Source organism: Corvus cornix, chromosome 1A, assembly GCF_000738735.6.
Source record: "Corvus cornix cornix isolate S_Up_H32 chromosome 1A, ASM73873v5, whole genome shotgun sequence".
Classification (NCBI taxonomy): Eukaryota; Metazoa; Chordata; class Aves; order Passeriformes; family Corvidae; genus Corvus; species Corvus cornix.
The window spans coordinates 29,700,153-29,844,331 of record NC_047057.1 but is presented as its reverse complement, the minus strand read 5'-3'; the positions used below and the strand labels follow the sequence as shown (position 1 = coordinate 29,844,331).

The 144,179-nt window shown below is 39.7% G+C and overlaps 1 protein-coding gene across 5 annotated transcripts; it reads right to left on the bottom strand.

Annotated features, from left to right (window-relative positions):
* Positions 1 to 76,037: 76,037 nt before the first annotated feature.
* ANO6 (anoctamin 6) lies at positions 76,038 to 143,320 on the bottom strand. 5 transcript variants are annotated; one of them, XM_039570841.1, is made up of 21 exons: positions 143,167 to 143,320; positions 117,072 to 117,148; positions 108,314 to 108,442; positions 100,350 to 100,415; positions 98,427 to 98,705; positions 97,992 to 98,105; positions 96,008 to 96,123; positions 95,417 to 95,551; positions 94,002 to 94,107; positions 92,722 to 92,782; positions 89,256 to 89,401; positions 87,736 to 87,813; positions 86,050 to 86,275; positions 84,996 to 85,165; positions 84,339 to 84,436; positions 83,570 to 83,700; positions 82,560 to 82,765; positions 78,306 to 78,505; positions 77,752 to 77,857; positions 76,606 to 76,808; positions 76,038 to 76,305 (listed from the first exon to the last, which is right to left on the bottom strand). In XM_039570841.1, the coding sequence occupies exons 1-21, from the start codon at positions 143,252 to 143,254 to the stop codon at positions 76,284 to 76,286; spliced, it is 2,757 nt and encodes a 918-aa protein (XP_039426775.1). In that variant the 5' UTR covers positions 143,255 to 143,320; the 3' UTR covers positions 76,038 to 76,283. The 5 variants fall into 5 exon arrangements, with proteins under 5 accessions (XP_039426775.1, XP_039426777.1, XP_039426776.1 ...); XM_039570843.1 differs by having other exon boundaries at positions 76,682 to 76,808; positions 143,167 to 143,319; XM_039570842.1 differs by lacking the exon at positions 100,350 to 100,415.
* Positions 143,321 to 144,179: the final 859 nt, after the last annotated feature.

Here is a 144,179-nt window from a genome sequence, read left to right as displayed (position 1 = left end):
GACATGTCTTGTGATTAGAACACCAAGGGCTGCTCCACGGTCACCTGCCTCTTTCTTGAGGGGAGTGGAAAACACAAAAAAAATTCCAAACAAAAAAAAAATATAGCAAAAAACCCTATAGTTCGGGAGAGAGAAGAGTTTCCAATTCCAGTATATGATCTTCATAAGCACAATTACTGTAGAATAAAGAGGTTTATGGCTGGAATTCAATAATACTGTTCTGTAAAAAAACTTTTCATTAAATATTCCACTGGGTATCTGGATGATATACTGAACATCTGTTGTAATGAAGAGTCACCAAAGGTCTGCTTTTTGGTGCTCTTCTGGTTCCAGGGAAGATGCAGAAAGAGAGACTTCCTTTTTCTTTGTCCTTGCTGGTTTCGATGGCCAGTTGTGGTTCCTAAGTATAGACGTCATTGAAGCTGACTTTTATATGCCTGCAACTGGTTCAGTGCTAGCTGGAGAGAAACAGGCACTTCTCAAACAAATCATTGAAGCAGCTTCAATATTCTTCAACATCTTTTCCTCATGGAAAGTGAGGGGATGTGATGTTTGCAAATTTTTGAAGGAAAAATTGGCAGGCAGGATTTTATATGGCATTTTAGGTAGCTCAACACATCTCCCCCTGCCATAGTACCTGACAATACTCCACCACAAAATATATGCTGTGCAGTCACCAGCCTTTTAAAAAGCTGTCATGCACATTGAAACACCACAGCTCTCTAGGTGTTTTGAAAGTGGGTGTCCTGTCAGATGGAATTTTGTCCATTGCCACACCAGTTAACTGCGCACTGGATGTTAGGAACAAATCTTAAAATTAGCTAAAGCAAAGCCACTGATCACCAAATTGGGTTGTTATTGCCTTAGTAAAGCTTGCTGATCTTAAATATGGAGTAGCTGTAAATATTTAAACCCACAGCTCTGTAAATGCAAATAAAGTTATGGGAAGTTTAACACTTGGAAAGGAAGTAGTAAACAGGCATGTGCAGGACCTGGGTGTGGCAGGAGGAGAGGCCATTGCAGGCCAGCTATCTCGGGTGGCACATTTGGAGTGCAAACTATCAAATGCAGCACTGTACCAGCCTCATCTGTGCACTGCTCTTTGTGCTGGTACCTTCACCTATCAGCCAGAGAACAGGAGCTTTTCAAGTCACAGCTCCCAGCATTACTTCCAGGACCTGAACTCAACTGCCTAAAAAGGGTTTGTATATACATGTATGTCCGTTGGAGCTTGAGTTGAGGAGTTGAGTGTCATTTCTCAGAAAATGTTGGATCATCTCTTAAAACTGTGGTACTAGTATTCTGCGTAATGTTTCATGGATGTTTAAAAATAGTCAGGATTTAAGTACTGATAAACAGTTCACTTTATCATCCTTCACTCATGTCAAAATTAATTGGACAAAACTGCTGCCAATTCACTGCTCAAAAATGGTAAGTAAAGATACTTGCAAAGAAACTCACCAGTTGAGTTAATATTCTGCAGCAGTATTGCCAATTAACTTTTAGTAAGGGTTTACAACTTTAAAGTACTTAATATATATATTGATCTCTAAAAAATGACTTTTCAGCATTTTTGTGAAGTTAGAAGAGAGAAATAGATTGTTAACATGAAAATACTTTTTTTTTTGGTCTGAATATAAGATACAAGACACAGTTTGAATGTATATGCATTTATAGTGTTTGATCCCAGAGTTCAGCCATACTAAGCTCTTTCTCATATGCTCCATGAAGTACCACTTAGACAAGAAATAAAGGTGTGTGGAGAGGAGATGGGAGAATTGCAAGCAGATGCCTTTGCACATCAGTCTCTTCTGAAGGTACACTGTAATTTCAGTAGAACTTAGCAGTGTTTTGCATGTTGTTATATTGGTTTAAGAACATTTTATACTTTGCAGTTGTTATTTAACTTACAGACATGAACAATAAAGTTTTGTTGTTTGAACTTCTGCCTAATTGTAATGAAAGGAGAAGTACAAGCTCTGATTTTATTGAAGTATGAAAACAGAGCCAGCAGTTTACACAATCTACAGAAATGATATGTCATTACCACAAACTAGCTACTACAGGAAGTAACTCTTGAATTGTGTGCCAGATTATGTATTAACTTAAGACTCTGCATACATAAAATTATTTGGGGACAAGTATTCCAGATTCTTTAAGAGCCCCTTAAACCTCTGGGGAAGAAAAAACAGACAACTCCTAACTCTTTTATTGGACGAGTTTTGATATAAAAGCTCACATCTCCTCAAAATATGGAATGTAATGTAACTAAGGAGGCAGTTGTTTCATGGGATCACCTCTGAGACATGAAAATGTGTGCACAGTATCCATATCTCCTCTTGACCAACACGGTCATGGTGATGTTTCGTTATAGGAACAACTGAGATTTTGGGTAAATCTCTGATGCTGAGAGCCTGCAGGTAAATAATTTACATAATGATATCACTAACCTAATGCAGTAGTTGACTTGCCAAACTAGTACCTTATGAATCTGTAGCATTTGTAGTCTGAGTAGCTAGCTCCTGAATGTTCCTGATAGCTTTGCCCTCCAGCAGAGTGGCTTTCTGCAGTTATGCACTAAATACTCAAAACTGATGGCAAGTTCTGGAACCACTCCTAGTAGTTAGGTAACAGCAAGTTGTTGCACAATTTCTTTAAGATAGCTTAAACTGGTGCTGCTTCCAAAAAGAAGCATATCATACATCTTCAACCTTTTCTTCCTTCTTTCCTGTTGGCATTAGCATTTCACACACCTGTACTGCAACATAGATAAAGATTAATTCAGCTGAAAGTTTACAGGACAAAAAAATTGTCTTTTAAATGGACTTGCTACCACTGTGTGAAGGGCAGCATCAATGCAAGAGAATGTAGAAATAAGAATCAGAGAAAGACAGGACTCCCTCTAGTCCTCCTTCAAAGGCTCCAGCATCCACACTATTCAGATAACAACAGCAGGACAGAACATTGTACCCCTGGTTATTACTGGTGAGGGAGTAGAAGAAATCTGAAGTCAAGGCAATTAGGTGCTGCTAGCACTTCCTTGTTGCTCTTTAAAAGGATGATAAAGTGGTGGCTCTTTTGATAAATATTTCCTCTAGTTTGCTTAGCCCAGTTGCCACAGGCATTTTGAAAGGAGTGCACCTGGCTGAATAGTTAACTGTGCTCTTTATTTCTTTTTCAGGGCAGGTGGGGTACAACTGTCATCTTGTGGTGTTTTTAAGAAAACAGAAATAGAAAATTAACTTTCATTTTACATGCAGGCATGTCCTTGGGGATGGACACAGATGATACAAAAATGAGTTAGAAAAGGCTTTTTGGCTGATAACAACCATGTTATATTTTCCTTCTGTTGCCAGCTTTCAGTCTGTGTGCCCCAAAACTTTGCACTGTATTCACAGACCTAAAAGTCTGCAGGCCTTGGAGATGGAGGGAAGTTGAGCCTCCATATCCATAAAGAGAGCCAGTTGGATATTTTCAAATCTCAGATTTGGAAGTAAGTTTCTCTCCTCCACTCATGAGGAGTCTAATATAGGACCTTTTGGATCATGGCACATATATATTTAGATTTTCTTTAACTGTATACTTTTTTTCCCCCTTTATTTTTATGTGGACAAGTTTTAAAATAAATGCATTTATGAAATAAATTCCACATCTAAAGTCTTGCAAATAAGGGATGTTGTAGGAGTGGCTATGCTTCCTACATGTTTTCATATAGATGAGAGAGACAGAAGACATATTTCACAGGCTTGATTTTGGTAAGATTAATGTTTTAAGTCAACATTAAACCTGAATGCTGAAGTACCAAAACACTGCCTTGTCTACTGCTGCCCTCCCATAGACCCATTGGTTTTAACTTCTGGTAAATATCATCCGTTTTAGACTTCTTTCCATCTTCCACTTCCTCAACCTCCTTTCAGCAGCACTTTGCCACTGGAGCTATAGAATATATCTCTGGAGATTGATGACGCCCCCGTGAGTGTGGAGGGGAGAATGAAATTGTAGTTAATCCCAGATTATAATTTTATGTTGCAAACAGTAAAGTTAAGCAACTGAAAAAGAAGTACAGACTTCTAACTGTTGCTTTTCAACTAGAACCCCTTTCTTTCGCCATGCAATTATATCAAATCCATGCCGTGCTTTAGAAAGATGGGGAGAGGTAGCTCTTCTAACAGCTCACAGTAGAAATTTTACCATTCCAGTGATGCAAAAGGGTTTGTCTGGAACCCAGAACAGTGCAGCATCATCACCCTCACACCTCCTCTGTCTTCAACAGCTAATGGCTTGGTTTCTGCAGAATAACACAATGGCTGATCCTGTGTAAGAGTGCCAGGACAGGTATGACCTTTAAATTTCTTGAAAGCCTTGGAAAGCTCCAGAAGGACAAGTCAAATGCCTCTTCATATGAACGAAGAAGAAATGTGCAGTTTAGACCTTGAGACAAGCTCAGAGTAGTCAAAGTTAAGTAAATTCATGTTCCTTGGTGAAAAATCTTTTTTCTCAATAAGACATTATAAAAAAGAATCTGCATTATGTGAGCCAAGCAGAGGATACTGGAAGTCAGGAATGGAAATGAAGAAACAAGATAACTTATTTTTCCCTCTTTTTAAAAGCAGAAATGTCATATTTTAGCTAAAAGTCCATAGTCTTCCAGTCCAGCTGTTGTGCTTCCCATGCAACTGAGAAACACTATATAAAGCACTTGCTGTTATGATAGAATTTCTCTCGCTTTACTGCAGTTTCCGTCTAAACTATGCCCTAGTTCAGCATTTCATGTGAAATAAAAAGAACCAGGTGCTTCAGAATTGCCAAGACTGAATTGGGAGGGCAGTATCACAGTTTTTCTTTAACTGTAGCCATTGTTGTCTTACATACAGTTAACATCCATTAAAGTTTTTCATTTCACTTAAGATCCTTTAAATCCTTTTTATCTTTTCTCCAAATAGTTATTTGAAGTTTTATCTGTTTTAAATGGTAGAAAAAAATCGGAAACAGCTAATTATTAAAAATGGAGATACTAAACATGACTCTTCAACTGACACCAAACTCAGTTTTCACACAGAGTATTTTCCTGTTTCAAGAGAACTTTCCTGTAACCTAAAAACATAACTGCATATTTGTGAAATCTTCAGTAACATTATAGGATTATTAATGTATAAAGTTGTGAATGGAGGTGACTGAAAGAGCTTGACTTAAGAATGTAAATGCTTCTTGACAGAGACTCTGTTACCTTCAGGGCCTACAGTTCCCCATTACTCAAGCTCAGAGACTTTCCCCCTGTTTGTGTAGGATATGATTCAAGGAGTGCCCCACACACCTGTCTCTTGGGGACGGTGCTGAGGTGGTGTGGCCTTCTACAGTGAGTATCAGACAGGAAGTGAGTTGTTTTCTGTTTGTTAGACATTCAAGATGTGGATGTGCCTCTACAAGTTTTCTCCAAAGGCAACTTTTCACTCAGCATGACTTAATATGTCTGGGTCTTGTCTCCTGTGCAAACCAGGAGCCTTAACTGCCTCAGACGGTCCCGTATTTCTGATAAATGTTCAGTTCGCCATTATTTTAGAACAAGAAGAGTTCAGGAGCTTGAACAGCAGAATTACAGACTTGGAAAGTTACGAAGACATCATTAAATTCAGAATTCTATGGCCACATTAAATAGCAGGAGCTGTGAACTGACAAAAACTCTTCATTACTGGGTCAATATGGGGCCATTCTAAGAAGTCTGCTCATCTCCAGAACTAGCACCAGCAACTTGAGAATGTCCCCTTAGTCTCCTTGTCCACTCCTAGCCTCAGTAGAGGTGATGAAGGTAGCACCTGTCACAAGAGGCCTTGGCACCACGTTTCTAACCTTATCACATTTGTCATTGGGATATGTTACTATCCCTTTGCATCAGAGCCACAGTATTCCTCAGCACTACAGCTGTGCTAAAGGAGCCCTCTCCCCAAGATGCCCTGTGGCAGGTGATAAGGATATTCAGTTTTTGAAGGTGAAGTGAGGTTTCTGCTGTCAAAACAGTGAAAGTGCAATTCCTTGTTCTATGGAACACCAGGTTCCAAACATGTCAGCACTTGAGGCATGGATTAAGTGCAGAAAATTCAATGACAATTTCTTGACATAGGTGATTGGTGAGGCAACTAGAGGAGATGCTCTGACTGAACTTACTACTCATGAGCAATCTGTCTGAGAGTGTAGAGGTTGAAGGCAGCTTTGGCTGCAGCTCTGAGTTTGTACAGTTTAAAATCCTGAGATAAACAAGGAAAGTAGTAAAATTGCCAGTTTTGACTGAAGGGCAAATTTCAACTTGTTTTGGAATCTGCTGGGCAGGATCACATGAGAGGCAGTTAGTTGCCCTGGCACAGCTAGTTGACCTTCAGGAGCAGCCTTCTCAAAACACAGAATTGGTCCATTCCAAGTCAAGAAAGGTAAGCAAATGTGTGCAAGGCCAGTATGGATGAACAGGACACCCTAGACTGACTGCAAATACGAAATCTAGCCAATGAGTGTTCTGCCCATCATCTTCCCTGTGGTGACTGGGGAGGTCTGTGATGGACAGAAGAAAGAGGCAAATGTCATACCCATCTTCAAGAAGACTGAGAAAGAAGATCCAGGGAACTACAAGATAAGCAGTCTAACTTCAGTCTCCTGGAAACTATTTCTGAGCTCATGAACTGCAAGAAGGTGATTAAAAATAGGCAGCATGAATTTACCATGGGCCAATTGCCCTTGATGAACCTGACTGATCATTGTAAGGTGGACTGGTTCTATGGACAAGGGAAGAGTAGTGAATGTTGTTTACCTTGACTTTAGCAGAGCTTTTCCCAAGGTCTTTGATATAGTGAGATATGGACAGGATAAGCAGATTATAAGGTGGATGGAAAACTGGTTGAAATACCAGGCCAGACAGGTTGAGATTGGCAGTATAAAGTCCATCCCACAGCTCATTGCTAGTGGCAGTCCTCTTCAGGGACAGATTCTGGGGTAAAAGCAGTTCGGTGTCTTCACTGCTAATGATCTGATGTAGTGTGAGAGCTTGCACTATCAGCAGATTTGTGGATGATACCAGCCTTCAGGGAAGGAGTTGGTATGCCAGAGGGCAGGGCTGTTACTCAGAGGGACCGAGAAAGGCTGGAGGAATGCATTGCCAGGAGTCTCATTAAGCTCAGCAAAGACAGGTGAGAAGTCTTGCACATGCTGGAGGTGAACTGACTGAAGAGCAGGTTTGTAGAAAGGGACCTGTGGTACTGGTGGACACAATGAGCACGAGTTGGCAGTTGGGGCAAACAAGGTCAGCCTCGTCCCAGATTATATTAGCAAGCTGTAAACAGCAGGTCTAGGAAATTAATTGTTTCCTCTGTCTGCCACTTGTGAGACGGCTTCTGTAGTACTGTTTTGCTGCCCAGCACAAGAGACTGACACATGATTTTGAATGCAGCAGTGTCACTAAGATTGCACAGGCTGGGGTACATGTGTATGAGCAGAGTGTGATAGGGTGAATACAGGAAAGAGATCCAAACTCTTCTTGGAGTTGTATGGTGGCAGGGGAAGAGCTAATGGACACAAGTTGCAATACAGGAAATTCTGCCTATAAGGAAAAACATTCTCACTGTTAATGTAATCAAATGCTGGAATGGACTTTCAGTCAATATTGTGGAATCTCAGTCCTTGAAGATACTCAAAACCTGAATGAACAAGATGCTTTGGTTGGAGATGCTTTGAATGAGAAGTTGAACTAGCAGACCTCCAGACATCACTTTCAACCTGTCCATCAGAGGAGCAAAGACCAGTAAATGGCAATAATTTACCACTGCAGAGCTGCTCGAACCCTTATTGTCAAAGAGCTCTAGTACCAAAGATGAGGCACTTAACACATTTCAACACTGAAAGATGGCAGCTGAGTTTTCATTTGAGAACTGCAAGTTTCAATGAAGAACCTTAAGGTTTTTGAATCTGGTTTGATGCCATGAAGATTTTTGCCTTTTCTTTTATACCCCTGTTACACCTTTTTACAACTTCTGTACTCCTAGTGCTTTTTGCCTACATTCTTAGACTTGTTTGTCAAGCTAAGAGACTAAATGTTTTAGAAGCTTCGTAGCTAGAGATCAGTGTGCCCCAGACCCCAAGGTCCTCTCCAGAACACATTCTGTAAACCAAGATTGAACCATCCAGGGGAAGGTTCCTTGGGGAGGGGGGCTCACTTGAGCATCTCATTGGGGAATCTTTGATAGATATGCTAATTAGTAAAACCTATAATGTTATACCCGATGTTGGGGGACACAGAGATAGACTCGGCGGGGTGCATCTCGATGCATATGACCTGGACGTGTACACCTAAGGATCCTTAAAAATAAATACCAAGGTAAAATCCCTTTTCCCCTTCTAACCGTGTATGCCTCTTGATTTTAAGACCAGGAAAAGGCATCAGGTTCTTAACAGTCAACTTAAAAAAGCATGGATCGGTTTTCAAAGAATGCAGGCTTCTCTCCTTAAGACATGAAAGACCTAAGAGGATGATTGATCAGGATTGCTTTGAGGGACATTTTCTTTTCTGTTGTCTTAAGATGAGATTGGAGGTTGTAGGAAGTGGCAGATGTTTTGGAGTGGCCCCGTTGTTTTCAGGACTTTAAATTGTTGTTTTTCTTTGTGAGTTTCCGATCTAATAGTTGATGCATACCTGTAGCTAGTGTACATTACTGCATTTGGCACCTTTTTGGAGTTAGATGATAGTTGTCTTCTGACTGGTACTAATTTCCATTTCCAAACATTCCACTTAACTTCAGCATTAGCAAAACTATATGAGAAGATGATGTTGCTGCACTCTGTTGTGCAGGGCTGGAAGTGTAGCTACCTATTACAAGACGAATTGTATAAAATGAAAAGCTAACACACAGTATTTTGTTTAAAAGTATGCACATTCTAAACATAGTACTTGGGAAAAAAGTCATTATCTCTTCATGACTGATCAAATTCTATACAGTTTATTAAAAGAACTTTTTGTGTCACTAAAAATTAATAAACATGATATGTACTTTAATGGAATATATGCTTTTTTCTTCTTCTACTGTAATCATTCACAGTTTTGTAGCAGCTTCCACAGGCATAGGTAACAGGACAAATACAAGCAAGTGGATAATCACAATCCTTATATTTAAGAAAAAAATCCTCCTTATTTTTAAGTTCTGGTAACTTGAAAATGTTTCTTGTATTTTGTCTTAAATACAGCATTTCATCGTTAGTTTGACAATGCCTCTCTCTCTATGATAAAACAGTTAGAATAGAGACCTTCTTCCTTTCCTCAGTGGTATGTTAACAAATCCACATGCTGGCTTATATTTTGTTAGAATTATGGGTAAGGAAAAATGGAATTTGCCAATTGGGGAAGGAAAAAATATTTATCAGATTTCAAGCTTTGGATTAAATTATGTCATGCTCTGTAAAAAAAATTATGTGGCTCTTCAGCTTTGTTTTAGAAGAGGTTCTATGATCCAAAAACCATGCCGTATTCAGTGCATATAATAAAAGTATCACTCACATGCTGGTCACAAGAATATCGTTCTATAAAAAAAAGTTGTCACTTATAAGTCTTTTTCCCAGTAGTTAACAAAATAATTTCTATTTGAATAGCTTTGAAATTTCAAGATCAGGATCTTTTTACAAGCAATAGTTTAAAGCCTATGATATAATCTGAAAACTATCAAACATACGATCTTCCTAATGTGCCAGGACTTTCATTACATAAAAATGCTTTGTTGGTTCTTAGTGAATATTCATGAATGGTGTATATATGGTTGGTATGCATATGCACAGTATAAAACAACATTGTAAAAAATACTGCTTTATACTTATAAAAGATTTTAAAAATAAGTCATTCCATTCTACCTCTTTTTTTTCCCCTGATTTTTAATTAATGCCTATTTAATGACTATCTGTATTATCTCGGTATAATTTCTGCTGTGGTGATGTCTCTGTAGAATCATCAATATTTCCTCTAAAATGAGAACTGGAAGACAGTCTATATTAGCTACTAGTTTACTTGATCATGTCCTAGAATATCCCTAGCCTTCAGTCAAACTCATTGAATTTCTCTCCTGTTTTAGAGTGGGTAGAGGCAGCTGATAGGACTGGAGTCATGGTCAGTGGGGATCTAGTCAAAACAGTCAATATTATCCATAAAGTGAGTCAACTCATTTTAAAGCAGGCATCTACTTTTCGTCAGATATATCACTCTCTAAACTTTATTGATGTAGGTATGTCAAGGTGGATGAGATGGATCCCACCCTCACATTCCCTTGATATTTCTCCTCACTTGTTTGAGAGTGAATTAAAGCACTTACAAAGACGTTTGCAGTGCAGTTTGCATTGCATTTGAAATTGGGACAACAACTCTCAGCCTTACTGAGTTAGCTGTAAGTTACTAGGTTGGCACTGCCAGCTGTGTACGGGGACTCTACTATGTATGAACTGGTGATGGTCGATACATGAGTCAGTGGTGCATTCAGCATTTAAATGCAGTAAGTTCCTTCGGTGTTCTTACTGAAAAATGGCTCTAATGAGAGCCATATTTACACTTTAGCAAGCTTGCTTTTTAAATAGCTCCAGAACTTTTAGATTAAGTTGGCTGACAGATTCTAAAAAATTTTTCAAGTGTTGTACCAAATCCATATCGGGTGCAAATTCTGACTGCATGTCATTATATAATGCATGCTAAGTTCTGTCTTGTGAATTTGTTTACTGGCATGTGAATGGAGGAACAACCTCATCTTCTTGTTCTGGACCTCCTACCACTATGCCCCTTCTCAGGAATAGAGAGAAACTTGGAAAGATTAGGTTGAAGCTGCAAATACGCATTAGATAGAGAGAAGAAAGATAAGTCTGATGAATCAACATGTATGGGAAAGGGGAAAATGACCCTGAACTTCTAAGTCATGTTGTTTTCTCCAAATATTGTGCTGTTTTCTGTCTCTGTCCCTCATCTCAATTGGGTTGTTTGTCTAATGCCCAATTCCACGTCTTCCTTAGCACATTGTTGGCAGGTAGGTGAAAATGACAAAAGAGTGGATGGCCCAAAGCAGTGGTGAGCAGTTGCAGGTCCTTCCAGCAACCACTATGTTTTCTCACAGATGCAGTGGCCCTTGAAGGCTTTATCTTGCAGATGAAGATTAGAGAATAGGTTAGTAGAGGCATTAAGTGTAAGGAATTGATACCCTGTTTGTTTGGTTGTTTTTTTCAATCATCTCAAGTAGCATGAATTGGGAAGGTAACTACTCTTTCCTCTGTAGTTGTGTCAACAGGCAGGTCATGATAGGAATGCTTCCACCCCCACTTACTCTATGGCTGAAATGCTGGAGACAGGTTATTTCTTCCTCTGCTCTGCATCATGCTGCGTAATTCTGGATGCCCTTTGCCTGGAGGAAGTCACAGCCCAGCTCAAGGTTCACAGGCTTCCTTAGCAGTGTGGGAGGAGAAGTGGGAGTGGATTTCACAGAAACCTCTGATCAGGAAGCTGCCCAAGCAAGCTAGTGGGGAATGGCTGCATTCCAGGGTAGTTTCCTCCTTGCTGTGCCACTGGGGTACGCTGAGGAGCATATCCTGCTGGCCTGTGCCAACTGCTCTTGTCTTCAGCTGCCTTTTTCCAAGCACTTGATGGAGGGGCTGTGCTTCAGCCTGGAGGTGAGACAGGGAGGGAGCTTCCTGTAGTGGGAATCTCATTCAGGCTTAAGAGGTGAGCTAGCAGGTTTCAAGGGCTGTCGAGATAATAAGGCTAGGATTCCTTGCCTTATGGCAAAAGTTTAGGTTCATAGAAATGTAAGTAACTACCACCAAGTGCCTCACTGGAGGTGGTGAAGCTCTGCAGAACCTTTGAACCTTCCAAGAACTGGTGCCAAGTAACAAAAATGTCTGATATCTCTGCCTTGTTCCAAATTCACAGGTTAAAGCAGGTTTTACACTTGCAGAAATATTTTTTCACTGCATGAATTCACTAGTCTGGTTTTGCACCTGTAAGGAGCTGGTGTGCTATGTGCCTTTTCCCTGGTCTTTAACCAATTGCAATTTGAAAAACGTTGTTTTACAATGTCCTTAACAAGGGCTTTATAGTAAGTAAACATTACATCCTGTTTACATGGTCACATCCAGTAAAACCCAAATATTGAAATTTCTGCAAATTCATCCCACATTCTATTTAGTTACATTATATGTATTCAATGTATTTAAAGATTAAACAATGTTAAAACAATTTGTTGCTGTGGTTTAAGCAAAACTTTATGGGTTCTTTGTCCACAATCTTGTCTACTTTAGAAATTTGCCCCATTCCCAGGAAGAGATTTGAAAGCAAGAAAAAAATGGTAGGAAATGTGAGCTTGCATCTTTACTGTCTGTCTGTAAATATCTTTATGGAATTAATTTTATGAAGACAGAAGCTTGCTTACACCAAATAAATAATTTAATGGGTAGAACAGAACTGTTATATGCATAGAAAAAAAAGGCATGCAAAGTACGAGTGTTTCAAAAGTAAAGTCAAATTCAGATAGGAATGATGTGGAAATTTTAAATAGTGTATTTAAAAGATGTAACCATCTTCAAATAACATCTCAAACAAATATTAGAGTCATTACTGAAAGAGAGTCTGTGGTGTTTGTGTAGATGCGAGACAATGTAAGTAACCTAGCAATCTGCCTTTAGAAACTTTGACTATATGTCCAGTCAAGACCTATTAAAAGGAAAGAATTCTCATAGTGAACAAGCTCTGTTTTGCTGTGCTGTATGTGGAGACAGCACACTTCTGCTAGCTGGATGTGATGGAATAGCTGATAAGTAAGTTACTCTTCTCATGTGGCCAATTTCAGTGGTGATGAAATGCACATTTTCTAACAACAAATCAGTCTTGGGGCTGAGATACCTTTTCTACCTTTTCCCACTGCTATATATTTGTCCGCCACAACCTCCCCAGTTTCTGCCAGTCTGCTCTAATACCTCTCCCTGTCCTTGTGTCTTGCTCTGATTCTCCTCAACTAACCAATGCTAATTTAGATTATGAGGTTGTTCATCTGGGCTTCTGTTTAACACCTTTTTATTTGGTAAAACCTTGACCTAGGAGCTCAAGGCTCCAGTCATTTTGCCAATCGCTTCCAGTTCCTCCAGTAATATCCCAGTCCTTATGTCTGGTGTTACATAGCCAAGACAAGCTGATTTTTTCTCTCTTGCTATCATATTTATCTCTTTCTGCCTGCTCCATTCTTCAGCCAGTTGTAGGAGCTTTGTCTCTGGTCGTGCTCTGATTGATTTGTCAGGTCAGTCACTGCTTGCTCTATAGAAAATCTTTTCATGAGGTTTTACACCTCTCCCATTCGGTGTCCTGGCTCCCACCCTTCACTGATCCCATTATGTACTGTATTTTAAGTGTCTTAGCTCTGGCAAAGAAAAAAGGGAGGCCATGTTAAGTACCTAATGTTGGATAGTTGATGGCAGGAATAACCTCCAAAGTTCCTCTATAATCACTAGGAAAGAAAGTAGATGCCTTTGAAGAGGTGGATTCTTCTTGAAATTAACAGTGTGTGTAATCCTTAATATCAACGTTATCGGAGTAACTGTAAGCAAATATGGCAATTCCTCAGTAGGCTGAAGCAGCTTCTTAAGGCTGATGTACTGTTCAAATTTTATGGCATTGTTCCTGAAATACCCAGTATTCAATGTAACCTGAAATACCAAACACATTTACAAATAGTGATTATATAAAATGTTTCTACAGAGGTTTTTTAAATTAATGCAAATAGAAATACCACTATCCGCTTACTTATTTATGACCAAAATCCTAGAGTCACAATCATAACTCTTAGCAGTGGAACTGGTATCACCATTGGTGACACAAGTATTCATTCCTTAGTCCTCCAGGAACGAATAAATAGGCTGACCTTTTGTCTCATATAATGAATATCTTATGTAATCCTTGAGTGGCTCCACCTATATACAACAGAATTTATTACTAAAATTACCGTAAGAACAAAATAAATGACAGCATGTTGAATGTTGGGATCCTGCTCTCAAAAGCATGGATATTTTTCTCTTGGGAGAAGAGTAGAGCAGTTAAATGAGAGGACAGAAAAGAAGAAAGAAAGGGAATAGATGTTCTGACATGCATGTCTCATTTAAAACTTTAACATGCTTTAATACAACAGGAGATCTAAAACCTATACACAAAGATAGGATGTAATAAGGCATTGTTTATATAGCTCACAACTGTTGCAAGGAAACCACGTAGTCTGTTTGAGAAGTAGGGCTTAGGAAATCATGCTGTTGTTCAGAATAGCTGGTGAGGTGGACTCATGGTAGGGGCTGTTTTGTCAGAGTCAACAGAACTAGTTGTAAAATCACAGCCTAATCCTCAATCAGCTATTAAAACCTGCACCAGTTTTTTTTGGTCCAGTCGCTGTCACCTCCTGCTCCTTCTTCCCCATCTACTCCAGCTGTCATCCCAGGGTCAGTGGCCAGTGCTCATACCTGGGCAGCTTCCCTGTTTGTGTTTTCATGAATCTGGAAATATCTCTTACAGGCAGATAAACAGCACTGAGGGAAAGACTTCATAGGAGTTTCACTCCTAGTGAACGCCAGAAAGCTCATAGAATAGTGTGATGCAAACAAACTTGAATAAGAGTTTGTGTTTTCTTAGATGTTTGGTCAGTCAGGCTTAAGACACAAATCCAAAAGGAAAACAAGTTTCCTTACATTGATTTTCACTGAACTGTGCTTTAATTAATCTAACTTTTGACTTTGCTTTCCAGCAGGACAATTACTAGAATGAGAGCTTTGGTATCCTCCTCTTGAGAGATGATTAGCTTCATTATTTAAATAATCAGATGAAATCTGGGACTAACAAATCTTAATTTCATACTGAATTATAATACCATGTCCAGTTTTAGACACCAGACTTGAAGAAAGAAGAGAATCAACTGGAAACAGTCCAAAGGAGAGTGACAAAAAAGACAGAAGTGTAGAAATTATAACCTAAAAGAAAAAAAAAAGAATAAATTATGTTCATTTAGTCTGACACAAAATGTAGAACAAAGACACTATAATACAAGAGGTTGCTCCAAGGAGGAAAAGAGCAATCTATTTCCTTTGCCTCTGTTTGATAGAACAAGAAGTAATAGGCTAAATTACAGCAGGGAAGATTTATTTTTGAAATTACAGAAAACTTTAATGGTGAGGATAGGGAATAGATTGCTTGGCAAGCCTTTGGAGTTTCCATCTCAACTGGAGATCTGTCAGATCAGAGTACTTGAATAACTACTTCCGGAAGGCACGAGAATATATGAGGTGTCATCTGGAGGTCCCTTCTAGTTCTTCTGTATATTTTATTCTTGTAGTAAAACTGTAGTTTAAACTATAGGATTCATGTACACTTCTTGCACTATCTTCTTTGTGTCTTCAAGCAGTGATAAAATCCTTCTGTAGAAAAGAGAGTAAACAATGCTATTACTCAAGTGATCTTGTAATGAGAAATGGAAATACATCTTGGAACAAAGGACTTTTTGATATACCTTCATTTAGATAATTGCACAGAAGTACTTGGAAAGTTGGCTGTAATAGGGAAAAAACAGATAATTTGATAAAATTCATTTGTTTAAAATGATTTTTTCAGCACCTGTTACTGTTATACTGAATGATATCACTGTAGATCACTCATGTGGGAACTTCAGAAATCAATTGAATGAAATTGTCCTAATTGCATTCAGAACTCTAAATATAGTTTTAGATTTTATTTTGTTATTCCTTCTATTTTAAAGATTTCATTTAACTGGAAATATTAGAAGTAGCACTTCAATTCTCAAAAATTGCATGTATCATGTGAAATCCATAAAAAATCTAAAAGGATAAAGTGTAGACATTTCAGAAATAACTTTAAAAGTCCTTATGACCATATTTGCAGTTGAGTCTTCGAGAATAAAATGGTTGGGCTGAGGCAGCTGACTGACGAGTTGTAAATCACAATTCTCAAACAAATATTCCTGACACAAAGTTTAGAATCGATTTATTTGTTTAATTCTGGGCATTCTTTATTTTTCATGGTACATTATAACTTGAATGCAGTTTCTTTACGTTGCCTGTAATATGACTGGGACATAGCACTTCTACTGCAGAATGTCACAGAAATTTGACTTGACTGTTCTGCTTCTTTCTCCAGCTGCTTAGACCTCAGCAGATCTTGGTCCTGAGGAAGGACACCATCAACCATCAGGGCTGAGCAACAAACTGTGCTTGGTGCCACTGAGCCGTGCCCATCTAGGTCTTGGGTCCTGGCTCCTGGGAAGCACTGTCTGTCCTTCCTTGGGTTTTTCAGATGTAGCCCCTGGGAGACCACTGTCCCTCCAGGTTCCAGATTCATGGACTGAATGTGGCTGGCTGGACTCTTCACCTCACCCAGGCTTATGTCAAACCTCGTTCCTCCGTTCAACTTTCCCATCGGATACAGGGGGAGCAGATATGTACCATTGATACTTTCATTTGTCATTGAAATAGCTATGTTTGGGTCTATTGATACCTAAATTTAGGTGACTTTGCAAGCTGCAACTGTAGAAATTGATGCACTGAAAAGTTATAGGCACTTACTCAGTGAACAGGGAAATGAGACAAAATTTTGGAGGCTTCACTAGAGTGTAAGTGCTAGACTTGGATATCTATGCTCCTGCATATATACCTGCCCTGTAGATTTCAGCATAGGGTAGAGGTATCTGAAGTTAGCTTTAAATAAAATTGGTCAGTTATTGGAAGGGATCTGGCCTCAATAACAGGTCACTGTCCACAGAAGTTAATGTCAAGATGCTCTGCCTTCTCAAAATCATGTAGCTTCTACTTTTTGGAGTCAGTTGCTTAAAGCAAGATCAATAGGACCTTGCTACTGGTATTTTTCAAACTGTGACTCACAGCAACTTCCTGGAACATGTTACAACGTTGAGTGTTAGCAAGGCAAAAGCTCATCATTATCCATAAGAAAAGATAAACAGTGGCCCAGCCCATTGAAAACTGCACCATTCAGCAACTTGTTGACATACCTACATTTTCCATGGCTGTAGGTCTTGAGAATGTGTTCATATGAAAAACACATTAAAATGAAAATAATTTTAATAAAAAACCAAACTATAATTTTCTTAAATTGAGAGGCTTGAAAGGAAATATATGGTTGCAAGAAGCAAAAATCTTCACAGGTTTTTGTTATATTTTTAAAATCAGTACCTCTATTCTGGGGATTCATGTTCTCTAATGGAGCTCAGGCACATGTTCAAAGTGGTTTTACTGGTACGTGTCCTTACATTCAATAGACACAATAGATTTTAAACAGTTTCGTAGCAACAGATGGTTCATTATGACCATTAATCTAGATAAGTGAGTATCAGTTTGGCTCATCCTTAATGGTCCATAGTGGTCTGTGGTTAAAAAATTCTTTGTCTTCATCTGAGTACCTTCCTGAGAGGTACCTTTTCAATTTTGGTTGTGGCTCTATTTTTTTTTCCCTAGATTTTTCATGTGAATTCCTGCATTCAGGGAAAAAATTTGCAGCTGAGAGCTTTGTGATAAGAACATTTACCACAAAAATATATTTGTTTCTCTGAAATGTAGTAGCTATAGTATATCCTATCAGGTAATCAGAACTTTTAAAAGTTGATTATATACCTTGACAGCAGCTAAACAGATATTCCTAAATAGATTTTAAAATGATTGTTGCTGTACCTGTTGGAATTTAGAAAGGCGGTTTCACTTGCTGGTTTTATTATTAGATCCCTCTATGCCGCTGGGACATGTCATAGCTCTTCTGTGAGACAAAATACTATTAATACCATGGTAGAGGAATAACTCACTGCAATACCTCACGATGGAGCTGACACAAAGCCTTGGGAAGAGTAGAACCCAAGCATTCTGGGAAGTGCAGAGCTGGGATGCGAGGATCAGTGCTGGGGTGCTGTGTTCCCCTGAGCCTTGGAGGTCTTGGCACCAGACCAGTTGTGTTGGCAGAGGCTTCTGATGCAGGCATGGCGCTTGCTGTTGGATGAAGACAGCACATCTTGGAGGAAATGACACCACCTCTCAGAGTGGCTTAAGTATGGAATAAGTAGCTCCCACCCCTCACTCTCAGAGAGCATTGTGTCAGCACGGTGTTTAATCTAGGGCATATGATTTACTTACCCTGCATGTGTGCCTTCAGTGATGTAGCTGTGCAGGAAGACTTTTGCAGCACACACACTGGCTTATTTCCATCCCTGAGATTCAGCTAGGGTTTACTATATAGTAACATAAACCCATGTTGTAAAAATAATGCTTTAATATACACTGGCACCCTACATAATATTTCAGACTGATTCTATGGTGATGCATATTTGCGTGAACCTTAATGAGACTTACAAAAGTAAGTGACAAATTTTAGAGAAAATTGGGTTAAGTGACTTAATTCTCCATAATCAAGTTTTGAGTTTTGAGACTAGTAGTTCTTAGACTGGACATTTGCATTATCGCCAATGTATTTGTATAGCAGTGATTACTAGAAGTATGAAACAAATTTCAAAAGCCAGTATTTGCCTTTCCCAAAACTTTGGGTTGTATTTTGTTTTGTGTTGTGGTGGTATCTTGTACTCCTGCAGAGCCAGTGGTCCCTGTGCAGACTTCCGTAAGACACCTGTGATGAACTGTATCGGTGCAGTTCTTCTTCCTGATGATGGGGCAATACAATACCAAACTTAGTCTTGTTTAATGTGTGGGACAGGCAGAAGGTTGTTTGATTCTCTATTAACTGCCTGATATGCAGTCTTCACAGACAAAACCATGAAAGGGTGGGTTTGGATTCTGGTCTGCTATTCCCATGTCTGTGGTCACAATGCCTTCCCACCTCAGTGTTATTCAGAACTTCATAAATATTACAAAGTTTGTGGATTTCAAATGGTCCTCCAATCTGGGGTTTCTTTTCTACATAGCTCTGGGTAATTTGCATTAGACAGAACAGATCATTTATGGGTGGTGGAACTGGTGAGTCCTAGACCCTTTCAGGTAGTTCCAACCAGACTTTGAAGCTCTTTCTTATCTCACAGACATTTTGCAGAACTACATAATGGTTGAGGTTGGAAAGGGCCTCTTGAGATCCTCTAGTCCAACCCTCCTTCTAGAGCGGGTTCACCTGGACCAGGTTGCACAGAATTGTGTCTAGGCAGGTTTTGAATATTTCATTGGAAGGAGACTCCTCAACTGCTCTGAGCAGTGTGTTCCGTTGCTCTGTCACCCTCAAATAAAGGCATTTTTCCTCATATTCAGATAGAACTTACTGTGTTTCACTTGGTGCCTGTTGCCCCTTGTCCCATCATTGGGTACGACCGAACTGAGCCTGACCCCATCCTCTTGACATCTGCCCTGAATATAGTTATGTGCATTGATCAGATCCCCTCTCAGTTGTCTCTTCTTCAAGCAGGCCCAACTCTCTCAGCCTATCCTCATTAGAGGATAGCATTGCTCTTGAATAATGCTCCATTCCCCTTGTCATCTTTATAGCCGTCTGCTGGACCCTCTACAGTAGTTCTTTGTTTTCTTGATGTGACATCAAGAATCTTCTTGCACATAGTTTTATCTGCTTGTTTGGGGATGCGCATGTGTGTGCGTGTCTGTGTGTGACTGAGGTTAATTCATTTTTTCTCATTTCTACTTGCTGGTCACCATCCATACCTGTTCATACCACACTCCAGGTTTTGATAGTGGCTACCATGTAGCTGAAAATGAGCTGGGCTTTTAAGGAGCTTGCCTGTACTGGACATTTTGTTGGCTGTTATAGGATGATGAGGGATTGTCTTGGCCTAGCAAAAGGTATTTGTATTTGTTAGATGGAAAAAAGACAGTAAAACCTTCTAAAAGTTAACATGTTGGATTTATGTGACTACAGAGGATCACAAGAATGCTTTGGTCATAAAAGTAAGGAACTTTTAATGAGACATTTTTGAAGTTAGGCAGTTTGGACTACAGTTTTAATATCCTTAGTGAAGTCATCATGGTTTTAAAATAATTTAATAAGTTTATTGTGACCGTAACACATTACTAAAATAGAATTATGTAAAAATAAATGAATGAAATAAGATGTTAAATTATGAAATAAGATATTCTAGAAGAGCTGTGGAATATAAGTATATAAGCAAAACAGTTTCACTTTTATAATGCTTAAGAAATAATTCTTCAGACTTTTTCCCAAGATGACACCTTTGCTTTCTGTGGATCAACTTGTCTTGTCAGTGTAAAGATGCTGTGTCTTTAAACTACTATTGATGTCATGGTTTAGGAATGTCATTCCCCAATTTAGTGTTCCCACTGAAACACTGCAAACCATGTGCCACTCACTCATTCCCCTGTCCCCCTCTCTCTCCCCTGTGGCAGGATGGAGAGAAGAATTGGAAGCACAAAAGGTAAACATCGTGGGTTGAGATAAGAGCAATTTACTGGAAACAGCAATGAAATTAATAAAAAAACCTACAACGAACTGTAACAATGACCATATCAAACATGAGCGCTCACCACACGGAATCCCAACACCCAACCACTCCCTTCACCCCACTATGTTAGGAACCCAGAAGGGTCCCCTTCCCCCACACCTGGAAATTATATGAGGTGGTATAGAATAACCTCTGGGTCTTGCCCATGCCACTCCTGGTTACTGCAAAAACTAACCCTGTCCTTGCAAGAACCAGGACAAATGGGGATGAGAAACCTCTTGCAGTGCCCAACTTCCAGTCTACTTCTGGAGTTATTTTTAGTGAGCAGGCACACGTAACTACCAAATGTACCAAGTGTCCATTAAACTTCATACAATCTCAGTTGGATCTGGTGGTCAAAAGTCTTTGACATCTCTGTAACTTCCACTGTTGTTCTAGATTTGGTTGAAATTGTCCAAGAGGTTGAAAAATTACCAGGGAAATCGGGGTAATAGTTGAGTGAATGGATAATGAGCTTGCATAAGCCTCATTTCCTTAGGATATAATACAACAAAATGATAAATCTGCTGGATGGGAACATCTTCAATATTTAGCAGTATAGATGTTTTGTTTCAATTGTTAATCTTACTGCTAGTTTGTGGAGAGACGTTAAGTTTGCTTAACAGAAAATACAGCTAATCAGTCTTCATCATGCTTAGTTTTTTCTTTGGAAAACACCTAAGAGTTAAACTGAAAACATTCTGTCTCAAGTTATCTGTAGTTAGCATTTGTGATCAGAACATCCAGTTCTTTCTTCTCTCTTTCCTTTTAAAATTATGTTTTTATTTCAACCACTTTCTACCAGCAGGCAAAGCTGCTGTTACACTGTACCCAGCTGTGAAATCAATATGATTTTCATTACAAAGATAACAGAAACTCTCTTAGAAAGACTGTGAATTGCCAAAGGTCAAATAACAGTCAGTGGCACAGCTTAGAATTTAGATGCACTAATTAAAAAATCCTGTGGTATAAATATATTAATGAAATGCACCCTGAGAAATGTTTGCATTTAAGATGGTAACAATTTTAAGGTATTACATTGTTTCTTTAATTACTGTAGTTCATGTAAGTCACATCAAAATGTGATGGATTCTTTCTCTGGTTTATGATAATTTCTTATAAAAATAGGTATTAGCTCTTGTTTCCTTTTTTAATTCACAAATATTTGAGCTTGATTAGATTAGAAAGTGTAACAGGCACAGAAGTCAGAACATATCTAGTAAGATTTCTGTCACACTGAACTCTAAAAATTACACATATGCCAAATGAATGGGTGCATCAGTTATTTCTGTGATATATGACTTAATTAGGAGCAAGAGGAAGTACACCATCAAACTGAAAGCAGCACTTGAGTATTTCAGCCAAAGCAGCCAGTTCTATTTAAATTAAAATCAGCATTTTAAAATAAATGTTATTACTCTTCCCAAGATCATCCTTGATCTCTTCTTTTAAACCTCAATTTTTCCGGCAGTTAAGTTACATTTGCCTTATTACAGATGAAAATATCAGGAAATAAATTTTTTCCTACTTGTATTTTTTTGACATTCCTCTCTTACATCTCTCTATTTTTATTTCAGTTCTGCCTTTTCCGTGCCATGTGCTAAAACAGTAAACTCAGATTGCCAGTTATTGTGGGTTTTAATAGAAAAAGTTCCTCACCTTATAGCTGAGGGGTTTTTGCGTTACTGTGCTCCCTCTGCTGGATAGTGCCTGTTAATTTCTTATTCCCTGAGCTGTACTAGTATCCATGTTCTATAAACAAGCCATCACACTGCTTTAAAGAAAGGGGCATAAAAAGTAGAAACGTGTCCTTTTGATCTCAGATAACATGGCAGGTAACATCTGTAGGCTAGGAAAAATCCTGTTGTCTGGCAGCTTCGAAAAGCCTTCAGCAGACATTTGAGGAATAATAATTTACTATCTCTTGAGCAAAACCAGATGGACACTAAATAACCTTCTTTCACTTGTATGACTTAGAGAGGGTGGTGTCTTGGGGTGACCTTATGATGTGTATCCCATATCGCTACCTATGCCCAGAAATTAATTATTGGCCTTTCTATGCCTCTGAACTGAGCCTGAGAGGGGGAAGAAAAAACTGAGCAAAACTTTCTCAAAGCAGTTTGAAACTTGTTCAAGGTCACATAAAGATAGCAGGTTTTTTTTCCAGCTGGGGCAGGGGGGGAGCGAGGAAGCACCCAGGCTGGCAGTTTTTTTCCAGTCAGCTTTTGGCCAGTTTTTTCGGCAGTTCCTTGTTCTCTGGAGAGAGGCTGAGAGCTGAACTTTTCCTTCTCTGGAATTTCGGATTTTCTCCCTTTTCTACTGGACTGCCTGATTGCTGTAACATCAGAGCACATCGGGAGGACTTTCCACCGGGCACAGAGGGCCTGGCCCCGGCCCAAGCCCCAGCTCCGAGGAGACCAAAGGGAGGACTCGAACACTTTCCCAGGTTTTTCCTCTACAGCGAAAGATTTTACCATTTAACATTATTTTCCTTTCCCGTGTGCTTGTTAAATAAATAGTTTTATCTTCTTCACTTTCCTTCGAGGAAAATTTATTTTTTTTCCCGAACCTGGTGGGGGGAGGGGTGGTTGTGCCTTCTCTCAGAGTATATATATATTTCTAAATTTGGCCAAACCGGAACAGGTGGTGTTGGTTCTCATACTTTGGTAAGTACAACAGTATCCTCAGATATCTCTGCAGTGGTATTAGTGTCTCAGTCTTAGTGGCATGGTTCTCATAACTTGCTTCATCCTTTGTTGAATCTTACAGAGTCACTGCTGGGCCGGCGTTTGAGCAGTGGAGAAAGCAAACATGCTCTCATGCTTAATGCCAGCCCTACAGCAAGGTGGCGAGAACACAATCCTTTCCTGTCCCCACTGCAAAAAGGAGGAAGAGCAATACTCCAGTTTTGTTTCTAGAAGTGATTTTGGTCTTTGTGGCCTTTGACTTCACAGGGTGTTTTGGGCTTGTTATCCTGGTCACCTTTCTCCCACTGCTGTCGGACAGTGAACCTGGCTTTGTCTGTCCTTCCTTTCTTCCTGCTTTCCTTCCTTCCTGCCTTCCTGCCTGCCTGTCCCCCTCCCTTCCTTTCTTCCTTCCTTCCTAGCGGGATGTGGCTTGGGTGGGTACACCCAACATAACTGATTCAGTGTCACAGTTCTCTCTCAACTGATCCTGAAATCTCCTGACAATCCCCCCAGGGGCCATCCACGCTTCCCATGGGGCACTGCTCAGCTCAGGCAGCCCCTGTGTTCCCCAACCTCCCAGCATTTCTCTCTGTGGTGGTTGACCCAGTTGGTCCTATGGAAAGGACATCTGGAAACTCAACATCCACTTCAGTTGCAGGTGACTTTCTCCAGCTAAGCTGCTTCTTCCCAGATCTTGAGCCATGGTCTTTCCAAAGAAGCTAGATACCTTTGCAGTTTCCTTCAAATTTAATGTAATGTTATAAATGCCACTGCATATTAGTAACAACAAACTGGGAATATTTTTTTTAACTTGGCATGGCTGCCCTTACAGATTAGTTCACATCTCTCCCATATTTTAAAATAGATCAGGCTGGTAGCCTATTCTTGAAAATAGACAGAAAATTGCCAATTTCTAGGGGAAATAATTACTTTGTTTAATTTACCATTTATTTAATTTGCCATTATTATATAACGGTAACTTAAATATAGTTATTTACCATTAATATTTATTTAATTTAGCATTGTAATATAATGGTAATTACTTGACTCCTGGTTCAGCTAGGAGACTTATTTTGGGAAAAGGCATTATGGGTGAATTCTAGTTAAGAATTTTTTTCTAAGGTCAGTTTTAAATTTCAATATCTGGATATATAAATTAATGTTCAAGGTCTTTAAATCTCCCAAACAGTCCTATAGTGAAGTAATCAGCATAAATATCTTCTCTGATTCCCACTAATAAATAAAAACAACTTACATCTACATATACACTTTCTTTTACAAAAGAAAGTGCTTTTTAAAACCACTTTTAAAAGAAAAAACTGGTTAGAAGAATAAATCTCCAGTTCCCAAAACCTTCAGTTCTTCCTGTTCAAGAAGAAAAGACAGATGCTTGGGACATTCTTCTTTTGCTAAAATAGTAAAAGCTTTTGCTGTTGAATAAATATTCTTCCTTAATTTAGCAAGGCCTAAATAAAATCAGCATTACCAATTGCAGGACAGCTTGTCCTAGGGTCAATTGATGACAGTTCTGCTGGTGGTGGGGCTGGGCTGAGGAGGCTGGGAAGGACTTCTGCAAAAGAGACCCTCTATGTAGGAGCTTCCAGGATCAGGTAGGAAATCTTTGACCTCCAATGTCCATTGAGTTATAGCAACTAAAACACTTGACAGTTCTTGTCTCAGCAAGAGCATGCACCATATGCTTTGGGAACATTCCCAAGCAGAATATTATCCTCCTAGTGCCACAGCAACCTCAATAATACTCCAGTTACCTGTTCAGTGGGACTAGTCCAGCATCCCCTGAAGTCAGTGAGGAGAAGTTGTCTTTAGGATGCTTGAATAAAACCTTAGATTAAGTTTGCATAATTTAACTCACACCACAGGAATTATTTTCCAAAGTTTTAAATGCTTGCTTATTTGCCAGTTTCTTTATTCCAACCTACTTGTTTTCCTCCATTTTATGAGGAGCAGTGGTGTGAAGTGGAAAAAAGAATATGTTTTTGAGGACTTTGTGTACATTGCTGCTATTTTCCGAAGTTTTTCCAGAGGACTAGAATAAACTTGCATGGGAATTTCATATGATATGAACTCAAGTGCAAATATATATGTTGAACAGTTTTTCTTTCCAAATATGTGACCACTTCATGGGAAGAATTGTGGAAATTTCATAGTTGATGTGGATAAAGAAAGTGCCAGTTTAAGCTGTTGTAGTTCTCACTCAAGTCCAGTCATTCTTTGTTGCTCTCTGGCCACACAATAAATTTAATAGAAAAATAATCTTTTGCAAAGTGTGTTATTATATGTAAGAGAAGAAGAATTGGTATTTGCCAAAAAGAACTGCCCCTCAGGTCCCAATATTTTTCCAGACTATGTTTCATCACATGTTGGAAAATTTTCTTTTCACTCCTATGCATTTTAACAGGAGTTTTGATTTTTTGGGGGGGAAAAAAAAATAATTGGATATGTGGGAAGTGAGAAAGAATGAACCTACAAGCTATACAGACAAAAGATACTATTTCACTTAAATATATTTATGGTAGTGGGAGGGAAACTTAAATCAAGCAAGAAGAAAAGACTGGAGAGGATCTACTCCAGATTCCACTGGTGTGGTAACATCTGCTATCACAGTATCCAGCTTTTGGAATTAAATATTGATAGAAATAAGTGAACAAAAGACTGAGTAAACTGAAGTGTGTGTCTTGCCTTTGTAAAGTGCTTTTTTTTCAGCATCTGGAGCACCAGAATCAGCACCCTTTTATACAATTAATAGTACTAAATAAGGACATCAGCTGACAGGAAATAAGAAAGTTCCTATGGCAACTAAAAATAAGCACAGGAGGAAAAATGCATCAAATGCTGTCAGCAGACAGCATAAAAGGTGGCTACATGTTGATAATATAATACAAGCAGAATTAAATCCTGCTTGTAAGCATATACATTTTAATTGCTTTTACTGGTACTTTGTTTTGTTTTTTTTTCCCTCAAATAGGACTGTGATACCTAGGTTACAGAGTCTATTTACCAATATCTCAGATTTGTTTGCTGGCATAGGATCCTGGTTTTAAAGCCTATGAAACACAGGGACAGAGCCCTGCATCTTCAGGAGAGCAGCTGTATCCCCTCAGATTTGGATGCTGCTTAAGAAAGCCTTTGGGTGCTTCAAGTCTCGTGCACCTCTGGCACTTTCTCTCCATGTTACTCTTTGGTTCCTGCATACAAAATGTTTGAGAAACATTTTGGGTAGAAGTAGAATGTCTGATAGAGCTGTGACTTGTAGAAGAAATAGAGCTGTACACGTCATGTAGACACTACTTACATTTGCTTAAAGTTACACTGAGCTTGAGAAGCTGTAGATGATAAAATCCCTGGTGGAGGGGAAACCTGAGTGTGCAGCTGCAATGCTGAGGCCATGTGCAAGCTGTTCCTTTCATCTCAGTGGGGGAACTGGTTTTAAGGACAGTTTAACTCTTGAAAATCCTGAGTTATTTGTTTTTCCTTCCTATCTGATCTTCCTACCTTCACCTCTCATAAAAACCGAAACCAAACCCCCTCCCACCCCTACCAGATGTGTGCATGGCAGAGAATGTTGCATCTCTTCCCCTTTGCTGTCAGAAGTTGTTGTTGCCCTTGCAGACACATCCAGGCTCCCCTTTCTGATGCACAGATGTTTTCATAGTAGAACTCTTCTGCTGAGCAGCACAGGACCCTGCCAGAGTGGCTCTGTTCACCACAGCTTGGGGGGGCGGAGACAAACCCACTATCAGTTTCTTGACTAGCTCAGGAAACTTGGTTTCTGAGACAGAATGTTCAGCCCTGCAGGTAGCAATGGAATTGTATTTCTTGCCTATTATTTCTATCCTGTTAAGTGATAAAAATGTGAGAGAATGCCAAAGCAAGACCAGAAGTAAGAACTGGGAGAAATGTGGTCAAACTGCCTTAATGCCAATAGAGGCTCTTATATTTACTCAGGACTTCTGTAATTTCTGATTTTTTCTCTCTGTCTCTTTTGATTGCTGGCTCAAATTTTGAATTCAGTACTCAAATTGTAAAAGGAATTCCATTGTTCCAAAGACAACTTTGTTTTCAGTTTTAATATTATACAACTCAGAGGACCTTCTGGGGCAAGCCCACTCCTCACCTATGGTGAGCAGCTATGTCATATAATTGCTTCCACAGAATCAATTTGGACATGTATGCTTCCCAATCCTGTTGTTCCATGCTTATATGGTAGTATATTAGATGTAACCCATCATTATGTGACTCAGGCTGCAAGTCGACACATGTAACCACAGGCATGTGGAGTATGAACAGATACAGGCACTGATACTATTATAGCTTACTCTGCAGTTTGGATATGTACAGGCTGTTGTGAACAATACCCAGCCCTCTATGGACTATACTTGCACTGCCTGCAAGTCACCGCATGCACAACTCCAGAGAAATTTAGGAACAGATCATTAGGTAGTCCACAAACAAAACATCAGAAACTGGGTGATAGAGTCACTCAAAGGGAATCACTTTCTCAAACTGGCTGACAAGAACAAGCATAAACACGTTGTGTTTTGCTCTGATGTAATTAGAGCAGCAAAGAAATTAGCTGTCTTCTGACTGAATAAAGGTGGATACTACATGTAAATACTCCAGCAAACAAAATGCTTCTGAAATGATCGGAACCACAATGTCACTGTAAAGGGAAATTGCACATTATATTAACAGAACAGAAATACAGGGGATGGCAGCTGAGGTTGGCAATTACCTTTATATTCATAACAAACTCATTGTCATTCATGTCGTGTCTACCAGGGCAGAGCAGCCTGTGTCCACGGGAGCTGCAGGCCTTGTGATAGGAAACATTTGGTCTCTGAGGCACCCGTTCCTGGTAGCACTGTCAGGCGAGTACAGCCTGAAGCGGGAGGCAAGGCACAACCTGTTCTGTCCTTTCCTCCTGTCCATGAGTACTCTGTGCTCTTCCACAGCTAGAGGAACTTATTGGCCACTTCCTGGTGCTGCTACAGAGCTGGGTAATTGCAGTGATTACAGTGATCAGATTACAATGAATTTTCCTACTGTGCTTGTGAAGTGCTGCAGGTCATCCCACCTTTTCATGGCAGATGGTAGATTTGCTGAGTGTATGAATGGGTACTGCAGGACTAATCCTCTTTCCTACCCCGCCTCAGCTAGGTTATATTCTTCACCTTGTGTGAACTAGCAGGGCAGTAAAACAGACAGCATGTCTACTTTGTGCAAGTTAGACCTGACATTTAGTTTATGCTCTCATGTTCAACAGCTCTCTGCTGAGTTGAAATAACAGCAACCAATGACAAGCAAAAAGAGCATCAGCGACCTCATAATTTTTGTTCCTTAGTTGAACAGATATTCTTCATTGAAGAATCTAAAGACAAGTATTAAGAAAGAAATAGAGGAAACTAAACATATAGTCTGAATGTTTGCCAAGCTTTAAAGAATACATTGGGATGTTGGGTTTTGTTTTGGTTTATACATTTTAAAAGTAGAAAATGTCAATGTATCCCTTACAAAATTAGTTTAGTTGTAACAGAATTAACTAAGGTGTTGTACTTATACCTGTAAGGCTTATATTAAAGGCTGCTTCTAGTGGCTCAGAACACCATTGCTGAAATGCTGACTGCTCAAAATGCCAAAATTTATGGAGGTTTAGGTCTTAAAAATATCTACAAATCACAAAAACCAGTTTTCATTTGAAAAATGTGCTTCAAACAATTGAAGTGCTAAAAGAATTTCGGAAGTCTTATTTGTAGAAGATCTAAATGAAATGTCTTTCCTCTCTGCTGTGACATTTGTCATCTTTTGTTCTAATAAAGTCCACCTCCACTGGACCTGGTGAACTTCTTGGTAACATAAGTATTTGGTTTACCTACGCTGATGCAAAGATTTCTCTTCTAGCAACAGCAACAGCTCTTTTGGCAAGTTCAGTCAGATTAGTCTGTCCAGCACTGGCCACTGAGTAGACCCAGAAGATGAGAGGGAGCCTGCATTGATTATCACTATTTTAGCGAAGTCCATTGTTGAAACTGTGTGTCTGGTGTAGGATAGGGAAGGCAGAGGCACTCACACAAGGTCTGAAGTTCAGCTAACTCCTGCTGACCAAGAATGTGAACAAACTCCTAAAAGAGAAACACTTTTCAGCTGGAAAGAAGTGAAAATGGGGGGAAAAAAAAGGAGAAAACGGGAATGCCTTTCTAATATTAATGTGTAGTGTAATGTATTTTTCCTTTATAGAGTGACTGGTGTTCTGACAACTTCATAGTAATAGATCTCATTTAGTGGATCACTTGCAGATTATGAATGGCAATTCTCTTTGTTTCATTGATGAAAATTTCAACAAATTTTTATATAATAAAGTTACATTAGTTGTTTGCAGATAGTATACTTGGAATAAAACATTTTATAGTGAATTTGTGAGCACTTGGAACAAAAACTTATGAAATAAAATTGGACGGACAGTGTACATACAAGAAGTCAGTCTGTGTTGGTACAGGAGATTGCTCAGAAATTGAAGGAAATTCTGAAATTGGTGGGTCAAATGTTCTCTTGGCATAGTCATCCTGTTCTGTTGGAATTAACTTTTCTCATTAAAAACAAATGTAAAATTTTGCATGAAACCGTTTTTCAGCTAATTTAGAGAAGGATCTTTCATGTGCTTGTTCCTAAGGAATGCAAAGCACTTTTGGCTACTACTGATATGAAAGTCAAAGTTGTTTAGTACCTCACAGGACAGAGCTAAGAGTAATCAGGGGCGATTGCACATTCCTGGCACCTCAGGCAATGAAGTAATGTCTTCTACGTAGTGACCTGCTATACTCAGTAAATATAGCTGTCTCACAGGAAACTCATTGCATATGTTTAACCTGAGAATAATCAGAAATATTTTATTTTATTTGTAAATTAAAAATATGAATTCATTGCATCTTCAAAATTAAGAGTACTTTTCTTTTTGAGTACATAGATTTTTTCCTTGCTCAACATGTTTCTGTTTCTTCAGCAAGTATAATTTGGAAGAGGAAAATAATATGACTGATGCAATAAAATCAATCATGCTAGAAAATGTAATATTCAAAAAGTTCTTTGAATATTCTGGAAAAAAATCTGAGCAATGACAAAATGTAGTGCAATGATTAGTACTCATTTGCCATATTGAAGGCAGAAATATGTGGTAGTTTAATTTTACTCATAATTATAAATGGCTCTTGACATCACTGGAAAGTCCAGCTATACCACAGCTTTTGAGATAACCAGGTTATGTTGTACATGCAGCTTAAAACGCATGTGGCAGAAGGGCATGTGACCTGCATAAGTCACTGTCCTGCGCCCAGTGCAGCACATATCATTTGCATCACACAGAAATATTTATCATTTTATGCTAATATATAATAAGGAAATTTTTCAAAGAAGTAGTGTTTGAAATCTTCTTATTGTAAGTCACTGGATTAATTTATTAAGCATGGGCTCTAAATCCCTGTTCCAAGTTCAGGCCCTTTAAGGGTAGGCACACAGGGGTAATGAGTGCCTGGAATCTTCTGGTTACAAAGGGCACAGGACAGAGGGGAAGCTGCCAGAAACCTCCATTTTGTTAAAGGCTGTGATGACAAGAAGGATGAAAACCTTTGGGGCTTATATCTGTAATCAGCTGCTGATGGTTTGAGCTGAGGAACAGGGGCTCCAAGGGTACCAGCTTGCCCAGTGAGGGGCATGAACTGGTAGAAAGGAGCTAGGAAGCCCTTACCCCCTTTTAGCAGTCTGGTCCCTCAGATGGCACAGGCTCCTTGGACTACCCCTGCACTGCTAAACAAAGTGAGACCAGAGAAGATGCTTGACCCTTTGACCACTGGGAATAGGCTGCCCATGTCCACCCTTAGCTCTACATCTTTTCCAGCTGCCCAGTGGCATTCCTATGACCCCAGCTCAGGGCTGCTGTCTGAAGTGATTCTGTTGCCTTGCTGTGAGCTGAAGTTGCACCTTGGGTTCCCAGGGCCGTGGCATGGTACAGGGACGGTGGCCAGTCTTCTGGGACAATAGTGGGGGCCATGTCTGGTGGAGGTAGTGGTGGGGATGCTGGAAACATTAAATAGTGTGGGTGATCTCCAGCCTGGAACCTTGGCCCTCTTATTTAGCAGGTAAGAGACTCTTAACCAAAGTCTTGGGTAAAGGTTTAGCCTGACTTTTTTTTTCAGCTCTCATCTTGTGTTCATGGAAAACCTGCTGTTAAAGAGGACCGCTTTGTGAAATTGCATCAAAGATGGATTTTTACTGTTTGTCATTGGATTGTATTTCAGTGCTAAATCACATCAGCTCCAGAAAGATGTCAGGAAAAAGTGGAAAACATGTCACTGCTGTCATCCCAAGTTTTTTTTGCAGTTCTTTACATTAAACCTCTGATTTCTGCAGGAATTTTGAGGTTGATCTTGTTCTTGTCTCTTCTAGGTTTCAGGAATGTATTGTTAGGTACTAAATCAGATCTTGGTTTTGCTTGTAGTATGTTTATGTATTGTAAAATCATCTGGTCTAAATGGTGCTCCTATGGAAGCATATAAGCACTTCAAACGATAAGATTATAATTTTCATTGTAGCCATTTTGCATTTTGTTACTATTTGCATGTGTTAACATTATGGATTTTTAAAAATGTCAAAAGGACACAAAGTTTAAAAAATCAAGCAATAAAACATAATTCAGTTTCTTTCTGGCAGTAATCTGTGTAATTTTAACTAGCTTCCTTTGGGTTTATGTATTGTGATCAATCTTTAATTAAAAGAACACACACTATTTTTTTGTTCTTGTCAATGAACCTCTTCTAGTGGGACTCTTAAAGTCAGACACCTGGCATGGAAACACGTTTCATATATATGGTCCATAAATGAACTCAGTATTTGGTTTTATCATTGTCTTCATGGAGCATCCAATGCTGATTCATTTCACATCGTGCAAGACTGATGTAATGGAGAATTATTTGTTTCCTTACGACCATTTCTTTCATGTTCCTCATTAGTGTACTCAGCTGTTCCACAAGCAGTAATGAACTTCTTGCCATACTCGTTTGCTGCAATGAAGAGTATTATTAGTCCCATTTTTCAGATAGTAAGCTGAAGCAGATGAATATGAATACTAACTTTAAGTACAAATTTTGGACATGGAGTAAAAAACCAATAGACAACTATTCTTCAGACTTTACTAGCTCACAGTACAGCACTCCCCAATGTCAGATGTGGGTGTGAGAACCCCACACTTCTGCAAGACCACCATAGTCTTCTGCTTGAGCTGATGAACAGCTAAGGGCCTGAGAAAGGATGCTTTGCAGAATGCCTTTGTGAAGTTAGCTAGATAAAAGGTCTAGAAAGGAGACTCATGCCTTTCCCTGACCAACCGCAGGGAGTGGTCCCATTAATGCAACCATCTTGTGTAACCTCCACCTTAGTTTTTTGTCTGTCTTCTGGCACAGCACAGCTGGGAAAAGCAATGGTAGAGACTTAGAGTGTAGGCTTAGCCTGTTTTATCCTGGGGTCAGAAAGAAAATAGGCTTAGCATGGACAGAATCCTTGGAAATGCTATTTATCAACTGCTACTAAGCATATGCATTTAGATATTTTCTCAATTAATTATAACTTGGCTACATTTGAGCATTATACCCATCCATCCATGTAGATGCACAACAAAAGACTTATCCATCACACAAAGACTATTCAATGCCAAATTTCACTTCCTTGCCTCAAGACATCATACTGCCAGAAATTATTGACAAAACTGTTGTAGTAATCACTGGTAAATAGCATGATTGGCAAATAAGATATTTTCTGCTGATTTTATTATTGAAAACAACTGGACAATTTATGCTAACTGTCTTTTGGAAATCAGACATGGAACATTTCAGCCCCAACAGTTAAATTCTGGAAGAGTTTTTAACAACTGAAATGAAGGGTTTCTAATGGGAAGAGTTTGGCAGCATTAACTACAAAGAGCCTTCACCGTTCAGTCCGCAGTTGCTTCTTCCAAATTGTGAGTTGCAAATTACCTCCGCCCCTAATTCTTGCCAGAGTTACAGTCCCTGATAAGAGCACCCAGAAGTTTTAATTTTTTTTTACTTGGATCATGGGGGTAGAGAGGTTGAGTAGCTCTAGTGTGTAGTATCTGTATGAATACCCCACTACTAAATGCATATACAGAAGTATTTGAGGACAAATTAAGAAGCAGGAATTATTTGTATGTACAAGGCACATGATGCCTGTAATGAAATTTTTCTGTTTATTCATCTTTCTGGAATGAGTAGGAATAGTGTTATCTGTTATTTGCATAGCTGATAACTTCCAGGTCTAGAATCAGTGTAAGGTATTTACAGTTTTGGTTTGGTTTGATTTTAGTCATATGAATTTAATGTGAAAAAGATGCAGACTTATGTTAATATGAGTCCTGCCACAAATAAAAAAACCAGTGTGTACTTGTCAGGGCAAATAAATTATAAAGAGCATATACAAAGGAGTATGTATGATTGTGGTACAAATGGTTTGGGTTTTTTTTTTACTTTGCTCTTAGAAATACAAAGTATAACAATGCCATAACTTTTTTACAAAGTTTATCATTCTGGTAGCATGGGCTTAAAAAGAAAGCCAAAGGGCCTCATCTTTGAAGTTTTTCTTTAGCTTCAGGTAAAGACAATGCTTTTTAGAATCCATGCAGGAACTATTTTAACAGTGTGGGATTAAAATGGACTTACTTTTACATCTGTGGGAATTGTCAGTCACTTAGTACCTGTTTATTTCACAGTCACATTCCGATTACAACCTGTCCATAAAAGTTGAAAAATACAGCATGAAAGACATTATTATGTATTGAGGCATTCATCAGAATATTTGGTGTGTGTATTTGGAAGGGGGTGAGGAGGCACATCAGCAAGGAAGTGTTTTTCCTTAACACTTGCAAGACATGACCCCGTGAACTTCTTGTGACTGGGAAGATTACGCCAGCACATTGCATAAAACAGATTTGCGCTATGAGCACAGTCATCCCCCAAGTGCAGGTGTCAGGGGACAATAGAAAAGCTAGATTTTTGTGATTGATAATACAGGATTGATTGGATATGCCATAAGAGTCAACATCCTGAGTCATGTTTTACCAGTGTGGTGGTAAAATCATTGATATTTCAGAGTATTGATGTTTGAGAGTTCTGGCTAAGAAGTTTATCCTAAGTAAAAAGAACAGTCCTTTCAAATAGGAGTTTGCAGTCTGTTTGTTTCCCCTCCCCACTGCTAACTGAAGGTGATACAGGGTATGCCTGATAATATAGGCTCCACGTCCTCACCTTATTTACTGTGTTAGTCCTTCTTGGGCTTATGGTGGCCAGCAAGCTACTGAAGTCTGTCCCTGTTGGAGATGGATACCTGAATTTGTTAACATCAAAATGACCGATTTTTCTCACCTCTTTTATTTTTTTTTTTAATTCCCTGACACAGCCTATATTAGAATGATTACAGGCTGCAATCACTTAGCAGAGCATAAGGGAGCAGTGAGTGCAGTACTGTCCACATATTCTCTCCCTGTGATCACAGCTAATAAAGCTCCTGTCTGACCTGTTCCAAACTGTACTTGTGTTATTACACACTTGGATTATCCAGATCTCCCACTCCAACCTGTAGCCCCAAACTTTTATGGTAACAAGGTTTTCACTATAGAAAACAAGAAAGTCACTTGTATATTAAAAAGAAAAATCTCCTTTGTTTTCCCCTTTTCTTCTTCAGTTGTAAGTCTTTTAGAGGTCTTTGATTGGTATTTCAGTAATCTTTATCTTCAAGAATTCAAGCAGCTCTTTTAGCCCAAAGGAACAACTTTTAAAGGTAGCTGTTTTTCTTAGCAAGACCACATCCACTCTGAACAGAAACATATTACTTGGTATTTATAATGTAATATTGTTTCTCTGAGTCATCATAATGAATCTGCATTAGTTTATTATCACTTAGACTCAGCCCCAACACATTATATAAATGATGTTGGGTAGCTTTGTATCTGAATACTAACGTCTACCACACCGCTTCTGTTGTTCTGTTCTGTGTTGCTTAAGGTAATAATTGCTGCTGCTGCTGGACTAGTGATGTTATCACTGTACACCACCTATAACTACACTACATCATCTGCTCAGACAGTATGGAACTGGGTGCATTTCAGATTTGTGGATATTATCACTTATGATTAAAATATTTATAGTCTCGAGGTACAACCCATAAACCTCAGAGTTCATGTTCATTCTTACCAACACAAAAAAGCCATCCTTTTTTCTTTAAACTGAAAGGTGTTGGTTTAAAATAAGTACACTTTTCTTTAAAAATGCTATTTATATTCATGGCAATGACAGTCTGTTCTAAGGCCTAATTTTGCTCTTACTATTCTCAGATGTTAATGAATTCAAAAGTGCATTTTGCCTAATAATATGTATTCCATTGAATAAATCTTTGCATTGTATAAGTCTTTCAGAAAAGAGGGTTTGTTTGCTGTGTTGTGGTTTGTTGTTTTTTTTTAATTTTGGAGCTTTTTCAGTTTCTGCTGTACTGGTTGAAGCTTTCCTGAGTTACTTCCAGTGGAATTTTTAGTTGTGAGTTGCAAACACAGTATTTTCTTCATTCATGTTATTTCATCTAAAGCTGATAGACTGAATTAAAAAAGCAGAAAAAGGAGTTCTGTCTTCCAGTTTACAAACAAACTCCAAAATGGACAAGAAAAACATCAGTTGAATCTGAAAATTAAAGAATATATGGACATATTTGTGACAATGTTCTTGCATGTATCGCTGCTTTTCAGAAGTGCCTCAGCATCTTAATGGCACTGATTTTGATGGGGAAAAAGCAGCTGGCCTACTGCAGTAATTCTGAAATCCCACGAAGTAATGAACTGCTTTATTAGGCAGCAGATACCTTTAGAAGTGAGGCCCAGGATGTCCAGAAGCAATATGTTATTTCACTAACTACGATTAAAATTTCCTTTTCATAATAATGCAGTTTTAAATACAAAACATAGTTTAAAAGCTTTGTTTTTGTGAAACAGCAATAGAGGGTCATTTATTTTACCTGTACAAGCAATTTTAACAGGCTCTTCTTGTGTATTCTTAAAATTTTAGTTCCATCTTTCATCTGAATACTGCTTATAAAAATCTTAAAACAAAAATAATCACCAGGAAGTGTGTCCACTGCTATTATCTGGTATAAATATATATATATATATCTGTACAACTAGCCATCTGAAAAAATGTACATGGGACAGATGAAAAAAATATGAACAGGTTAAAAGTACCAAGTTCAATATAACTATAACTATAACGAAAATTGAACAAGATCATGCCAATCGATGAAAATTAAGCTTTGTGGTCTGCTGTGACAGTGCCCATAGTTAGAGATGCTGTAGAATGCAGCCCAAGCAGGATTGGAGCCCAGCTGTGCAGCCAGTGAGCCAGGACACTGCCAGTTGCATCCCCCTGGGCACATGGAGCACAGCCAGTCTGGGTGGTCTGCAGTATACACAGGCCTGTTGAAAAACAGGCCAATTTTCACTTTTTTAGCTTCAAAAGGGTCTTCCTTTTTAGTAAATCACTCAGAGTTATTTTTAATATTTTATACTTACTGACATCTTTTTGGGGGCACAGAAAGGTAAAAATCAAGAGACATTTACTATTTATACAAATAATCCATGCTTATTGCTCATAAGGAGCAATTTAAAATGATAAATCATTATTCTATAAATCAGATATAGACAGACAACTTACTGGACTCCTTCCAACATACACTGAGACATGCACCAAAATATCAGAGTGTAATTACTTTCATTATGTATTCCAATTAATCTGAAAACAACTGAGTCTGTAAAGATCGCATCCTGCTAATTTTTACTCACATAAATCCCAATATTATTTATAGAATTGGTTGTCCTCTGTTTACTTGATTAAAATGTGGACTAATCAGGCGCTGCTTTTCCAGAAATAGTTCTTGACTATGATAATTTGTCATCTTCTGAAATTTTCTTTATTTAGCCAAAACATAAATGCATATTTTACTTCATGGCAATACTTTAAACTTATGTCTGCTTTGGAACCAATGACTTAACTGAAAAAACCTAAACAAAAAGACCATTTTTAATATGCATCTGAAGGTATGGTGTCTTTTATGAACCCATGTTCTACTTCTGATATTCCGAAGATGTTTTGTTGTTTGACCATAGTGCTTTTCCAATAAGCATAATCAATTTTTTAATTTTGAAAATTATTTTGATAATGAATTCATCTTCACCTGTGGCATTGCTTCAGTAACTCAGAAATGGATATGTGGCAGTTGTGGGCATATAACTGTCTCTGACTGTGTATTGTCAATGATTTAGACATTCTTCTTTGTATTTCAAAAGCAATGACTTTTTGTCTTTATCATTTGTTTCAAAACCTGCTTCCTTCTTTCTTTAAAATGGAGATTCATTTTTGCATATTTGGAGTTCTCCATAAAGGGAAAAGAAATAGCATGAATCTTAAAATGTTGTAAGATAATAAAATGTTAGCTAAGAATATACTATTAATGTAGCATATTTTAATAAAAAACCTTTAGCTCTCATAAAGGATTGGAAAGTTAAAGGAAGAAGCTTGATTGCACTTCCCTGGAAAGTATGAGTGATGGAAGAGAAGTATATAGCAAAACCTAAGCTCTGAGATGATCAGATCAGGCCAAGAACTCTTCTCCACCCGTGGGGCAGTTGGGTTGGTGCAGACTTGATGAAGGTTGGGTGCAGTGTGTGGGATCGTGACAGCCCTGCTTTGGTAGGTGGGCTCTTCCTGGAAAAGTGGTACCTGCACAGAGAAGTTCACTGAAGACAAAGATGTCTTGCCTTGGTGGGCAGTGTGCAGCAGGCTGTAGAGCTCTTCTGTGAAGGGAGGAAAGATATAGCTTTTTTTTTTAGCCTACTCCTAATCCCCCAGTTTCCTGAACAGTGAATTAATTAATTATGTCTGTAATCCTCTCCTCCTCTATTAGTTTATGTCTTCTCTTCTGACCTTGTTCCTCCCTCTTGGCCCCTTCTTCACTGGCACCATGCTTCATTCAGTGCTTAATTACTCCTCTGCACTTTGTGTTTTGTAGTTTGGAGCCCATGTTCTGTGTTTTGTCGTATTCTGGTAATGCAAATAATCCCCTTCCTTTGAAGGTATTTATATTCTCTGATCTTGTCTCCCCTGAGCCTTCTCTTTGGCAGACTATAGAAACTGAGTTTCTTCTGTCTAACCTAAGTCACTAGATACCTTTTAATGTTGTTTTCTCTGTATGTGTTTTCTGTAGTTTCATGGCACTTTCAAGCTGTGGGGAGCAGAGTAGACCCAAAATAAGAACCCTGTGCACTTACCTACCATAAAGCATGCCACAGCCTGTATTATATTTACAAAATAGCAGTGTACAATCACTCATCCCTCCTGAACTTTTACTGCAACTCTTCATGCGAAGGAAAGTATCAAGGAAAAGGGGTATTCATTAACCTATCAACAATTTGTTGATTTAAAATCTGTGCCCAGTCTAAAATCTGTAAGTCTGTTATTCACCATGCAAGGCAGTACTGAGACTGGATTGCTGTTTAGAGACCTTTTGGCCGTGCCTTGTCTAAACTGCACTGACTGAATATATTGATTCTAATGAAGTTATTTGTGGCTTGCATTGATTGATTTAGAGTCTTTGTGTTTCCTAAATATTTTCTTACAGGTGTAAAGTTGATGGAGAGTCTTGTGATTCGTTGCAGGATACATTGGAGAAGATAACAACCAGAAGTTGTGAGGCTCCTTCATGTCCTGGATCCTTCTCAGCAAGAGACTGTGTAATAACTTACAGAATGACTTAATAGAAGAACCTATTTCCATAGGTACAGCGATCAGAAAATGTGCACTGGTCTCTGATGTACAAAGGTACTGTCAGCAAGCACTAATGCCTCAGCTGGTTTTCCTCTGTTATCTTGTCTGCTATTTATTTTTGACCCTGATGGTTTAATCAGTGCCATGTGAACTGAATGCTTCATGTACCTGGAGCTCACGGAGGGCTGCAACAGCAGGTTGCAAGAGGCTCATGGCAATACCTGCCATTCAGCTCTGTGCAAACTGGTTTTATTGAAAATCATTTGTTACAGATAGATATCTCAAATCATCGATCATTTTAAATCCCTCTTTTGTCTTGCCTCCACTAGTCGTGACTCCAAAAGTTAAAGAATAAAACCTGTGCCAAAAAATATCTCACTTTTTTTCTGCATGTCTCATTGTTTAGTATTTCTGGAAAAATAGAAGTAAACTTAGAACAATTCTTCTTCTAGAATACTTGTTTATCTCAGTACCTCCTCTTTTCACTTTAATATAATAAGTAATAATTGCACCCCTTGGGTACATCCTGGCTGAGCTGTTTTCATTTTACTATGAAAAACTGTTTGAAATGAGAGGCTACAGATGCTTTAATACCAGGACCACAAAATGAGCTATCAATAAACCTCTATCATTCAAAAAAGCTAAGTGGTGCTGAGATTTATTAAATACCAAATATAATTTCACTGCTACCGAGTACCATAGCCCCATTCTGTTGCACTAAAAACAAAGGAGAAAATATAAAAATAATTAGCTTTATGCATTTGGAAATCTCATAGACCCCAAATAATAACTCTGGTCTTGACTTGAGTACTTGGTAGTACTCAAAGGATCTACCCTGTGCCACAAAATTTCCCAAGAATTTGCTGGTACTAGTAATGCTTAATGGCTTCGGTGGAACTAGAATTTCTCCCTAAGAAAGTTACTTTCTCCTGCTGTTATTGCAAAGTCCAAACCGAAGAACTTAATTAAAATTCCATTGTGCTTTCTAGCACAAATGATGATATGTTTTGTAGGCTTCTCCAGAAGAGGTAAGCAGCATGGATGGATCTTCCCTAGTCCTCGCAGGAGAGACAACCTGGGAATCCCACAAGGTGCAGTAGGCATAGTACCATAACTTGTGATTAATCATCTGACAAGGAATGCCAATTTCCAAATACACTGGAAAACACCATTTGGCTGTAACACAAGTCCTCGGGGGACAGGCAGGGAAAAAATGAAGGGAGCACAACAGTTAAATTCATATTTGCAAAATATGGGTCTCATGTCACAAAGCCCACAAGTTCACAATTGCCCCACAAGTTTTGTGCGGCTCTGCACAGGAATGTGTTCAGTGTGAAGAAGATACTCTAAAATATAAATACTAATAATTATTCTCAGTCTCTCTCTTCTAAAATTATAGGCATTTCTAACTGAACAGACTGGAAATAGTCTTTACATGCTGGTCTAAATAAATTCAGATTTACTATGGAAAAATATGAAATAGCTTTTCCTTATGTACAAGACTCCATGGATTCCAAGACAAAGGTATCAAATTCCACGTTCTGTTCCAAATTCCATTCTTTTAATTTCAACACATTAATTTATTAGAACATGTTGCAATCATCTTTCTTTCCTATCCTCCTCCTGGAGGAGGGAGCCAAAGAAGCCCATGCTACCAAAGTTTGTGGTTAAATGTATTTTTTTGGCATGACATTTATTAATGATTTTTCCACAATCCTTCACTTTGAAGATATTTTTTTCTTAAGATTTCTGACAAGGGGTTAATGCACAAGGTGGCTAGGCAAAGTTACTCCCTGGGATCTAGAAGCTGTAGACTGCATTTCCTGCTAGCACTAAGCCCGGGGCCAGCACACTTCCAGTCAACTGGGCACTGCCTGGCACCACCCTGCAGTCCCAGCTCAGGGTGTCCACAGGGAGAAAGCACCTCTGCTTTTTGTGCTTTTGAAGTTTTATCTTTTTTTGCTACAAGGTCCAGAACAATTACATTAAAAAAAAAATAGATCCAAAAACACAATTAAAATTTTATATATTTTATATATTAAACATTAGGTTTTGGTAAACTGAATTACCAGGAAATTTGTGGATTCTTGCAACTCATTTCTTATGCAAGAAGATAGAAACTTGCATGTATCTGACATCAGCCTTTAACAGGTTGCTTGGTGCAACAGTAAAACTTTGAAGGTGTCTCTAGTCACAAATCTCAAGAATGCAAAAGACAATGCCAACAATCTGCATCTGTGATGCAACAGTCCACAGTTTGCTAAATAATGGTATGTTGTAGAAGCTAATCCAATGCATACAACTCTAAGAGCATGAAAAGAAAGAAGCAAAACAGGTATGGTATGAAATGTGTGCTGGGCAGTCTTCTGAGGAGTGGGAAAAATGTGAAAAGAAAATACGATTTTGTATTCTGTGCATTCCAGTTCTTAAAAGCCATCTGAGCAAAACATCTACTATTAGCTGCCCTGTAAAGAAGAATGGGAAATGGGTGGCTGAAATATGTGAAAGGAAGAATAGTCTAAAAGCTAATTGCCCTTATTGCAATATAATTCAAGAATATAAAATTGCCTGAGCAAAATGACAGAAGTGATTTATTCCTAGCCTGTGAATAACCTAAGGCTTGCTTACTTGTTTCCCTGTTCTAGAAAAGCTCGCATAGGAAAGTTGAAACAGGAAGCTCATGTATGCATTTCTTTCCAGGGTGAGGTTTGCCATTCAAAGATGGTACATAGCTCTCAAGCCTGAGGAGGGACAGGTTGTATATGGAGATGCACCCTTCCCTTGCACAGGCCTCAGATCCCTCACCACAGCTGAGAACTCAGCACCCCCTTTTTATAGTAGGGAGAGCTACTGCTCTCCTCAAAAGCATCCTGGAGAGGGTCTTTGTACCAGAATATGTGTTGTACTGTCTCCCCCGCAGGAGGGGTGTTTGGGGTGACTGAGAAGGCGAAGATTCATGCTGCCACAGCTTCACTCAGCGCTGGTCCATCAACCTGAATTGCTGGATCTCTGCTTTGTCTCACAAAAGCAGAGGACAGCATCTCCTGCCTTAGCAGGAGACCCCAGTAGCAGGAAACACAGCTGTAACTGGAAGTAGCAATTAAACTCAATACTGGCAGTGAGGCATAGCAGGACTTCAAGTTTAATAGCTCAAAGGTTAGGACAGTAATCATCACTCACACAAAAGCACACATCAAAATGTATTTCTTTGAAAATTTCAAGCAATTAATCCAAAATCACCAGGATAGAAAAAATAATGAAATCTGTAGAACTGAGTGAAAGGCAGTATTGTCACTACTATCATAGTATCATAGGCTCATAGCATAATCCAGGATGAAAAGCACCTCAGAAGGTCACTAGGCCAGCTTCCTGCTCAAAGCAGGCTCAGCTCTGAGCCCAGACCAGGTTGCTCAGGGATACACCCATTTGGGTCCTGAAAACCTCCAGAGATGGCAACTGTACAGCCTCTCTACGCACCCTCTTCCACAGCCTGATGGGGAAAAAGTGTTCCCTTTCAACTAACCTGAAGGTCTCTTATTTCAAATTATGCCTCTTGTCTCTTGGTCTCCTGCCATGTACCACTATGAAGAACCCAGATCTGTCTTCTTGCTTACCTTCCCATAGGTGCTGCGGGGCTGCGCCTGGGTCCTCCCATAGCTTCCTGTCTTCCAGGCTGACCAAGCTGGTTCCTTCACTCTCTCTTCAAAGGGCAAATGCTCCAGCCCCCACCCAGACTAGGGGCCTCTGCTGAACTCCAGTTTGCCCAAGTTGTTCTTGGTTCAGTATCTAGATAATCCCTTCCCTCAAACTACTGACTAATGCAGTCCAGGAGAGTTCCCAGTCACCTTCTGCTTCATGTGCCAGAAGTGCACTCCAAGAGGACTCAATGAATGATTTCCTGAGGAAAGAACGGTAGGCTGAGCTGTCTGCAGTTCCCTGGGTTGATTTTTGTGCCCTTTTGAAGATGAATGAAACACTTACTTTATGTCAGAGGAAGAGTGTAGAGGGAACAAAGTAGAAGAATTTTAAGCTCTGGTTTACAGGTTTTCAGCTTAGAGATTTTCAGCTAGGTCAGAAAGAATCAGAAAGAACCCTGAAACATCCATGTATTGTCTTCTGGAATGTGAGAATGACAAAATAGGTCAAATTATGACTCTGCTATGCAATTCTAAATCTAATAGTGATCAGTGTAGGATGCCTAGTGTTTGGGTATTAGAAAGAATATAAATGAAGGGTTCTCTTGTGTGGAACACCATCTGGTGCCCCAGGACACCATCTCATCTTCAGCAGTGACTCAGTTTGGACTGGTGGGGTTCTCAAATGCACCTAAACCACTCTTCTAAACAGTCCTGATAATCCCATCTTTTACGAACTCATTAAATTCCTTTATAGCTCATTATAACTTTGGTAGCAGTAAATTACACAATTAAATTCTCTGTTATGTTGGAAAAATGCTTCCTTTTGTTTGACTTAAACATACAGCTGAGGCTGTCCCGTAGCTCTTGTGTAACAGGAAACAATGGGAAACAATGAACGATTCCACGTTCACCTTCTTTCCACTGTATGCAGTTGCTTAGATCCCATCAAAGCTGCTCTTGAGCATTTTCTTTCCTGATGAACTTCCTCTGGGATACATTTCATACGTCCATCTGTCTTTCATCCCCTTCCCATGTGTCTCTCCCACAAACACCAGTTTGAGAACTGTTTACAAAACAGTCCACAGATCTCCTGGCAAACTCTTAAGCAAAACACAGTCCCTAGCCAAAATCTTTGTTTTGGAAACTGTTTTTCTTTAGTCAGAATAGTTTCATTTTTATTTGATTATCTCCATTTGCTAAACGTGGTTAGCTAGCATTTTACAACAGCTATATTCCATCAGCTGGAAAGACAGGAGGGACTCTGGTGCTGTAGTTGGAAATGGGAGTGAAACATGTCAGGAATGGCCTTCACCAAGGTCTTTCAAGTTTTTTGTATTCGGAGGGCTCCCCACATCCCGTGTCAAGGTGACTGCCCTCTGGAGGCCATCGCTGCCACTCAGGAATTCAGGTGGGAGGCTTTGGAGGAGAACTTGGAGATTGTGAGGGAGAGGCAGGAGAAGGATGTTGGGGTGTGAGTGCCTGTACACAGCACCTGCTGGCATCTGCCCTCTAGGCTGTGGGCATCCTGCCAGAGCAGTGCCTGCTCACAGTCCTGGCTGCCTCATACTCTCAGGAACTGGGATTGTGCTTTTCACACCACCACCTTTCCCTCTGCTTGGGGCTGGGTGCAGCACCTTTGCCATGCCAGCACCGGATGCCAACTCTTCCTCTGTATCAGTGCTCCAGCAGAGCACAAGACAGTCCTAAAATATTACCCTTGGTGCAGTCAGTATTTTGGCTGTAGTGACCTTAGGGCCAATAATGATATAAATCAGTGCTGGAAAATCATTTCTTGCTGTGAAGATAGTTTCAGCACACAGAGGTGATGAAGCAGCATGTCCTGGAACACCTGCACCCACAATTCCGGCACTGCTCCATGAGGCTTTACTATCCATCATGTGGCAGAGAACCTCCTTTCCATTGTTTTTATCATATGGAGCTGCAAAGGTGCATTTTATTCTTTTATTAGCAAGCTAAGTCCACCAATAATTTTAATTCTGTGGGGAGGACTTACTTTGGGGGTAACTTTTCTGGTCATTCAGTTCAGAGCTGCATGTGTCGTCCCTACAAAGCAAACTCCTTTCCCTCTCTCTCATCCTTTCTCCTGCAAGCAAAAAACCCACCAACTAGACACATTATTCTAAATAAGGCTGAGAAAGGAAAATGTCTTGTTTTTTCCTTACATTGACCAATAATGGTGATCAAGTATAAAAAAGGGAAATAATAACAAGGCAAAGCTATTGATTCTGTCCTGGGTGACATTTGGTTTTAGTCTAGGCTTTGGAAAACCTACAGAATTTTCCTCAAGTTTATAATATTTTATGTGTATCTAACTTATTTCTCAGGTTTGAGTTTGAGCAGAAGTGTGGGCCTTCAAGACATGTATTTGTAGTTTATGAATGGACAGAGCTAATGGGGAACTTCCTCAGATACAGCCTCTACATTTTCCATTCAAGGAGTCATACGCTCTTTAACCTTTTTTTATGATGTAGTTTAGTAAAGTAAAGTTGTGGCTGTTCAGCCTGGAGAAGTTTGTGTGGAGACCTCATACCAACCTTCTGGTATCTGAAGGGGGTTTGCAGGGAAGCTGGAGAGGAACACTTCATCAGGAACTGTAGTGACAGGACAAGGAGTAATGGGTACAAATTGAAAGGGAGTAGGTTTAGATCAGATGTTAGGAAGAAATTCTTTAATGTGAGGGTGGTGAGACACTGAAACAGGTTGCCCAGAGAAGTTGTGGATGCCCCATCCCTGGACGTGTTCAAGGACAGGTTGGATGGGGCTTTGAACAATCTGGTTTAGTAGGAAGTGCCTGTGCCCATGGCAGCGGAGTTGGAACAGGATGATCATTGAGGTCCCTTCCAACTCAAACTGTTCTAAGATTCTATGATTCTGTATCAACACTCCAACACTTATGTTTTCTCTTCCACAAATAAAGCCTTTTGTTTTCTAGCAGCTCCATTGCTGTGACAAGCCACACAGATGGATAGTGTCAGGATCTAGAAAGTAGATACTTTTCTATTTTCCCATCACAGAAAAAGGAGCAGGCTGAAGGTACTTAAGAAAGTTGATGTACATTTTCTTTGGCGGTAGTGTCAATACTTCGAAGATCTTTCACTTTCCTTTGATTCAGCCATTTAGTACAATTGTATTAGTTGTCTTTAACACCATTATGTGCTAGAGCTTTTCCTCTTGTCTTATGCAGACTTCTCTTCTAATGGCTGCAAGCCTTAACTGTGTATAGTTAAACAGAGAAGGCCATTACATATTAGTTTTGCCAGGCAGATAACATACAGAAGAGAAGAGCATTTACCTATGGCTTACTTCAGCACAACCTCTTACAGACTATACTGAAAATATGCAGACAGGCAATCTGCATAAGGTTTCTGTGAGTGCTCTGGACGATATTTCTGACTAAGTCCTCAGCTAATTTAAGCTGGCATGCATGTGTAGACCACAGTTTTAAATTTTTTCAGTTATGTGCAGCGAACATGTTTATCTCAAATTTAAACAAAGTAAAGATGGCCAAACATCACAAGCTCTATTAACCAAGAACCCATTTATTCCTACTTGAGTGGTAGAAACTTTAAAGCTGGTTAAAACTGTAATGCAGCCAGATGCTTTTCACTGGGCAAACACAAAAACCTGGTTTGGAAAGGCTTCCAGTACATATTCAGTCTCTTTGATATTCTGTAGAAAAATTAATACAATACAGAAAAGTTCCACAAGTTTTGAGAAAAAAAAATCCATATTAATTCCAGGGAGCTCATATGGGGGGAAAAAAAAGGTAGAATTTGATTTAAAATAATTTTTCATGTGACCCATAAAATTAAAAAACTTATCAGTGAAAGAAACTGACAAATATTTAAAATGTGCTTTCTGTAGGCAGTCTTTCAGATTGTGGTACTTTATTTCAAAATGTATCAGTTTGGAGTTACAATTCCTATGTACTGTTACTCTTTAATGTAATTCTAACTATTTTATGATGAACACTAATAGGAATACCATAGGTATTTTGAAAAATGTTCTCTATAGATGTCTGTATTCCATTGGGTGTATTATAACACCAGGTTAAATTCAGTTAAATTCTATTTCAGAACTCTACAGGTAATCTTATTTTTATTTACGCTTAAAAATTATTGATGGTTTCTGTTTTCAAAATTTTTCAAGAGAAAAATTTATAAACCTTAGTTCATATACACCTTCACTTCTAATATTAAGGTTATAATTGATTAAATAGAAATAAATAATGTACACGTTTCTTTAACGTAGTGTCTAATTCCACTTACTTTATACTATCTAAATTACCCATGTTATTTTTTTTCTCTGAGATATACATATAATTTATTTTCCACTTTAGCTTTATTTAGCAAGTAACTGTTACAGATTTTATTTAATCACACTTCTGTTTGAGTGTATTTTCCTCTCAAAACTACACTCACACACTTTTTTGTGTGTAGCTGTAGATGGACCTGGACTGCTGGATGAATCCAAAAAGTTGTGGTGTTCTCCTTCATCAATGATCTTTGTGGGCATACTTTATTTTTAAACGACATGTAGAAAATGTGGTTATAATATAACAGGAAACAGTCAGTTTAGGATTTAAACTTTGTTAGACCTTGAAAAGAGTGTGAGGAAACTGCAGCACTTAATCAAAGTGCTTGAAGATCCTATTTCCTAAAGTGTAAGAAGAAAAGAAATCAATATTTTATTAAATAAGCTGTTAACCACAAAGGTTTACATCATCCAGCATGAGTTTCTGAACAAGAGAAAGGTAAAAAAAGCAGACTTTGTGCTCTATGTTCCCATGGAGGGCCTGGACAAATTTCTGCCTCTGTACTGAACATTTCAGTGTCCTCTGTGGCATGGTGGGAACGGGAGGAAGCAGAGCCCCTACAGCCAGTGCCACCGACATTGCTGTCCCACTGCCATGGTCTCTCTGCCCCATCCTCCTGCCCTTGCCCAGCTTCTGCGCTCTCTCCTGCTCTGGGAGCAAGTACTAGAGGGTCCATAAAGAAAACTGAGCTTGTGCCTCTTTCCAGAAAGGATTACCTCTGCATTTCTCCAGTCTTTGCAAAGGCTGTAGTTTAAACATTGTGTTTAACCCCACATTAGTACAGGTCTGTTGAATACTGAGTTGACTCTATTATTTTCTTTCAAGCAGGACAGAATATAATCTGATGCATTTCTAGGTGATTGCAGTATCTGGAAGTACATCTCCGGCATGGAGCTGTTGTATACCCATTCTGAAGTACATGGAAGAAGATTTCTGCTTCTTTTTAATTCTTGTTCTGACATTTTTCATTGTCTTACTGTGTTTGGAAGGTCTCCAACATGGAAACTGCTAATTCACAAATTTTTGTTGCGTGTTGTTAGATTTTTAGTTTTTGGCAGTTCTGAAGAATCAATCTTCCATCAACAGCTTAGACATTTTCCCAAATGCCTATATTCAGACTGTTAAAACATTCTATATTTATATATAAATATATATTTTTATCACATATGCTATATATCAAACATCATTCAGTTTTGCAGGGTTTTTCTGAGGTCATTTGCTGTGGAAAGATCACGGTTCTGATCAATCCATTAGATCTACAAGTCTTTTGGTGTTTTCTGCCCTTTGTCACAGTTTTCTGTTTCACTGTGCATTATTAGGACCCTTTCAAGCCTTGCCCCTTAAATGATGCCCCAGGCTCCCTCCTTCTGCTAAAGGTAACTCTGGAAGCTCAACCTCCAGCAAGGGAACATGCTTCCCTGGGATTCACACTCGACAGTCCAGCAAGTATGCTGTCTTTTTACTTTGACACCATGCTGTCAAAAGATTAAGAAACTATATTTATTTGACTTATCTTCCATTACACACAGGGATTCTCCAAGATCCACATATCTCTCAGCTCTCTGTTTGAATCCTTCACTGTGCACAGCCTTCTCGGCAGTCCTCCGCCTCTCCAGTTGCACGTTGTATGGTGTATGATGACTCTCCTTTTAGCTTTCTGTTTGTTCTCTCATCTCTAGTTTCCCCTAAAGGTTGCTGTGAAGCACCTCCCTTCTGATGTTCCCACCCACACACCCCTCCTGAGAGCTGGCTGCAGTGCATTGCAGTGTTTCATGGCTTTCACTACTCTAGGTACCACATGATGCTCTTGTCCATGTGACTGTGATGACAAGCCAGTTCTGACACTGATAGAATTGCAAGAGTGAATAACCAAGCAACTTATCCACACCACTCCTCATTTTATTCCCCTTAAAAGTCTTTTTGCACATAATGAGTTCTGCTGATTTAATGTTTCCCCATTTGGAAGATGTTCCCACCTTTGGATCATCCCCACTGTGTTTCTCCTACACCTGTACCATTTCTGCAATGATTTTTTAAACAACAGAACCTGAACTGTCACCAGGAAGAGTAATTTCACACCATGTACACAATGCCATCATTACATTTCTGGTTTGACTTTTATTCCTTTCTTACATACTGACACAGTCTATCGGCTGGCTCTCTGCAGTCACTTGGCAGAGCACGGGGGAGCAGAGAGACCAGTGCTGTCCAAATGTTTGTTCCCTGTGATCATGGTTAATAAAGCTCCCATCTGACCTGTCCTGCACTGTATGTACGTTGTGAAGCACTCAGTGTCCCCAGATATCCTGGACTTGACAAAGCTGAGTGTCTTTCTGACCACTGTTAACAGTGAACTGAGTTCTTCGCACAGACCCACCAGCAGTGACTCCTAGTTCCCTTTTCTGTATGGCAATAGCCAATTTAAAATCCATTAAGTTACATATGCCTAGTTAAAATTTTTTCCCTCCATATTCATTATTTTACATTTATTGACATTGAATTTTTGTCTGTTATTTTACAGCCTGCATATTCAGAGCCTGTTTAGCCATCAGACTAAATGCAGATAAACATCATCTGAGCCAGGTACCATGTGATCCCATTATGGGGAGCAGAGAGAAAGAAACATCTCCAGGGCCATGATTCCTCCAAGTCTAATGTATATGTCCCAAACAGACCGGGGGATCAAGCCTGTTTCTCTCCACTGAGTGCAAAATGAGCCTTAGGTGGTTCTTTGTTTCTCTAACAGCTATGCTGTGGTTAGGTAAAATAAATGCAGACAGCCTTTGTTTATATTGCCCTGGACTATTTCGTATCATCTACAAACCCTGCTATGCTGCTATTCACTTTTCTCAGATGATTTTTGGGTGAATGGGGTGGGCACACAAATCCTTAGATGCTGGTGGGACTGCCCTGGAAACCTCCCTTTAAAAAAATACCAAGAAAACCCCCATGACCTTTTGTTCCTACCCTTTCTTTTATACTACAAGAGCTTTATTTAGTTAAGAACCTTTTGGGAGGGACCATCTCAAAACCTCTTTGGAAACACAAGCATGCTGCATTAACAGCACCACCACAATCCGTGCTCTCACTATGTCCAAGGAGCAGTGGATTTATGACGTAAGATTTTCTCCCTACAGAAGTTCTCGGCTTTATCATAAATTTCCTGTGTTGGTGTTCCTACGTCAGAACTACACATCTATAGGTGTTTGGACCTTTTCTAATTTTCTTTTCCAGAACTGAGTTCACATCTACCTTTTAAGGGGAGCATTGAACACTGCACTTAGCAGTTCTTTTACAACTCTGGTGAATACCTTAGGGTTCTGCAGATTCATTACTACCTATTTTATTGTTCTGTCCTAAATATTCCTCTACTACATTTGAAGTGCTCCTATTTGTTCTCACCAGGAAAGCCCATGCAGTGGGAATGTCCCTGACTTCTTCTTTGTGGTTAACAAGCCCACCTAGCTTTCCTCTTCCTGGACATCCAATGGCCACTATTGATTTCCTGGCAGTCTGACTGCCCACAGCATGTTTGAGAGAGATTTGACTATGTCTCTTGGTTCTTTTAGCAAATTGTCTTCAAAATGCCTTTCAGACCTGACTCCTTATGATTTTTCTTACCAGAACACCATCTTCACCTGCTTCCTCGAGATTTGTCTTTGATGTTGTTCATATCGATAAAATATTTTTTGTTTTGTTTTGTAAAAAAACCAGTATTTTGATCATAGTGGATTAGATTAAGTGAAGCTATGACCTACATTAAGTATATATCTGATTATTATGGTGAAGATGTAGTTTGCCTATTTCTGTTCACAGTCTGTGGTTTCAGTAACAAGAAAGAGAGTAATTTCCATTAGTCTGACGTGGCCCAAGGTAGGCAGCAGAGGTATTTGTGCTCTGGTACCCTTCCTTTTCAGGGCGTTTTTGGAATACTCTCTGCTTCATTAAAAAAAAAGAAGAAACACCTTCCATTTTTAAATTAATTGAGTTAATACTATTTTCACGAGAGAGGAGGTTCCTCAGAGGAAGGTCAATAACATAATTAGCAAAACATAATTAAGACAGTGGTGCTGAAGAACAAGAACCAAGTTGCTGGCCAGATGCTTCCCTTAGTACACCTGGTAGGTTGGGTCTGTCCTTTGGCTAGGCGTGTGAAAAAGACAGAATTTAGTGAGCAAAAAAAGCTCTTGGGTCTGAATATCTGGAACTTGAAGGTCAGCACATACTATGATTTCGTTTTCTAAGCACTCAGTTTTTTGCAACTTTGCATCATGAGCAAGCACAAAAAGCACCATTTATGTTCTTTGTTTCAAAATTTAATTTTACATCACATACTAATTTGTAATATTCAGTGCTTTCAATTTTCCCTTTCATATATATTTGCAGATATGAGCCTGACTGAAGCCTGAAACAAGGCCATTAGTATAGCCTATTAATGCAGTCCATACTCTCAATATTTTATCTTAATGAATGTTCTAATCTCTGGGACATTTTTATAGAAATAAAAACTACTTTTGAGGAATAACCATATTTGAAAGTTTGAACTTTTGTTTGTGACTGTTCATAAAAAGAAAAATCAAGAATTATCCAATAAATTACTGGCAATGAATTATTGTTCTTGCTCTGTTGATAATCACGGGAACAGAAGAATTGCTGTATTTCAGCAGACATCTAGTGTGATGAGTCTGTTACTATTTCTTGCACAGTGACCAATTCCCAAAGTTTCAAAGGCATATTATACAGAAACCCACACAAAGGAACAGTTTTTAATCTCTGGAAACTAGAGATTTACAGTCTCAAACATGGCAACGAAAGCCCTAAGAGTTTTAATACACCTTTCCTTAAAATGACTCCTGTGAAAACCTGAAAGGCCAAGACCTGGTTCCACCTGCACAATGTGGGTTTGGTTCTGTTTCTAGTTTTTAAAGAAGAGTTAATGGCATTTCATGTATTTACTTGGCATCTTCAGAAAAAGGACATCTGTATTCATCTCTTTGACAGATCCTGGAAAGGCAGGAGTTTCCCCATGCAGTTTTATGGGGGCAAAGTAACCACAGCATTAATGAATGAAAGGGAATGAAATCTATCTTACCGTCTCATTTTTGTTTTTCAAATTGCAGGCTTTGTTCTATCAGAGCACAAGATGCAGCTATCTTCTCACTGCTGCTAACTGAATTAAGACTAACAATTATTTTTACATAGAGGAAAGTCATTTTCCAATTGCTAAGTACCATTATCTTTCCGCAGATACATTTTTATTAACAAGTGGAAATCTCTGGATATTTTTTTTATTGTTTGTGACCCTTTTTCTTCATATGATCCAATTCTCACCTGGGTATATAATTCCAGAAAGACTGTAAACTCAAATAATTTGGCCATGCAGAATGCATCTTTAGGTGCTTGAATGCTCTAAACATGTTTTCCTGAAGTTCATGGATTAACACATGGTTCCAGATTTTATTTAGTGACCTATGATTGTTTCTATAAATATATGTTTGAGCATGCCTTTAATTCTTTTGGAAACCCTACTTAGGCATGGGTAACTGATGGATCATTACAAGTCATTGACTGTGGAGAAGGTTAATCAGACAAATCTCATGAACCTGAATCTGATTCTCTTCTTTATTCTTGAAAGCCAGATGATTTACATTTTCACAGTGAGGTTAAGGAATGAGTTAATATATTATAAAATATGTCTGTATATTAAGCATGTATGCAGTTTATATGAGAGTTTATAGAATAAGGAATATATTGAGCAAAAGCATTTTGTAGTGCTATTCAACCAGAAAAAAAACGCTAGTACACATAAATGAATAGAGGACTCTTCTTTTCCAGTGTACAAGTGCATAAAAGACCTTGATAGCTCTTCTTTTCTTTTTTTTTTTCTATTTCTGTGTTCCTATGTTGTCTTTTTTTCATTCTGCCCATTTTTTTCCATTGTTTTATGTTGATGTTTCATTTTCATTTGGCTGCTTGCTTGCTTAAATACACAACTTTCCATTCCCTTCGGTGGCGATCCCCATATTGCTCTGTCTTGCCTCTTCCCTGTCTTGCACATTGCCCTAGTAATCTTATAGGTGGCACAATGTTGTCTCCAAGTAGTGTGTTTACATTTTTGAAACAGATCTGAACATTGTGAGCTTTATTTCTCAGACTAATAGGTAAAACCCCATTTTAAAATCTTACTTGGCAAACATGCTATGCCAATATGCCATGATGAGTGGTATGTAGATAGCAGGCCAACTCATTCCTTATGTCATTCAAAAATTACATACTTTTTATATAATTTTGAATTATGAATGGCAGTGTGCTACACATATGCCTCCATCTATATGTGGGAGAGGGAACAAGACTAAATGAGTCCAGCATGTCCTCTTTCTTGCAGTCACTGGACTTCCCCCTAAGATTCACTTTGTCAAGAAATCTGGAAGCAGTAGGATTTCCTAGCACATCCTACATACTTATAGGGATGTCAAACCATAATTAAATACTTAAAATCTTTTTTCTGTTGCTAGCTGACCCTGACAGCGTCATAAGTCTCTAGGCATCTACACTTCTGCCAGAAAAGTCCTTAATTTTTTGAATGATATGTTGGGAACATGATCAACACCATCTTGTTGCTGAGAGTAACCAGGTATTCTCATATACCCACTAAACATGATAATTTCTTCTGTTAGATAAATGTTTTGATTTTTTCTCCAATCAATGTTTTATATCAAATAACTGAATAATCTTGAGAGCAGAAACTGTAATGATGCAGTCTTCCATGCCTACTCCAAGTGACCAGATTAGAGAGGCATTTTCTGGCTTGCTAGCTCAACAGACATGCAATCATTTAATTAAAACTGGAAAAATTAACCTGGAGAAGCTGGAGAGTGACATCCAGGTATATGCTGGTGGCCACAACAAGATTTAGGTTAAAACTGCCTTGGCAGAGGTGAATGGGAAAGGCTCCCACACACCTGGATGGGTGTCCTCATTGGTCCTAGAAAGCAAGGAAACTGAGAAGGTTGCATCAGCTTCCTGGGGCTAAGGGAGAAAAGGTTTTCCTGCTCAGCTCAGTGCCAGCTAGATGAGAGAGTTCCTTATTCCTTCTGGGATAAGAAGATTAGATCCTGTTCAGAGACATGTGGGTGTCCCCACATATACAACAGGGAGCCTAGGGATATAACCCAGGGCTGGATATTTCTCTGTGGGGCAAGATCTTGGATTCATCCCGTGTAACAGTCAGCCTGAATTATTGCTGGGAATTCTCCATTAACTTCAGAGGAGCTCTGCAAGATTTTTGTTTCTGGCTGAGGTTCCCAAAGTTAGCGGGATGAAGCCGGCTGAAAGTGTCAGAAGTTCAGAATTGAGACACTTGATACTGCAACTTCTAAAGCCTTTCATGGACTGATCTGGTGGGGAAATTTTGGTTAGGTAAATGCAGTGGTATTTTACAATTGACTTTAATAGCCCTGGAAGTAATTTAAAGAATTCTGTAAAATAGCTAATGCTGCTACTCTAGAAGTAGGTATTAACTGCCTTTGGTCTGATAATATTGAGGGATCAAAGCCATTCCTCCTAGGTCTTGCTGTAATGAAAGATGGGGTTTTAACCATTCTTTAAAAGCAGTGAATCGTTTCAATTCTTTCTCTCCTGAAAGCTCTTTCTATCAGATGTATTTTGATAGAGTTAGAATCATGTCCCTGTTTTCTTACTAAATGTTCCTATTTATATGTTAAAAAAGCTGGCAGGTTTGCAAGTACTGAAAAAAAACCTCAAGGGGACAGCATTTTTTAAATGGAATGGGATTCAAAGTGAGAATTCATGAATATGCCTTTGGCTGGCTATGACTGCAAATCTTACAGAGATCTGTGACACTCTTATTCAGCAGAGTCCAGCTGGGAACTGGCGTGTTGTGTCTGTGTAGCCCTTTGCTCTCTGCATCTGTAGAGAAGGTCAGTCTCGAGCCCTGCGCAGGCGGAGGACATAGGAGCTCTGGTGCAGTTTGGGGAGGGGCTGTGGTTACAGCTGGAGAGTAGGCTCTCTGCAGGGGGCCATGAAACCTGGATCGCTTGCAGGAAACTGGGCCGCTGTCAGCCTTTTATTTGGTTCTTGATGAAGAAATTGTGGATTGGGGAAACCTTCCTGAGCTCAGTACTGACATACACATCACTAGAAATCTGTTCTGGCATTTGCTGGTTTCTTCTCTTTGAACACTGACTCTACAGTATAGAAATCACCACATTGCACTGGGCATCCTTAATACAGAAATCAATTATAGTCACTGCCAAGTCAAAAACATCTGCCTGAGGGAAGATCTTGCTGGTCCAGGCCATGAAGATGTTGCTGTGAGGTAAAGCATTGATGGTTATTCCAGCACTGTTCTGTTATGTGGCTCAGTTCACTTCTTCTGATTGTGCTTCCATATGACTTTCTTTCTACATTCCCATAAACTGTTGGATGAAAAAGGCCTTAGGAGCTGAGAAGGTCTGGAAGAACTACTGTCGGCTGCCACAGATTAGATAAACTGCTTCAAGGGCTATAGGGTGTTAGGAAAGATGGCACCAATCAAGATACTGGTCTAAATTTTTTTGCCTGATTGAAAGTCACTAAAGCCTAAAAACATACACAAAGATAACTCATTATTATACTTAATGGGCAGTTAGTTGTATTGCTTCAGGTTTCCTTTATGTTACAGAATAATTGGACAAAGCAGAGTCTTGCCATACCAACACACATCATCTAAAAGCCTGGAAATAGTTCTGTATCAAGAGAGATGGAGGAACCACAGCTGCTTGATTCAGAAAGCAAATAAAAAAACTAAATGTATGAATAGAGTCAATATGGAGTGGAAGATGCACAAAATAATAAATGTTATAGAAAAATCAAGGTCTCCTATTTATTCTTGAACATAATGCCAAAACAAGGCAATTTGAAATGGAAGTGAAAAGCAGCATATCCTGAGTGGTATATTATTAATTTATGGTATTGATTGGTGCATCAAAATGAAGGATTTAGTAAAAATGAAAGCAAGGAAAAGTCTGTGTATGGTTAATGAGAAGATCTAAAACCTGTTAGGCAGCACAGGATGACACAAGCCATGGGAACAAAAGGCTGGGCCTTAATTAATTGGCAGTAGATTTCTTGTCCTTTCATTTTGGCAGTAATCTGAACAGGAGTTTCAGATGGCCAGATCATTTCTCTGGTCATTTGTTGCAACGCTGTACAGACAAGCTTAGGCATGATTTTGCTAAAATGCTCAGAAAGGCTTTTGTGTATCTGCATTTCCAGCTAAAATATGTTTAATGTGACTTCAATCACATGTGCTGTGGACAACTCGTTGTCAGCCATGGTTGCTTTTCACAACCTAAGCGGTATTAAGGAACATGAATTTGGCAAGAAACAACTGAAGAGGAGTATACTCATTCCTAAGGTGACTCCGCTGACCTTGCTAGAGCTGATCCAGAGTTCAGTCTAGCCTTGACCTGTTTTTCTGTAGTTCGCAAGTTGTGTGTCTGGAGAACTGCTTTTACTTCTGCTGTTCTATCCATCTTTGTTCAAGGTAATAACAAAAGAAATAAAAAGGGTTCAGGGAACAGTGACAAACATAATTGGAGCAGAAGAAAACTCTCATATGAAGGGAGATTAATAAGGTTGGAGTTGTTTCCCTTAGAGATGAGACAAATAAAAAGGAGACAAAATAAAAAGAAATCTGGAAGGACTCCTCCCTCCTCCACGTACGCCTTTAGAGGTCCACAACCATGGAATTGAACTAAGCTGCTGCTCCTGCCAGCTGGCTGTGCAGTTGGGCTCTCTGCCCTGTGCCTTTTGGGGTATAAAAGCTAAAAGTCATTCATATAGGGGACAAGCAGATGTCGTCCCTGTTTCCCACCCAAGAAAATAGGGGTAGCCACAGAAAGTCCGAGAATATTCCAAGTCAAAGGAAAGGGAGATAACTTTTCCACATAATACATGAACACCCATGGAACCAGGCAATAAACAGTGTTTGAAGATATTATGGTTTGTTACAAGACTTTCATGGGCTGTAAGAGGTGCTGATGTGCAGCTGTGCAGCCTAGGGGATGCTGGATGCTCCGTGGGTGGGAATGGGGATACACAAAGACTGGCAGTGAGCATGCTTCCCAGGAAAGGGAAGGCTGAGGTGTCTGAGGCTTCAGCCACACTGGGAGTTAGCTGCCTGAGTCCAGTCATTATCCTGCATCATCTGAGCCGAGAGAGTCAGGCCGACTTGTGAACATAGCCTGTGGTCAGTGTGGACAGCAGTATTCACAGAGGGTTGAAACTGGGTCAGAGAGAACACAGTTTCTCATGCACTTGCAGTAGACAGGCAGCAGAAACAAGTAATCAGTTACCATGGTTCAGTTGGTGTTTGGTAGCTCAGGGGGTGATGGTGAGATATCACAAGATCAAGTCCTAAAAACATACCACCTCGTGCCTCTGTATTTCATAGGCAAAAACCACTGTTACAGTCTCTGAGGACTCACCAAACAAGGTCCCTAAGCAGTTGATGATAGTGCTGTACTTTCTCAGTAAATTCAATTTCATGTCAGTGTACTTTACTTGATGACTATTTCTTTTTTTGCTGCAGGGCTTCAGCAGCAGTGCGGATGGAGACTGCCATGTCCTCACTTTTTACTAAGTGGTTCACTCACAGCACACCCGGGTTTGTAACCCAGCAAGCCCCAGAAACTGTAAAAATGCATCTTTCGTGCCTGGGGTGTGTACTCTGGTGGGTTCCTTACTGCCCAGCAAACACCTACAGACATGGCTGTCATTTGGGAATGGGAAGGATGAAGGGAGTTGCTGGGACATCGCAGTGACCAAGCCCCGGAGATGACAGTGGATCCCTGCTCCCAAGCCTGGCGAGAGATCTGAGTCTCTGGGGCTTTTCTTTCTAACTTCCCTTTCTTCCTTAGAGAGTCTTTGAATTCCATTCTATTCTTCACTTAATATGAAGGGATTTACACTGATCACTCTTGTTAATAGCTGCTAATGGGAATTTTATTCTTGAATCTCCTGTGTTTGGAAGTGTCATCTACTTTTCAGAGCAAACTCAAGATTTGTAAGCATTCATGGGAAGAAAAAGTTACCGGACCAGCCTCTGTACTTCCTAGCTGATATTACACAGCCTTCTCTGACTAGTTTTTAAAAACTATTTTTAGATTAATTATGTAGCATAGAGCCCTAGACACAAATCTTGGTGGTGCTTATCACTTCAAATACACTATCAACAACCTCCTCCCAAAAAGAACAGATTGTAGGTGTGTAAGGGACTCCCTTTTTTCCTCCTGCAGAGAGTCTTCACTTTTGATATCAAAAAGCTTGGCTGCAGTGAGTCCCCCAGCTGCTTCAGCCTGACTCCTGAGATGGCTGAGGCTGCAGGTGAGCTTCCTGCAAAAACTGGGGCACCCCTCAGGTTCAAAGTGAAGCAGCTGGAGCTGGATGGGATGCATTCCACAGATACTTTTACTTTTGGTTTTGTTGTTGGGGTTTTTTTTAATTCCCTTTGCTATATTATATTACTATATTTCTGTTCTGTTTTACTTCTCATTTTTTCTGACCCACTTAATGTCTTTTCACTTGAAATGGTTTGTACAACTGTTAGAGAGGATTTGGGGAGAGATAGCAGCTGTAATGCTAGAAAAGCTGGAAGGCTTTATCTTGTAGCCCTCTGTGACTGCCCCTCTGTGCTCTCAGAGGCCTTTGTACATGGTAACGTTACTTAGGGGAGTTTATCTAAGGAATTTAGGTTGTCATACAGATCTCGGTTTATGGGTGTGGTTGGGTGGATTTGGGATGCTTATGTGAAATTGAGTATATATATGTGGGTAAAAATAATAGTAGAATAAAAGAATATGTAATGTAATTGCCTTTCTAACGCCCAGGCAAAAATAACAGGTTTGTGTATCCTACAGCACACAGGATGAGCTTTCTCATGACTAGGTGTAGGAATGCTTACTTATGCCCCAAATATCACGTTGCCATTTGCTTTTCTTTTTCTTTTTAAATGCATGTGAAAATCAGTTGCTAAGTGAACTGCAAAAATAATAGTGTTGTGCAACAACTGCAATATTTTTTCAGGTGAGCTTTGAAATTTAGTGTTTGTGTATATAGTTAAGAACATATAAGTTTCTCCATCCCAGCCTCTATCTCACATCTGTTGAGCTGATGTCTTGTATATTTGCTCTTTCCTAGAGTAAAAGTCACTTTTTGACTGAGTAAAATTTTCTTAAGGGATCTTAAGTAGGAAAATGGTAGGAAATATGGCATAATCATCTTTGTTTCTTGTGAGATTTTCCCAGTTTGAGAGGTTCCTAAGCCATTCTTCAGAATATGGATGCAAAGGTTAAATTATGAAGATATCTGGCAAATTTTTTTATAATGCATTCAGAAAACTCCCCTCATGTACCCCCACAACCACCAGCAACACCTGGCCTGCTGTCCTTAGCTCTGCATCACTTGGGAACACGTTGATGGATGACAGCACGTTTCCCTCTGATGTAGAGACGTTTCTGAACCTTACTAAAGCTGCCTTTTGCTTCAGCTCAGGGCAGAAAGGATTGAGAGCTGCAGGGGCAACTAAATTCACTAAAAAGGAAGCACCTAAAGTCAGAAGTGCAATAAGTAAATGAGTACAGAAAAAATAATTCAGTTGCTGCCTTGCTCCTGTTCACCCTTTCTTTTGAAAGTGTAGTGAAACTCCACACTGCACTTTCAGATGAAGAGCGGAGCGGTCTGTGATTTACGGGCTTTGCTTTACGCAAGGAGGGATTGTTCTCCTAATCCATCAGACAGGTGAACTGCATTACATTTAGCCAGTAAAAAGTGGATATTGGAGGAAATAGCCCATTAAATTACCATGAGTCCTAGAGGGATATTCCTGAAGAAACATCACAAAGGTGTGAAAGAGCAACCACGCCTCTCATCAGCTCCTAGTTTTTTGAGATTGGAAAACAGACAGCAGTGGTGCCCCTCTCTGGGTGAGTCATGCGGCTTAGAGCAAGGACTTTGAAAATCTTCTTATCCATTAGAGAGAGCCACGTGTGTTACACCTGCTGTGTGTTACGTGCAGGTTGTTTATCAGATGCTGTAGAGGACTTTTCCACAACCGAACCCTCAAAATGCCTCCTGATAGGCAGGGTCAGACCCAAGAGCAGAGGAGAGGCAGCCTGCAGCAAGTGCATCTCTCCTCAGCCATCCCTTCCCTAGACCTGGAAGTAACGTGGGGTTACTCACTTTCTACTCCTGCTTTTGTTTTTGAGGTGTTCCCAACCGCGCCATAGGCTGGGTGAGGCTGTGGTGCTGGTGCACAGCTCAGTGAAGGCTTCAGGTGAGGTGTTGTGTGGAGCCAGGCTGGCAGCACGGGGCCACCTTCCTACCTCACAGATTTTTGGTCCGGGGATCACCCTGGCCCTCAGACCTGCTCAGCCTCACCTCCTTAGCTCATTACGCTAGCAGAAGATGAATAAAGCAGTTGCATCACCTTCTTTTCTATCTGTAGGAAAAAGCCCCCCAAAAACTTAATTTGGACTCTGGTTTGGGGACTGGTTTTACAATGAAGAAAATGGGTTTTACCATAAATCCAGTCTTTACAAAGCAATACAAAATCAGTACTTCATTTCATGCAATACCTGTACATCACATCTCATTATCTTATTTGTAAGCTAAACTATCAGTCACAAGTGTAAGCTATAGATCAGAAAATATTGCACACATTTGTAAATGATGTAAATATCCAGTTTGTTTGGTGTTTTTTTTTAATTGCAAGATTCTTTGTGAATTGTGCTTTTTCCTAATTTAAAATCCTGAAAATTTGTTCAGCTAGGTTTGTATGTTCCTAAGATCCAGATCCAAAAGCACTCAGATGTCTTAACTGAAAATTCCTCTAACACTTAAGTTGACAATCATGGATCTTTAAAAACACCTAGCATCTATGCAGCTTTTTTTTACTAATCAATTCAAAAGTGATGGAATTTTACCACCCTTCTGCAAGTACACATAGAAGGCACTGCTCAGGTTTTCATCAAGCCTCCCAGCTTGATAAAACACACACCTTGACAGATACAGACCACTGAAAATCAGCCTAAAAGTGAAATGAAGACAATCATAAAATCGACTTTTTGACAACTAAAATTTTCAGTCTTAGCCAGGATCAGCTTTTGGATTGCAAATGCTCTCAATATGTATATCAATGTCACTAAGTGGAAAGGGTCACATAAAAACTGGATTTTTTTATTTCCATCAAATTTCATGACAAAACTAGGAAAAGTTAGGTCTCAAGTATTATCCTCTCTGTGTTATGGAATTAGATGGGTTTTAGCAGCAATATTTCAGTCTTAGGGCTTTATAGAATTATGCTAATTTTCACACTGTGAGGTCTACAGATTAATATGAATTTTTTTTTCTCATTGACACACTTTCTAAGGAGTTAATACTTTTGTTTGGGTTTTTTTTTTTCTTAAACTGATTATTCTAAATTGAAGCTGTTAAGGAAAAATATTCCTTTTCTTATGAACACAAACAAATCCTTACAGAAAGGTTCTTGGCTAAACTGTGGTGTTTCTGGTCCAAGCTAGGAGGAAGAGGGAGGAGGAGGAGGAGGGAATAGAGGAGCAGGGGGGAACATTTCTCTTCTTCCTTTCACCATGGGGGAGTGACCCGTGCCCCTTCCAGGATTCTGAAAGCTTTGACTCAAGTCAGGCTTCCCTGGTTTTAAACTTGGCAGGAGTGTGCCCAGATGCTGGATGGTAGCTGGGATAAGAATTAGCTGGGAAGGACTCACTGAGTTACTTCTAATGAAATAATTTTGTACTGTCATTATAGATAATTACACATTGGCATAGGACCTCAGTCTGCTTTCCCGAAACCCCTGGTGAAAGAGCTTTACTCCAGCCTTTTCCAGGCTTTTAAATATGTTTGTGGAAAACTTCCCAAGGTCTTGCATTTTCCTTTGGTTGCAAAACATGTAAGTTTGGACTCTTATAAACTATCTGGGGAGGGAAAATATTTCCTATTCAGGTCTTGTAACAAAACAAAAAGAAAAGGAAATTTTTCTTTTTTACTTAATTATAAAGGTTGCTAAGAGATAGATACTTCATTCTTTAGAATTGCTTTTTCATGGAACAGTACAAATGTTAGCAGACAAAGCAAGCTGGTCTTGCTGTATTGTAAGGTGCTGCAGACAACAGTCCAATAAATAGATTGAAAAGAAAAAAATGCTGGGAAATGCTTGCTATGAAATTAATTAAGTATTTAAAAAGGAGGAGCTGATTTCTGTAAAAGCAAGAGGATTTCTGTGAAACCAAGAGTGCTTTTTAATCTTTCATAGTGGTTTAGAGATTCAGTCCTCAAGTGAAGAAGTCTTAGAGGGCAGCTCTAATGTGTTGGTAACCAAAAAACAGGGACCAGTGAATAAGAAGGCAGTATCTGCTTTATAAATATGCAGAGACAGGTTCACCTCTATAATGTATTCATCATGAAGCAGTAAAAGCACTTTGGCCCCACGTCTTGAGGAACATTGAAGTGTTACTATTACTGCAGTGCATTGCCTGTCCTGCTTAGTGTTACTGCACACTCAGTATGTCTTTTGGGCTTGTAATTGTGGTATATTGCAGGCTATTTCTTTATATTTAAATAATCATGGGCCTAATTTTCAGAGTGTCAATATGTCTGGCTGAAATGGAATGAATGGGACCAAACTCCTTTATACTAGCTAAGGAGCTGGTCCTGTGTGCTTAAAAATAGCCTAATGAGGGAAGGACCGATCTACCTACTGAGAGGTTTTGTGACCTACTTCTGCAGCTCTCCTGCTCTTTTGGGAAAGCTCTGCTGGGCTTCTGGTTCTTCATCTCCTTGGTCTTCCCCAAATCACTCACAAAAGCAAATTCCACCAGAGAGAGAGAGAGAGAGAGAGAGACAGCTGCTTCTGCATATATTAATAATACACAGCTCTATAAATGATTAATAAAAGATACCACTGACTTTGAATTATGGTGTAGTAATTCACGCTTAGCTGTTTAGATGGCTCTCAGTCTTCATCCTGGTGGTGCACGAGGCACCCGGGATGAATGATTATCCTGTCATGCAGACTTGTTTCTAGTTGCTTAAATTGAGCACTGCACATATCGGACAGGCTCATGCAGCTGATTACAGCCCACCAGAGAGACCTTGCCCACCACATGGATGGTCAAAATCAGATTGATTAATTTTTAAAATTGCTTAAAGATGTATCTGTGGGAATGGTGTCAGCCATAGACTGTGAGGGCTTCATCCTTTGACATGCTGGAACCTAGAGCTGGTCCAAAGAAGTGTCTAAACTTGTGATCATATTTAATTTAATCACATGTACAGGCATTCTGGTGAATCCTATGGAGTGCCTAGTACAGAGCAAAGGCCTGCTGCTCCACTGGTGATGGATATGTTCATGTTATCATTCTCCAGCTGTTTACTCTGTGGGAAGTCACTGCATTCTCTGCTGTGCCTCTCCAAGTTCTCCATGATGATTACATTTGTGTGAGATCTATCCCTAAAAAGGGAATATTAATTTTTAAAAAGCTTTGTGAAAATGAGATTTAAAACAAACAAACAAACCCCAAACTGAGAAGCTGGGGGTTAACTGAGTAGCTGGGAGCTGAATAAAAGAAATTGCCCATGGGAGACAGAACAGGAGCAGAAATACAGCCCTGTCTGGTCACCTGTAGACAACTCAGCCAATTCTCATTTACCTCCACGTGGTTCACCACATCCCAATGTCAATCAAAATGGATCAGAAAGATCACACCTGAAAAGTGCCAGTTTTCCTCTGATAATTACAAAGGGATCCTGAGGTGGCTTGCTTAAGCATAGATGTCTATACTCCAGAGACCTAAAACTTGGGGAGGCGAGGCTTACATTTTAAATCCCTGTATTCCCCATTCTCTGTAGCGTTGTTAGGCTGCCACTACACAGAAGAGTGAACGGCCACAGTCATCACTAACAACCTGTTCATCAAAAAATATTCGGTGTTAAAATGCTGCAGTGGAGAAGTGACTCTGCTGATGCGGAGCTTGGAGGGGTGTAAAATCCCCACAGAAACGTTGTCTCTGACTATGGCGTGCAAAGGGGAGGTGGAAAATCTGGTTGGGTTATCCTAGATAGAAGGATGTCATGGTTTAGCCATGACACCAAAGTATTTAGTTCCACAAGTGAGGCCTCCCTCCTCTTCAGGGGAAAAAATGGAGCCTCAGAAGGAGTTTGGTGCCTTTGTGCTGGTTTCTGAGTGAAACAAACCTTTCAGGGGAAACAATGCTAATAGAGTCATCGAATTGGCACATGAGCCCTGCTAGAGAGAAAGCCTGTTAATCCCCTCTATAGTCTCTCTATTTATACCCTTAGGCTGCACCTAAACTGGCCAAGTACAAGAAAAAAAGCTAACTAGAAGAATCACTCCTGTGATTGTTGTTCTCATGAGCTATTATCCCCTTTATTAAGGAGCAGGCTCAGAACAACCTCTCTTAAGGACAATGTTCTGTGAAGAAATGTGATTATCATGCTGATTTAGGTGAAACTTGGCCCTGTGGCTCGCCTCTCCCTCTGCCCTCCCTGCCCATGTTCTTTACTGTGCTTTTAAGTGGTGGTGCCATCAGCCAAGCTGGAGGAATGCCCCTACCCCAGCCCTGCCCTTTGCTTCTTTGGGAGATCAGTATCAACCTACAAGTTAAGTTTGTCTTCCCAGACATTGCTTTAAGACATTTGGTTATATAAGTTTCACAGTAAAAAGAAAAAAAATCTTGGACTATGTATTTGTGTGTCGTCTTAGAGGTGGGATCTTCTAGAGAAGGGCAAGGTCTGGGACTGTTCACCAGATTGCTGGTGTCCTTTCTGGTGTTTCTTTACTTATGATCATTTAGAAATTAATGTATGTGATATTTCATTTGTTTCTTTAGTATATCGAAAGCTCATTAATAATTGGGATTATCTTCACTGCAGTTTTTATTTGAGAATAAAAATCCACACCAGTATCCTGTTTCACCGTGACTGAATGGAGATGTACCTTCTTGACCTGGAAGGCAATATAGCCCAGGTTCTTTTGTGTCAATCAAATTAAAAGAGGAAAAAGATGTCTCTTCTGATCTTTCTGCAAAATACATTTCCAGAGGCTTTTGGAGAAGCTCATCCTTCATTGAAATGCACTTGACTGAGAAGATACTTTGAAAATGTAGAGTGCAAACAACTCCTCCAGTGGTTTTGTTGGAGAAAAAGGAGCAGGGGGGATTCATCACCCTTGGCTATACCTGTTGCAGAATTATTGAGGGATCAGGGACATGGATCATTGATAGAATTATGGGATCAATAAAAGAACTATACAAGCAATAGGCTTTTCTCCATGAGAAAATCCCTGTGTGACAGGGCTGGGAACAAAGAGGCAGTTTGAAGATTTGCAGCTGTTCAGATAAGACCGGGAGAGAAGGGAGGTAAACTCTGAATTCTTTTAATCATAACATAACTGTAGAAGCTTGCCAATGTAAGTCCAATTAGGTAGAAGTAGAAATGCGCTTTGATAAGTTTTAAGCCACTTAAGAGTTAACAAGCTGGTATACTATATAAGTGCCTTTGGATTGCTAATAAACGGAGTCTTGCTCTTATCAACCATATTGGTTTGGACTGCAAGTTTCCTCCCCCCGCCAGAGTCCCTGGGCGTCTCTTCTTTTTACAATTCCAACATTTGGCGCCCGAACAGGGACTTATACCAAGTCTTCCTTGGAAAACTGTCTGCATCAAGAATAGTTGTGTTGCACCTTATGTTCCTGCAATTAAAATTGTTAAAACGGTCAGGTTAGGCTTATCTGTAACAATTTTACAAATTGTGACTAAATGTAACTTTTCCATTCATGTATTACCAGTATGATTAAGGATAATTCATTAGATAACATGGACTTAGGGGCCTATGAACTGAATAATGGAGATTCTTGAAGAAAAGTAGTAAGTATCTTTTTCAGACTATGTGTTTACAGTTTTCTAACCCTTCCAGTGCTGGGCAATCAAAAATTTATCTACAGTATACCCTGACTTTTCAAGTCACAATCCCATGTAAGGCCAGACAAGAGGAATAAATGAAATCAGTGCAAAGAGCCACACGTTGTGGGAATTTTTTTTACTCTATGCTCTATTTGTGAAATGAAATTTAATTACTCTAACAATGGTTTAATTATAGATAGGCAAGATGAGACTGTTGGTATTTAAACACAGAGAATGTTTATATTTAAAGAGATGAGATGAAACTCCTGTCACACTGGAAAGATAAAGCAAAAAAAGGATGATAAGATAGAGTGGTGTTTAGGCTTACGTCTGAGGCTGACTGGAGCCAGATGTTGGACTTAGATGTGGTAGTGGCTGGATTCTTATGAGCTTTCTGCTACTGAGAGAACACACCAGAGTGGGGCAGAGAAGATCTGCTCTGATGCTGCTGTGACCTTAAGCTACGAAGTACAAGTATAGTCAGTCCTCCTTCTTTGGAAGACCAAGTGAAAACCAGAAGCAACAAGAGAAAGCAAAGATCTGGGAATTTTTGCACGTGTGACTCATTATGGGATATCTAAGTGGGAAAACTGGGCATTTCTAATTTTTGCAAAAGGCAGACAAATAAGAGGATGTTTATTAGGTCATATGCACAAATCAAGCAATTCTGAAGCTGGAGGGGGGAAAACCTTTCCGCTTCAGAATTGACATTTGGGCACACTTATGTCTTATTCCTGGGTGAGGAAGAGGGAATTTGGAGACCCTCTTGGGCACCATGCTGAATATAATCTCTTTGGGCTTGGCTTTCTGAACCCACGGATCATTTCTTGCACAGTTAATCAGGAATAATCTAGGAAGGTGTTGCACAAAGCTGCTAACACCCAAGTAGGACCTACGGTAGCAAATATGAGAGAAGACCACTGGAAATGTCCTGACTCATTATTGTAAGAATTTCTTTCTCTATTACTATATCTATTTAAATATTTTGCAAGTTTCTATTTTCCTGAGAATTTAATTGAAGAGGGATATCTGAAAAAGGGAAGTGGTATTCCTGAGCCAGATGTTTGCCAACATTATTAGTGGCTTTTGGAGAAGCCAGTCATGCCAACAAGCTTTGCTCTGTCACAGGTCCTTCAGCATTCTCCTGACCAAGTGTCTTAGTGGATGCTCAGCTTCCTCAGGGGGCTTGAATTTTGTCCCCTTCAACTTTCCTTCTGGCCTCGCTGATGCCTTTTGAAGATGCATATTCACAAGTTAAGACATCACATATTGCTCACTCCTGCTCTAGCACAAATGGGGTTTAATATTAATCTTTTTTTACTCAACACTGTAAGTTGTATTTAATCTAAGATCTGTTAAATTTAATATTGATAAATTGAGCACTTTCTTAATGTATGTTCACATTCTGTCTTAGTCTATTATATATGTCCTGTACAGATGGGATGCATTGCTTTTATAAACACAAAAATAAAGACAAGAATAAAAAAAACCATTTGCAAACCAAGATACTATTCTGTGAAGCAATGGAACTTTGAGAGGTGCAGTTCCTTCCATGGGCTCAGTTGATCTAATACATCATAAAAGCTGACAGGGCGGGTCTAATCCCCAGCTTCTGACAGTGTATTCTTTCAAGACTTGCTCTGGTTCTGGTGATGTTTGGATCTGTAATGAGCCAGGCCGACTCACTTATCCAGAATAAAATTGAATAGATAAAAATGGGGCAATTTTGTCTCAGGTTAATGAATTGAATCATCTTCACAAAGGGCCTGAGGAGTGCTGTGCATAGTGAAGGTTGATGGAGAGGGAGAATGATGACTTCTGGGTAGTAGAGATCTGTTAGACCCACTCAGCTGCCTCTTCCACCTCCCCAGCCAGGACACCTGGACATGGGTCTACAAGACTTCAAAGCACTCCAAATGGGTCTTGCTGTTCTACCCTGCTGTGCCATGACATGGTGCCCTGCTCTTTCTGTGCACCAGCAATTGTGTCCACTGGCCCTGTGATGAGCTGGTAGAAGAATATTTAGTATTTGTATGATTTTAGTTAGGTCTCTCCCAGTTTTGCATCTTGAGCTGGTTCTTCAGGATGTCAAATAAACACAAGTTGTAGTTGAAAAATGTGCAGGAAAGCTTGGGGACACAGGATGTGATTGAGCTCTGTCAGGGGTGGCTTAGATTACTTGAAGCTGTAGGCTTCAGTACTACAAAAACCTGTTTTCTGCATTTTTGTTTCCCCTTTGCTTGGGTGAATTTGAGAGGCACAGTTACATTTTCTGTCTGACTGATTTTTCATTTGTACAAAGCCATATGTATACAATGGACCTAACTCTGATATCTGGGTTGCAAAACGCTCTTCGTACCCTCAAGATACTGAGAAGAAGCTACAAGAAGGTGAATCTATCTAAAGAAAAAAGGTACATTAATAATTTTAATAAGATCATACACAGATATGACAACCAAAACCCAAATCACCAGCTCACATTTGCTCATCAAAAATATCTGCATCTTGTAATATCTGCAGATTGTAAATGGATGGACCTGTATTTCTAGGCTGATCCATATGTCAAGTACAGTGTTAAGAAAACATTCCAGCACTGTTCCCATATGTACCATAGATCATATTTAACTGCTTGCTACTTTGGGCATACTTCTTGTAGTAAGGTCTCTGTACTTGACTGAGTTTTTGGTGCGGGTGGTACCTTGGTGGACTATGCACACCTGTGTGCCTGGGACTGCTAAAGGCCATTGGAGGACTAGGGCAGAAATTGTCTTTGATTTACTAGTAAAACCTGTTTTCATTACTTGGTCTCAAGTCCTGAGGACAGCCCAAATCTTCCAGCACTGGAGCTTTCAATAAGACATTGTTTGTTCTGTTGCACTGCCAATAAGATGTCATTACTTTAGCTGCAAGATAAGAAAGGATTTGTTAATGGCTCCTCTTGGGGGATGGTGACATTTTTTCCCCCTATAGATCACTGGGGAAAAAATATGGGAGCAGGCTGACAAGGAAAGAAAATCAGTTTGGCTCTTTTTGAATTTTTTTTTATTTATGCTTCTCAGTAAAACTTTAAGTTATGAAAAGCCCAAATGTAGCCTTTTTCTTTTATTTGTAGTCAGTCACGTGCAAAACCAGTGATACAATGTTCAATGTTCGTATGCGTATACCTTTTTAAGAGATAAAAAGAAGTACTTCAGCGTGTTTTAAAAAGAAAGCTGCTGTGAGCAGCAATAGGTCTATAACCTATCACTAATCCAGAGGTACAGTACTCCAGGAGAGGCAGATTAGTTTTTGCCTTTCCCAGGTCTAAGTAAGTAGTTACTAATTAACAGCAGATACGGCAAGAGGTTTTCAGTCCTTGCTTTGGCATAGCTGTCAGCATGGTAACCCAGGGACTGTGTGGCTGGGGATGGGGCTGCTGCTGCCCTTACCGTGAGACCTCTGCCTTTAGCCAAAACCTCCTGCAAATACCCCTGTCTGGTATCACCTCTGTCCCAAGCTGCACAGCTGGCTCCTGCAGGTTGCTGTCATGAAACTCCCTCATTGTCCTGGGGCTTTCAGAGTCCAGGTGACATTTTGGCAATCTCTGAAAGAACAATGCCATATTCTTTGAAAAACCACATTTAGGATAATTATTAAGGGCCTAATCCTGCAAGTTTTTAGCCATCTATATAATCTTCAATATAGTTAAAGATATGAGCACACAGACAGCATGTCTGAACTTGGACAATTCACTTGGCTTCAGGTGAAGCCTGAGCTCAAAGCACAATATCTACACCTGAATAGGGGTATTCAGAGGACACACAGCAGGTGCCAAGACCAGACCTGCTTGTTTGTAGTTGTGCATTGTAGATTCTTAAAGGCACAACCCTGCCCATTCATCTGTGTAACCAGCTTAGGCAGGCAGGCAAGTCCCTCTTTTTTTAACTCACTAAAATAACTATGGGATGAGGAGCCCATTTGGTTGTGTTTTGGTAGATTTCTTGGGCCAGAGGCTTCCCCGAAGCTGGGCTTCCTCTCCCACTGTCTCATCTCTACTTCCGACCCTGTGTGACCCTCTGTCAGGCTGCCCGTGTGGCCACAGGCTGTCTGTGTGGCCACAGCCATGCATGCCAGCACAGCCACCCGTGCCAGCACAGCCACCCGTGCCAGCACAGCCACCCATGCCAGCACATCCATCCATGTGGCCACACTCCCCTGCCCAGTGGACAGCTGCACAAACACGGGGGTTGGCAAGAGGCAGCCCCAGGGTGGCAGGAGAAGGCAGAGCCCCTGCCTCCTTTTGCTGGCACCGCTGCCAAAATATTTTCACAGGACAAGTAATCTTAACCCCTGGCAGCCAGGGTACTCTGAGCTCTATAAAGCCCAAGAACACAACAAACCCCAAGCACCCTTGATCCTCAGTGGAGAGGATGGATGTTCAGAGCTGAATGCCAGGCTGGGGGTGTTGGTCACTGTTTCCGCTGGCTTGCCTGGCTCCAGAAAGCGAAGATCCTGCAGTGCCCTTCCAGAAAGGCTTACAAGTTACTGCTCTCTCTGAGCAGCCAGACCGGTTTGGAACATGACTGCATGAATGAGCACAGTATGGCTGTAACAGGAGACCAAGCGGGATCCCAGAGAATGGGGAGGTAAGGCGATAGCTGCAGTTGGCTGTGGCTCCCAGCACAGCTTATTTAGGCATATTTGTCATGCCCACACAAGTGGGGTGGGCATCATAAGTTCTCAGAAGCTGAGAAATTGTGTGAGAGGCTTACATGGATACTACACAAATACCTAATATCCCCTGCCCCCATACTGCTTTAAGGCTATCACAGTTGGCTGTAACTCCTCTTGTGTCACACAGTTAAAGATATGAGATTCTCCCTCCACCTTGTCCTCCCCCCAACTCTCTCTTCTTATGCTAGAGGTGGTTTTTTGGTGTCCTGGCCTGTGCATGTTGCACTGTGGAATGCAGTGGGATTTTCTCCTTGGTCTGTGTTGTGTACTTCTTTTTCTTTCTCTTCAGCATTTAGGATATTACCATAGCCTACATACTTGTAGAGAATAGTATATCTTGAAACAATTGATACAATTGATTACTGACTAACTGTAACTTTAATCTCAGCAATTAGCATTGCTTTTACAGGATGTAAAAGAGAATGCAGCAGAAAGCAATTGTAAAGGACTCTTTTTTTGAGGCACTTGCAGCTGGTAAATAAAAACCACTTTCTTCAACTTTCCTGAAAATAATGTTTTTACTATTATCAGGCTATTTAAACACATTATTTTCTTATGAGCAAAATACTGCTCCAATCTGTGTTGAGGTTATTTATGACTAACTACATCCATATCTTTTCAGTGTTTTGCACACCTGCTACTGGTCCATGCTTGAGGTCCACAAAAATGCAAATAAAAATAAAACTTGCAGCCACTATCACTTGCTTCCCTTTACTGGAAAAGCAGCCTTATGTAATAGACTGGAAATGACAGGTAGGCATACCAGAGAGAAATCTAGGCTTGGTGTGAGTTGCTCATACCTCTGCTGACATCTCTGGTGATGTGCAGGCAGAGCACACTAACAGAGTGGGGTGTTCCAGGTGAGGCAGAGCACAGTGCGCTTTCATCTGGCATATATTGACTATCCAAAATAAGTGCACTTCATCTGCTCTATGACAGAAGGAATTACATTCTAGCATCACCAGAAGTAAAATGCTATGCTTTGACTATTTGTGTATTAAGTAGAAAAATAACTAAAGCCTGTTGTTTGAACAGTTTTAAATGTATCAGTCAAATACCACACAATCCTCATATGGATTTGGGCTATGATGATACTATATCTGTCTTGTAGGACAATAATCCTTATTATGCTTTATTCTAAAGTTTCTTCTGTTCTTGCTCTGACAAAGCCAAATCAAAGAAAGAGTGGCAGTGGCAGTGGGTACTGGCATCTGTGAGACACACAGCCCGTAGTCAGCAGAAAACAGGTTAGAAGTGGTAGTACTTCTGCTTTACAACTATCATAAAGCTGCTGAAAGCAGATCCTGGGAATCCCTATGTGAAATAAAACCAACACATCACAGTGCGAAGAAGGTCTCTATTTAAAATTACCCTCTAACCTTTCTGTTCTCTAAGCCTTAGAAAAGGATTTCCTTGAAGCAGAGAGCAAGAGCCAGAGCAGAAGCAGAAGAGAACAGATGGCTGGATGGCAGGGAGAGACAGAGTGGACTGCCTGGAGGTGGGAGCATCCCAGACTCGATCCAGATGAAGAAACAAATGATGACTCTGAAACACAACACAGGGTTTATCATGACAGGAGTGAAAGGTTATAAAGACCTAAACTGTTTATTTGTATGAGAATATAATGGTTCTTGTCATCGACTTGGTGTTGAAAGGAATGGCTTCCATCTAGAGGATGCAGAAAAACACAGGAGATAAATTTCAGCACTAGTAACAGTTTAATGGAATGAGATTGAAAGAGAGGATGAATACGGAAATTAGACAGGGATGACACCATAATAATTTAAATGTCGCATTTGGCAGCAGCAGTATCATTCAAGGAAAACCAAAAAACACTAATCAACATCCGGTGTATTGTTATTTTAAAATAGATTTTATTTAATGACAATAAATATAAAGAAATCTTAATATTCAGAAACTAATAGCAAACATTCTTAGAAAAAATACAAAAAATATGCTCTTACATTCTGAATTTTATTGATATACACAGGGTCTAAAACAGTGGTGATAGTCTGTAATTTATGGTACTTGTTAAGACAATGAAATGGTCACTGGTCCAAATTCACCCTGACTTCAACAGATCTGTACAAAATAGGAGACTGGCATACATATCAAGTGTAAAAAAAAAGGTAAAATGGATTCAGAGTTTAAACAAATGCTAATTTTCCCTTCAAGCAGATCTTTAATTAAAGTGACCTAGCCTAAAAAAAAAAAAAAATTACAAATACTCATATGTTGGCAACTGCCCCCCAGCATTTTGTTCTTATGCCTCCGCAGAGCTTCCTGCATGCAAGCAGAGTACATTTCAGCAGTTGGAGGTAGAGGCTACAGAAATTACACAGCTTAAATCAAACTATTAAAATTCAATTATTAGGCACTGTCTTGGTTTCCCTCTTCCTTCTCTGATTCAGAACTCTGCTGTGAATAACACTGTGCACATGGCAAACTGAATTGGATTCCTGATAGAATGTCTTCTGAAATGAGATGTTACAGCTACATTAGCAAGGAGCATTTCTGAAGCAGGTCACTAGAGCAAAAAGTTAGTGTTGGCTAGGTGATGCCCACGCAGAGCTCACCACTCTCTTCAGCCTAGCTCTGGTTTCAGCTCTGTGGACTAAGTGCCTGCCAGCGACCATTAGGGGCCTATCTAAAAGCTGCCTTCTGGGTCAGTCAAACCAAAAAAACTCAGTCCAAACCAAAAAGAACTCAGTCCATGTGCACCCAGACCAGTCTGTGATGGGAAGCACCACCCAGAAAATGGAGACAAGTGGAAGACCAGTTTCAAAAGCACATTTGTCATCTGAACAAAAAAAGGTTACATAGAAACACACTCAGGGCTGATTAGGATTTTATTATGGGAGGAGCCCAAGCCATAGACACACAGGATTTGCTGATGTAGCAGGTTTTTAATTGTTATTTTAAAGGCAGGAATATAAACTCTTTATGACACTGAGGGCTAACTCCCCCATTAGGAAACAGTGCCAACTGATTTAGGAAGAAACAACTTGGAGAGTCCCCAGATATCAAACAAGGAGCAAAAGACCAGGCACTCCTGAAAATCAGCCTTAAGCTCTGCCACTGCTCACAGTATGACAATCCCTTTGTTTGCTAGTTAGTCTCTTTAACTCTCAAAGAGCTTCCCTAAGACCAAATAATTACCTGAAATGGTACATTTTGTGCTGCATTTTTCCCCCTTTATCACAGGATGCCTCCTTACCTGCCTCAACACCTCTAATACCACACCTGGAAAGGTATTTAAGGCACACTGGTGCTGTCATCACTGATGAGGGAATAAAAATGGCATCTCTCATCTGAACACAACTGGAAATGAGAAAGGTCCAGTTGAAAGCTAAAATCAAAACTCCAGGCATGAAAGGAGCTGACTGTCCTTTATAACCCAACTCATTTTGCACAGGGAAATCCCAAGTACTTCACTAAAATTGTTCCTTGGAACAGTTTTTTGGACAAAGCTTTGTTTTAACTGAAAGTTTGGTATATTATGCAGTGACAGGACCAGAGACAGTGGGCACAAACTGAAACACTTTCACTGTGAGGGTGACTGAGCACTGGCACAGGTGGCCCAGAGAGGTTGTGGAGTCTCCATCCCTGGAAATGTCAAAAGAAGAGAAGACCAGCCTGGCTGAACAGAGAGCTTTGCCTGGAACTCAGGAAAAAAAAGGAGAGTTGATGACCTTTGGAAGAAGGGGCAGAAAGACTAATGCTGCGAGGTTATGCAGGGAGAAAATTAGAAGGCCCAAAGCCCAGCTAGAACCTAATCTAGCTACTGCTGTAAAAGACAATAATAATGTTTCTATAAATATATCAGCGACAAAAGGAGGGCTAAGGAGACTCTTGATGTGGTGGGAATCACAGAGACTGAGGAAAAGGCTGAGGTACTCAATGCCTTCTTTGCCTCAGTCTTCAGGAGTAGGAGCAGGTGTTCTCTGAGTACCCAGCCCCCTGAGCTGGGAGACAGGGGCAGGGAGCAGAATGAAGCCCTCATAATCCAAGGGGAAATGGTCAGTGACCTGCTACACCACTTGGACACTCAACAAGTCTCTGGGGCCGAACGGGTGCTGATCTGCTCACGGCTTGGGCGGACCTACTGTTCGCTGGATGAAAAACTGGCTGGCTGGGCCCAGAGAGTGGTATTTAAAAGACGTGTACATGTGGCACACAGGGACATGGTCTAGTTGTGGACTTGGCAATGTTGCTTTAAGGGCTGGACTTGATGATCTTAAAGGTCTTTTCCAATCTGAATGATTTTAGGGTTCTGTAGGGTTTGCTTCAAAAGACAGGCTTGTGTTACACAGCACTCAGTATTTGGAAATTTTGCTGCAAAATTCATAGGTTTAATTCCTTCTGATTATTGACTGGATAAAATACATCTTCTAAATGCTATTTAGTTTCTGTAAATGGACTTCATATGTAAAAAGCTATATGAATAATATGCCTAAAAATTCTGCATATTTATTGCATTTAAGAGGAGTACAAAATTACAAACATAAAGTAATCACCTGGTTTATAGAGTACAGGCATAGTTTTGCTTTTTTAAAAAGGTTTTTGTTTTCATGATTTATAAAAACTGGTCCATTAAAACTGTTAAAAGAGAAAGTAAGTTAATAATCTGGAATATCAGTGCTTCAGGCACAAAGTAGCCCTCCACATACATGCCTAATTTGTAATTCCCTAATTCTCAGTTTGCAGCTGGAGCCAAAATAAGCAAGCAGATCTGCAGCCTGATTTGAAGATAACTGATGGCTGTAGCACATGCCTCCACACCTCTGACATCCTTCATTGTTATTTAAAGCTTCATATCATGGTTAAGGCCTATTATATGGTTTATTCCAATCTCCGGTTTCAATAGATTCGTAGTCTTGTCAGAATTCACTTTATCATGCAATGTTGTATCAAAATGTTCAGCTGCACATTTGTCCTACGTCAAAACTTCAGGGAAGAGCACATTCTGGTGTGAGAGAAATGCAAAAGACAGCCCTCCACAAATATTGATTTAGTATGTGAAAAGACTTTTAACACTTATTGCTTTTACAGGTAGGAGACCTTCAAGGCTATGAGCATTTAGCTCAGAATGGGCAAGTGAACTAATGAAAGTACATTGACTGGGGAAAGATAAAATGCCTGAGTTTTCTACTCACTTGGAGTGCTGTAAGGTCAGTTTGTATGCATTGATTTCAAAAGCAATTCTCCTGTTTACACAGAGATTGATGAACAGGATGGGCTTACAGTCCTGTTGCTTCTTGTAATCCATGATTATTTGAGATATCTTGTTATCCATTTAAGTCTCAGTATGCATAGCTAATTCAGAGTAGCAAACAACTGTGCTTAGTATGTCAATTCCAATGGCTTAACAATGGGATTTTGAGTTGTATTTTCTTTCTTTTTCCTTCATGTTTTGGCTTTTCCTCTTCATTTTATAGCAAGGGTTTGCATTAGCAAGCAATCAAAACTCCTTCATTAGATGCGATGACATTCTTACAGCAAATCATTCTTGTTCTTAAGGTTTTATTCAAGTCACACTAGTTATCTAATAGCTGATGCCTAAAAAAAGTAGAAAGCATACTTGGTGTTTGGGAATTTATCTGCATCTTCTTAAGAGGATAAGTAATTTTCACCTTCATCTTTTTTTTTTTTTTTAATGTTCTAAAAAACTGTTTTAAAAAATGATAACTCTTATCTGAGTTGCAGTGGTTGTGTTTGTCCAAGGGAAACTGATAAATGAGTATGTAAGAGTTGCCAGAAACAATGTTTAGTAAATCCAAAATGCTTGATAGCTATTGGTAATATCTGGACAGGTATTAGTTGGCTAAGTACTATTATTCCATGTGAAAAAGTACTTACTCCTCTTTAGGTCGGAAAGTGCTGTCTGCTCCTTTGATAATTTTTTCGGCTATCTTACCCATGTTTTTTTTCATACCTTTGAGATCATTCTCATGTAAGAGTTTCTGTGTGAGGTACTTCTCCCGTTTGACCTTGCTCTTGGTCTTTTGTGATACATCCGGAATTACATATGAAATAATAAACTTCACAAAGTATATGACATGCTGGGAAAGGTGAAAATGAAACAATTTCAGTCAGGATGAACAGGACATAATTACAATTATAAATGAAGTGTCACTTTTTTGTCTTAAGACTCTGAGCTGATTCACTATCAGTATCTAACAGGGTAGAAAAGGATTTTAAAAAGACAGTAAGACAGAATAATTATCCAATAAACAAGAGTTTCTGATTTTCCAATCCTGATTTGAGCAAGGACTTCTCTGCCTGCTTTGGGAAACCCTGGTACACTGTGCTTCCCTCCCACATGGAAACACTTACAGTTTCCTGTAAGATTTTTTAGGTTTGTTCAAATGACTCTGGGGCAATTACTTTTCCCTGCTACAGGAATTCTGCTCTAACCAGTTGCATGTTTCTGATGACTTCAGTAGTCTCTGGATCAGGCCCTAAGTACATTTCATAATTAAATAATACCCAATATTTCCCTCTCTTCATCTTGGACTGACTCCCATCTTTCATAAGCCCAGGCTGTAGCTGCAGAAGAAGGAGCAATTGCTTTCTGATGATCATCTACAGACTCACCTCTTACAGTGATTGTCTTTATAGACTTCACTCTGCCACGTATTGTACACATATTATGTACATGTATTACGTATATATATCATGTATATGCATTCAGGATGCTGTGCACAGATTTCTTCTAAGTACGTGCATTCTATTTCTGATTCTACAGTTCTTGAGAAAAGAAGCTGCAGATACATTGGGGCAATCCTCAGCTGCAGGTATGTGGGCCAATCCTCACCTGAGGTCATGATTTCAGGGAATTATTTTTCTAATGTTGCTACTCTTAATTTACATCTCCCAAGTTCTTGCTCATGCTAGCACACATCACCAGCTCTGATAGCTGTGCCTGAACTGAATGTCTCTGAAGGATTTTCTGCATGGAGGGAAGAGACTAAATAAGCAATGCTCAAACCCCCATACACTGACCTCCATGACAATGATGAAAGCCAGCTTGGCTGCAATGACATGCCAGTAGTATATGTTGTGCTCATACTGGTGCTGGTGACCGGGAGGGTAGCGGAGATCCCGGTATCTGAAAGCAAAGTAGGGAAGTCAGGAGCTGGTCCCTGGCATCTCTGCAGTACGGCACTGTGGCCAGAGGATGGAGCACGACATGGCCCTGCTTAATGTGTCCAGGAACAGTTAGCTCAGGGAACTACTGTGATGGGTAAAATCTATCTGCAAAATAAGCCGTATTTGGCTGAAATGTCCTATTTTTGCCCCTTTATTAAGAATTACTTACAAAAACTTTAAGGTGTTTTATTTTATCAGCTAGGAGAAAACCAAATTAAAATAAGAATTTTCTGAGTAGCACAAACTTACGGGTGAATACTTCCACTCCATTCTGCCATTCAAAATAAGCTGGCTCTTCCTGTGCTTTAATGTTTCTTACTGCATTTTGTTAACTGAATTAGATGACTTAGATGCAAACCCCATTATTTTTGTAATTGGAAAATGACAAATGCTTATTTAACACTTGCCTGCATGTCGTGTGGGTCCCAAACCAAGGGGAAAATGGCTTGCTTGCATTCTTGAAGTCTGATATATTGAAGACAGAAAGTGTGCTGTTTATATACCCTTTCATAGTGTGACTGCTGTGGCTCCCATAAGGAGGGACTGAAAAGGACCAGTAATAAACCAAACGAGGAATCATGTCAGATGTAAAAGCAATGATCATAGCCTGCGTTTCAGAAAGAGAAGACAAAAAAGCAGAGCAGCATTAAAGAAATAAGCTTTATTATGCATTCCTTTGCCATATACTTATCATCTCAAAAGTTAGCGTGCGAGCTAAAAATAGAAAATACGTGCTTTTCCCGTCAGTGGTGGTTCATTCTGTAAATGAGCATGTAGTCTCTCATGGGCACAAAACCATTCCTTTTCTGGCATGTGCACTCTGTACAGTTTCTAAATTATGCTAGCTCTGCTGAATGCCTCAAAACAGTTATACTATAAAACACTTTTTTCATGTGCATGCAGAGGAGATCAGCAAATGTGCTTCTTATGAGTACTTACAAGATTCTTAAAGAAATTCTGCCTGATGAAACTAATGGAAACAACAGAAAAGTTCTTCAGTAACAGAAAATTAAATTTCACCATGTTCCCCAATGTTTGAGTAAATGAATTAAATAAATTAGATATATAACTGATCCATCTCTGATCCTAGAAACATCCCACCCTTTCTGAGGTGCTAGCCAGCCCAAATTCATCTTGGTGCTTGTTGCCTCCTACTATAGCGTAGTACATGTGGAAACTGCTCTTGATGCCAAGATAATTTTTTTTAGTAGCAGCTGCATAGTGCTGTTTTACATGACGTGACCATTTGTTTTTATCTTGCTCCCAAGAGAGTCCCTGTCCTACTCAGTCTGCTAGTCACAAACTAGCTAGGAAATTTGATCTGTGGGTTTATTGTGGGAAGTCTTTTCTAAACTCATGAACTTCCCAAAACATCCTATTCTGGAGGAAAGGTTAACTATGTTTAATCTAATTTCCTCCTCTGCTACTGCAAGTTCAAAAGGTTCCCCTGTGAGGAAGACTTTCCATTGGCAAGATTGGCAGCTCAGTACTTAGCAAGAGGCTGCCCAGCCAACTCATGACAACAGGCGTCTCTGGTGCCCAGCACCTGGGAAGGAGTGACCAGCTGTACTCCAGGACTGAAAGACAAGTGTTTTGTCCCGTGCCAGGATAAAAATACACGCTTGACAACATGGATGGGAAGAACCAGGGCAAAGACATGGAGGAGAAAGGTGTGAAGTAGGGATCTGATGGGATCAGGGAGAGGGAGATTTAGGCAGAGATGTATAAAAGAGGCAGAAAAAAACTACAGGAAAAGCATGGGACAGAGTTAGGGGCAAAGTCAAGCAGTAATGGGTAACAGAGGAGCATAAAAGCTAGTTAATATCTGTATTTTATTCTCCATCATGCCTGTCTGCAATTCACAAAGTCTGTATTTCCTTATTTTCATGACATGGGACAAAAATTTTCTATTTTTGTGCACCATTCCCAGCCAGCCAGTCCCAACCTGAGGAGGTATTTGTAACAGTTGTAGAAAAAGGGAAGGGGAGAGAGGAGAAAGGGTGAAAAAATAAGTGGATACCTCTTCTACAAAGTTCCTTGAAGAATGCTTTGGTGGCAGTGCTAGCTAAAACAACCTCCTGCCTCTGTCTCTAGCCATTGACTTGTGCTCTTCGCTGGCTTGGGCATTCCTGGCCCCATGCAGCAGATCAGATGACAATGCTCATCTGACTGGGAATCACCACTGGATGCTTTCCCTGGTCTGATTCATCATGTGTTTATAAAGTGCTGGTGCTGGCACAATGCAAGAGACAGCATTGAGGGGAAAAGACAGTGAAGGGAAAGAGCAAGAAGTTGAAAAGGGGGCCAGACCCATCCTACCTCGAGTAGCACCACTTCCAAATGATGAGTGCTATCCTACTGTCTTACCTTTTGAGTTGGCTTTCTTTGAAAGACCTGAGAAGCTAAACTGTAGTTAAGATAAAAGTTGCAGAAACAATCATTTTGAGACTGTGGTCCAAGATCTGTATTTAGTTCTCCAGAATATTGTTGCAAGTGAGTTCAGTTGAGAGAAACTTTGGCTGATGAGAAATGAAAGGGAGGCATCCCAGGTCTAAAATAAACTCATTGAAAAATTTCAAGGGTAAGGTGTTTTTCTTGTACTGCACTTTGGCTTAAATCAAATGTAGTTGGCATGCACTTTTAAATACTGTTTTTAAGCATTACATGCCAGTGTGAAATGAAGTGAAAATTATGTGTTGTTTATATTTACATGCTGAGTGGGTGTTTTTGACTGACAAGAAGTATATATTACTGTGTCTTGCATTTGCAGGGAGACGACCTCACAGCTAAATTACTCTGTTTTTAACTCTGAAGTAGAGTTAAAAGTAGAGTACAAGTAGAGTATTTATAGTCTGAATTACAAGCATAGGAAATTTTTGTTAAATAAATTTTCTTTCTGTTCATTAGCTCATCTAGTCAGACCATAAATGAATTAATATAAACTTAACAGTAAGGCAAAAACATTCCTTCTCCCTTTGGACCAAATGAGTTTGATGCTGCTTCTTTGTATTAGAAAGATGCTGGAATATGGTATTTACACAGCTTAATACTTGATCTTACTGAATCTTTTTTGCAAGGCCCCAGGTCTCTCATCATCCTAAATCTGAACCCTGTCTCACTCCTCCCTCTCTCAGAATGATCTCCAGATGTGCTCTGGAGAGCTTCAAGGACAGAAATACGAGAGCTAATCCTACGGCATCCTCTCAAAGGAAAAACTTTTTTTCCCCTTGAATTATGGGCTGCATTTCAGAGTATTGCACTGGAGAACTACAAACAAACAGCACATTCTTTGCTTCCCAAGCTTTACTGCACAGTTTTCCATTTATACCATAACTAATTAAAATCAGTCTTCAAATCAACAACAGATGCAATAGCAAGTCCAGTGCCTCACGGCAACTCCCAAAACTGGTAGCTTTGTGCAAAAGTTGCTTGCAAGTCACCAGGAGCTGTTACAAAGGTAACATGCATGAAGGAGAAGATGCATGAAGGAGAAGATGATACACTACTACCCAAGTATAATCAGCTGTAATAAGTCATGTAGGAGAGAAGAAACACTTTCTGTGTTCTACAGCAAAATCAAGGCAGGGTTGGTAAAGGAAAGACTGATGACTTGGATCAGTTCCTGGATGTCAAACAAGAAAAGAAACATACTTAAAGGAAGAAAACGGCTTCTAGCATTTGCTTAAGCACATGGTTTTGCAGCCTACACTTCATTAGCAATAAATACCAATCTCTTTGAGGTCCTCACAACATATGCAGCAGGGCTGTTTGAAAGTGACAGCCCCATGGAGGTGAGCGTCTGATGCCCTGTTTGCACAGCGACATCAGCTGCGGAAAGCAGGGCACGAACACATTCATAACAGAAGCCTGCACATGGCCCAGTCAAGGTAAGGTCACCTAAGCCACTTTAGCTCTGACCTGAATACCCTGAGAACTGTGATAAGGTACAATATTTTAAAGTAATCCTAAGATATAGATATATACAACTTCTAATTTCATATTGGTATTACAAGATCCAGCTGGATTGACCAGGAAAAGCAGTTATCCAATAGCATAACATATTTGGATCTCCCTGATAACAGAAGAAAACAGCAATCTTTTTGAAAAAGGTTATTCCCCATGGAGTGTTATTGTCCCTGTGGAAGAAACCAATGGTCATAGCTCCTTTAAGAAAGGCCAGCAGTGAGAATTTTCTGTAAGTTAATACATACTAGCTACTGTTTAAGAACAAGTAATCAAATAATCCACAGTGATAAATACCAATGGCTTATTTTTCTTCCCACAATGCAGACTACAAATAAAATCTTGGTGAATTGATACAAAAAGTGTGAAAGGTCTGAATTTCATTGTTAGAGGTATATTCATCAGAATTTTTTCTTAAATATTTTAAAGAAACTCTCTTAAAATTCAGCTTCTTCATTGTGTACATAAAAATTTTAAGAACAACTGAAGAACAGATTAGTGTCCAAATTCTCAGAGAATTCATTCTGATCTGCAATTTTGAGCACACATTGTATTTTTAAGTACACAAGAAAGAAGCTGAATTTCTGCTTTAAGAAGATGTGCCTTAAGGATCATTTAAGTTTCATTGCCACACACAGCATTCCTGGCACCTGCAGGGAAGGCATTTTATCTTTTGCAGTTGTTGGCACCATACTTACGTTGGTGACCACGGCCAGAATGGCTATGCCCTGCAGGATGGGTTGCCAGGCGCCAATGTCTTGTGCCTTCTGTGGAACCATGCGCCTGAATTGGGTTGTCAGCTTCCACGCATCCAACCGGATTTCCAACAGGTTGTTAATAAGAGCCAGAAGAGGAGCCAGGGGGAAGGACGCCACAAACAGAGTCACAAAGCCAAACTGTATAACTGTGGAAGGGAGAGGTTACGTACATCGATGAGGCTTTCGCTTACTGGAGATAAGCAAGTGTAGGCATGCATAGTTTATATACTCCAAATTCAGGTGGGAGAAACAAGAAAGAGTAGCTGGGATCCTAGTGAATCTTCTGGATGAGAAAATAGTAGCACAACAGTACTGGTAAAACCTGCTAAGTGAAGGGGACAGAAAAATATTACAAGTCACAATACACCAAGAGGAATTATTCTGGGTATTCAAATATCCTTTTCTTTCTGATGTCTTTATCATGAAGACCTGGAAATCTCATAACTATCTGTCTCTGTACTGAACTGGAAGGCCCAAACCAACAATCATCTTATTGGTGTCTGGGTACTGCCTTAAGTACACTTGGCAGTGCCATCACAAACTGGATGGTGGCAACAAACCAGCCATGGTCTTCCAGCTCCCAAGTTACCAGCAACAAGTCCTGGTGACTGCAGACCTCCAGAAGAGCAGTCTGACACAGGGCCCTGCTTTGCAACACCAGAACATGACAGTGGTTTGCCTTCTGAATGCATTTCTCACAGGATTAGGCAAGGAAGCAGCAGTACTCCTCCTTGTACAACCACATGCTGTTTCCTAGTTATAAACTTGATTAAGACTTGGCTGCTTAATAAAAGCTTGTAAAACCATCTGTAATGGCTCATCAAAACTTGTCTCAGAAAACATTAATGTCTCCTCTGTCCACCTTATTAAGCATAGCTTGTATGAAGATTTTCTTTAGAATATGTTTGTATCCAGCAGTGGTAGTGAATCCAGACTAAACTGTTACTTACCCATTTCAAGATACTCATAAAATAGTCCAAGTTTTCCAATGGGCTGGAGGTGGTAGTCATGTTCCCAACGTGGAACAACTTTTTCTGATCTAGCAGCTGCAGAGTATCTTCCAATTAAATTCTTGACCAAGCTATCAGGCAGGGAGAAAAAGAACACTAACATTGGTAAAAGAACCTAAAAAGTTCAGTAAATGAACAAAAAATAAATTGACATTTCTGCCATAACAACTTTAAACAATGGATTTATTTATTTCTGAATTACTCAAAACTTTCTTCCTTCCTTTTGTTGCCTTATCCTAAAAGTGGTTATTTACAAACCATAAATGAGAGTGTAAAGGGGCTATATATCAGAATCATAGTGATTTATACTTACTAAATGAGTTAAATCAGTAACTTTTACATGATTTTTAAAAGCCCAATGTATAACAACAAATCATTCCAATCAATATTAAGCAAATCTTCAGTTTAATATTCTCAGAGCTCCTATTACCTCAGTTTTAAATATTCAACCTGAAACACATCGAGTTTGACTTGCAGAGGAAGGAAAAATTTCTGATTAGAATTAAAATCAGTTAAAACAACAGAGACAGGAGCCCAGACTACCAGACCAAAATATCCAAACTGTCTAAAAAGGACCCTGACGACAAGTCTTATTCTTTCAGAATACAATGTGCACTTACTAAACTCAGTGACCAAGTGCCTGAAGGCATCAAGCAAAACAGTATTTTTCAAATATGGAAGAGCAGATTACTTAATAGTTTGAACTTACGGAAGAAGCACTTCTTGAACGTTGTTCCAGATAGCTTTCCCTCCTACTATGATAGCAAGCTGGGTTGTGAGCTCAAGGAGACATCCACCTGGATCACACTGAAGGTTGGGAGAAAAAGGAAAATTTTTTGAAGTTGAGTAACTTTTCAGGCATGAATGAAGAGTTTAAAATAATGCATTCCTGGTTTATTATAATAATATTATCAATAACTGAAAGCAATCCAAGAAGACTGTGTAGGGAAACCTTTGCAGTAAGGTATACAAAAGCCAATTCCAGGCCGTATATATTCACATTTGGTAAGTTGACAGAACACCAGTGGAAGAGTGCGATACCAGGTGAAGCCATGCAGCTCTGTGCTATCACCAGGTGAGGGTCATCCAGCAGAATAGGAATGTGTCTACTGATATTCTTTCCTTCCTGTGTGCCCATTCACAGATTGTAGGACCACGGAAAAATACACTTTTCTGGGTATGTGTAACACATTTCTAAGCCCGACTGGTCCTGTGCCATGTTCTTTTATGCTAGAGGTTAGTGAGGAGGCAATTAGCTTGGGGGGCAGTCACTTTTAAAACCCTAAATATGTACAACTATGTTTTGCTTTATACACTCCTAACTGCAGCAGATTACCTGGACTAATTATACATTACGCATTCTTACCTCTTCATTGCGATACTTTCCTAGCCAATAAACTGGACTTCCAGGGTGACCTACAAATTTACCCTTAAAGAAGGCTATGTAGAAGCATGAAGAATAGTAGTTAACAAACTGGAACAAGAACATCTTTGTGGTCAGACTGTTTTCATAATCGGTCTGTGTCCTTGGAAGTTCTGCAGTGAAAGAAAAGTAAATACATTTAAAGAACCCCAACCCAATCTACAAGTAACCTACAAGCTGTTCTAGAGCCACGGCTGCAAAGTATCTGTATGCCCCATATTCCTTAATATGACTGAGAGCATAATCATTTAGATTGCATGTAATCCCCATGTATACTGTAACCATTACATCATTCTAAAACTGTATGGATTGTAAAAAGGAAAGAAGTTGTTCACTGACAATAAAGAAAGAGAAGAAGCAAAAATTCTGATAACTTGGGAAAAAAAAGAACCCAAATCCAGCAGACTCAGGAAAGATGCAAATGCAACACTTTGAACTGATGAAACAGTACTAAATGAAAACACCACACTACTTCATGCATTTAAAGTAAAATAGCTACTTTAATGTTGATGGCCTGGATATAGAGAACAATATTATTTGTGACTGTTTAACTGTTTAACAACATCAGAGTAGTATGTAGCTTTGGAATGGTGACCTTAGTTCCCTTATTTACAAGAAAATAGCTATTTTCCCCATAGACAAAAGCTAGTGTAATTGAATGTGTTATGACTTACTGATCTGTTTTCATAAAGCTTAGTTGTTGTAGTAATTTTATTTGCTTTGTCTGTTTCACAAGCACAAAACTGTAAACAATTGATCTTTCATGCTGCCTAGGTAAGGACTTTTCAGGCAAAGAGCTGAATATCACATTTCTCTGATATTGAGAAAATCTATATTGGAAAATTTCTAGGTGGTATTGTATTGTGTGATTTGGTGGGAAAATTCTGAAAGATGTGGTACAGGTGTTCATTTATTGTAATACCTACTATACATATAAATGCCAATTTTTCTAGCTATTTTACTGCACATTTCTATCTGAGGTACAGAAGCAGCATACCGAAGTCAGTGATCAGGATTGCCACTTTTTCATAGATGATGTTGAGAATCATAATGACAACGAAGCTGATGAGCGAAGCGGTTACTGACGTGGCCGTCTGTGGAGTCAGGTACTTGCGGATCGTGTCTGTTCCGCTGATGTGCTGTGACAACGTTGCAGAGAACACCAGGAAAACTGAGAGCCTGTAGACAATGATTCCAACAACTGAAGCAATAATCAAAAGGATCTGTCAAGGGAATGCAAGAAAGATGTTTATGTTCAACCACTGGCTTTAGGGAAAAAGTGAGTTCAATACACTTTTCACGATAGGCAAAAGGAAAGCAACTTTGTGCCTGTCATTCCATTGCAAGAGGATGATCAAATAAGATACAAGGCAATAAATAGAGAATCCATAAAAGAAGCCTTTTTTCATATAGCATAGTAAATCTGCAGGAAAGAAAAGAGATGGTCTGTTTTATGACTAATAACAAGGTTTGTACTGATGTGAGCCAATGTAATGAGATGTGTAATGAAATCTTACACCTTGAGGCATGTGACAAGAGAAAATTCTTCATATTGGACAACTGGCAGGATGGCAGATGTACTATCAAGTCTACGTTGATTATGGAGGGGGCTGCACCTTCTCTTCCACATGGTACTGTTACAGACTACAGACCCCTCAAAGGAATAGGAAAATTTTAAGCCAAGTCATGTAGTCTGCAGGAGTTACAGTAATGACCCATGTATCCTGTCTTGCTTGCCATCTCCTCTTTCTGCTTCTCTTCCTGCTTTTATTTCTTGCTAGTTCTCTAGCTATTATTCAGTTAAGGTCCATAGGCTGTGTATCTTTTTACCACTATCTCAGCAAACTGCCATGAACTACCTCCCCTGACCCTGCACACAATAACTGTGCAGTAACACAAGTGACAGACCCAGAACAAATCTCTTCCCTCCAATATGAAGTCCAGTCTATTTAAATCCAACTGCAAGTCAGTATTCTTTCCTTTGTGTTTCAAATGTGTCAATGCTGAGGCTCTCCTGGGCTGCCAGACACCATTCTATCTCCTATCTGCATCCTATCACCTAGAATGAGGTCTTTTCCAGCTACTATTTGTGCTACAGATAAGGAGGACATGCAGCATGCTAAAATACAGAGCTTTTCAAGGTAATCTCTCTGGGCCTGCTCATTGCGTCATGGTTGACTGGACTGCTTTCAAGGTTTAGTTTTAATTAAAGTAGCAGCTCTAGAAGATTAAAGAGCACCCAGCTTTGCTCTGTTAAGTGAAACACAAAACCTGAAAGAGGTCATGGACTGTGAGACACAATATGGAAGAACACAGCCGGAACAAATCAGACAGAAACTAGCAGGGAGGACAGCATATAAACCAGTCTTCCCCTTATTGTCCCCCTAAAAGCAAAGACGTTTGTCCTAAAATAATGAGGGAAAAACCAATGGACCACCTTCACAAGCATAACTCAGAAGCCACAACCACAGGAGATTTTGGTACTGTGTGCTAATGAGTGTTGGGTGACTACAGCTACCTTCTCCATGTGGGTCTGTACCTTTTGGGCTTGATTTATGCATGAGATGGAAATCCAACTGAACCGGTTCCATTGTCATTTCTTGTTCAGTTCAGGAGGATCATTTTTTAGACACTTACTAGAAAAGTGAATTTATGAGGGGAAAGAACAAGAGAAGAACTTTACCCAGAAGAAGATGGCACTTGTACAGAAAGTCATCCGTACGCACTTCCCCCATGCAGTGTATGGCACATGTTCTTCTTGCTGTAAAAGATTAAGAAACAGATCAAGGATGCACCCAATCTTCTTTCATATTTTTTTGTGTGCTCCAATTAAACTGTTTATGATATTGAGGGCAGAAAAAAAGGAAAAAAGCACCTTGTTTTGTTCCCTGGAAACTCAACATTTATTCATGATTTCAGAAGTCTAGCCGGATTACAGGTGTCTTTTTTTTACTGCCCCTTCAAAGATAAAAATTACTTCCATAGAGGTAGGGGGTCCTCAGCTCTTACTGACTTCAGCCATGACAGGCTGCATAGTCCTTTTAAATGGACCCATCCTTCTTGGCTGATCATTGCATCCAAGGTCATTATCTTTCAAATGTCAATGGCTAAATTTAGCAGGCATTAAAATTTTGGTCCTCGATCTCTGTATTTCTCAATGTATTACATAGGAACAATGGGATGTGTTCCCCAAAGAAAATTCCTACCTCAGTGTGGTGCTGTTAAAATTCACTGAGTCTTTAAAGAATTTCTGAGGATCAAGATAAAATATTTCAGCATATTCTTCATTCTTTGAACTGTCTTAAAGGAACTTTCTAGCTGTGACTTTATATGTTCAAGGTGGCATACATTTATAAGCTTTTAAACAGGATGAGTTTTTGATAGTACAAGATATAAAAAGAAGATCTATATAGGATAGTGTCAACTATGGCAGTTAATTTTGAAACTTTTCAAGTGCCCTCTAATAAACATTAGTATAACGTGGATGGAATGTGAAAGCAGTGCAAATGATTAGATAAAAGACAGAGTAACATATTGACAGAGAATAATAAAAAGTGAAACTGAACTTGAGTAAGCCACTGAAGATAAAGCTACTCAAATGTATAAAAAACAGAAATCTAAACTAAATCCCCAGAAATATGAATCCTATTTTGTTGAAATGAGGTTTATCCTTGTCTCTCCAAGTTTGTTGTTATTAATCATAATTGCATCCATATGCACTTAGCAACAATAGCTATTTATACAATTTCAAACAGAAACATCTTTGGTTAAAAAGACATTTGTGGCATCATATATAATCATGTAACATTCTATTCACCTTTTACCTGATGCATTCCTAGGCAAAGACAGCAAATGCTCTGTGATCTTGGCCTCTGGAAGCAACATTTAATAATTTCTCAGGGGATTTAATAAAGTAGCCTTTGTCTTCTAAGCTGGGAACAATGCCTACTTCTGTTTATTTAAGACATAAGAACCTCAGCAGCACAAGGTCCTCAAACAGGCAACTACTTTAAAGTGCTTGCAGTTAGGTAAAAATTCCCTCTCCTTCCATGTGTACTTTATAAATTCACTGTTTTCAGGGCAGTTTATCAACTTGAGGCACTGCTGATTTATAAAGCTCCAGCCCAGATTTACCATTTTGATAGTATCTGCTCACAGCAGTCTATAGCAGTAACCATCACCAGTTATCAAAATATTCCTTACCTGTGTGATTTCATTCATCACTGTGTGAGTGCAACGAGCTTCGTATTCTGGGCGAACTTGCTCTTCTTGCTCTAAGTACTCAACTGTGTCCCATTCATACTCCAGTTCAGCCTGCCGTCGCTTCCAAAACTCCAAAAAAAATGTAACTATTTGAACAACAGACAAAATGAGCAACACCACATGAGTGAGTATTGGATACTGCTTGACTCCTCTTGGCTATAACAGATGGCTCAGTATTCCATACAGCTTTTCACAGGCATGGAATAAAGCATTTATTGGCCAATGCAATGGTGAAAACAACTGGATCTACTCCTTTATGCAATTATGCCTTTGGAGATATATGTACTTTAATATGAGGAACATGAGGTAAATTATGTTGTAACCACATGCTAAAGAATGTATATAATTTATCTATATATTTGCTTTCTGTCTAAGGCCAAGAAATGAGCACTTTGGATTTCATATTACAGACCACTTTGAAAAAGTTTATCATGGGATGCTTAAGAAACTAAGCTGTTTGGATAGGTGAAGATAAAATACTGGAAAGTGCAGGACTTCTAGAAAAACAAAACTTAGTATGCCAAAAATTGTCACAAGGAAGAACTCATGCTCATTTACGCTGCAGTTTTTGTGTAGACAAGTTATCAATTTGTAGATTACAAAAACAATGATTGTTCAGGTAAAGCTGCTTAAATACAGCTGTCTTTCCTCCTCTGCTAGCACAAACCTGAAGAAACTCCAGCCCTTTTTGTATGGCATGAAGCTTAGAAACTCCCTGGGCTGGGCCAGCTCTTTCCCTGGACTGTGCTCCTACAGCTGGAAGCACTGAAGGATCAGGTACACAGATGCCTAAGTGGTAATGGTGAAACATAAATCCAGCCAAACTCATTACCTTATCCCAAGACATTATGCAGGTAGATCTGGCAGCAGAGGCAATGACAAACCCAGATGGGAAGGTTGGGAGGAGCTCAGGATGCTGGGTGTCAGTACCATGCTCCCTGGCACACCTGGATGCTTCATTATTGAAGATAGTGTGGTCTCAGATTAAATGAGTGGGGTGGCTCTGCAGCACTGTTTCCAGGAGGAGTAGTAGCCAATCACTGCACTCTCATTGCTCTCATTGTCTGGGAGCAATTAACCCTAAAATTGGGGGTTTTTTTACTAGTTTGGCCCCTCATTCTGAATGATGAAACCTCAACAGCATGCAGTTACAAGTTCAAACATTAAAGGTTATCTCGAAAATCAGGTGTGGTTGAAAAATCCCAAACTGAAACATTTAAAACCCAGGAAACTCCCTGTGAGATGTCCTTGGCATCTGCACACAGGCAAAACCCCAGAAACCCCTGCTCCCCTGATTATTCAGGGGCCTCTTTCACAAGCACTTGTCCACTCCCTCATGCTTAGAAGCAGCAAGGCCATTGCAAGCAGCAGACCAGAGGGTCTCATCTGCTTTCTCCTGCAGAGCGAGGACGTTAGCCTTCAATAAACCTCTAATTGCTGCCCAACCCAAATCACAGGAGTCTACAGGCTATACTAATTTGTTCCAGCTGCAAATTCAGCTGCTTCTGGAGAGCCCAGAAGTGCAGGGGCTGCTTCTATGATGATAGCCTCACGTGCTAACTGTGACAGAAGGGCACATAACACAGGTACATCTCTCCCAGCCCCCTATTAGCCAAGTTGTGTCTTTCAGAGCAGGAAAGGCGCTTCTGCTGGGTTTGCCATTTTCCTTTTATTTTGAAGCAAGATTGTTTCAACAAGTGGAAACAAATGACATTTCAGAATCAGAGATCAAAGCAGTCATTTCACCTCACATTGAATGGTGTCCCCTTTTGTGTGTCTCCCAACACTACCCTTCAGGATGGCCCAGGTATTCTGCCTCTGAAGCTGTGTCACCAAGGCCTGAAAAGAAGTGCCTCCATTGCAGAGCATTTCTTGGTTTCACTGATCTTGCTCAGGAAGGGGACCCAGGGATGGCATCAAGTGAAGTGGAAGCTGCCTCTTGTTCATAACCTTTGCCAATCTAGTTTTACCATCAAAGGGAGAATTGGCAGAGCATTAATGTATAAAAAGGACTAACTCCTGAGGCCAAATTCCCTGGTGTTTCATAGTGCTTTAAGATTTTTGAAGGGAATACACACAAAAAAATAAGAACTTATTAGAAGTGTATTGATGATAATGATGCAATAATATATCTAAAAGTCTAATATTATTTTAATTGTTTTGGACCAGGAGGTCTAAAAAAGTAATAGAGCAAGATGAAAATTACAGCTGGAATTACACCAGGACCATGGGTCATTTGGATTCAGTACAATTTTGGTTGAATTTCTGTAATATAATTCACCTCTTTATATAGTGGACTTACAACAAGAATACTAATAGACCTTGCAGCCATCTCTATAACCATGAAACTTAACTTTGTAATTATTGCTCCTGGAACCATTCTTCAAAACAGGAAGAACAATTTTAATTAAAAACCAAATTGCCAATAAATTAACTCTTGAGATGATAGGAGAAGATTACATTAGTATCAAACTTCTAATAAGTTTTAATTTAGTGAATCCCCTGCCGATCTTTTGATGCTAGCATATGTTTTGAGAGAAAACTTCTTGAAATGATACATTTCATCTTACATTTCTTTAAAGCAAGAGCTATTTTGAAGCACTTTAGGTTGTCATAGGGAAATAAAAATACAATGTGTTTTACAAAGAAAGCAAATTTTGCATTCTTGTCCGCCTATATATGAATTCAAAATACTACATGAGTCACATTCTCTATAGCACCCTGTATACAGACCTAACATGGAATTTACTTTTGTAATTACTGGATAAGACACTGCAATAAAAGCCAGTTAACAAAGCTGTTAATATGAGTAAATAAACTGTTTCTAGGAAAATAAACCTTGCCTAATCCCTTGAATACAACACCAAGTGTTTTCACCTGTTGGAAACATCCTGGTTTCATGTACATTTTCTCTGCTAAAAGATAAATCTAGTGCTTGTAACTATTAAACTTTTTACAATCAGCTTCTTAAAGACTGGAGGAAAAAGTTCCTGAGAAACATAACAAATTACCATTTTTCAATTGCCTTGTGCAGTTACACAGCTGTTAATAGCACAAGCATCTCCAAAAGTCTTTGGGAAAAAACCCCAGCTTCTCTGACAGATATTCTTAAGCATGTGGCTGGCTCCTGGTGGATGAACACATGGCAGCCTCAACCACTTCCCTCAGACTTTTCTTCAAGTCATTGAAACAGAACAGATACTGAAGACCCACTTTTAAGTCTACAATTGTTTGTTTTCTTACAATAAGTTCCCATGAATGTGCTTGTTTTCTATGGAACTACTTGCCAGTGAATGTCTAAGTGCTAGAAAATTGAGTCAGTGCAAATTTATCCATGTTTTCTTGGCTGATGCTGGAGGCTTGGCCAAAATTAGATAACAAACCACAGTTGCTGAAATTTACTTACCCCATATTCCCATAAATACTGCAAACACCAGTGTTCCAAAGCTATCAAATATACAGAGTTTCTGGAAAAGTGGAAAAGAAAAAAAAGTCTTAAAATATAACCGACCATTTTTATTCTTCTACACTGACCCAGAACAGAAGCTGCTTACTGAAAATGTCGATTTTCAGTTTTTATGTTGTTTCATAAACAACTCTTGTGGATAGTGTTTCCTCAATTTCTGTCCATGCACACCACCCTCCAGTAAATCAAGGAAATTAAATGCAAAGTTCAGAATTAAGAATAAAAGCCATATATGCAGTATGAGGGGTAGTAAAATGGTTGCTATCAAACATCCTTCCATCTATTGCATACAAAGAGGAAAAACAGTGGTTCTGGTCTGGGAACTCTGTACAGAATTATGGGTTTTTAGTAAAGCCACTAAAAGGCCATGGATACATCTGGTTCTCATAAGCACGATAACAAGTTAGTTAGTAAAACCACATTCTGATGAAATACCTCTGTGGTCACTATTTACCCATTTTTTTTCCCATCATAGCCTTTTCCCTGCATTCTTATTTCTTTTACCCTTTAAGTGTGCTGATGCAACACATTAAAGCTGGGCAAAATGTTTTTGATGAATAGCTGAAAAAGCACAGTTTTGGGACTGAATCTATGGAGAGGAATGACAAAAGGCTAACATTATCTTAGTGAGACAAGGTAATGGGGAAAGAAGGTGAGGTTCCTTTTGACAGGAAGAAAGAGCAGACAACAGGACATGGGTGTGTCACAGCTTCTGTCACAGTCAACACCAGCCTCTCCTTGTACCCATCTTCTCCTTGGAAACATGGATCAAATTCAAGGCATAGATCCAGACAACTTCTTTGAACAGGGAGGAGGCAGAAATTAGAAATGTCAAAACAAGCTTTAAATGTTTCCTTAGCAAAATTGATTCAGAGCTACTGAACCAAGGCTTTAACTGAATCTTTCCTTCCCTCAGAAGGAAGAAGTACTCTCAAATGAAACAAATTTTCAATTAAAATAACATTTTATTCTCATATCAAATATCAGCAGCTATGTGAAGTAAAAAAATTTAAATTTTTCGTCTTAGATCAGTTTGGAGCAATTAATGATGTTGTTTTTACTTTTCAAAGTTGAGTCACTGTATCAAAAGGAACAACTATTTGCACATCTTTAGCAGTTCTGCAGGACATGAATGGAGGACCAACAGTGTTTTATATGAAGTACTAGAGAAAGTGCAACTAAAGTTCAAAAGCATGTCTACAGGCTGTGAATGTAGTTACCTTGGATGATTCACAAGTGATGGTGAGGTTCCAGTAGGTACATACTTTATCACACTGAGGGCACATTATGATATTACCTCCTATGTTGGGATCACATACTTCTTGGCTAAAAACAAAACTAGTCAGTCACTCACCAACACTAAATTCTTCAGTCCTTTTTCATACACGAGAACAGTGCAATAATCTCAGGGAATTAAGGAATAATTTACCAGTGATACGCACTCAAGAATTCCACCCCCACCCCTCACCCTGGCAATACATCCCCGTTTCCATTCATAGTCCTCATCTCAAAAATGGATGACACACGAGGAAAATAATTTCCATCCCTTGTACATGGTGGTAATTCTCAGAACTGCCCACACCAAAAATAAAACAGCTCTTAAAAGATCTCACAGTCTTCAGCAGGAAACCCACAGTTGCATGCTCACACATGCTATCGTAGCAAGTCTGAAGGAGAAGGAGGAGCAACACTGCCTAGCAGAACAAGGAGTAGCTTCAAAGCCCAAAGGGCTACCCAGTCCCTGTGGTCTTCTAAACAGGATCAGATTGGAAATTGTGCAGAGGGGAGCTGCCACCATGATTCATGGGATGGCAGATCTGTCTCCTATGAGGTGGCAAAGGAGCTGCCATCTCATACCTACTAACCCAGCACGGTGGAGGCTGCAAGGTAACGCCGTTACTTACTGTGTGTACATCACGGGGTAAACACCAGGGAGGGAGCTGAGCTGTTTAGCTAAATTATAATACTGGCAAAAAGCTAAATGGGTATAAATTGGGCACAGGAGTGGAGCTGTGGAATAGCCCTTCAGCATGGATTATGAACACCCTTCCATGAGGGGTTATACACCTGGATGGCCTGTAGGTCATTTGACACAATGCCAGCATTTTTTTTCCAAGGGTCATTTTGCCATGATCGAATTTTGTTGTGTTCTGATGAAAGAATCTGTGTCATGGCTATGCCTTGCCTTCCAACGGATCCTATGCAGCTGAAGGCCCCTGTGCTGTTGCTCTTCCTACATTCTCCCAAATTAGAGGAAAGAAATTATCAAGGTCTTTGGGCATCTAGTTTAAGGATTACCACAGTTAAAATTATGTCTTATGGCAATTTGTATTGACTTCTGATTGTCACTCTTTTCTTTGTGTTTCTACACTAGGTATGGTGAACCTTGTGCAAAATAAAAACAAAATTATGAAATAGCAAACTCCTGGATGTCTATCACTGTAATGGTCCATGGATATCTGTTATTTATTTCATATTTTATGCCTTTGCCTTCAAATCCACCATGGCAGTTGTTCTCAGGGCCTTTAATTTTGCCTCCTTCATTAAGCAGTGTCTTGCAAACCCTGTGCTATCCCCCTCTGTACAGGACTGTTCAAAATTGCATGTGATATTCAAACCAGGCCTGATCAGGTACCTCCAAGTGCAGTTGTCCTTTGTCAGGCATCCATACAGAAAACAGCCAACTCCTACAACTGCAGCCACAGTCAGCATATTGGTATAAAAGCCCAGCCAAGCAAAGTAAATGCCAATTTTCTCTCCATAGTATTTCCTGTGGAGGAGAAAAGGGGGGTTTTTTTGGTTGTTTTTTTTGGTTGTTTTTTTTTTTCTGAAATGCAAGTAAATTTGCATTTCTGTTTCACATGGCCCTTCATTTCATACATTTTATGCCAACCCATATTGTAATAGTCCTCTGGTTTCAACTTTGGGATTGCAGTAGTATTTTTTTTTGTAAATTTGTATATTTTTTTGTAAAAGGATAGAAATGGGGGGAAAAAAGGAAAAAGAGAAGAGATCATGCCTTGCAAAGAAAAATTGTAAGTGGGTGCCTTTTTATAAATCAGCTTATCGTGAAACCAATCTCAAATTACGCTCCCGTGCATGAGCTGATCTGGGTATATGTATCTTCCCACAGAAGTGAGCTGTCTCTCTCTGACATCCCCAAAAACAGACTTCTTATATATATTTCTCATTCTCCCTGCATTAGTCCAGTGCCACTCACACCAACCTGATGAAATCCAGGGGTTGCATTTTGAAAATGTTTTTCGGATGAGCCCATTCTCTGTAGAGGAGATACCGTTCACTTGGGCAGTTGGGATCAGCTGACGGGTGCCTAAAACTTGACTGCAAAACAGAAAGAGCATGAGAAGATACCACTAATCTAACCAGTGCAGCTCATTTCTCATCTCTGCAGATGATCTCTACACCATGAAGCTAAAGTCACCAGTAGCCTTTTGGACCAGTCTAACTGCAAAAAAGTAATGCCAAGAAAAGGAACAGGAAGGCAGCTCTGAGAGCACACCAGGATTCAAGATAGAAGATTGTCAGAAAGGCACTGAATTCTAAAGGAAACGCTGTACATATGTGAGCTGAAAATAACAGAGACTCATCATGAACTTAATCTAAGCACATGTCAGAGTCTTGGCACTTAGGAATAGAAAATAAAAAAAGGATTCATTCTAATTAGAGAACAGGACTGAATTCAAATGGATTTTTAGTAGCTTTAACATGCTACACATGCTCTGCTTCAAAATAATACTGTACTAGAATACAGGCTGGAAAGTCTGAGGGAAAAATCCAGTGTCTCTAGTTTCTGTTTTAAATTTAAAAGAGAGTTCACATGGAGATAATATTTGTATTTCTTAGTAGGCTATTAAAAAAGCTATTTCAATAAAACCTATTTTATTTGAGACATTTTTCTATTCTACATCTGTAATGCAACAAGACAAGTGATGTTTGTAGAAATCTATCTGCTACTTTTCATTTTCAGCATAGCTGTGATGTATAATTTCAATTGTATAAAAAGACTGTCATTAATTACTAGTCATACTGAGTCCAAATTCCCCATGCCATGACAGAAATAGCCTGCAAGGCAGGTTTTAAATCTTTAAAAGGAAACCGTAAAAAAACATAGTCACAAATTATATGAATTCTATCCTGTAAAGCTTTGATTACTTACAACAAACATGGCTTATCTTGATTCTGCCTTAAAAATTTCTTTGAAAACCTTGGAGGCCTCCTAAATATTTTAAGCCAAGTCCACGCAGCTGAAGCAGTTATCATTCCTGACCTCCCATGCTCTCAATGTCTCCTCGACAGAACACACCTTGGACACAGAATGGTGGCTCTGAGAGTGACAAGTTGTGATGTTGTGGTAATGCAACAGATAGAATACAGAGAATCAGCCCTCGGTCTTTGCTCACTGTATTGCATTCACAGCCTCACATGGAGCTTCTTCTTTGTCAAATATTCTGAAATCTGATTTTTTATCTTTGATTTTCTTTTTTGTTTTTTCTTTTATACTATTGCTAGCCTTGGTATACAAAACAATTTTCAGTATAACTTTCTTCTTCAAATGATATAATTTAAAAAGCTTCAGAAGTGTAGTTGCAAAAGCTGGATTTGTTATTATTGCAAGGTGGAATTCAAACCAGTGAAGCTTTTCTCTGCAAGACTCTGATATCACCTGTGAAGCATTGGACTGGCTGGGCAGAGTCTTCCTGTAGAAACCTGAGTCTCATGCATGTATGTTGCAATGTCTGGGAACTGAGGGAGTGTTTTTCACTGTGCAAGACTTTCACACATCCAAAAATGAGATTTGTAGTCTACGTCTTTATCAACAATGTTGATAGGAATTTTAATATTGGAAAATTTCATACTAATGAAACATTGATTTACAACTGATAATGCAGTGTGTCATGGCAGTCCTCTCAGTCCAGGCACTTTACTGAAATACATTTCACAGAGAATACAACTTTAAGAACTCTCAAGTGAAATATGTTGTTTTCCATTTAGAGAAATGCATTTTTAACCAACAGTGCTTTGGAAGAAAAATCTCTTTAGCCAAAGCACGTCCTATTCTTCTATGCCGATATAATACCAGTCCAGGAATAAGGCAATGAATAGTGTTTGTATCCTTTGATATAAACCCCTCTAGATATAGTTCAGACCTCTATTTCAAAGTGTATTTTAGCTACAAGCACTGGACTTACATCATGAAGGGGAAATGCTGCTTTGTAGATTCCAGTGTCCAGCAATTTGTTAATGCCAAACTTTTTCACATTATTTTTTGTTGCATATTCCACACGGGACAGGATAAAATGAACCTGAAATTTGAAAAATATTTTTGTGTCTCTTGCAACCTGAAAGTAATGATATACAATCAAGCTATGAAAGAGTAAGCAGTGTAGACAAAATTAATTGCACAGGGTATACAAACCATTCAAACCCCTCCTTTAAATTCAGGTGGAAGAGAAATAGGACAAATGTAAGGAAAGTTTTCCTTCTGGATTGCCCAGGCTATTTAATAAATTAGACAGGACTATTGCATCCTAAACATTTTTAATTTCTTAGGGTGTTTCAGTGAAGGTAATTACACTGATTTGATAAAAGGGATAGTAAATGCTAGAAATACTCCATGGACTTACAATTCGGCTTCTAGTTGCAGGATTGAAAAATGCGTCTTTGTCTTGGATATAGAAGCTGGACAAAAGTTCCTTTTGAAAAGGGGCAGTGAAAAACTCTTGTTCAGGTTTGATGATATTTTCATCCACCCTGAAGAGTCTGCTGAACCAGTTGAAAGCTGACTCTCGGGTTTTCAGGTCATTGTGCTGCAGAGGCAATTTGATGTGCATAACCTCGGCGTACGTGCACAGCACTTCCCAAGGTGCATGCACTTTCACAAAAATAAGTTTCTCATCCAAAACCTGAGATGAAAGAATATTGAAAATAAGTATGTAAGCAGAGAAATTTTCATCATAACAATTCTTGAAATATCTAGAATTTTCTTTCTCTTTACAGCTCATAGATGACCTACTCAAGGTCGCATTCATTGTCCATCCCAGCAAACATTTCACTGGCTTCTGTAAAAGTGCTGACATGAGGAAACACTCAGGCAGATGAAGGCATTTAAAGGCATATAAAAAAAAGACAGTTAAATGTTCCCTTAATGCTTAATGTTTACATCTCTGCAAAGCATTTTACAAAGCAATTTAAGTGCAACACTTTCCCCATACGGGGTCACTAGGACTCTTAGTACTTGTAGCATGGTAGGGGCAGGCATAGCTCTACAGCTGCCAGTGACTCCCCAGCAGCTCAGTTACAACCCCAGGATGATGGGAGCAGGCTAGACACCCATGGGTGCTCCTGGGCAACAAGAATTCCAAGCTTCCTAGAGAAAATGGAGAGAGGGAAAGGGAAATTAGATGAAACTGCTGAAAAAGACAGCATGGGGAATATTTGCTCCCAGTGGAATGCACCACTATGCAGTGGGAACCCTGACAGCCACTCCTGCCATCTGTCTACGCATGGCCTGTAGACCTACTGCTGTCCTGCATTAGTGACTGTCAGCCACATGAAATTTCCTTATGCAGCTCACTGGCTCAGGAACACTGGTCAGGTATCTGATCGAACTGGGGGAAACACCCGGTTTCAAATGTTTTTCAGTCATAATCACAGCAGAACCATTGAAAACTGCAATATGTAAGTATAGCACCAGGTCTGCAGCAGCCTTCCAGCTGGCAAGCGTTTATTTTCTTATGAATGTGAATAACCAGACTGCATTCTTGGACATGCAGCAGGAGCCCTCACTGCAGAAATCAAATAAATACTGTGATGCCATAGATTCTGAGTCTAATTTGGGAGGAAGGGGCAAAGTGACCAGTTCTGGAGCTCACTACAGAGTACCAAACAACAACTAATTTAGACTGGAAGTGATTGTCCTGGAGAGGGAAACACAGATGGAGCACTGCAGCCCTGCAGGGTAGGAAAAAAGAAGGGATTCGGAGGGGCTCTAACCCTTCCTGCCAGAGACAGAAGCTCTGGCAGCCAATGTGCATTACCACAGTGCTCTTGAACTGCCTGCAGGCGACATCACAGCCCAAAATATACAAAGCATGATAGTTAGAACCACTTGTACAGTGCCAGGCCTTGCGAGAAGCAGGGTCACATGCAAGAGCCCTGCACTGCTTTTCTGGCAGGGGCGTTCTGCCCCAGACACACACTGGCTTCCCACCTGCACTACACAGCCAGAGTAGGGGAAGCACCTCTCTGCAAGGTACAGACAGTAATTTTTATCTTCCAAGCTCTGAGCAAACATGAGCTATGTAATCTTCCAGCTTAACAGTGTAATCTTCCAGCTTCCCATCTTTTATTTTGCAGGGGAAGAAACAGACATAAAGTTTAAAAAGATTTTGCATCAGATCACAAAGACACCACTAACAGAAGAAAGGTGGGTCTCTTTTTCTTGAGGGGAGAGAAGTCTTACAGTGAATTCATCTATCCAGTTCCCTTAGTCCCACAGGGGCAGCTCTGCTCTCAGAACAGCTGTTCACACAGAGAATAGCACTCACCGACCTCGTCGCTTCTAGTTGCAAGCCATTGTTTATCAGGTTTGATTCATATACTTGTCTCTTCCTCTGTTAAAAGGTATTGAACACTGTAAAACATCTGTTCCAAATTTCACAGATATGTATGCATAGAAAAATGGACTTGCTTCCCAAAGCCATCATTATGTTGCTATCTCTATAGCCCACTTGATAGCTACTGTGGTGATACGTACAGTCCTACCTACTAATTAATCCTGATCAGTTTTTTTATCTGACATGCAATATTGCTCTCAAATGCAATTGTGGAGAACTTACCCTCTTAGTTCCTGGTACTTTACAGAGGTAAAAGTGAGAGTCAGGCTTTGAAAATTTTGAAATCTATCCCTGAAACTGTGATCTCTTTCACTTTTAGTCACTAAGTGAACTACATTAATCTTCCTTTAGAAAGTCTTCATCTCAAGTGCTTTCCATCCAGCAACCTGTAACTTTATGCTTCTTTCACAGTAATCACATGAGTTCACGCAGTGGTTCAAACTGTACAATCCCTCTATATTTTAGTCCATGGATTACATCCCCAAAGGAAGAAGCTGAGAGCTGTAGCACTTGTAGAGTCAGTGGTGCTGTTCCAGGAGCATTCAATGTCCCCAGGAGGACACAACAAGTTTTCCTCAGTAAAGATCAGATTTGTGGATCATTTTAATTACATTTCATAGTTGCCAGCACTTGGCAGGTAGTGAGTTACAAAAAACTTGAAATGTCTTTCCAGTCTTGAATCACCTTCTCCATATAGAAAAGCTCCTCCCAAGAAACACAGAAATATCCTCTTTACCCTCAAATACAAAACATATAACTCCATAAGGAATTTATAAGAAATTTTGAAACTTCATGTGAAGCAATCAAATTTAAAAGCTATTTGCACCAACTGGATAGTTCCTCAGTGATCTATTTGTTTATGTGAGTCAAGGGTAGCCAGCTCTCCCTGGCCTACAGACTGCATGTCAAAATATCAGCACAGGTAATGGGGGGCACCTGTAGGCAGCTGGGGCTGGGGGCTCTTCTGTGAGGAGTTTGCTGGAAGAAGATGTCTTTAATGCACTGGGGACTGAGAGCTTTATTCCTGTACCAGGTTAGGCTAGGCCTGCAGCGAGGTTCTTGCAGTGACTTGGGCATACTACTTTCATACTTCTGGATTACCTTCATGCCACTGGCCAATTTCTTGCTGATTATATGTGCTTAAAGGATTTGGCATCTCCCTATGCAGGAACTTAAAGAAAAATGACCCAGTGTTTTTTGTCATGTGGTTCTCTATAGCCATTCTAGCTGCCTTAAGGTCTGTGCACAGGATCCAAACCTGTTGCAACTGTGAAGGACCATAGTCAATGAATGACCCTCTAGATAAAGTCTTAGGAACTTTGATAGGTATGTAGAAAGTGGTCTTCAGGGCTAGAATCAAGGCCCACCCAATCTAGGGGCAAAAGGTTCTTCAGCAAAAGAGTGAAAATCTTCAGAAGTTCCACAGGAACAGGTCAGTTGTATACTGAAATAAGTTTCATCCAGTTCTTCAACATTTAAAGATAGTTGTAAGTCCCCAAAAAAGAAAAAGCTGTTTTCTAAAACTCTAGAAAGTCTTGAAATTATTCATTATAAAACTGAATAACAATATGAACAGCCTACCCCATTTATAGTTTGTTAGTTCTCAGCTGCAGCAGCTGCATGTGACAATGATCTCAGTGGACTAATTTAATATTTTGTTAAAAAGTATTTTTCTTATCTGTTTTGGGTTTTCTGCCTTTTTATTCTGGTGAATATCACCTTCTACTCAAGCTAGGCACAAGAAGAGCCAAATATTTCAAACTGTTTTTTTCTCTCATCAGTACTTATCACCTTTCTCCTTATTCCTTGCTTTTCTCAGCATAAAACCACAAACCCAAACTTTGATAGCACTCTTCATGGAGGGATCTCTCCACATCTCAGTAATTCACTTGGCTGTTGGAGACAGTAAAATGCTCTTTATAATTTTTCATTGTGTATAAATGTGTGTGTAATATAGACATTTATAACGTATACATCTAATTATCTTCATTATACTGAAAGCTCTAACTTAAAATCACAAATGTGAATGAGTGTTTTCCTTGCAGTAATATATTTCCTTGCATTTTCAATATTTCATAGGTAATAGTGCTCTCCAGTCTCCTTTAAAGCTAAAGGTTTTCAGTCACATTGGCTTCTAAGTAAACTATGTAATGATTTCCTCTGCAATTTTTGTTTTATCAAAACTCAACCCTTTTACCAGTTCATTAATATATGTAGAACACAACACACAGGAGTTTGTCACTCTAGTAGTAACTCTTCTGCCATTTCATCCCACCTCTTTGCTTCTTCTGCATTCATGTGGTTCTTTCTGAAGTGAATAATATTCAGTCATGAAAATATTTCAATCTGAGTTCTGCTTTTTTTCAGAAAATAAAACAGGCAGGGGGCTAAATACCTGTTCTTTCTAAATAAAAATCTTTTTGCATCACAAAAATAGATGCAGAGCAATTCTCATTTGTAGAAGTCTAACACTATTTTTAAAAAATCTTGTAATCAGATTCCTTCAACAATTTATTATGGCAAGGAGTTCCCAAAATGAATTTTGCCTTTAAAATCTTAGAGGAATGTTGACAATATGAAGGTATCTAATAATGCATGAATTCAAGTAGCAGGAAACAAAGCCTCTGGGAGGCTTTGCTAATTAGGGGCTTTGCTATTTTATAGAAATGATTGAATTATGCGTATAATGATCTATGGAGGAGCCAGACTTTTACCCAGGGGAGTCTGTAGTGGTTTTGCATTGACTGGGGAATACAGTATATAGATATAATGGTTTATTAGGCTGGAAGGTGGAGACCATCCAAAGTTTATTTTAGTATCTGGCATTTTGCTCAGCTGCCTGCAAGGCTAAGTTGCAATAATAAAGTAATCATGGTAATGCTGCTGATCTAAACCTGACATAGGTTTTGATGATTGAATGGCTATTCAATAGACTAAGACACCACAGGATGCATAATCATATACAGTCTTAAGAAAATGAAAGCAGAATGTAAGTAAATGCCAAGTATTACAGGCATGTGGAAGAGTCAGCTTTTGAGAGCTGCTTTTTCACCACGATGCTTTCAATTTCTGGTGATTCTTGCCAAGTGGAGGAGATTAACAAGATTGTGGGTCTGGAAATTGGTAGCAGACCAGTAGCATTTTTTCCCCTGTGTTTTGTAAATGGTAGGGAAGACGTGCTTTGATTACAGTGACAGAAGAATGTCAACTCATACCTGTGCTAAGTTTCTTTTGTGCAAAGGGAAAAGTTCCCTACAACAATATCCATGTGGCTTCAGGAGAAAAATCCTAGCAAGAAAAGAGAGCTTGAATAGCCTCCTCTGCCTTACCTGACAGTCAACAGACAAATCACAGTCAATAAGAGAAAGAGCATGGAATCCAAAGCCTCCCCTATGGAAATCAGCTGAAGGGAGTGAAGAGGATCATTGTATCAATATTAGCTGCCTCACGGTTTCTTTGATGGTATTTGGAAGCTTTCCTCAAAGTCCCAGCTGTCAGCGTCAGAAAATTAATTGATTGAGCAGCTCTGCTCTGTAAGCTTCTTTCCCTTATGTTTGAAGATGATCATAAAAATGTGAAGCAGAACATACTATAGAGAATAACCCCCAAAAATGCAAACCCAAAGAACTCCAAATACATATTTTCTTGTACACCCTTTGATTTCAAGCCAGCTTCATGGTTTTCTGAAACCTGATCTGTGACCACACAGAACTGGCAATACTGCAGTCTAGCCCTACCCTCAACCATGGCTTCTAGTCACCCTGTTTGGAAAGACCCATTTCTGGTCCTACAAATGTTTGTAGTAACTGCAGAGTAACTCTCTCCTTCTATCTGTCTTCATATTCTTCTGTCATACTTCCTTCCAAAGAAGTAAAATTAAGATTTGTGATTGCCTCAGGAATAGAGGTTTTATTTCAGAGAATTTGTTCTTCAAAACCAAACCATCCAGCTGACATGAAGGCAGGTGTGGGTGCCCTCCTCCCAGTGCCAAAGGTTCCTTCCGTAGTTGTTATCAGACTTCCTGAGTATGTTGGCTGAGTACACCACAGGCATGCAGAACCTGTCATTCTCTACTGCCTCAAATCACTGCAAAAAATGGCACAGAGGTACCCTTTTACCTGTAAACCCAAGTGCTGTTCTCTCACTGCAGCTATGATACATGCTAAGCAGTGAGATAAGTACAATTTGTGTTTGAAAAGTCACCCAAGCTTATTTTTGGTTGTGTTTTTTTTTTTTTTCTTTTTGTGGTTTTATTGTTGTTGGTTATCCAATTTAGACAAGCATAGAGGCAGGAACTGTCCATTGTTTGCTTATGAGAACAAAACTCTCTAGCCCTATTGAAGTTCTCAGTAACACTGTACTTAACCCCAATGAGATGTGTGTAATATTCTCCATGAGTGATAGTTTTCATTCAATTTGGAAAAAAAAAAAAAGAATCTCTGTTTCTGAGAAGTACATATTCCTTCATGGCTGGAAATGAAGGTTTTGCCCGCATTCCAATTTAAATTACTGACAATCTTTCTGTTAATATCTGTTGGGGGGAAAATAGATGGACTAAAATGACACTCTGCATTGATTTAATTTGAATTTACCTTTCTGGCCCTGATCCTTTGACTTTCAACAAGGACCCCAACAGATAAAACTGGCATTTTGGAGCATTCCTGAAAAGATTGGTGATATTCAAATTCTATTCTGATGGTAAGCTATCCTGACAAATAGGGTACATAAATTGTAGATTTTAGAGACATCCTTTGAGCAAGAATTTCAATTGCTTGCAAGGTACAGTTTCAGAAATCTCCTGGCAGTCTCATTTTTGCTAGTGCTTGCAAAATTAATTGTATACCAACTTTAAAAGTTTGGAGTTTGAATTGAGTTGCATATATGAAACTTATCTCCTAACTTTTGAATCTATAAATTACATTAGAAACTTCCATGAGGTTGTCATTTCATTCGTTTGACTTTGTCTCCCCTAAACCAGATTTCAGAAGCAGATGAAAATATGAGAAGTACTGTGGATCTCCAAGAGCTTCATAATCCCATATTTTTATTCCTTCTATCAAATCACATTCATGTTTTTATTCATTTCCTGCTGTTCCCTGAGATATTTTCCCAAGAATATTCCTTATTACTATAAAGTAGTGCTGGACCATTCAGTTACATTTATCCAATTCTTTGGAAAAAGAACAGAAAACCATTCAATTCCAATATAATGATAGTCCCAGGATCTGAGTCTTCTCTAGCTGCAGAAGAACAGGTGGATCTGTGCCCTGTTTCTCTGAATCCAGCAAACTGGATACCAAGGTTGTGGTCTGATTTGCAAATCCTTCTGTCTAAATTCAGTAAGCATTTGGGGACTCCTCCACATTCAGTATTATACAAAACCACCTGCAGCACACAAAACATTTCACTTCAGGAATCTACAGATGTCCACTAACAATTTGAATTCTGAAGTGACTTCCACGTCATGCACTTGGGTGGGGTGCTGCGTGTGTCAGACAGAATTTGTCCCAGTGACAAATCTCTAGATTTCACAGACCTGTAACGTTGCACACAACCAGTGGAACACTTGCTCCTGACCCCAGTGACATGAGGACATCACCCTATGAGAACAGACTTCACTGAATCTCCTATTCTTTAGTAAGCTGGAGTTTCCAAATTCTGTGCACAATAACGCTCTGGATAATAGTTCTGTAAAACTGTCAGGGAAGTCAAAGAAAGAGTAGCATGGGCAAGGAACCTATTCATGCTTAAAGCACCCTGAATTAAACAAGATACTACTTATAAAATTGGGCATTTTCAATTCATCATTGATCAGACAGTGATGTATGCAGTATTTAAAACTGATTGTAAGTGACAATACTCCTTCTTTTGGTTGCATTTCACCACAAGGGTAGAAGTAATTTGCCTCAGAAAAAATTACAACCAAATAAACAACAGCATCAGTAAAGACAAGTTATCAAGTAGGTTTTATGCCAACACTGATGAAATCTGAGTGTATCTTGGGCTGCACCAACCCCACACTGTTTTTGGAACTGTGGTAGGCCAAAATGTTAATTTCCTTCCTGGAATTCTAAGAATGTAAAGCTGCACCATAAATGTCATCTTAATTTCAATCTCAGATATAAGGTACATGTGTACAGTCCCCCTGTTGCTTCAGCTTCTACTTATCCATGGAAATACTGTTTTTGGCTTCCTTCTGACTAATCCATATCACCCCAGTCTCAAGTGTCACTCTCCTGGCCACACTTCTGTCCATACAGGCTTTGTTGGCCACTTTGCTGTCAGGCTGTACAGCTGGCTCTTGTTCAGCTTGCTCTCCATGTAGACCTCCAGGGCCTCTTCCACAGAACTGTTCCCCAGCTGCTTAGTCTTCCCCTTATCTGGTCATCTGTCTAATATGTCCTTGTCCTCGCATTTGTTGTGTGTAGGTAGATTGCTTCCTCTTCCTCAGCACACCACAGAGTCAATGTGGCTGCAGATCTTTGTGGGACTAAGACCTTTGAAAGGAAAGTTTTTTCGCAAGCACCTACCCACATCTCCTGGTCTAACTATTCATGGTTTCATTCTGGCTAATGTCTTAACATTAATGCTGCACTCAAAATACTACCCCATTGCTCACATTTAATTTCCATCACTACTTAGAAAAGATGCTCATTATATTTTTAATATATTTGGGAAATGGCCAAGTATTAAAAACATAAATGTAAAATGCTAATTGATAAAAACAATTCTTTCCAAAGGGGCAGCTTTTTAATCTAATTACTTCTTTCAATTAGTTTTTATTGCTGATCCTGTGATCATGTGTAATACAACATCCACCCACGGCAGGACTCCCTCAAACCCTGCTAACAACATTCCTTATGGCTGTCCTGTTAATGCCAACAACAACACTGTGTAATGAGTATCAACCAACTTAGCTACAGGCTCTTTTACTCCTACTCTTCTATTTCCTAACTGCAAATTAATATTTGTATATGAGTTTCTCTCAGTGATATCTTTGTCCCTGCCTGTCTCTACCAGAGGCTGCTGCTAGAACATGGATTGTTGCTAAATCAGAGAAGGATGTGGGTGGGTGGGGGAGTGCAGATGCCAAGGGAACGACAACCTCCTGGACGCTTATTTCTCAGACAGTTCAGTGGCATGGCTGAGCTTGTTTTCATGACCATGCGTGCCATCATGAAGGTAGTCCTCCAATGGAACTGATGAAATGATTAAAAGATAATAGTTTAAAAAAGTCTATTATTGTGCTTCATTGCTTAGGAGCTACAGAGCTATGGATGCTAAGGAGCATCAAGAAGTCACTGGCTTGAGTCAAAAACTTTTTGCAAGGTCTCTAACAAGGGTGAAAGTGTTGAAGTGTCAAGGGAAAGGATTGTACAGGGAGAAATTCTGGTGGCAGATGTACAATTATTTCCCATAAACAACTTAGTAATCAGAAGTCAGAAGAATGTCAGCAGCTGTGTTCATAACTGTGATCTGGAGCAACTGGTCAGCTGTCTTCTTTGGGTTCCTCTGAATACTTTGATTTTATTACCAAAGTCCATTAGGGGCCTAACTGAATCACTGTAGGTAGAGAAAATTGCCCCGCTGTGAAGATCTTGGTGTCTAATTTTAACCTGACACTGGCATTTTCCTGCTCTCATCTTCTGAAGGGCGGCCTCCCAGGAAGATGCTCTGAGGTCACCAGGCACACTGACAGACATGATGTGCAGTGCTCTGCCCATTTAGACAGCAATCTTCTGGCTCGAGCCCTGTTCCCTGCTCAGTTTGATGGGCTTCAGTCTCCCAGCTCCCCAGAGTACTCTGAGGATGGGGCAAAGCAATTGCTGTTCTGCGAGAGGGCACTTTCCTTTCTATCCTCATCTCTAACACCCAATATATGAAAAATAACTTACCTTTTGCTTTTTACGATTACTCCTCTTATGAGCCATTTTTTTACTTTCATCTTCATACACCAAAACAAAGTCAATTCTTCGCTGCCCATCTTTGAAGAACAAGGAGTCAGGCTTGTCATCAAAATCCACCTGAAAGGCAGGTGGCATAGGTTAATATGAAGATCTTTACTCGCTAGTTCCTTACTTACTTCCTGTTACACAGTGTTTCAGTGAACATAGAAATTCGACATATATCAGTCTTGTGTAAGAGGAAGCCCAAAATGACAAAGTTGCACAGAATAGAATGAAGAAAAAAAAATTATCCAGAGGAATTTGTCAGGTCTCTGCATGACATCAAATCAACAGAACTTTGACCTAATTTTTTTCTTTAAAAATGGTACATTAGCTTTTCATAATGAAAGAAGCATTGGGATGCAGCACCAGTACCAAATATTGCAACTGTCTGGTAATTTGTACGCCATCATGGACATATCATTAGATAGTTTTTCTACAAGATTGTAGTTGCCTGATGGGAGTCTCAGAATTAGTACATTCCCATCTGTTCCCTTACCTGCAGAATTTTAAGCATCTCTGCAATCTCTGCAATTACTAAACAAAACAAAACAAAACAAAAAGCAGCAGTTTCATGCATGCTTATACCTCAACCCACCACTGCCAAGAGAACAAAGAACATGGTCAGACCAGAGACGGGATCTCCAAACAGACACATATTATGCAGATTTATTTCTCATTTTATCTGCAACATCTCAGCAAGCAAAAAACACACTGTTGTGTTCCACACATCCATCATGTTATAATAGATGCCAAAATCAAAAGTTTTAATATATCCATAAGCCATTATCTAGTCCCTGGAGGAAAGTAGGATAGATTGTCATATCCATTAATAACATCTTAATGTGTTATTTCATGCGTGAAATGATACAGACAGATTGGTGACAGGGAAACTTGAATGCTTGAATAATGATTTTGCAATTTCTTAGAGTACTCGGAGGGCAATATCAAACATTAACAACCCCCTCCTTTCAGGTAATATACAGCTGTAATGTTATCAGAATCATGCTAGGTGATGAGCACCAACCTCGCAGGTACTTGGCCAAATGGGTCCACACTGTTAATGGAGGCAGTGCTACTGAAGTTGACAGATACCAAACCCCTGAAGTGGCACTCAGAATGGCATTAGGGACAATAAGATCTCCAAAGCTGGCAAGGCTCCCACACAGAACTGCAGAGGAGCCTTGGCCTCCAGCTGACTGGGCATGGAGGGTAGCCAAAACAGGATCAGGTCAAGGAAAATGAGACAGACTAATCTCTTGCATTTGATGTGGATGGATGTAGAAAAGATTCCCAGATGTCCCATCCCTGGAATTTCCCTGTCAGTTCAGACCAAATTTTGTAAGACATGTCAGATCAGGTTTTGGAGTTCTGGGATGTCTGGTCCACAGAAAGGCCATGGAAATGTGGTTATGGTGTAAGAAACCCCTGAAGTGCAGACTGAAATGGTTATTCTTCAACTGTGAAGAACTGAGAAGAATGTCAGCCTTCAGTCGGGAGCACCCAAGTCCCAGGGAGCATACAGTGTTTTAGGAACCACGTGTCAGTTTTTCCAAAACAAACTTTCTCATGGTTTTTTTCCAAAACCTCTCCCTGTAGATTATTTTGTTACTGTGTATTGGCTGAACCAAAACAGGCAACCAAGATGTCTCCCCATAATTATGACAAAATTTCCATATTTTAAATAAACTCAAGGGAGTTTAAACTCACCTTTTTTTTACGTTGCATATGCAAAGGCTAGGACCTGCTGCAAAGAGGTCCTGTTGACTTAGTTGCTTCAAAAGTTGGAGCAGATTCTTGAATAGAACAGTTTTCTTTGAATGCCACCTGCGTGCCGGGGTTTGTGACCAACCTGACAGCAAGCAGCTGCTGACACGCACACATACACAAATATATATATATACTGACATATGGCCAGTAGACACACATTCTGTATGTTAGTTTCACAGCCTGGGCTACAATTTAGAGGCTACCTAGGCAGCCACCAAATCAACATACAATTGCATACTGTGAATAAAGTTTTAGGAAAAAAAATGCATTCAGTTTCCAGATGACATCACCAGACCACAATGACACTGAGTATCTCTATCAGCCAAAGCAAGTCACAGGTGTGAACTTCTAAATTCATGAGAGATGAAGTTGGCATAGCTCCATCAAGAAATCAGAATTGGCCCTGACAAGCTTTCCTCCTGCTGAGGACTAGTCATGGGTGTAAAACACAGCCCTGCTGCTATCATTTCCAGTCTCATTTAAAACATAACCACGATGATTTAATGTTGACAAGATTCCCTATTGGGAGGAAAACACCAACAACAGCCAACAGCCCCTGTTGGGAGACAGCTTGAGAGGTGCTGGAGCAGCAGCAGAAGGGAGGTGTGGAGCACGGAGCCCAGCAGGCACAGAGCCTGGCCTGGGAGCTGCTGCTCTCTTCTGGGAGCCAGCGGGCTCTGTCATGTCACAAGCTACAATGGCTTCGTGTTGCAATGCTGGAAACACAGAGACCAAGTCTTGTGGTAATGAATACCAGGGGGAAGGGTTGCCACTACGTAAACCACAAGTTTTTTTAATTGGGCTTTTTCCTCTTTGGAATCTTAGAAACATCATTATAACTTCTGCTTAAAAACACACTGTTTAGTTGTGAAAGTGAAGGACTTGAAAGCATAAAAGTAGTAATAGCTTTAACTCTTCTTCCCTACAGCTTTTAGCACTTTTTCTGATATGACCTGTTCTCAGGATAGAGAAGACAGACATGGGAAAGAGCAAACATCAAATCAAGTTTTAATACAAGATGATTTGATCATAAGTCATGCTTGCATAATTTCACTGAATAATTTTCCTTTAAATGTAGTACTTTTAAGCTTAAAAAAGCTATGATAACTGGATTACCAATAATAATTTATTATATTAAAAACTATATATATTACAATAGTTATAAAATATTTATAAAATAAAATCTGCCTGTTAACCAGCATTCTGATGAATTTACTTACATATGTGTTGTCATTCACAGGTGTGTATAACTGTTACTGTATACATACACCTTTCTCTCTCTCTCTCACACACACACTATGCACATATAAATTGAATATAGCTGAAAGATTAATAAATATTGGACTGCATGAATCCAGATACACAGAAGTTCATACCTATGCAGCTAACTTCTTACATGTAATCTCCACTGCTTTTAATCACAAGGGCGCTGTTCAGGTGACCTTTCCATTGACACTTTATATATCAATAAGATAATAAAGAATTAACTCATTAAGCCTGAATCCTTAAGAGATCAAGACCTACACAAATAGATTGTTACGTAGCATTAAATATTGCTCAATTAAAATTAAGAAGTAAAATGCAAAAGAGAAGTAATAGCCAAGTTTCCAACAGCCACATTAACTAACGTGGTGTATTTTGTAATCCCTACTGGATAGCTGGTAATGAAAAATCATATATTATTCAACATAACTACCCAGGGAAAAACACGACTGGAAACCAAAAAGATGTGGTATACTTTGAAGTTAGCAATTCCTTTGAGACAAGGTTTGTTTTGGTTTTTTTTTAATATGTAATATTATTTGACAGTTTTACAAATGTTACTATCATACCAATGCACACAGGCTTGCGTGCATAGACACATAAATTAACGGGGCTGAAATTTCAATACATAATTTTTTAAAGTATCAGTAGCAAATGATAACCCCAAATAATGAACAGGCCCATTGATACCTCTTTGTTTTGGAAGAAATGAACACAGGTCTATTTACTGCACTATCTAATTTTTTTAGCCTTGGCATAATCACATTTTTAAGTACTGATGAGGCAATCAGTTGCGCACTCTAATGTTTTAATAATACCCTAATGAACAGCAGGTTAATATTGATTAACACCATTAATAAATAAAAATTATAATATATATAGCTGTGAAATACTAATTATACTTAGCACATAATCTGCAGCCTTTCATAACTCTCCAAGTGCTGCACAACCAACTGCTTGCCTACCGGTGGGAAACAGGGAACTATTAGTTGCTTTATTAACAGAAGGAATTTCAGGGAGAGAAGGACCTGGCCATGAATAAAGTTTTTTGCAATGCTGAGGTTACACTTACATGGGCTAGCCTAGAGGCAGCATGGCTACATCCATGTGGTGTACCTCTGTGTTTCAGTTCAGAACAGGTCAGATCAGGTGAGCACCAGAGGCTCTTCACTCCAGGGAACGAGACTGGAGGAGCCTGCGGTAACAAAAAGCCCAGAAATGTCTGTAATGCAGACACCACCTCCTCAGCACCAAATGCCTTTTTCATAGAAAAACTGCTCAGGCCTTCACTGCCAGCAGATGTACACACGGGCTGTGGAATCCTGCAGGAGCTGGGAAGTGCTGCACTTATGTAGTCACACTGAAGGTGCTGGTCATAAGCAGTCCTCTGCCATGCACTCCCCTTCCTTTACACACAGTATCTTCCTATTCCCTGAGCGTGTCCCCCTGTGGCCACCTCGGCAGAGGAATAAGGAGCTTCCTGCACTCTGGTAATCCAGCACAAGCCATCACCAGCCAACTGCACTGGCTCTCCCAGGCCCTGGGACACAGCAGCACTTCGAAAAGAGTCAAGAGGGACACAGAGATAAGCTTGCCCCAGCACACAAGGCTGAGGGAACTGGTTTGGCTTCAAATGCCCACATCATGGAGGGCCCCCTCAACCCCTTGATTCAGAGCTCCTCAATAGGGAGACTTCTGTGTGCCCCTCCACACATATAACCAGGCTTGCTGGTGTCCAAAGGGAGCTGCTGTGTCTCACTCTTGAGAGCTGCTCCTGTAGTCATGGCTACATGTGATGTCTGCAGTAGATTAAAGGAGAACACGCAGGCAGAAAGCTCCTTCAACAACAGCAATGTTCCAGGGAGGAAAAATGGTTGCATTGCCAAGAAACCTGCCTCACTTTTCCAGGCTTCACTAGGCATGATATAGTTAAGCATTCAGTGCTGATAATGGTGGGAAGGGCAGCACTGAGACAAGCACGAAGAAAAATATGTGTGCAGGAATTGCAGCTATTTATTGTTTACTATACTCTGAACAAGCACAGTATTGTAAACTGGATTTTTAAAATAACAAGAGATTCTGCAGGAATGGTTTATTTAACTGGAAAGATAAAAGTGCTTTATTTTGCCTGCAAGAGCCTTTGGTGTGACTGTCAATAGCACCAAATGTAATCATTACTGGAGGGATAAACTTCTTGTCTGCAACCTCACATAATTTTCAGATCTGCTTCAAAATATCTTCCTGCAGCATGCCAGGGAATAAATCAGTACTGGGAAAGAAGAGAGCAGAGCAGAGCTTGTGTAACATTGCCTCTGCTGATAGGTACCTGCAAAAAATCCTCCCACTGGGGCACAGAGACAGGCACATGGGGGATTTGCAGGTTGCACTTCAGATGTGGGTTTTACAAAGGGGAAAATTTCAGAGTGCCTAATTAGGAGCACAGTTATTTCTCTCTACCTGCCTCAGGAAACTTTAAAACAAGGAAATAAAAAGAAAACAAACTGTATTACCGGGGTATCAGGAAACATAATTATTTATAAAGGACTTTGAGATCATCTGAAGAAAATGTTACAGAAATAACAAGTTCTTCTTACTCTCACAGCCATTTAAAAAGACTTTTTATTGCTTTAGGTTCTGAGCAACCAGTAGAGACAACTTTCTGACATTAAGACCAACACAAGCATTTATTTCTGGATGATATTTATATATATAATATATAAGATAGTACTGGAAGATGTAAGTTTATTTGCATATTGCATAATAATGTTGGTCTGTCTCCAGAGGGCCATAAAACTGTTGTGCCTTTAACATTTTCCTGTATTACTCATATTTGTTAATAACAACAGAGGACTGTTTCAGTTCTCTTTTTACCAATAATGCGAATATTAGCAAGTACTTAATCAGAAAAAGGGATTTTTTTTACTTTTCTCAACATACAAAGGAATTTTAGCTACGTAACAAACTGAAATAAACGGAGACTAAAGACAAGTAGAAAAAATACGGGGTGTCATTACAGTCATGCGTTTCTGTCAGCAGAAAGCAGCTGGTAACTGGCCAGGCATTGGGATGCCTTGTCCCCTGAGCTAAGTTTGGACCAGACACCCACTTGACTTCCTGTCTGAGCGTCAGGTCGCTGCTGGCTGCAGGAGGAATTCCAGTCACTCCTGATTAGAGAGAGACCAAACGGCCTCACTTTTAAAGAAAATGAAGAAAGTGCTCACTGAAAACCTGCTTTTCAGCAACTCCCGTCTTTCTTGGGATGTAAGAGCTAGGAAATTCACTCTTTTAACTTCCCAGAAGCCTTCTTGCTGAAGAAATTTTATGTGAGGGGCAGCAGTAATAGAAAGTTTGAAGAAGTTAACCTCCTCTCTGCAGATATTCGCTCTCAAAAAAACCTTATTGTTACATGCAAATTCAAATTATCTACCAATAAAGCAGATAAGCTGCAAAATGAAACATGAGCTGGAAAAAGCTTGAATTAATGCTGTCTGTGCAGTTTTGTCTTCCTTGTACAAGTTGTGTATGATACATGATTAAATTGTAGCATCACATGCCATATTTCTATGCTCCTTGTAGTTATGGAATACTCCTTATCATCTTCTTTATTTAATGTCTTTTTTTGTTTCCTTGGTGGGTTTTTTTTGTTTGTTTGTTTGTTTTTTTTTTCTTGTCACACCTCATCTAAATAGCTCAAAAGCTTAAAATAGGGATTTCCTTCTGACTATGCCTTTGGTATTCTCCTCATAGAATCTCGATGTTCTGCAAATCTTGTGAAATTTAATTTTAAAAGATCCCCCAGGAGAGAAAGTAATGGTATAACTCTGATTTTAATGGTGATCACATAAGGCATCTAAACATCTATGCCAAAACCTGTTCACTGTCTCCTAATTTGGAGTTACAGCTTTATACATCAGGACAGCGACATCTTTTCAGAGAGCTCAGCAATTGTCTCTATTCAAAGAGCAATAGAAGGTCCATATGTCACTGTCCTGAGCTAATGCAAACAGTGTCATGGATGTTCTCCTTTGGCACTCAGGGGAAAAAAAAAGCTTGCTGTCACTTTACAAGTCTTGCACAGAAATCCTATAGCACGGGTTGTCCAATTATCTAGGACCAAACTCAGTTTTTCTAGTGGTAAGAGCCTTTCATTCCTTTGCAGCAATTTCCTGCCACATTTAAAGCTTGCTGAACTACCACAAACAATACCCTCACAGATTTTGTGCTTTTTGGAGATAATTGTCCTATTCATGTGCCAAATGAGGCAGGGATCTTGTGGCGAACTCAGCATATGATCCTGCAGTTATAGAAAGCACCATAAGAAGAACAGGACTGCTTCTATTAGCCAATAATTTACTTAGTTTTGACTGCTCAGAACAACTTGCAAAATCAAATCAAATTTCCAGAACACTTCCAACTGCAATGCATAATCTAAGTTTAGACAAAAAGACGCAGTACTTCCTTCTATTCAACCATTCCAGGTTAGGCTTCCTCTTCAGTTTCTGTTTCTAGATACAGTTAGCCCTAATTCATTTAGCAGGGAGGTTCAGTAGATCTCAATTTTATCTTTCTGGCTCCTCCAACCCGCTGAAATATCTAGTGATCAACAAGGAGGACTTGACACAGAAGGAGTAGGGCAAAGATGCTGCCAAAACTGAGAAGAAACTACAATTGCTGGTAAACATGAGTAACCAAAAATAAAAATTTATTCTGACCATCTATTTTCAGAAGAAATAAAAATAAATTCTACCAAGACTACTCAGAGGAAACTGCTCTAACTACAAGGCATATGACATTCCAGCTATTTTGATGCTATTTCACTTCACAGAAATACATAAAAATATTCAATGAACCACAAGGAGACTCCAAGAAGGGTTTCTATAACACCCAAGTCTTGGCACTCAGTTGGGAGATGGAAGCTCTTGGTTGCACCTCATGCTTCAAAAGTGTTTAAACAGCTTCAAATGAACACCCTTCTGCAAAACACAGGGGCAGGGGAGGTGAGGGTGTCTCCCTCCCAGAAGAAAACTCATTTCCGGTTACTTTGGGTATTGGTTTCCTATGAGATCTGAGACAGGCGTTCTTGAGCTAGAGCCAGCAGCCCATTAGCTGCAGAAAATCTTAGGTGAGATGGGAACCTTGAACTTTGGACAAAGGGAACAGACACCTCTAGGTCTTTTTCCTTCTTGTCAGTTCAGTCTCTGGAGTAAGGAATTTCTTGGTGTCTCCAAGCTTTCTGTAAAAATGAATCCTGAACTCACACGTCAGTGTACTAATACTTGGGTGTATATGAATTTACAGGTATGTGTATTTATGTGTAGGGTGTGTTCAGAACTAATTATTCTTGTACACACACAGAGAAGTCCTATACATTTGTGAACAAAATTACATAGAGAGGGGAGGTCTATGTGTTTGTATCAGTTCATAGTGAGTTTGTATTGGTCACTTGTAACTGAGTCGAGTGCCTGTGACAACCTGCGCTTTCAGATCTGAGTCAATGACTTCAGGTACTTTTAGGGAAATGGGGATAACAGCAACTCAGATTTAATCACACAGATGAACTGCATGTGCTGCAAATGCAAAGGAATGCTAGTCTTCTGGAGCAGCTACTGGGCTGTTGCATATCTACAAGAGAAAATTTTACAGGTAGTCACAGTTAAAGTAAACAGGTACCCACCCATTCAGGAGTATGAAGGCTTTGCTGCTCCGGCACAGTTCCGTAAGTAGGAATAATCACCTGGTTCAGTTCCAAGACTAAAATGAAACATAAAAATTAAAACAATTTAGCATTTTTTGTGGTATGGGTTTTTTATGGGGTTATTGTTTTTATTTTTTTTAATTAATTCTTTGTGGAGAAGCCAATTTTTTGCATGTATTTAGTGTCTCAGAAATGGAACAATTGTGTCTCGCACTTCAGCTACAATCAGCAGGTGGCAAGAGAGTGAAACAGCAGGATGACAAGGTAATGCTAGGAGAGCATTCTGATGGTGATGCATCCCTACAGTGATGCAAACAGCATCCCTTTACTAGTATTTTTCTAGTTATTTAGTGTTTCAGAAACTCTATGGACATTGAGGCAGAAGTTCATTTTTCAATGAATAAAGGTACCAGAACTGGCTCCAGCCACACAAATAATCCTGGCTCATGCTGGCTGTACTTGTCAGGCAAGAACAAACGACAGTAGCAAATTCTTCACAAGGCTTGGAATGGGTGTCATACAGGCAGGGATACTGTAACACTCTCTCAATAACACATAACCTAAAAACACAACTACTACTTCAGTGTGTATTGATGCCTCAGCTACTCCTCACCCATTTCAACACCTGTTAAAAATGCACAACCTGTGAACTGAGTTGGTTTCCTGAAAATACAACATAAACTAAAAATGACCTTGTCAAATATGGTACTGCATGAAGCCATTATCAAGCACACTGGGAATACTGGCTACCAAATCAAGCACCAGACAACACATAAGTTCATCCTAATAAAGCTACTGGAAATAAGTTACAGAAGCTCTACAATTGCTGCAAGGTATTTGGTTTTGTTTCTCCACAACTATTTTTGTGTCTTAAGAAGAAGTCAGATAACATCCTGAGGCTGAAGATAACATCAAGTAGCCGAAGGGAGCAGGCTGCTTCCTGTCTATGCATGGCAGGCAGATGGATCCCATCTGTTATTTTTAGATCCTTAAAGCTGAGACGTATCTTAGTTAAGTCTGTCCTGCACTGAGGAAGGGTCATGGATAACACAGGTACCTAAATGCCAGTGTTGCATGAAAAGGATAGCCTCAGCCTACCAACAAATACTATAATACTAAAAGAAGATCTCCAAACTCTAAAACAATCTAATCTATAGCACTTTTAGAATAGCTAAACACCCATTAGATACAAAGCCAGGATGAACACAACTGATATGCCTGGGGTTTTTTTTTTGGTTTAGTTTAGCTTTTATTTGTTTGGGTTTGGGGGTTTTTTTGGCTTAAAAACTTCATTACTAAATGACCAAATTTTCAAGACATTTTAAGAAGCTTTTTTTTTTCACTGATGATGCTCATTTATCCCAGCTGAAGATACATCAAAACAGTTAGAGCACAACAAGATTACAAATCAATAGAACTCTCTCATGGCCTCTAAGCAGAAAACTCTAGTTTAAATACTCTTTCATATAGTTTGGTCGGGATTAGTTCCAGGTGGTGTTGTCAGTTTCCATATCTCTGCTCTGGTGATAGTATATGCTCCAGGGAGAAGAAGCAAGTCCATTAATCTTTTCTGAAATATTAGAGTCATAACCCAAAGGTTTGAAATAAAAAAAAGCTGAATAATCAAGATCTGTGAGCTCTCAAAACCATTAAGATCTTCAGAAACATTTCCCAGCATTTGAAAAAAAGAGACAAAATGTGGACTAGTGCAGCATTCAAACATCACATGGTGAGACAGTAACAGGAGGACTCAGAAAACACAAGCACCTCTCAGCAGCTACTGAAAAATTGCTGAACATGTGCATCATTATGGTTTAATGGATTCAGCTTAGACTAGGATGAGAAGAGGAAATAGATATTCTCAACGGTAGTGAAATGGACATCTCACTACATTTCCTTCATTCTTTATTCTCTGTCTGGACACAAAGATACCCAGATATGAAGTATTTCTGAAAACCCAGAAGAAGGAATGTTTCTGCCCACATGTAACAGGTAGAGGGTATTAGAAATATGAGCATCTTGCTTTGAAATACAAACATTTACTCTGAAACTCTGTGTGCCATTACACAAAACATGCAGGTGTGGACACAGACATGAAGACTTTCAGCCCCTGAACTGCAGAATCAGGAGTTGAAGTGGCCTTTTTGCTAAGTAACCACATCCCCATCATCAGTCCTGTCTAGAAAACCCTTCAGATAGAATTGAAGGTGGAAACATGGCATTCACAGGAAGAACTCCAGTTCTCCCAAATCCTGATGGATGTGGGGCTGGTCAGAAATGCCCTTGTGAAATTTGTATGTGAGTACAATTTGCTTCTGCATCAGCATCTCTGGCCAGAAAACCTTCCTCCTGATAGAGTGAATACCATGGAAACTTTATAATTGTATCAATATTTAGCATCTTAACACATTTGTACTAGAAATAACGCTCAGTAGAGTCCCTGGGTCATTGTCCCTATGGAAAAACTTATGTAAAAGTGACCTGCCACTCTCACCTCTTACGAGACAATAGCCCAGAACTTGTCTCAATTAATTACAGATTAATGTTCATGTGAGTCCAAAAATACAAGCCTTGACACTACCTGAATGTGTACTTCGATAAGATTTGTTCTAACAGTGGTTTTCAAGGGCAGCTGTGCCAGTTTGTGTAGTTTTCATCTGGAAGAGACCATTCTAGTCTCTCAGAAATACGAAAACAGTACCTGCAAAAACTCAGCTTTGCCAGAAAAATTATACCCCCAAAATCACTTAATTTATTTCTCCTACCTCCCTCCAGCATTATGGTAAAGTCAGTTTTAGGTATGGAGGACAACAAAAAATTGCAGCACAGAAGTTTGGTGCTAGACACTACGAAAAACTTCCTAACAGCAAGAACAGTAGAAGAGAGTTCCTGGGAAGGCAGATGAGGTCATGTGATGTCTTCAACATCCAAGATTATTTAGTACAGACAAATTAAGTACCCTGGAACAATTTAGGCCATGTTGAATCTGGCATCAGCTTTATGAGGCTGGCCTAGCTGAGCTTTTGATGTCCTTCCCCAGACCCAGTTTCCTCTAAGTCTGATCACAGTGTTCTCATAGTTATGCCTAAAGGCTACTGTGCTGAGATTTTACATTAACATAATAGTTCTGCTTACTTATATCTTCTTCAGAAATGTTATCACTCCTGTTAATATTTGAATCACAGTACATCAAGGCTAGATGTTTGTGTTCTCTCACCCAGCCAAGTAAAGCAAAGAAGGTGCAAAGGAACAAAGAAATCTACTTTGTGCCAGCATACTCTGATTTTAATTGACAGATACATCAAGTTCTGTCTTCAAGCAAGCCAGGCAACATATGCTTTTTTCAGAACATTTAACCTAATTTCTTTCTGTAGTCATAGTTCTGAGTGTCTTCTCAATTACACCAGTTGGTCTTTGATCTAGTCCTCTCAAAAGATGCTGTTGTAAAAATTTTAAGTACTGAAAATGTGCAAACTACTTTACAAGAACATCTTGGTGGTATTTGAGCTGCCAATATACCAGTGGTATTTCCAGCTGCCTGGAGATTGCTCGCCAATGCAGGACACTGAACTGAGCTGTCAGCACCTGACACCTTACCTCAAATATGCCTACACAGAAGTTCTAAGAAGTCTATGTTAATCCCACACTACTTCTTTATAACCTATGTACATCCCATTCTCTTGGCCAGGCCATGGGAGATGAATCCTGCTGTTTATTCTACCAGTGATTTGTTTTATGAATTTTGTCTATGGCTTTTCTTTCTCACAGGTAAGCCAGAATTTCTGACAGGATTGAATAAAGACCCAAAAAATTCCTTGATAGCCAACGCAAAATGTACAGTCTTTTCAATAGTTAATTGATACTGACAGTGAATGGTTTTGTAAGTTCAGTGACTTCTCATTGAATAATTCAAATTTAAAGGCTTTAATGAACATAACTACTGTCAATCTCTACCTATTGCTATAGGTGAGAGGCTATGGCCTACTCATAGACATGTAAGCTGCTCTTCCTTTGTAAGAAATCTAAAGAAGAATTTATAAAGAATTAAACCTTTCCTTGGGGTCTGAATAGTGAAATAATGGAAGCTGTCCAAAACACACGCAGTGGGGATGAAACAGGTTATTTTGAATCTGTAAATTAAAGAGGACTGAGAACAAAAAAAAAATTAATATCCAGGAGTGAAAAAAGATGCTGTCCAAAAAAAACACTGATGACAAGGAAACCACAAAAATGTTGGATAAGCTGATGTTTGAAAGGACCACTGGGCTTGGCTCTGTAACAAGGACATTGTCAAACATGCCTGAAGATGCCAATCTTTTTTTGACAAAGAAATTTTATCTATTTGCTGTTATTGATTTCCTCTCAAATGAAAATAGTCAGAGATGAAAAAGAGCCACAGCACTCTTTGGCCTTGTAAATCACCTGCATTAACCCAAATTAATAGGCACCAACTTATCCAGAGAAGTCAAGAAGATTTTACAAGACTAAACTCATAGTACCTGGTATTTAACAAGCCTGTGAGACATTGCTAAGGACAAGATCTCAGCCCTGGCACTGAACATGGTATCTCATGAGCAACCAAGAATGCAAAGCCAGGAAGTGACATCTGGAATGCCCAGGCCTCGCTGCTTTGCTATGGAGATCACATCACCTCTCACTTTCCTCAAAGTGTTTTGTGAGAGTGCTGACTGTCTTTCACAGAACTTTTAAACAGTCTAAGCCCCAAATCCTCTTCTTAAAGGGAGAAAAATAAGTTAAGAGAACACTGTGCTCTCCTAAGTACAAAATTGATGTGCTCAAGAACATCTGCTCAGCCCCTCAGTGGGACTTGCCTGCATCATGGAGTTCCTCCTCCCCAAAGAGGGAAGTTTACAGGATGGTTACAGAAAATGAGATGTTGCAAAGCCAGACCGCAGAGCTGGGGCACAGCAACTGGTCTGCAGTACCTGGCTGCATGCACAGTGTTGCCCACAGCAGTGCAGGAGGAAAGCAGGGCAGGAATGGGCAGCAGGCACTTACTGAAGGAGAACACTGAGGAGATGATGTTTCAAACCCCCATTCAAGCTTCACTCACAGCCCTGCCCTCACATTGCCATGCCTGAGGCAACAACATGCACTGCACATTGTGTGAACATTATGTACACAACAAGACACACTCAGGTTGTTTAGGCCTCAGATTGCAAAGAAAATTAGTATAACAAAATACCTCACTGACTGGAAAATATCAGGAAATATTTACATGCAATTTTTATCTGAATTGACACATTTCTTGATACGTTTGACAGCACTGTCACCACATTAAAAAAGGGAAAAGTGATTAGTAAAGTCTGTGTGTTCTAATGAAAATCAAAAGAGACTCAAAGAACTGGATGGAGTGAGATTGTTCCCATCTGCGGGGATAAACAAGATCCAAAGACTGTGGTCTTTGTCCACGTGATAATTTTTCCTGACTAGTTGTGCTCTGGGCTATGGTCTTTTCTCCATGTACATATGAGAGAAGACATGATAAATACAAATTATCAATGGTTTCACCTCATTCCACCAAAATACTATTGGTTTCATTTAGTAGCATTCATTCTGTTAAGTTCTGTGATTAGAATGTGTTTAAATCAGTTTTATTTCATACCTGTAGACCTCATTTGAAGAATACATGCTACTAAACCTGACATTCTTCACTTTCAGAAAAATTATGTATTAGAAGTGAAATTGAATTATTTTTATATCAAACTATGCTTTATAACTTATTATTTATAGTTAATGAGAGATCTACACAGCTGCCTTCCATGTGAAAGTCTTGTTCTCTTCTTAGGGTCACCTGCAGTCTTACAGCATGTGAGAAAAATGGTGACAATTAGTAATATTAAAATGTAGTAATGCCAAAATGGCTTTCCAGCTGTCAATAAATTACATACCTTGTGTGCTCACACAGTGTAGATCTGCAGATATCATCAACCCCAAAACCTAATCTATGCCACATAATAAGAAAAACATTGATTTTCATTTCAGAGGCCCAAGGAAACCTAATAATGAAGCTGTAGATGCTGCTGGAGCACAAAGGAAATGAAATGGCTGTCTTGGAAGATGATTCTTTCTTGTTTGAAAGACTATTTCCATTAAGTTATCTTCTTTTACAGCTGTGCAAACAAAGGATGGGAACATGTGGAGTGACTTTCAAAAATAAATGCACTTTCACGGCCAACCCTAAACAAGAAAACATTCAGTTGGGAATATAATAGAGGGCATTGCAAGTCTGAGTCAGGGTAGTTCACCAAAAATAATAAAGCAAATAGCAGGCAGTTATAAAAACAAGAAATTTGACTTTGTGGAAATGATTCTGCTGATAGCAATACCTAAATATTTAAGAGACACTGAATTGGAATGTTTGGGAGGCTCAGTAATTGTCAAAGGGTTCTTATGTGCTCAGAACTCAAAGTGGGCCAATTGCCCAAAACCTGTGGCAAAAAATCCTAAAATATTTCAGTGACACCTGGATTAGCCCCAACCTCAGTTTCAAAAACAAAACACTGGGCTAATGATGTTTTAGTCACAATTCTGTGATTTCAAAGTAATCTGCTGAAAAGCCAAAGTTGGCTCCTGTTTCTCACTGTTGTAGTCCATGCCAGAGCCAACCTGGCTTCATCTAGTATCCACATCCAACTCCAGCTGACTGTAAATCACTGCAGAAATTCAGTTGCTAATTAGAACATTTGAAATGCTTTTTCTCAAGCTAAACAGTTTACCCACCTTCAGCTGAAATGGCTGTCAGAAAGAAAATTTTGGCTCTCATCTGTCAGTAGGCAATTTAAAGACAAACAACCTTCGGTTTTAGAATGTCTACCTGCTATAATTTTAAACAATATTTGGTATGCTTTTCGCTTGTAAACTGATTGTGTGCATGGTAAACACATGGCTTGCTTTGTCAAAGTATAAAGCAATGGAATAAAGTGATTAAGTCAGCAGGCTTCAGACTGATAATCTTTTCAGGCATTAATTTCAGGTTGGAGTATGGGCTTGAATAATTTTCTCTTCTCCACACGTCTTTTTATAATCTAGTAAGTAACTTAAATATATTAAAATGATGCAACAAACAAGCCTTCTTAAATTTTTCAATTAAGGGCTGCTTTGGCTTAATTATTTATGGATTCAGGTAGAAAACTACTGTAGTGCTGACTGTCAAATGAGCCTACTTCATGATTGATTCTGTCCGACTCCTACAAACTGAGGCATACATACATGCATATATATTTAATTTCTTTCATTTTTAACAATAATGAAAACATTGTCATTCCTGCTGTCAAAAATGCAAGTTCTTAGTTTCTAGAGTTAAGAAAAATAATGGCCTCCGTCACATTAAGAACATAAGACATAAGGGATCAGCTGGGTCACCGAATCCAGCACGAGCTTACAGAAAACTTTGATTTTTAGCTTTGTTAGAAAGTTCTGAGAGAAAAATTTCTTTACTTAGAATAATCTGTTTCAGTCTTCAAAAGGGATCAAGAAGAACGGGCTGCATTTTTTTCCTGTAGCAGCAAATAAAATCCAGGTGGAAAAAGATGAGATACACTAATTTTAAGAACCCGAAGGGCTTTAGGACAGATTTGCAGAACATACTAAGTATATAAAGTTACAGATAAATTCTTGCTGATGTACTCAAAAGTGTCCAAACAGATTGAGAGTTTTTATGCCTAATTATATTAAACACAGCATGTCCCTCAGTGACCAGAATGAATCAATCAATTTCATTAATCGATACATCAATTTCTTTACTTTAGTTAATGTGTCCCTTGTTTAATAAATTATTTGAAAAGCAAAATGTTTCATAAATGACTTTTTTTTTAAAGTATACAGCATGTTTAAGACAACTAATAAACATGTTTTCCTCTATGGTTTATTAACTCTACTTTCCAACAAGATGCATCTATATACAAGTTCAGAGTAAATAGGAATTATCTAGCAGATTAGAAAGAAATTGTTCAACAACAAATTAAAAATCAAAGTAAGTGTGCATTGAGCTATATACTTGTTGAAATTAATGTGTATCTATGGAACTAAAGAAGACATGTAGAGCCCTAAAACAGGATTTGGGAGTAACCAAAACATTCAGTCCCAGAAGTGCAAACTGAAATAATGACTTTGTAACTGCTGGCTAACAGGCATTTCCTGCCTTGCTGTCAGACACTGTGGGTAATTCCCTTGGGGGAACCCTAATCCCAGGGTCCAGAGTGGGTATAGCCCCTGTGGTGCCCTCAGAAATGTCATTATGCAGTAGAACATGGGGGGTTTAGTCTCTTAGCTGCTTTACCAATCAACAAGAAAAACTTATTTCTCTTAGAAAGCCTTGAAAATAAAAATTCAGGTTACTACATATTACAACCCGTAAATTAAATCAGTAATTGCAATCACTCCTCTTTGGTTAATACAGCTCTTACAGAAACTGGCTTTCAAGGTTCTTTTGAAAAAGAGAAATTTATAGACAAATGTGGCCAGTAAGCAGATCAATAAGACTTCAAACTCAAACTCATGAACACTGAAATAGTCCTGGTTCAACACAGTTTGTCATTGCAGATCCTCATTTGAAAGACACAAAGGAAAGGACTGGATCCTGGTTTTTCTGTTTCAGAATTTTTTGTGACTACAAAAAAGGTAAAAGGTACACAATACCACTTGATCTAGCACAAGAGACACCGCCAGATTTTCAGGCAAAGGAAATAATTTTTCAGTATAAACCCTAAACTGTTATTCTTTTTCTTCAGGATGCTACTTTCTTTTGTATACAGGATGGGGCTGCAATGATGATGACTCCAGGTTTGACTAAGTAAAACTTGTCTGTCTAGAGTTTTAACTTATTTTTGCAAATACAGGTAGCATATAGGTGGAGAGATTGAAAGGAAGAAAGATTATCTATTTGTCAAAGAATTTGCATACAGTCTTGGAGAAGTGGCCAGTGTCCCAGCTTCAGGATCTAATACACATGACACTGAGCAAGCTGCTCGAACAAGGTTTGGCCCAGCTTTTCCCAGCACAGTTTTCAAGCTAACTGCCCAGGGTGCTACTGCCAGGAAGCTCAGCACTTCTGCAGCACAGCTGGGCATTTGTCACTAAGAGAGACGATTTATAAGAGCATGTAGTGACAAGACAAGGGGGAATGGCTTCACACTGAAAGGGAATATGTTTAGAATACATATTAGAAAAAATCCTCTACTGTGAAGGTGGTGAGGCACTGGAACAGGTTCCCCAGAGAAGTTGTGGATGTCCCATCCCTGGTTGCGTTCGAGAGCAAGCTGGATGGAACTCTGAGCAACCTGGTCCAGTGGAAGATGTCCCTGCCCATGCCAGAAGGGTTGGAACAAGATGATCTTTAAGGTTCCTTCCAACCCAAACTGTTCTATGATGATTCTATGATGAAGTATGGTGTGGTATTTGTAATAGCAAAATTGGGAAATGCTCTTATTTCTGAAAAATGTGTCCCAAAGCTTTTGTCATTGGTGAGCATTTTTAGACAACTTTGAAAGAAAAGCAGGGAGTTTATCAGCAATAAACCCAGAATGGGATTAAGACCTCACTGTACAAAAGTGGTTGAAAATGAATTATTTTCTTCTGGCCCTGCAGAAGATGCATTCTAGGGATGCCTGCCAGTGCAATCTAGATCTCCCTGTTCAGCATCTTGTGTTTGTACAACCCTTGAAGAAGCATTTTACCTTCCCCACATCTTAGTAATCACTTCAGCAGCCTGCATTCCTATGAAAAGGGCCTGGGTTCCTAAAAATGCATGTCTCCTTAAAAACAGGACTTAGGCAACATGACACTCACATCCCTGTTGGATATAGTGTTCAAATGCAGTAAAAACACCATAGAAACACAGGACAAAAGGAATGAAAATGTTCTGTGCAATGCTTGGATAATTTGAGTTAAACAAGATTTGGAGCCATGCTCTTAATGAGGAAGATAAAAAGAAATCTGGAATTCCTACCAGTTTACTGAAGGAGGCAGTGGACTTAGGAGCAAAAAAAGAACAATGATTGTGTACATAAAAACTGAAACTTGCATTTAAACAAATGGCAGGAAAATGGAAGTTGCCTGGGCAATACTAATGCTGACACTGCCTAACTTCTAAGTGCTCTACTTTGCAACCTTAATGTTAACATTTTTTAGTCATAATATATTATTAGCTGCAACCAGTTAGGGATTCTGTGGCTCCTGCTGCTAACCGGTAAAATTTGCATTTAAATATGGAGAAAGATTACTGCTGGCTATACTGTATTATTTAATTATATAGTCAGTTTAGAAATGAAATTATATCTGAAGCATTTGAGTGATTCCCTTGAGCAGAAATGATGTAACAATAATTACTGCAATTGGCATGAGGAAACTTTGCTGAAAGTCTAGAATTTCACCTAATCAGGAAATTTGATTAGTGGTCCATATGTAGCAGCACTCTGTGCTGCTGCAGAGTAATCTCAAAATGCACTGCAAGAAAAGTAATCATAGTAACTGTGGACATTTTTTCTCATGGATCAAATTTTTTAAGTTTTAAAGGTCAGTTCAGAATAACATAATTAGTGTAAATTCAGTACCATGATGGAAAAAACCACAACCAACCAGTGTGGTTGTTTTAGCTTATTACAATCACTGTGAATACAAATCCTGGCTTCTGCTGAAAATTCAACTGATGATGCCCAGCAACTATAGCTGGGCAAGGTCTGACAGCTTCATGCCAGACAGCCGTGGCTTTGAAGACACAGAGGTTTCTAAACCACTTTCTGGGAAAAGAGGCATTTAACAAGAAGGATGCACGTGTGCACGCAGCTTTCTAGTAAGAGTCGTGTGGGCAGGCTGATAGAAAATAAGAATACACTTCCTCTGCCTGGCATTGAAAAGTCCACTCTTCAACTAAAGTTAAAAAATAAATACATAAGAAAATACCAACTCAACAAATTTATACACAAATACATTTGGAAAACATGAAGGCACTAAAAACAAACTCCAGAGAGAACACAAAAATCTTTCCCTGGACTTTGAGAACATGGAAGTGGAAGGATGTAAGATTGCAACACCCATTACAGTCCTCTAACAAGACTGTGGTGATGGGAAAAAATAAAGTAGATTCCTCTGGAGAGAGAATGACATGCTGAAGGTTCTGGTCATTCAGTTACTGGTAAAGAGCCCCCACCTTTAAGTGACTGTGAATGCAGAGATCAGGCACTGCACATTTACCAGACCAAGCCTTGAATTTAGGCAGGGTTCACAACGCTGTTAGCTTTCCAAGGTAATGCCACCATCAAGCCACGCCTCTGGCTGCAATCAGCCTCTTGCTGGGATGGGTGCTCTGTCATCTGGCTTGTAAGCCCAGCTGGTGACTTGTCTTTTCTGTCAGATGGGGAGTGAAACGCACTACTGCCTTGTGGTCATTCAGCTGCAGGGCTTAGCACTGCTAGGTTCCTGGCTTTCGTCCTTGGGCAGAATGCCTGCTCCCAGTCCCCAACTTTATGTTACAGGGGAGTCAGTGGCCAACAGCTTGCCTTCCGTGCAGGTTCTTACTGTGCCTTTTCACCAGTGAGTGAACACTAAGCCTGTTCACTAGCTTTACACAAGGTCAGTGGTCCACCTAGCCCAGCCTCCTGGCCCTGAGAGAATCCAGTGGTGCCTTGGGTCAAAACCACCATTCGGTGTTCCGAAGTGTAAGATGTGGGCACAGAGGCAGGGAATCTCCCACAATATGATCAGACAGAAGCAGTATATACTTTTTTAGATCATCTTAAATGCTTTTGAGCCTGCAACTGCTTCTTATACTTCTTAGCTCTGGGATGAGTGAGGAGCAAGTTTTTAATCACCTCCTTTCCATGAGGTGGCACATTAGAAATATTCTCAGATATATTACACAGTACTACAAGCTCTGAGGCAGATGCCAAAGATATCTGAGAAAATGTACGAACAGTCCTGCCCATGAGACAGAGAGAGCTTTTTGATTGCTTGACGTGCAGCAATTTTAATAAAGTAGCAGGTATCTACCTTAAGATTTGTGCTTAAAAGAAACCTATATAGAAGGATTATTCCCTGGGTAGAGTCATACTTCAGATTTCAGAATGGTCACCGACCACCATTGTGAACAGGTCTTTCAGAGTAAGAACAGCAGGGCAGCTTTAGACCCAGCAAAGTGAGCACATGACAGTCTGGCATAAAGTGCCATTTCTAGATTTCTCTAGAAATTGTTGCCCCTTCATAGAAGATTAGCCATCCCAGATTGAGTAAATTCTCTCTAAGAACTTATCAGGAAAGAATACCCATGAATCTAAAAGTAAAAGTTTCCTTTTGCTTGGCACAGGGAATAAAAATATGGGAAATTGGTATTTTGATAGTGTATCTCAGGAGGGAGCTAACAGAACTCAGGACTATACTCTAACGATGCTGATGAAAAATGACTAGCATTGAATCTTAGATACCATTCAGCTGTAAGAAAACCAAGCAGCAAGAATAATAAGGAGGAAAAAGCCAAACCCTTGTTTTCCTGCTATCTCACCTATACCTCAGTGTAATTCCAAGAAATCTTAAAAGAAGCCCCCAGAAGAAGAAATGAAAGCTTTGTTCTGGAAAGCACGGAAAGACATTTTTCTTTGGTGTCTATAAAGAATCCTGCTAAACTGTTTTACGATGTTATGAACATACCAGATGGCAGTAACACAGGAACAACCACAGGGTTTGCTCATTTTGTACAACATTATAGATCTCCAGGAGAGTACAACCAGTGCTGAGAGACCCAGCGACAGCCCTCTTCACAAATTCATTCTCACCGAGTTTCTAATCCATTTCTTCAAAACTGTGGAAGTGAGAAAATATAAAATATCAGTTTTCCAATGAAATAAAACCAAAACCCAACCAGCAGCCTTTAGAGAGTTGTTATTCATTTAAGCTGAGATAAGAATGCTTACACATCTCATTATAACAGTAGGAAAAATGCAGTGTGATGGGCTGTTAGGAGGTTAGTCATTATTCCTTGATAACAGTATGCTGAGATTTGTTCTGTTTTTGAAGAGGAGACCACAGGAGCTTTACTGCAGATTCCAATGTTTGCATCAAAGGTAAGAAAAATGACCTTTTGAAATGTGTGGATCCAGCTCCTAGAGTGTAAGACTAGAAGGTACCAGCAAGGTCATCCAGTCTGATCCCTGAACACACACTAGAGGATTTTACCTCCAGATTTTCATTTAGTTTAGTATCTGCAAACTGGAGCAATACAGAAACATGAAATCACTGAATGACTCCTCTATCCCTGCTTGCTCCAGCTTGGCACTTTGGCTGTGCAGTCTGGACCCGAAGAGCATCCTATGCCACTTGTGAGTGACATTTCTCTTCTGCACGAGCCAGATCTGTTCATATGGACTTAAACTTGGCGTTCTGAACACCAAGAGAATGAATGGCCCTAAAGATGACACAAGAAAAAGGTGAAAATAGTGACAGATATGGAAAAGAACTGGAAGACTCATCATGAAAGCAAACAGGATTTCTCTGATGTTTATTTTTGCATGCAAGGTGTTCCTAAGGAACATCCTAATGAGACAAATGGTTAATGGGTTTGTTCAGTGAACTGCACACAGTGAGAGATGCAGAAGCTCTTCTGATGGACACATTTGATCTTAGAGCACAGGATAAACATCTATCCCCAATGCATTTAATTAAACTCTCCTCCATTCCGAGGCAACAAAAATAAAGACAAGGATACACCAAACCACAGCTGATAAATGGAGTATTATTATTTATGCTTTCATCATGAATAACTCTGGAAAGTAAACAACTGAGAAAAAAACCCCACACTGGAAAACACCTACTGAACAGCTACTACCCCCAGCCTCTGGGGACTAAGATTGCAACATTTACATACTTAAATAAATTCATGGATGCTGCTGGAACCACTAATCTCAAAAGGATCATTCTCATGTTTGTGTTCTCATGTTTGGCTTGTAATCCTTCCCTACATGGACTGGAACATAGAAAGGAGCAGCAGCCTGCTACCTCAGAAGTTTATGCTGTTGTGTGAGAACTATAGGAGCAGGCTGCAGGTAATCCTGTAAAAATCAGTATTCCTACCACAGCCTGAGACAAGTATGTGAAATGGTGGCAATGTAATAGCAATCAGAAGCTTGAGCCCAAACTCCATAAAATATCATTGGTTTTATGTTTTCTTTCCCTGAGTAATTTCAGAGGAGTTAGTGAGATCTGATCTAAATCATCTCTGTTAAAAGACAGTATTGCTGATATTTTAAGAAGTAGAAAGGATGAAACCAAGAAGTGGCACAAGCTGTTTATTATTTTTGTGTGAACACTCTCCCTCCCCTGCCTAGGTCTCACACACGCCCAGAACCTGGCCTGATAAACATGCATATACTCTGAAGGCTGACTTGCTGTAGGACTGCGACAGAACGCCTTGGAGGGGACTGTAGACTTTGGCCTCTGGTCGAAAGTCTGATAAGCTGCTTTTATACCACTGCCAGTGTTGAAGGTCCCTGAGGGCCTTCTTGAATCAGGTGTTTTCTTCATTGCTTAAAATAATGTGATTTATTTTTGTTTGTTTGTTTTTTTGTCCCAGATCAACTAACACAAATCAGCTGTCCTTAGGCAGGAAATATAAAGAAGACAAGCCACTTCTGCTTTTGTCATGAGACAGATTTGCCAAGATCAACCTCAAGCATACTGTCAAAATTACTACTCCTTTACAGAGGGAACGAGCACACCCTGCCTTCCGTGTGTTTTACAGGAGGGCAGCCCATGCACAGCAGCTGCCCCAAGCTCCAAACACAGGTTTTTCAGCAGCCAAGCTGATCCCTTGGTGTTCCGCACCAATGCCAAGTCTCCAGGCAGCAGCTATGGAGCCTTTTCATTGGGAGCTGACATGATTAACCCAATCATAATTGCAGATAGCTGTTTGGTCAGACTTCAGTGCCTATGGATCAATGAGCTATCTAATTAGAAATCTTGAGATATATTTATAAAATTCTACCCACTGCTATTAAATTTACATGTCTCAAAGGAGATACATTTGAATTTCTGTAATGAGATTCTCAGCATGTTTGCTTTAAAGTATTTCCTATACTCAGCTGTTATACAGTGTGTTTACAGGAGGGTCCCAAAAAGATACTTTTAATTACTTTAAGAATAGTGAAAATATTAAGTTTAAAGTTAAAACCTAGAGGCATTTTTTAACTTGTGTGTAGGTGCAAAGACTCCTGCCTGCAAGCATTCTTGGTGTTGGACCCAGAGTTTAGAAACAAACTGTACTTTTGTTTCCTAATCAGGAAATACTTTGTAGTTTTAGTAATTGAAGGACTCTTCAGATTTTACTGTGGTGACCAGGGGCAGGACCCAAGGAAATGGCTTGAACCTGTATCGGGGAGGATTAGGCTGGGTATTATAAAAAGATTCTTCACCCAGAGGGTGTCTGGGCACTGGAATAGCCTCTCCAGGGAAGTGGTCGCAGCACCAGCCTGACAGAGTCCATTTCAACAATGCTCTCAGGCTCATGGTGTGATTCTTGGGGCTGTCCTGTGCAGGGCTAAGAGCTGGACTCAATAATCCTTGTGGATCCCTTCCAAATCAGCTCATTCTGTGACTCTGTGATAAAAGAACTTTGCTTTTCTTGCAAACTCCAATAAACTTACAAAAACATCTGGAGCTCTACTTGTCTGGACTGCATTGCCCTTGAAGCTTTTTCTCTCCTCACTTGGTCATTGGCAAAGAACAAGTCAAAAAATATAATCCAGCATTGACTCTTCTATTCTTCAGGTTATGTTTTTTTTAATTTATTACATGTTTAAGTTTTACCAAGTATTGTAGGAACTATTGCTGGGTTGTGTGTTAAGCATTACCACCAGTTTATAGATCAAATTTTGCTATAGTGCAAAATTCCTTCTTGCATTTTATAGACAGCAGAATAATTAAATGAATTGAATTATTTTTCCTAGAATAAATCAACATATACGGAGATGATGGAAGATTTAATAGAGATATTCCCTCCATTTGGGACTAATTCTGCTTTATCTACATTATTTACAAAAATAATGCTATTCCCACTCTAGTCAAAGGGACTGCTCACAAGGGTAAAGTGTGCCTTGCTTGACCTCATCTTTGTTCATTAATGCCTATAAAAACTCCATTAGACTACTTACAGAAAAAACACACAGAAAAAACACCAATAATCTTACTAATATTGCACACAAACTAATAAAACTCTCTGGCACTGCTAGAGCCCTCTGGATTATCATCTCAGCCTTCTTATTATCTCTAACAGCAGTGCCAAACCTACAGCAGTGGAATTTTTTTTTTGCAAATAACTAATGGTATAAAGATAGTATTTTTTTTTTCCTGCTGGATAAATTACCAATGAACACATTGTAATTTTTACTATGTATTAAAAGTATGCATGAAAATGCCACAGATGAATTATTTCAATTCACTGCACCCATAGCTATATTATGTTAGTCCCTTCTGTAGTTTATTTTCCTGATTAACTCAACTGGAAGTATCTTTATGCCACTGCTTAATGAGTTCCTGACCAGATAGGTGAATAGACTCAGAGAATCACAGAATCATAGAATGGCCTGGGTTGGAAGGTACCTTAAAGATCATCTAGTTCCCAACCCCCCTGCCATGGACAGGGACATCTTCCACTAGACAGGTTGCTCAAAGTTCCATCCAGCCTGATCTTGTACACTCCCAGGGATGTGGCATCCACAGCCCCTCTGGGGAACTTGTTCCAGTGCCTGACCACCCTCACAGTAAACAATTGCTTCTTAGCAGCTGCACTGGCCAGCCCTCCCTTTGTGAATACTGTCAAGAGTTCATCCTCTTTCACTTTTAAATACTTTCTTTCTTAGACTGTACACAGAACTCAACATGTTTTGCCTTCACTTCCATTTCCTTAACTTTTCATTTCTTCAACACTTCTTATTTTATGAGAGCCTTCAGTGAAGACCCAGGTTTGTGCTACATGAGTCTCTCCACCGATCTAAGCTCAAGTCTGGTGCTTATCTCAGGCTTTCTCGCATGACAGCAACAGACCACAGCTTCTTCACAGCCTGTTTGGTCATGGCTCTTAACTCCTCCACTGTGTTAGCATACCCTTGGATTACTAATACCAGTTCCCAGCATCTTTAGCAGGGTTGCTATACCACCAGTATTTTATAATCACTTCTCATACTTTCCAGCCTGATCTGCAATCCAGATGACATTTTTTAGTTACTATTCCTCCCACAAAGGAAGGAAGGAATCCACAATATTTCACCCACTGAAAAGTCACTAATCTCATCCCCTTCTCTTGACACAAGCCCATTACCATCACCACACCACCACGAGGTGCAGGGCATCTCAGCACAAGCTCTTCTTGCTCCCACTCTTCCTAGACAGTGAAGATTCCTTATCTGACTGTAAATTCCCAAAATAGTAATGGTTGAGGGACAGGTCACAGGTCTCTGCTGCAACCGTGGAAAAAGAACTAAGATCTTTCAGTCTGAAGAGAAGGCTCTGGGGAAACCTTATTGTGTCATTTTGGTACTAACTGGGGGCCTATAAGAAAGATGGGGACAGGTTTTTCAGTAGGTCCTTTAGAGAGGGGTGATGGTTTTAGGCTAAAGACAGTAGACTCAGGCAACATAAAAGGAACAAGTTTTTAAAAATGAGGTTGGTGACACACTGGAACAGGTTGCCCAGAGAGGTGGTCGATGCTCCATCTGTAGAAACATTAAAGGTCAGACTGGATGGGGCCCTGAGCAACCTGTTCTAGTTGAAAATGGGGCTCATGACAGGGGGCTTGGACTAGATGAGCCTTAAAGGTCCTTCCAACCTAAACCATTCTGTGATTCTGTGATCTTCCTCCACCCATGCTAGAAGCCTACAGGACAGACACACACCATGGGCACTCAAGTTTTCCAGGTGTTTAGCCTGCTGCATCAGCTGGTCTCAAACAGCACTGAACACAAAAGAGGTAGTAGCTGTTTCCTGCAGCAGAACACTGCTGTGCAGCTCATTCTGATTACTGTACTGTAAGCAGTCTCCTATGCAAATATTTAATGTCCCATGATAAATCATACCTAAAAAATGCTGGAGAACCTGACTAACCAGATTAATGGGGCCAGAGGAAATCCATCTACAAAAAAATGAAAGGAAGGGAAACAGTAAAAGCAAAGCAAAATCTGCTGTTGGTGGCAGTTCTTACAAAACTTTAATTTTCAGTTGTGTCTAAATAATATTGATGAATAGTGGTTTAGATGGAAATTATTTAATGTAAAAACTAAACTGAAGGACCTTTATACAGTATTTTGAAACTAAGCTGCTGTTTCCACCATATGAGTCACAAAAACAATTAAAAGAATGTTTATGGTCCAGCAGACTTGTAACTACACTTCTTAAAGTTCAGTTTGCATTTTAATATATTTTATTAATTTTCCAATTTGAATCTGGCTCTCATTAAGGATGCTTCAGGAGCTCACTTCTCAAGTCCATGCAGGGAACTATCCCTATGTCTACTGCTGTTACCAAATGCTTGAGAATGGGATAGGTAAGAAGAGAATAATTCCATTGAATCAAGCAAAAATAAATTTCAGATGTCTGTATACTCCCTTGGGATGCAATCAAGACACTTCTGTCACAAAGCCTTCAGAGACGTAGGATGCGTGAGTAAATTGTGAGGGGTGGAAAAGACAAAAGATCTATGCTCAGATATTTGCATTCTTGGACTGACTACCAAACACAGTCTATTTGGTGACAGTGTGTATGACTGCCAGCTTTCATTTAGCACAGACACCAGCAATAAGAAGACAAAGTGTACAGTGTCCTTCTCTGCAGCTTTGCATTCCTACCACACTGACACTGAGACTCCCCAGTGAAAGATAAGGCCAGAATGCCAAGAAGACTTAGGCTGCTGCTGTGAGGTGGTTGTGGGTGGGAATACTCTTTTGGTAGCCAAACCAATTTGTACTGCGTCACATGTTTGAGACATTACAGTCTCCAGTTTTCATTTCAACTTCCAGATCCATCAGACTTGAACCATAACACCAGATAGTAGCAGTGTCCGAGTGGTCTCTTCTCACAGCCAGTGCAGCAGATGAACACACCCTCTTCAGAGGTAAGACTGTTCCACCTATACTCACACTCAGCCTGAGTTTGAATTGAAAACCTCTAAAAATTGCAAGTGATATTAGGCCCATCCCCTAGTGAATAATTCTTAAATTTCATATTAAAAATATATATCAAATATCAGTTTAATAATATATATTCTCTACAACAATATTTCAGACTGTTAGAAAGAACCATGCCAAAGATATGAACTGTAGCACTACTGACAGTCCACTAAAAACAATCTGATTTTTTCTATTCATCAGGATACAGAGCTCAGCACTTGCATAATATTTTTCTCCTCACCTTTGTTTCTTCAATATAAGAACAGCACACAAACCAACCCATGGCACCTACGTCAGTGCTGTCCTCCTTGATATTCACACTGTGTTAAGTGTATAATTTTGTTAAACACGTAACTACAGCAGTTCCATATGCTAAAGGCCTGAAGCACCTTTTCTAAAGGTTTTCTCATGTCAAGCACATGATATTTAGTTTTATTATTTGTGCATTATGTAAAAAGCGCAGCAATCAGTAACCCCTTTTCTTGGCTACCCCAGTTAATCCCAAACTTAGGCTAATGCTACTTTATTTGACTTTTTAAGGGGGTACCAGACTATGTAATTCATGCCATGTAAAACAAAAGCACACTTCTGTTTGTTTCTTTCTTTTTAATCACAGCAGAAACCACCCATTTTAGTATCGGATTCCGCTTGGGGTTTGCCACATGCCTAGTGGCAAACTAGACTTTAAGTGCACAGCATGCAACCCATCATTTCCTAGGAACTGGCAGGTACGAGGAAACACTAGGATGAGGTGATTTGAATGACAACAACTTTATTGAATGACATAAAGATGATAACTTTATGGACAACACTAAGCTGGGAGGAGTGGCTGACACCCCAGAGTGCTGTGCAGCCCTGCAGAAGGATCTCAACAGGTTGGACAGATGGACAAAGAAAAACTGTCTGAAATTCAGCAAAGGCAAATGCAAGGTCCTGCACATGGGGAAGAATAACCCCTGCACCAGCAGAGGCTCAGGGCTGACCTGCTGAGAAGCAGCTCTGTGGAGAAGGACCTGGGGGTCCTGGTAGGACAGCAAGCTGTCCATGAGCCAGCAGTGTGACCTTGTGTCCAAGGAGGCCAATGGTGTCTTGGAGTGCAATTAGTAAGAACATTGCCAAGAGGTCAAGGGAGGTGGTCCTGCCCCTCAGCCCCGGTGAGGCCACATCTGGAATGCTGTGCCCAGGTCTGGGCTCCTCAGCACAAGAGAGACGTGGAGCTCCTGGAGTGGGTCCCACAGAGGGTGACAAAGACAATCAGGGGAATGGACCATCTCTCCTACAAAGACAGATTGAGGGACCTGGGCCTGCTCAGCCTCAAGAAGAGATACTGAAAAAGGACCTCACCAATGTCCACGAGTATCTGAAGGGAAGGTGTCAGAAGGATGAAGCCAGGCTCTTCTTGGTGGTTCCAAGCAATGGGACAAGAGGCAATGGGCAGAAACTGATGCACAGGGAGTTCCACCTGAATATGAGGAAGAACTTCTTTACTGTGCAGGTGACCATGCACTGAAACAGATTACTCTGAGAGGTTGTGGAGTTTCCCTCACTGGAGATATTCAAGAACTGTCTGGGTGCGGTCCTGTGTAACGTGTTCTAGGATGACACTACTTGAGCAGGGAGGTTGGATCAATGGCTAACTGTAGTCCCTTCCAATCTTACCCATTCTATGATTTTGAGAATTTCCCAGGTATATAGTAACAGATCTTATTAATAATGCTTCTCTAATTACTCTTGAAAGGTCCTTTTGTGTGGAAACGCAACATCTGTTATAGCATGTGTACATCTTCCACATCTCTGGTCTCTTCAAAAATTCAAGCTCTCTATCTGCACTTTGATATACTGCATAAAGCAGAAATCAACTGATATTAAGACAGCTTTTTGTGAGCTTTTGATTGCATTACTTTCAGTAACTGTAACACTACAGACCCATTGGAGTTCTATACCAAGTAACAAAACTCTGGCTTTTTCCTACATATTGATTTTAACGAGTTTTCTTTTTTACAAATGATAATGCTTGAAAAGTAATTTTAAAAAATCTTAAGTTGTTGAGTATAAAAGTGTAGAGTATATTTCCTCTTAAAGGAACTTCTGGCTTGTTTAAATAGAGTAAAAATTTCAGGGAGTGACTTGTGATAAATATCCACCATAAAATTTATTACTTAATAACCAGGAAAAGAAACAAAACTATTACTATTAAAGTTGTGCAAATGTCACAAGCTGATACAGTGGCAGATAAGTCCTCCTACACTTTGCAGACTTACCTGTAAAATTCACTCATATGTTCAGTACCGCTAAATTAAAAATACAGGAACAAAGTATACTTTCACTTTGATAGGAAGTTTCAAAACAGCAAGTTTTTCATGGAGAACTGGGAATTCAGGTATGGTAAAAACCTTTAAAAATAGGTTAAAATCAGGTACATTTGTGAGGGTTGTAAGTTTCCCAAATTCTTGCCTGATTCTCTGCTCTCCTCCAGAATTTATGAATTATAAATAGCTGCAAACTGGTAATTATATTGTAATTAAATATTTATATCCTTACCCTTTGGTTTTTAGGAGTTTTGCAGAAAAATCAGTAAATTAGCATTAAAAAGTGAGTGGTACCAGCAGTGTACTTTCAAATGGAACCATACTTCATTGATGTCACTGTGTGGCTTGGATTGTGCACTCATCTGTGGCCAGGATTCTGCGAAAGTGAAGTGGCAGAAATTCAGGAGGTAAAATTACTGAAGTATGAAGAGATGAAGAAATGTAGGTAAACCATCAGTGTAACAGATATAAGAGAAAGGACATGAAGGCATGAGAAGTAGTTTAGATATTGACCAGTGTAACAGACCAGTGTTTTCTGGACCTGTGCAAGTCCCAGCTCACCAGGAAGAGTCTCTCACTGCCCCAATAGTAACTCAGAATAAATGAGACCCTGCATCTGCATTCCTGCTTGTTCCTGCAGGAACATACACACACGAGATGTACCTGAACGAGAACGGTGTCACAAACAGAACACAGGCAGCAGAAATTCTTGATTCTCAGCTCATCAGACAGCTCATTGCCATTTTCAGGAGAGTGGGAAATCGCAACGTGCCCCAATCATTTTTAGGCTGATTGCAAGTCTGAGAAGCTAAAGAGAAGAAATCCAGGTGCAAAAAGAGAAGACTGGAGCAGTTTTACTCACTACTGTAGGTAGACTGAAAAGGAAGAAAGTGTCCTTTCAGAAACAGAACTACTTTTTTTGAAAAAATCTGCTTATAAAGACTTGCATGTTAAAAAACTATGAGATCTGGCCCCTGCACTTACTGCCCCTTTCCAGAGGTGGGGATTGTATTTCATAAATTGCAGGACAAAGCCACACTTCTCAAAAAAAGAATTCAACTGTTCAGGCTTTCCATTGCCATTAGAAGACTTTTGTAGAGAATTCCCCATTTCATGCATCATGAAGGCAAACTGGAATAATTTGGAGGACACTGTTAGTATGGTATATTTTCATATTGGAGTACAGTATATGATATCAGTAATATTTGTAGGGTGATACAAGAAGCATCAAGTTATTGAAGCTATTGAATAGGAAAAAATAAAAACTCTAGGCAGGCAGCATGACTAAATGCAGTACATTCCATGAGGAAACAAGCAGAGAACAGAACAGTGAGCAAAAGTAATGAGGTGAAGAATAGCTATGGCTAGTCTACACAATTTGGATTACAACATTACCCCTTAGGGCAGAGTTCCAGTCGTACAGTGGGCTGAACAACACTGGTTATTTTAGGCTGTGACTCCACAATTAATGTTGCTTGAATAAACCAGTACTGTTGTACATTTTATTGTAGGTGCTAACAATGTGTCCTGAACAACAGCATGAAAGTCTTTTCAGAAAGAAGAGCTGGAATTCTCCCTGAATCCTCCTCAGCATATCTACATTGCGTGAGAAGAGAAAGTCTGACATGTGAACATCCTTTTCTTGGTCATCTATAAAGCATGGTCTGGTCATTATTGCAGCAGGGTCAAAAGGTGGGAAGGTGTACACTCAAGGCTCAAAGAACAACTAGGATATACTAGGATATTTGAGTAAAACCAAGACCACAAAGAGTAAGCAAGTTGCTAACATACTCCTATGAAGACAAAAGTATTTCTTGTGGGATATTTAGTCAGGATGGATGCCTCTGGATATTGTCTGCATAAGTTAATTTTTCTGGAAAGTAAATATTCTGTAAATCCTCAAACACAAGCAAACCAATTTCAATATGGTGTTATGTTTGCACCAGGAAAAGAAAAACTTCATGATTTATGGAAAAAAAAAGGATGCCACTGATGTAACAATCCTCTTGAAAACAGCCTGACTCCAAATGAAAAAGTTTCCCATCTTGTCTAAGTATCAGAAAGAAAACATTTCAACTTATCAAGAAGTCTAACCTTAGGACAAGGCTTTCTTCCCCAAACACAATTCTGACCCGAACAATTCATTTCAAAGCTCTGTAGAACAGGCAAAGCAGCTCTGGTACCTCCCTGAGGACTAGGACTTTTGAGTACAGCTCTTTCTCTGGACGCCTGCCTAATAATGCTTCTGACATGAGTGGTTTGCTAGTCATCAGCGTGGATAACCAAAACCAACTGTGTGCCAGAATGAGACAGATCCCTCCCTTTATGTGCCATGACTACAACTTCAATACTCCATAATAATGCTTTTCTGATGAGCTACAAACACTTTGGATTGATCCTGAATAGAACTGGAAAGAGTTCAGAAATCCTGCTTACTTCCTGAACCAGGGATGATGTCCTTGCGAAAAATGCAGATGCAAGTGGTACAAAAAAACTGGAGGTAAATGGATGATTTACAAGTTTGTCAGACTTGTAAATTATACCTGTAATTATAGCTAACATAAAAACCTTAAGACAGTTACACATGCATTTTGCAAGAGTAGCAAATATGACAAAGCCAGGTGCTGCGTAACAGGCTTTGCATAACAACTCATGAAATCATCAGTGCACAATTTTTAGGCAATTTTGCCACATAGGATGAGTTGTTCCAAACTGCTGTATCCAGTATATGAAGCTCATGACTTGCTGGCTCTGAAAGCTGAACTATCCCCAAGCTGGATAAAGAGTTATGAGTAGGAAACAATTCAGTTTTTCTCTGGGGTGAAGAATGGAAAAGACAGCTGTTGATTAACACTGCAGTGCTGATCCACCCTTTAAATTCAGGGAGTGGAGTCAAACAATACCTTTGCCTCACTTCATATGGAAAATTGAATTTGTCTTTGGACTATTACTGTAAGTCAAGGGATACTCCCATCTGAAACAAAGGCTAATAATGTTGGAGGAAAGACATTCCCTGCTTTCCACAGACATGGGGTGAGGCTCAAACTTTATACACTTTTGGAGTGAGCTAACTGAATAAATGTGGCAGGCTGTATTTACCATTATTAAAGATTAGTATTTGGAGGCAATTAGAGTATTAGAGAAAGTTAATGCCACTAGAATTTTTTACAAATGCAGAAATTCAGACTCAACACTAAAAAAAAATCAAATTATGTGCTTTTCAGTTAACACATTCACAACCTTTTGAACAATAATGAGAAGAAACCTTTTTTATTTATAAAATTTATATATACAGATCCAGCTTCTATTTGCTTGTCTAACTGATTTTTGCCTGCATTACTTATTCGTTAGATTTATTTTAACAAGTTAGAAATAAAAGACTTTAGAATATCTTGGCTACTACAGCTGAAAAACAGCTTCTGAACAGAAGTAAATCTGTGTCTCCTCAATGAAATGAACAGATCCCTTCAGTCTGAACCAGCTGAGAAACAACCCTTTTCAGGCTGTTTTCTGGAAATACTTTAATAGAATTCATTCCCACAGTAAATACAATGTCATTGTCCTGGGCTACTGGCATTGGAACAAGACTAACACTTTGAATTGAAAATTCTTTGTCCATGTTACTGTCTGCTTTTCTGGCAGACACAACAGGCCTTTTTCCCCCCACCCCAGCAAGATTACTATCTTTCTTTGCTTTGCCAATTTTCCCCTTACATTTTACTTTGTTTTGTTGGTTTGCTCATTCTGGCGGAGAGGGAGTCGTGTCACTGAAAGAGGGTAGGTTTAGATTAAATATTAGGAAAAAATTCTTTACTGTGAGGATGGAAGAGGCTGCCCAGAGAAGTTGTGGGTGCTTCATCCCTGGTTGTGTTTAAGGCCAGGTTGGATGGAGCTATGAGCAACCTGGTCTGCTCGAAGGTGTTCCTGCCCGTGCCAGGTGTGCTGGAACTGGATGATCTTCAAGGTCCCTCCATCCCAAGCCGTTCTGTGATTACTCTCCGGTTCAGCTCCGCTGTCAAGCTAAGGCACGCCAGTCAGGCAGCATGAGGAGAGAAGGGATGCTGGGAGCGCCGGGGCGTGCGGAGGCGATCGCATGTTTGCATTTTCCTAAGGACCAAGGCAGCAGGCACGGGTTGTGCCTGTGCTGGGAGATCACTGCGACACCGAAGGTCTCCAGCGTCGCACTTACTGCAAAGTGCTGCTTCTGCCCCCTCTCACGCGTTTCCTTCCCGTCAGAGGGAAAGGAACAGGCAAAGTTTTCGCTGCTTCTCTCCCACTGCGCCTAGCCGATGCTACGGCAGCAGGACCATCGCCACGGCGCTCCATGAGGCAGCCACACCTGGCACACACCCGCCAGCACGGACAGAGACATCCCGTATTTTCCACGGGAAAACCATCGGTAGTTTTAGCGGAAGGAGGCGAGCGGCGGTGCGGGCTCCCTGTCTGCCTGTCGCTCCCGGTCCCGGCCGGCCACAGCCTGGGCGTGGCACCGGCCCCACCAGGGGCTTCCCCTGGCTGCAGCCCCCGCCGAGCCACAGCCGCCCCGGGGGTGAGCCCACTGTCCGGGCGGGACCCTCTCCGAGCCAGCCACCTACTCACCGATCTCTCCGTCATCATTATCATCATCTTCCTCCTCCTCCTCCTCCCCCTCCAGATCCAGCAGCACATCTTGGTTCTCCACATTCATCTTGCCGAAGTTGCGCTGCCCCGCGCCCGCTCCCCTGCCAGCCCCGGGGGCGGAGCGGCGGCGGGGGGCGGGCGGCGGGCGGCCACCGACACCTTCCCGGCAGGAGGGGCCGCCCCCGCCCCGCCGGGCACGGCCCTGCCCCGCGCCCGCCCCAGCCGCGGCACCGCGGGCAACGGGAGCGCCTTGCTCCTTAAAGCGCTGGCTCTTTGAAAAATGTGTCAAAATATGCGCCCAAGCATTGAAGGACTCACCATCGCTTAGCACTGCTGAAAATGTGAAGCCCACATCCACAAAAAAGCTCCAAAGCAACAAGTAATGGTAGAATTATTTGGAAAAGGTAATGGAAATTGAAGGAGGAATGCTCAAGGACTGAATAAAAAGCCGATTGCTAGAGCTCTAGTAATGTATTCAACTCGTTGTTGGCTATTTCACAGGAAAGAGGTTGTCCTCATCTCCATCTTCGCCTCCAGACACAACCTAGGAGAATTTTGCAGCACAGAGAATGCAGAATTGTCACTATGCAGGAATGCTGCGGGGGCAGAAGTGCTCATAAAAAGGGATTTGAGTGCTCAGCAATATATTCATCTGCTCACGTGTGTTGGTTCCAGGGGCAAGTAAATGGTTCCTAAAACTGCAAGACATCTGGATGAGTACCCAGACAGGAACTGGACTGAGGTTGTACAGTGGGAAGAAATGGAAGTAATACTGTAAAAATGGATTGAAGAAATGGGGGAGCAATATGGGGGAGCAAAATGGGGGAAAGAGAAAGATAAGAAGAACAAGAGAACATTTGAGGTTTTTTTCCTGTAGAAAGCAGTAAAAATCCTATAAGCAATCTCACTCTCTAGCCTATTGTTGATACCAAAATGACTCACAGGACCCAGGATGTTTAAAGTGTACAAACAAGAAACTGGAAGAAAAGCCA

Coding starts and splice junctions, on each gene's coding strand:
- ANO6 (XM_039570841.1), bottom strand. CDS start 143,254: ATGAATGTGGAGAACCAAGATGTGCTGCTGGATCTGGAGGGGGAGGAG. Junction 117,149..143,166: donor TAATGATGACGGAGAGATCG/GTGAGTAGGTGG, acceptor GTTTCATTTTAG/TCTTGGAACTGAACCAGGTG. Junction 92,783..94,001: donor TCACTTGTGAATCATCCAAG/GTAACTACATTC, acceptor CCACTTTTCCAG/AAACTCTGTATATTTGATAG.